The 142,656-nt window shown below is 47.4% G+C and overlaps 2 protein-coding genes, 1 long non-coding RNA gene, 1 other non-coding gene and 2 pseudogenes across 20 annotated transcripts; 4 read left to right on the top strand and 2 right to left on the bottom strand.

The window, feature by feature from the left end:
- Positions 1 to 9,763: 9,763 nt before the first annotated feature.
- Positions 9,764 to 9,870, bottom strand: LOC112439240 (U6 spliceosomal RNA). The gene has a single exon (XR_003027522.1). It is a non-coding gene; the product is annotated as a U6 spliceosomal RNA (small nuclear RNA).
- Positions 9,871 to 23,428: 13,558 nt separating this feature from the next.
- LOC134728684 (uncharacterized) lies at positions 23,429 to 26,883 on the top strand. Its single transcript, XR_010109330.1, has 2 exons — positions 23,429 to 25,087; positions 25,771 to 26,883. It is a non-coding gene; the product is annotated as an uncharacterized LOC134728684 (long non-coding RNA).
- Positions 26,884 to 27,596: 713 nt separating this feature from the next.
- Positions 27,597 to 42,571, bottom strand: RABL2A (RAB, member of RAS oncogene family like 2A). 17 transcript variants are annotated; one of them, XM_063595105.1, is made up of 10 exons: positions 42,386 to 42,555; positions 41,776 to 41,930; positions 41,073 to 41,236; positions 36,806 to 36,835; positions 35,525 to 35,604; positions 34,618 to 34,697; positions 29,055 to 29,166; positions 28,592 to 28,707; positions 28,198 to 28,281; positions 27,597 to 28,031 (listed from the first exon to the last, which is right to left on the bottom strand). In XM_063595105.1, the coding sequence occupies exons 3-10, from the start codon at positions 41,177 to 41,179 to the stop codon at positions 27,933 to 27,935; spliced, it is 708 nt and encodes a 235-aa protein (XP_063451175.1). In that variant the 5' UTR covers positions 41,180 to 41,236; positions 41,776 to 41,930; positions 42,386 to 42,555; the 3' UTR covers positions 27,597 to 27,932. The 17 variants fall into 17 exon arrangements, with proteins under 17 accessions (XP_063451175.1, XP_034809785.1, XP_034809784.1 ...); XM_034953894.2 differs by having other exon boundaries at positions 28,580 to 28,707; positions 41,780 to 41,930; XM_034953893.3 differs by having other exon boundaries at positions 28,580 to 28,707; positions 42,386 to 42,554.
- A 158-nt stretch (positions 42,572 to 42,729) lies between these two features.
- LOC117979325 (forkhead box protein D4-like 1) lies at positions 42,730 to 51,594 on the top strand (annotated as a pseudogene).
- Positions 51,595 to 53,132: 1,538 nt separating this feature from the next.
- Positions 53,133 to 98,543, top strand: LOC129397245 (voltage-dependent N-type calcium channel subunit alpha-1B-like). The gene is given in 13 exon segments (XM_055108421.2): positions 53,133 to 53,208; positions 53,643 to 53,781; positions 70,078 to 70,205; positions 76,455 to 76,551; positions 79,444 to 79,552; positions 86,534 to 86,641; positions 88,203 to 88,315; positions 89,389 to 89,516; positions 91,785 to 91,920; positions 92,574 to 92,690; positions 94,105 to 94,309; positions 94,568 to 94,818; positions 95,408 to 98,543. Coding segments are annotated over 11 exon segments (1,923 nt in total). The 5' UTR covers positions 53,133 to 53,208; positions 53,643 to 53,781; the 3' UTR covers positions 95,939 to 98,543.
- Positions 98,544 to 110,077: 11,534 nt separating this feature from the next.
- LOC129397354 (interleukin-9 receptor-like) lies at positions 110,078 to 115,516 on the top strand (annotated as a pseudogene).
- Positions 115,517 to 142,656: the final 27,140 nt, after the last annotated feature.

Raw genomic sequence — 142,656 nt, 5'->3', positions numbered from 1 at the left:
TACCTCCCACCGGGTCCCGCCCATGACACATGGGGATTATGAAAACTATAATTCAAGATGAACTCTGTGTGGGGACACAGCCAAACCATATCAATAAACATTATCTGTTGAAAAAAAGCTGTCTTTTCTACAGGGATTGCCTTTGCACCACTGTCAAAAATCAATTGTCCATAAATGTAAAGGTTTATTTTTGTACTCTCTATTCTGTTCCATTGACCAACATGTCTGTCTGTATGCCAATACCGCCCTGAGTTGATTACTCTAGTTTTACAGTGAATTTTGAAATGAAGTAATATGAATTGTGGGGTTTTTTTCAAACTTACATTGGCTAGTCTACATCCTTTGCATCTTAATATATATTTTGGAATCAACTTGCTAATTTCTACAAAATCCTAACTGGAGTTTTGGTAGGGATTGCTTTTGAATTTGTAGGTAAATTTGGGTAGAATTGCCATCTGAACAATACTGAGTTTTCTGACCCAGGAACATAACATATTTCTCCATTTATTTAGATCTTCACAAAACATTGTTTCGAAATTCTCAGTGTATGAGTCTTACACTTCTTTTGTTGATATTTTCCCAAGTGTTTTATTATTTTTTATTGTATTGTGAGTGCAATTTTTTTCCTTAATATCATTTTAGATTGTTCATTGCTAGCATATAAAATACAATTGATTTTTTATATTGGTTTTATATCCTGCAACCTTCCTAAACTTACTCATTAGTTCTAGCAGGTTTTTAAAAATAGATTCCATCAGATTTTCTACACACATCTTCTATGATTAAGGACAGTTTTATTTCTTTTTTCCCAGTCTGGATGCCTTTTATTATTTTTTTCCGGTCTATCCCTGGCTATAACTTTCAGTAAAATTTTCAATAGAAGTGTTAAGAATGGACATGCTTGTCTTGTTTCTGATCTCAGTCTTTCACCATCAAATATCACATAGATACAGGTTTCTTGAGAAAAGCTCTTTATAAGGTTGAAGAAGTTCTGCTTTTTTCTACTTTGTGGAAAGTTCTTTTTATTTTATCATGGATTTTGTCAAATGATTTTCCTATATCTATTGAGATAATCATGCGATTTTTATTCTTTATTCTATTAATATGGTATGTAATATTAATATATTTTAAGATGTTAATCTAACCTTACTTTCCTGGGGTAATTCCCACTTTGTCATGGTGTGTACTTAAAAATATATGTTTATGTATTCAGTTTGCTAGTATTATTTTTAAAGAGTTTTGCATCTATTTTTATGAGAGATTTTAGTTGATAGTTTTTCCTACTTCTGATATCTTTGTATTGTGTTGGTATCTGGGTAATGATACTGGCCTCATTGAATGAGTTAGGAAATATTTCCTCCCCACCTATTGGTATCGGTTGAACTGTGCCCTCCTTCCCAAATGTATACGTTAAAATGCTAAGTGCCAGTGCCTCAGAATGTGCTCTTATTTGGAGATAAGGTTTCTATAGAGGTAATCAAGTTAAAATGTGGTCTTTAGGGTGGGTCCCAATCCAATATGACTGGTGTCCTTGTAAGAAGGGGAAATTTGGACACAGACACAGACAGAGGGGAGAGAATGTGAAGACAGGTGGAAGATGACTCTGCAAGCCAGTGAAAGAGGCCTGGAACAGACCCTTCCCTCACAGTCCTTGGAAGGAACCAACCTACCAACACCTTGGTCTTGGACTTGTAGCCTCTAGAACTGTGAGACAATAAATTTCCATAGTTTAAGCCACATAGTGCAGTACTTTGTGATGGCAGCCCTCATAAACAAATACACAGATTTTCTGAAGAGTTTGTATAGGATTGGCAAGATTGCTTCCTTAAATATTGGATACAATTGACCAGTAAAGTCATCTGGGCCTAGACTTTTTTTTTGTGGGAAAATTTTAAGTTACTAATTCAATTTCTTATTTGTTATCAGTCTCCTCAGATTTTAAATTTCTGATTGAGTCAGTTTTGGTAATTTTTGTCTTTCTAGGAATTTATACATTTCGTCTATGTTGTGTAATTTGCTGGCATAAAGCTGTTCATAGTATTCTCTTAAAATCCTTTCTGTAGGGTCAGTAGCTACATTCCCTTTTCGTTCCTGATTTTCATAATTTATGTCTTATTTCTTTTTTTCTTTGTCAGTCTAGAGAAAATTTTATCAACTGTATTTCTCTTTTCAAATAATCAGCTTTTGACTTTCTTCCTTACTGTTTTTATTTTATTGATTTGTATTTTGATCGCTATTGTTTCCTTCAATTTACTTTGGGTTTAATTTGCCCTTCTTTTTCTACCTTTTGAAGTGAAAGATTAGATTATGGATTATAGATCTTTCTTCCTTCTAATTTAAGCATTTAAAGCTATAAACTTTCTTTTAGGCCTTGCATTAGCTACCCTCAGAGATTTCAGTGGTTTTGTTTTCATTCAGTTTGAAATGTTTTCTAATTAACCTTATGATTTTTTTTCTTTGACCCATGGTTATTAAATTATTTATTTATTTATTATTTTATTTTGGGGGGGTGGTGTTTTGCTCTTATTGGCCAGACAGGAGTGCAATGGCACGACCTCGGCTCACTGCAGCATCCACTTCCCAGGTTCAAGTGATTCTCCTGCCTCAGCCTCCTGAGTAGCTGTGACTACAGGCGTGTGCCACCATGCCAGATAATTTTTGTATTTTTAGTAGATACAGGGTTTCACAGACGGAGTCTCATGCTGTCTTCCAGACTGGAGTGCAGTGGCTCAGTCTCAGCTCACTGCAACCTCTGCCTCCCAGTTCAAGTAATTCTCCTGCCTCAGGTTCCTGAGTAGCTGCGACTACAGGTGCGTGCCACCATGCTGGCTAATTTTTGTATTTTTAGTAGATATGGGGTTTCGCCATGTTGGCCAGGCTGGTCTCGAACTCCTCACCTCAGGTAATCTACCCTCCTCAGCCTCCCAAATTGTTGGAATTACAGGCATGAGCCACCGCTCCTGGCCTCCATGGTTATTTAGAAGTATGTTTTTCAAATGTTTGAGGGTTTACCAAATTTCTTTCTGTCGTTAATTTTCAATTTAGTTCCATCAGGGTTGGAGGACATACTTCAGATGACTTCAATCCTTTTAAGTTTATTGAGACTAGTTTCGTGATCCAGCAAAGGCTCTATCCTGGAAAATGTTCCATGTGGATGTGAAAGGACTGTATACCCTGCTGTTGGGTGGGAGCATTCTATGTGTTAGCTGGGTAAAGTTGGTTGACAGTTGTGCAAGATTTATATCCTTATTCATTTTATGCCTAGCCATTCTATCAGTTACTTAGAGAAGGGACTTAAAATTTCTAATTACAATTACTAAATTGTCCATTTCTCCTTTCCATTCTGTCAGTGTTTGCTGCATGTATGTGTTATTCAATGCCTATGTCTTTATAATTGTTTTATGTTTCTGATGTTTTGATACTTTTATCATTATGAAATATTGTTGCTATTTATCCCTACCAATATTTCTTGATTTAAATTCTATTTTTTTCTGATATTAACATAAGTACTTCAACTCCCTTATGGTAACATTTTGTATGATTTACATATATTTTCTCCATTCTTTTTTTTTTTTTTTTTTTTTGAGACAGAGTCTCTCTCTGTCACCCAGGCTGGAGTGCACTGGTGCAATCTCAGCTCACTGCAACCTCCGCCTCCCACGTTCAAGCGATTCTCTTGCCTCAGCCTCCTGCCTCTTGAGTAGCTGAGATTACAAGTGTGCACCACCAGGCCCAGCTAATTCTTGTATTTTTAGTAGAGATGGGGTTTCACCATGTTGGCCAGGCTGGTCTCGAACTCCTGACTTCAAGCGATTCGCCCACCTGGTCCTCCCAAAGTGCTGGGATTACAGGCACGAGCCAGCTATATTTTCCCCATTCTTTTACTTTGTAACTACTTTTGTCTGAATTAAAAGTGCTTTTCTTGAAGACAGCTTATGTAGTCATGTGTCAATTAACGACAGGGATGTTTTGAGAAATGCACCTTTCCAGAAACCTAGATGATATAGCCTGCTACACACCTAGACTATAGGGTATAACCTAGTGATCCTAGGCTACAAACCTGTACGGCATGTTACTGTACTCAACACTGCAGGAAATTGTAACATAATCATGACTATTTGTGTATATAAACATTTCTAAAGATAGAAGAGATAGAGTAAAAATATGATATAAAAGATAAAAAATGTAACACCTGTATAGAGCACTTCCCATGAATGGAGCTTGTAGGACTAAAGTTGCTTTGGGTGAGTCAGTGAGTGAATGGTGATTGAATGTGAATGCCTAGGACATTACTGTACCCTACTGCAGACTTTATACACACTGTACACTTAGGCTACACTTAATTTATTAAAAATGGTTTTCTTTCTTCGATAATAAAATAACATTACATACTACAACTTTTTAAATTTATACCCTTTTATTTTTTTGAGGCAGAGTCTAGCTCTGTTGCCAAGCTGGAGTGCAGTGGTGTGATCTTGGCTCACTGCAGCCTCTGCCTCCTGGGTTCAAGCGATTCTCCTGCCTCAGCCTCCTGAGTAGCTGGAATTACAGGCACGTGCCGCCACTCCCATCTAATTTTTGTATTTTTAGTAGAGATGGGGTTTCACCATGTTGGCCAGGATAATCTCAATCTCCTGACCTTGTGATCTGCCCACCTCGGCCTCCCAAAGTGCAGGGATTACAGGCATGAGCCACCAAGCTTGGCTTTTATCCTTTTTAATATTTTAACTTTTTGACTTTTTTGCAATAACACTTAGCTTAAAGCATATATTGTACAGCTGTACAAAAGTATTTTCTTTCTTTATAGCCTTATTCAATTTTTATTTTTAAAATTTGTATTTTTTTTTCCTACTTTTCAAACTTCTTTGTTAAAAACGAAGAGACAAACACACACATTAGTCTAGGGCTCTACAGGGAGGGTCAGGATCATCAATATCACTGTTTCCCACCTCCACATCTTGTCCCACTGGAAGGTCTTCAGGGTCAGTAACATGGATGGAGCTGTCACTTCCTATGACAGCAATAATTTCTTTGGGAATATCTCCTGAAGGACCTGCCTGAGGCTGCTCTACTCTTAAAAAAAAATAAGTAGGTGTACACTCTAAAATAACAACAAAAAAAGGTATAGTACGGTGTATACATAAACCAGTAGCGTAGTCATTTATTATCTTTATCAAGCATTAGAGACTGCAACTATAATTATGTGGGCTATACTTTTATATGACTGGTACTAGATTTGTTTACATCAGCTTCACCAGAGACTCATGAGTAATGCTTTGTGCTGCAGCATTACCGCAGATATGACATCACGAGGCAACAGAAATTTTTCAGCTTCTTTATAATCCTATGGGACCACCGTCCTATATGCGGCCTGTCATTGACTGAAATGTCATGGTGTAGCACACGACTGTATTGGACCGTGCTTTTTCGTACATGTTGATAATGACTGCCTTTTGATTGGAGTGTTTAATCCATTACATTTAATTTAATTGTTGATATCTTTGGATTTACATCTGCCATTTGACTATTTGTTTTTGTATGTCCCATGTCTTTTTTCCCCCATCCTATTTTGCTGCCTTCTCTTGTGTTAAACACATCCTTTTTTTTTTAAGTGTGAGACATTTTAAGTCCTAGGTTATTTTATTAACTATTTTGAAATTTAATTTTCTTTGTGGTTACTCTAGGGATTATAATACATATCTTATCACAATCTACTTTAGCTTAATGCTGGGAATTTTGAAAAATATAACAACTTTGTTCTAATATAGCTCCATTTCCCCATTCTTTGAGCCATTAATGCTATATTTATTATACCTATATATGCCATAAATCCGACAGAACAGTGATAGAGCGATTGCCTTATGCAGTCATATAATATTTAAACAAACATTTTAAACTATTTTATATTAACAAATGTGTATATATATTTATATATCATATGAACTTACATAATCTATAAATATATATTTAAACAGAACATTTAAAACAAACTCATATAAAAAAAGAGAAAAAAACCTGTTCATACAGCCCTTTATGCTAACCCACATATTTATCATTTCCATTGCTCTACATTTCTTTCTGCGGATTCATTTTCTGGTACCATTTTCTTTCAATCTGAAAGTCTTCCTTTAGTATTTCTCATGGGACAGTTCTGCTAGCTACAGATTCTGTTTTTGTTCATCTTTCTTTTGAGCAGAATCTCGCTCTGTCACCCAGGCTGGAGTGCAGTGGCACAGTCTTGGCTCACTGCAACCTCCACCTCCGGAGTTGAAGTGATTCTTGTGCCTCAGCCTGCAGAGTAGCTGGGACTATAGGTGACTGCCACCACGCCCAGCTAATTTTTGTATTTTTTGTAGAGATGGGGTTTCACCATGTTGGCCAGGCTGATCTCAAACTCCTGAGCTGAAGTGACCCATCCGCCTCGGCCTCCCAAAATGCTGGGATAACAGGCGTGAGCTGCTGTGCCCGGCCCGTTTTTGTATATCTTTGAATGAATTTATTTTAGCTTCTTTATATATATATATTTTTTATTATACTTTAAGTTATAGGGTACATGTGCACAACATGCAGGTTTGTTACATATGTATACATGTGCCATGTTGGTGTGCTGCACCCATTAAGTTTCGTCATTTACATTAGGTATATCTCCTAATGCTATCCCTCCCCCTCCCCCCACCCCACAACAGGCCCCGGTGTGTGATGTTCCCCTTCCTGTGTCCATGTGTTCTCATTGTTCAATTCCCACCTATGAGTGAGAACATGCGGTGTTTGGTTTTTTTGTCCTTGCTATAGTTTGCTGAGAATGATGGTTTCCAGCTTCATCCATGTCCCTACAAAGGACATAAACTCATCATTTTTTATGGCTGCATAGTATTCCATGGTGTATATGTGCCACATTTTCTTAACCCAGTCTATCGTTGTTGGACATTTAGGATGGTTTCAAGTCTTTGCTATTGTGAATAGTGCCGCTATAAACATAGAAGTGCATGTGTCTTTATAGCAGCATGATTTATAATCCTTTGGGTATATACCCAGTAATGGGATGGCTGGGTCAAATGGTATTTCTAGTTCTAGATCCCTGAGGAATCGCCACACTGACTTCCACAATGGTTGAACTAGTTTACAGTCCCACCAACAGTGTAAAAGTGTTCCTATTTCTCCACATCCTCTCCAGCACCTGTTGTTTCCTGACTTTTTAATGATTGCCATTCTAACTGGTGTGAGATGGTATCTCATTGTGGTTTTGATTTGCATTTCTCTGATGGCCAGTGATGATGAGCATTTTTTCATGTGTCTGTTGGCTGCATAAATGTCTTCTTTTGAGAAGTGTCTGTTCATATCCTTTGCCGACTTGTTGATGGGGTTTTTTTTTTCTTGTAAATTTGTTTGAGTTCTTTGTAGTTTCTGGATATTAGCACTTTGTCAGATGGGTAGATTGTAAAAATTTTCTCCCATTCTGTAGGTTGCCTGTTCACTCTGATGGTAGTTTCTTTTGCTGTGCAGAAGCTCTTTAGTTTAATTAGATCCTATTTGTCAATTGTGGCTTTTGTTGCCATTGCTTTTGGTGTTTTAGGCATGTAGTCCTTGCCTATGCCTATGTCCTGAATGGTACTGCCTGGGTTTTCTACTAGGGTTTTTATGGTTTTAGGTCTGACATTTAAGTCTTTAATCCATCTTGAATTAATTTTTGTATAAGGTGTAAGGAAGGGATCCAGTTTCAGCTTTCTACATAAGGCTAGCCAGTTTTCCCAGCACCATTTGTTGAATAGGGAATCCTTTTCCCATTTCTTGTTTTTGTCAGGTTTGTCAAAGATCAGATAGTTGTAGATGTGTGGTATTATTTCTGAGGGCTCTGTTCTGTTCCATTGGTCTATATCTCTGTTTTGGTACCAGTACCATGCTGTTTTGGTTACTGTAGACTTGTAGTGTAGTTTGAAGTCAGGTAGTGGGATGCATCCAGCTTTGTTCTTCTGGCTTAGGATTGACTTGGCAATGCAGGCTCTTTTTTGGTTCCATATAAACTTTAAAGTAGTTTTTTCCAAGTCTGTGAAGAAAGTCGTTGGTAGCTTGATGGGGATGGCATTGAATCTATAAATTACCTTGGGCAGTATGGCCATTTTCATGATATTGATTCTTCCTATCCATGAGCTTGGAATGTTCTTCCATTTGTTTGTATCCTCTTTTATTTCATTGAGCAGTGGTTTGTAGTTCTTCTTGAAGAGGTCCTTCACATCCCTTGTAAGTTGGATTCCTAGGTATTTTATTTTCTTTGAAGCAATTGTGAATGGGAGTTCACTCATGATTTGGCTCTCTGTTTGTCTGTTATTGGTGTATAAAAATGCTTGTGATTTTTGCACATTGATTTTGTATCCTGAGACTTTGCTGAAGTTGCTTATCAGCTTAAGGAGATTTTGGGCTGAGACGATGGGGTTTTCTAGATATACAATCATGTCATCTGCAAACAGGGACAATTTGACTTCCTCTTTTCCTAATTGAATACCTTTTATGTCTTTCTCCTGCCTGATTGCCCTGGCCAGAACTATGTTGAATAGGAGTGGTGAGACAGGGCATCCCTGTCTTGTGCCAGTTTTCAAAGGGAATGCTTCCAGTTTTTACCCATTCAGTATGATATTGGCTGTGGGTTTGTCATAGATAGCTCTTATTATTTTGAGATACGACCCATCAATACCTAATTTATTGAGCGTTTTTAGCATGAAGTGCTGTTGAATTTTGTCAAAGGCCTTTTCTGCATTTATTGAGATAATCATGTGGTTTTTGTCTTTGGTTCTGTTTATATGCTGGATTTTGCTGGACATATTGGTTGACACTGTTTTCTTTGAGTCTTGAATATGTTGTTCTACTGCCTTTTGGCCTCTATTGATTCTGATGGAAACTCAGCTGTTAAATATGTTGTTGTTCTTCTGTACATGGGAGTTATTTTTCTCTTACTGCATTCAAGATTTTTAATTTGTCTTTGGCTTTTAGCAATTTAACTATGATGTGCAAATCTCTTTGTGTTTTTCTTACCTAGGTTTGTGGGGCTTCTTGAACCTGCTGATTAATGTTTTTCAGCATAGTTGGGAAGTTTTCAGGGCATTATTTCTTCAAAAAAATTTTTTTAACCTTTTTTCTGCTCTCCTCCCCTTCAGGACTCCTATTATATGTATGTTTGTATGCTTGATGTTGTCCCAGAGGTCTCTGAGGCTCTGATCATTTTTCTCCAGCCTTTTTTCTCTGTGTTCTTCAGAAAGGATAATTTTTCTTTCTTTCTTTCTTTCTTTTTTTTGAGGTAGAGTTTTGCTCTTGTTGCCCACAGTGCAGTGGCACTATCTTGGCTCACTGCAACCTCTGCCTCTTGTGTTCAAGTGATTCTCCTGCCTCAGCCTCCCAAGTAGCTGGGATTACAGGCACCTGCCATCATGCCTGACTAATTTTTGTATTTTTAGTAGAGGTGGGGTTTCATCATTGTTGGCCAGGCTGGTCTCGAACTCCTGACCTCAGGTGATCCACCTGCCCCGGCCTCCCAAAGTGCAGGGATTACAGGTGTGAACCACCTCATCTGGCTGCAGAAAGGATAATTTCTACTCATCTATCTATGTCTATAGATGTGAGATGATAGAAGGAAATAATCAGTAAGTTCAGACTCTTGCTGTTCTTATATGACATTTGGGTAGATTTCATGAATAGACCCTTTTTAGTTTATTATTTGCTTTTGGTTGATTTCCAGTCCTAAAACGCTTGTTTAAACAATTTTATACTTATTTTTAAAATGAAATGCTTCATGAATTTGTGTGTCATCCTTGTGCAGGGGCCATGCTAATCTTCTCTGTATCATTCCAATTTTAGTTCACGTGCTGCTGAAGTGAGCAAAACAACTTTATACTTTTATATTTGTTTTGGCGGGGAGAGAATTTGTCCACCTTTTTAGGCTGCTCTAACTTGAAGTATCATCTCTGGTATGTTTATAGTTTTTTTTAATGTTTACATTTTGGAGTTTTAATTTTGTTCATTCAGTAGCTTGAGATAGGGATCTAACTTTGTTTTTCTTCCAAATGAATAGATAATTTACCAAACAACTTCTGGCTGACTGACTGCATCCCCAGCTTCAGTCTGTTTGTGTATATAATTTTTGGTTGAGACTAATGTTTGAGCATGTGTGTGTATGTTGGTGCAGCTGTGGAAGAAAATGAATGGCACGTAGGTCCTCAAAATAAAATGAATCACCTCGAAATGTTAAGATAAAATGGAAGCATCTGTATGCAATGGGTGAGATTAATCTGTGGAAGACATCTCAGAGATGACCAGTGTTTAGACTGTTATTTGTGATGCTGTTGTGTCTGACTTTGAGCCATTCATGACTCTACATACTTGTTTTTTTTACATCCTGTCTACATCTTTTCCTGCATCTAATCTTAGTCCAACATTTTGATTTTAGCTTTTCTGCTATTTTTGTACACTTGGCAACAACGTGGGACCCTTATTTAAAAGAGCAAGTGGCCTTATAAAAGAGACCCCAGAAAGATTCCTCACCCCTTTTACCATGTGAAAACACAGAAAAAGACAGCCATCTATGATCTAGGAAGCAGACCCTCACCAGACTCCAAATCTGCCAGTGTCTTGACTTTGCACTTCCAGCCTCTAGGACCATGAGTAACTAATTTCTGCCTATGGCATTTTGTTATAGCAGCTTGAACAGACTAAAACAACGACTTATGCATAAGGAAAATTAACTTTTGGCAAGTTATTTTTATGGCAATGACCTCTCACTCAAGGATATTCAGCAGGTAATTGCAGAAGGAGATAGGAACTCACCTCTGTCTGCAACAGTTCTGAAAAAAAATCTCTTAAACACCACAATTCAACAGGGGGATGTGTCCTGAAAGAGAAATGGGCTTCATTTTAGGTGGGTAAGTCAATCTCCATAGTAATTAGAGACGAAGTACATAAAGCACATCATGTGACATAGGACTCAATAAATGGTAGTTATCAGCATCATCATCGTTATAATCATTATATGATAGTTGTTTTGTGATACAGCTAAAATTAAACAAAATTTAAGGATACCGGCCACCCCTAAATGAAATGTTAGGGCGAAATTCCAGGCTCTGACAAGCCAAGGCCCAGATAGAACCATAATGCAAGGTCCCCTTACATGGCACTACTATGCTGAGAGCTCGGCCCTGCCTGGAAGTGTCACCTACCTTATCAGTTGCACCATCACTCTAGTTAGCTACCTCATGCTGGGGAGTGTTTCTATGGTGTACAATAGGCCCGCTGAGAGAAAGAGTCTTTGATGCTATTTATTTGGGCTGAGATAGGTCTATGGCTGCCTACATGGGCAGCATTTCAGTGGTAGCACACAGGCTTTGAGATCTGGATGCAGCCCTACTCATGTCCTAACTGCGTGAGCTTCGCAAGTTGCTTTATCCCTCCGAGACCCAGGTCTCGTATCTATAAAACAAGGTTGATGATACTTTGCAAGATTTTTGTGAAAATTGGAGATAATATGTAGGAAGTATTCAGTAAACCCTAAGTGCTATATAATGGTATTATTTAAACACTTCAACAGCATCCATTAGTGACCCCTATCTTGGAGGTTTTACTTGAGGCTTAAAAGAAAAAAATATGTAAAGTACCTAGTACATAATAGACCCTTAATAATTGGTAGACTATTATGTAAATTTCAAGGAATACAGTTATCGAATGGACTTCTTTAAGTGTAATTCTCAATTTGTAGTTAAGAGGCTTAGGTCTTGGATCTAGAGCTAATTAGCTGTGTACTCTTAAGCAAATCACTCTGGGTCTCAGTTTCCTCACTCGAAAATGACATATTTGCACAAATGAGAAGCCAAGATGTCTCTTTTTATAAATTGAAAAGGAAACTTTTTTACAATTAGCAAGGAAGGAGCTTTGGAATACTAGGGAACATTCTAGAAGCCTGGCTTAACACTACTAAGTTAGGGTCATTAAATTTTCAAAATGAATGAATTCATTAGGAATAAGAGAGGAAGAAAAATATGCATAGCCGAGTTAATTCATTCAGATATATTAGCTGTGCACCTGAGTCTTGGAGAAATGTCTTGCTCCTCTGAGCTCCTCCAAATGGGATTTTTGATGGAGTCTTACATGTTTTGCTTTCTTCTCACATCAAAACATTCCACGTACTTTGAGTTTAGATTCAGCCCTTCCTCCTGGTATTAAGGAAGCAGTGAATACATCACCATCAACCTTCTTTCTATCAATATGAGAGACCTACCTGCTGTTTTTTTTATTTTTATAAGAAGAACACCTTTTTGCAGCCAAAAGATTCAGCTTACCTTGAAAGAAACTTTCCTCTTAATTAAAAAGCTATTAACGACATGCTCTTTGAGTTAAATATTGGTGTTTGTGGGGGGAGGGGTGTGGGGAGAGGTTGGTGAATGAGAAAGTTCTGCTTTGGGGATTCTGATACAAAAACTATTAAGGGATTACATAGTTGCCTTAGCCCTGCATACATTCTTCATGATTCATTTATTTGTTCTCGTACGCTCAGTGCCTGGCATATAGTACAGGTATCTACTAAAATGTTTGTCGAATTAGTAAATGAATAAGAGAAATGTCTTTTCATAGTCTCCAATAAGGAAAATAGCATAAATAATCTTGAATGTGTTTCTGGTGGATCCTGTTTGAATAGAATTTAACTGGGCAGGGTACGTGGATTTTGGGAAACTGGGTTTAGGAGCAGTCAGGGAAGGGGAGATGCTAGCTTAGTACCTGCTAGGACCTCTTCCTTCAGACAGAAAAAGGGATGGCATAGTGTGAGGAGGTTAACAACCCACTGCTGTGGGCTTAGCATTCAGTCTCCAGCCCGAATAAGGCCTGTTGGCCTCCTCCAACCATAGTTGGGAATTGGGTATGCATGTGTGGGGAGGATGGGTAGGAATGGCTGAGCCTTGCCTGAGTTATTGGAAAGAAGCAAAGGTTGCAAAAACAAAAATAAAAACAAAAATGTTGAAACTAAAAATGTGTTTATATGTGGTATGAAGCAAGTGAATGACCCTTACACTTGCATCTGGTACTTGATGCCACTCTTTAAGGATGATGACTTTTCATACTGAAGATGCCCCTTCCTTTCTAGAGGACCAAGAACTTCGCTTTATTCCTGGCAGTGTGCATTGCTCATGGCAGCATGAAGAAAACAGAGTCCTGAGTATGAAGCAGAAAAAAGAATAGACTAGAAGTCATGGATCACTCGGTAAGCTGTGGGGCTTCTGACAAATTAACCTCTCTGGGGCTCTGTTAGAACATCTGCAAAGTGAGGCGTTTGGACTAGCTGACCTTTTTTATTCAGCAACATAAACTGGGCTGGGTGCTAGGCAGTAGGAGCTTGAGTTGAGTCACACACAGTCCTGGTTCACATTCTGGCTGATAAGAGCTGGAAGAGGAGTTAATTAAAAATACCAGCAGACACAGAGGAGGGGATCATTCATTCTGTTTGCTAGGGCTTGGGAGCTGATATTTGAAAAGTAGGAATTCTCCAGAAATGTATTAATTTTGTCATCATTCATTCATTTATTCAACAAATGTTGACACTATGGCAACTGTATACAAGGATGCCTACTTTCTATAAAGAATAGGGAAATAGTTATGAAGAAAGCAGACAAAATCTACTTTCAGTTTAATCTAAGCTGAAGCTGCTAGGGGAGGTTGGGAAGAGGTACTATTAGTTTTAGCTTTGAATGAATATTTAATATTGTTTCATTTCACTCTCCCAGTATACCCACAAAGAAGGCAGTATTCTCACTTTACAGTGAGAAACCTGAGGCCTAGAGGAGTGAAATCATTCACTGAGCTCATACTAATAAGTCATAAGGACTCAAGCCCACCCCTGCCTGTGTTCAGAGCGCCAGCATTTACCCGTATTGCAATTTTATGGCAGAAGTGGCTTCCTAGGCCACTGGGTGAGTGAACACTTGTTTCACCTTCCCAACACTCCTTCTTTGAGGAACAGTGCACCTGTTTTCTTCTGGAGAGCTAAGCCCTCCCACTCTCAATTCAGTCCTGTAAAGAGGAGCTCTCATCCCTCCTACAGGTGTCAGAGGCGAGGTCATGATGTGAGCTTAATGTATCAGACCACATGTCCTTCTAGGCACAGTAATCGGCCCAACCAGTGATGGGCACAGGACCAAGCTGTACCAATTGGTATCAATGCCTGGACTTTTACTGGAAATATTGAAAAAGGGTCTTGTTTTTTTCCCTGGGATTGTTAAACTGTAGACTGTAAGCCTAGAGTAGCTGATGTTCTCCAGAAGGGGTGAGGGAGCCTGCCTGAAAATGAAGCTTAATAGAGAAGTCTATTAGTTCATTCTCACATTGCTATAAATAAATACCTAAGACTGGATAATTTATAAGAAAAGAGGTTTAATTGGCTCATGGTTCTTCAGGCTGCACATTAAGCATAGCACCAGCATCAGCTTCTGGGGAGATCTCAGGAGGCTTCCAATCATGGGGGAAGGTGAAAGGAGAGCAGGCTTCTCTCATAGTTGTAGCAGGAGGAAGAGAGATAGAGAGTGGGGAGGGAGGTTTTGTTGTAGGACTTTTCCCTTAGTTCAGCTAAGAGCTGGGTTCTTGTCACATGGCCATGAGAGATCAGGCTTGCAGACACTTTGAAGGGTGAGAATAAATGGAAATTATTGGGCAAAAGGGAAAAAAAACCCCAACAGGGACCTTCTACAAAGCCAGAACCCTGCTAGTGTGCTCCCCGCCTCGCAGACTGAATCCCATGTTCCGCCCAGGAAGAGGACGGGCCAGGCTCCTTCCCGCTGCAAACAGCACCAACTTCCCGAGGCTCCACCCCAGTGTGCACCCCTCCCAGTGCGCAGGCCATTTGGAGTTTCTCTGGGGACCCCTTTACACTTGGCTGTCTCGGTTTCATACACTTTTAAATGGCCAGATCTCTCGAGAACTTGCTCACTATTTTGAGGACAGCACCAAGGGGACTGTGCCGAACAATTCATGAGAAATTTGCCCCCATGATTTAAATCACTTCCCACCAGGCCCTACTGCTAACATTGGAGATTATAATTCAAAATGAGATTTGGGCAGTGACACACATCCAAATCACATCAAGAGGAAAGCAGAATCAGAGCAACAATTTCCAGAAAACATTGTTGGAGGCCTTGGATCTAATTTTGCCTGAAACAGGCACTTATTCCTGTGCTTTCAGTTCTATGAGCTAATACATTATTCTTTTTCCTGTTAATGTAGTCTGGGTTATTATTACTTGCAATCTAAGCATCTGGAAGAATAAAGCCTCCAAGAGAGTGCAGAGAATGTTTATTTCTCTTTCTCCCTAGTGTATTCTTCACAGTACCTGCAAAAGTCTCTTCCAACTTCACTTAAACTTTTCTTCTTGGAGGTAAACACGACATGGTTTTTTGCTCTGCTGTGTCTCAGAACTCTGTCCCCAGGGTCATATTTCTATATATGAGGTGATGCCAGGCTTCGCATGCTCAAGTATGGATTGGGCAGCCTCCTTACTGAGTGTTAACCAACATCTCTCCCTCTGTCCTCTCCAGCGCCTCTCTATCCAGTTCTGGCTCCTTTTCTCACCATGCTGTGACCCCAGACAAGCTCTGTCTAACACTGAGGATGTCATGCTCAGAGTCTATATGACTGCTCTACAGTGGCAGCATGAATGAAGGCTGAGGATGACGAGAGGGGACAGCTTCTTCCCTGATCCTAGTTTCCAGTAATGTTTTTTCCAGACTCAGAGTCCCAGAATCTCACCTCTGGAGAGCCTGCCAGATGTAGGCTAATCTTTATAAGCTGAGAGTCAAAAGAGCCCTTACTATCTTTTTATTAGGAATGAGAGAGGTTGTTGGGTGCTGCATGTGACTTTACCTGGCCTCACCATCTGTCTCACTGCTGACCTCTGGCACCCAGTCTGATTGTTCCATTTTTTTCATTTAGAGCTCCATCCTCCAGGGTCATCAGGGCTCATTTATTCAAGGGAATGGGGTGACTCTTCTGCTTCCTGTTCGTGTTTCCTGACTGCTCCCAGACAAACTAGTATCTGAATTGCTAGGTATACCATTGCCGTATGCTAACAGGAGATATCCTCTTTCCCATCACCAGAGCAAAATGATAGGTGTTTTCACTTCATTGGGTCTTTAAGTTTTGCCCAAGAAATGATCCACTTGGGTTTGAGCAGTACCTTCTTTAAACTTATGGCCTATGGAGTCCCAATCAGATAATTATCTGAGGTGCAAGGAGTCCTGCCTGTATTGACTAGCACAGCTTATGCAGGGTCTCCACCTTGACCTTGGATGGTTCGGCATCCTCCTCCTCACCATCAGAAGGGATCTTCCTCTTCAAGCCAAGTCTGGGGTTGAATATTGCAGCAAGTGTTTTATTGTGGGACACCCACAAGCATGTGTTGGAGGCTCTTAAGTGTACAGCTCTCAGTAACAGAACCACCAGCCTCAATATTTAAGCAGAGACTGTTAATCTACCGTCTGGAAAGTGTTGGGCATCTGAACTGCACATCCTGGAGACCTGAGGCATTCGGCCCCCAACAACAAAGCACTGTTCAACTTGAGGACATGAATGAGTTAAACATGGGTCTCTATGACATTCTCTCCAACAACCATCTCTTTCCACCTTGATCCCTGCCTGTGTGGTCCTTGAACCAGGGATGAATTTTTCTCTTCTTGCTGTTGCATTCTCTGAGACCAGTCTCAGCTTTTATTAAGAAAGAGCTTTGCGGGCCAGGCACGGTGGCTCACACCTGTAATCCCAGCACTTTGGGAGGCCAAGCCGGGTGGATCACGAGGTCAGGAGATCGAGACCATCCTTGCTAACACGGTGAAACCCCGTCTCTACTAAAAATACAAAAAATTAGCCAGGCATGGTGGCGTGTGCTGTAGTCCCAGCTGAGGCAGGAAAATCGCTTGAACCCAGGAGTTGGAGGTTACAGTGAGCCGAGATCGCACCACTGCACTCCAGTCTGGGCGACAGAGCAAGACTCTGTCTCAAAAAAACAAAAACAAAAACAAAAAAAAAATCAGAGTTTTGTAAAACGCCATTGACAACAAATCCAATTCCAATGCCTGCGTGAGGACATGAGTCTGAGCTCTAGGGGGGCTCCCTGGCAGCATTTGGTCTTGACGAACACCTCCAAAATAAATTCACTCTAGAAGTCTGACATCACTTTGTAAGAATGAAGCCATCCTTTTCAGAAATACTGTGTAGAGAGTAGCTTGCAGATGAAACTCCACAATGCCTGGGAGGGAAGTCTGAATGGAAGATCAGATTAAAAGAGAGTCAGTGGGTCCTAGAAAGAAGGAATCCTGCATGGTAGGCCATATTCTTTAGTAGGGCTTGATAATAGGGAGGGAGGACACAACTTTTTCTCTGCCCTCTTAATGTTGTGACTGAGACCTATGAATTAAGCTGACAAAAGACAGATTAATAATGGAAAATCATTTAAATTTTATTTGACATTTATATTTGTATGTGGCACAGGAAGGGGGCCTTCATAGAAAAAAAAGTGAAAACCTCAAGGAAGTGGTGAGATTTGGGGGCTTACGGTACCATCATAACAAAGGGCAATAAATTGTGGGGAAGTGACTAGACAAAGAAAAGGCATTTGGGCTTCTAGGGGTGGCAAATTGAGGGGGAAAAACCTAGGAAATATATGGGAGAAATGAATGGACAATAAGGGTTATTTCCATAAGGTTTATTTGTGCAGACTCATGTCAGAGTTGACTTCTTATCTCCAGTGATAAGAATGTTTTCTTCTTCCTAGTATTGGAAAGACAAATTTCTCACAGAAAATTTATGCACTGCTTTTAGGCAGAAAGGAGGAGGGCAGAGAGCCCTTCCTGCATTGGCTGTTTCTTAATTGTCTTCACCTGAAAATGGCATATTTTGGGATGGCATGTTCTAATCTTCAGTTCCAAGAGTAGCATCCTGATACCTACCATGAAACAAACTATGGGAAAAACCTTTGTGTGGCCTGAAAGTTCTGTTATACTGGATCCCAAAACCCCATAATATTTAAGATGTTGTGCATCCTTCCTAAGTGAGTTAGAAAGGATACAATAAATAGGTGGGTTTTCCTTTCCAACAGGCATTGTTGAAACTCTGAGACTAGTGTCATAGCTCTGCCCCCTTGACTGGGGCAGAGGTCCAAGCCAGTGTGGGTAGCAGCCTGCTTGCAGAGAGGAACAAGGCCGCAGAGTGGTGCCTCCACAGCAACACAGACTCAGGGTGAGAGGCAGCCCAGGCTCACTGTTGGCACATGTAAGACACATCCTGGTGATTCCCAGGAAAATGTGGAGCAGAGGAGAAAAACTGTGAGAACTGAAATTCTTGACTGGGCAAATGGATGCTTAGGCCTAGGGAGTTTCGGATATCAATATTCATGCGATCGCATTCGACTCACCCTGGGGAGGCTAAGGAGCATCTGGTCTCACGGTGGCTGGGGAGGGTGTCTTGTGAGGAACCTGTTAATTTTCCACAAAGTGTGAATTTGCACCAGTCTAAGATGCAAATCATTTCTCTCCTTGCCTTTCTCCTTTGCATCAGTCTCAGCGCCCCGTCACTGGAGGGATGGTGGAAGGAGGGGAAAAGAACTGTGCTGAGCTCAGTTGCTCTTGGGAGGGGCCTGCCACAGTCAAAATAGGGAACCTCTACCAGGACTGTCAAGCCACAGGCGACAATAGACTTCTGGAAGTGTTTGGTTAGCGTAGCTTTAAGGAACCAGCAAGGAAAAGCACCCTGCGGTAAATGTCAGGGGTGCCCTAATTTATTTCTCTAAAAGCCCCAAATCCCCCATTACTAACTTCTCTACCAAGGCCTAAAAGACCTCTATTAAAATGCAAATGGATTTGCTAAAGACTTGCCATTAAGCCATTACTAACAATTAATGCCTTAGCTGCCCCTCCTTTTTTTAGGTAGGAATACCGTAGGGAGTTGGGACATAAGGCAGCTAAATTTTGATGGGAGAGAGTGAGAACCTGATCTACCTTCTCCATCCGAGTTACTTGACATTTGCTCTGTAGACTGGGAAGGGGACAGGTGGTTGGTGTGGCTTTCTGTGGGTCATAGGCATCCCTGTATTTCAGGCTTCCTGGAGTGTCCGGCAGGTACCTCTCCATTCAAGACGGGTGTAGCTGCCGCTCTAGAGCTCTGTCCATAACCAAGCTGTCTCTCTCTCCCCTGGCTCCCAGAAGATCTCTTGCCCATCCTACACTACCTGACACACTTGACACCAGATGAGTTCCAGAACAGTAGGGGGAATTTCTTCCATACCAGACCAGGCTCACGGAGGGCCCCACGTGTGACCTAGAACAAATTGTCCTTACTGACTCCATGGTCAGAGAGGCCCAGACACCTCTCCCTACATACTTAGGCACACTAGAGATACCATTTATCCCAGAAGCAACAGGTGACCCCATTAAATGGCAGCAGTGAGCAGCAAGGTTTTGCCAGCAGGACAAGACCCAGTAGGACTTGATCTCTGCATGTGACCTATACTTCCAGCTTTCCAAAAGTGGTGCATCTCAATCTCTTTTTTTCTTGATAATGGATAATGAGGCTTCTTAATTCAAGGCAATTCAGTCATATGAGTCTAAAACGCAGCCTTTTTTGGGTAACAACAACAAAAAGTCAATAATTTGAGGATTCTTCCTTTAACTCTTATTTCCTTCTCTGAGGGCGTGGTGTAAGTTTCTGACAGGTTTGTCACTTCTCCTGTCCCTCAGGGAAGAGAGTCTCATCCCAGCTGTCCTTGTTCTCACTGGCCTCACTTGACACGTGGCCATCCCCTTCTGGCCTGGAGTGACAGCCTCTATTCCAGCTGCCGATACCCATGGCTCTGCCCTGGCCTCTGTCCAGCCCCCTAGCCTGCCATGCTCTGTCCCCTGTCTGATGATGTCCACAGCTCTTGGGGGTCCCTATGTTCCTGGGAGACTGATCTTAGGGTCCCCTCTGCCAACCGTTGCTGTCCTATTCTATTACTCAGACGGATTGTAGTCTCCTAGCTACATCTTGGATGCCATGCAAAACCTTTTTTGTTCTGGAATTCCCATAAACCTAATAGGATCACTCTGTTTCTGTTTGGGGTTTTTTTGTTTTTCATTTTTGCAAACACATCCTGTACCCATAAGCCCAAGTCTTAAAGAAACCCCCAGGCTCCAACTCCTGTGATCCCTTCAAACCTTCCATGTCTTACCACCTCCTTCAACTCATCTGCTTTGGGGCTGGAAGGGTATTGCTTGGGTATTGCCTCTTTCCCATTGGGTTTTGAGTCCCTGCAGACTTTTAAGCATTTGTTATTTAAAGCCCAGGTGTCGGCTGGGTGCAGTTGCTCATTCCTGTAATTTACCCAGCACTTTGGGAGGCCAAGGCAGGTGGATCACCTGAGGTCAGGAGTTTGAGACCAGCCTGGCCAACATGGTGAAACCCAATCTCTACTAAAAATATAAAACATTAGCAGGGTGTGGTGGTGGATGCCTGTCGTCCCAGCTACTCGGGAGGCTGAGGCAGGAGAATCACTTGAACCCGGGAGGTGAAGGTTGCAGTGAGCCAAGATCGCGCCACTGCATTCCAGCCTGGGTAACAAGAGCGAAACTTCATCTCAAAAAAAACCCGCCAAGGTGTTGGGATTTAGAAAACCCTTTTCTGTTTCAGACACCTGGCTCTTCACAATAAAAACCATGGCTTTCAAGACTATGGGCTCTGCCATAGACTTAAAAAGTCATCTTGGCCGGGCGCGGTGGCTCACTCCTGTAATCCCAGCACTTTGGGAGGCCAAGGAGGGTGGATCACAAGGTCGTGAGATCAAGACCATCCTGGCTAACACGGTGAAACCTCATTTCTACTAAAAATACAGAAAATTAGCTGAGCATGGTGGCGGGCGCCTGTAGTCTCAGCTACTCCGGAGGCTGAGGCAGGAGAATGGCGTGAACCCGGGAGGCGGAGCTTGCAGTGAGCCGAGATGGCGCCAGTGCACTCCAGCCTGGGCGACAGAGCAAGACTCCGTCTCAAAAAAAAAAAAAAAAAAAATCGTCTTAATGGCTAATAAGCCAGGATTGTTTTCATTGTTGTTTCAATCTCACCCCTACCCCAAGGGCAGTGCATGTACAAAACTCTCACTGCTGCTTGGATGGTAAGAAAAGGTAGGGGCTAAGGGGATTAAAAATTCATTCCCGGCTTCATTTCATTTGTTGAGCACATCCTTACTTTCTGATATAATAAGATGCTACAGCATTTCCCCTGCTTCAACCCTGGAATCCACCATTTCTCTAAAGTAATCTGGTTTTTTCACTGGAAAGTGTTTTTTTAGAAACTAAGATCTGGACACTGGGTGTGCTTGTCAATACTGAGATGTATTACTTCTAAGCCCTCAAAGCTGGATGAGACAGTTAGGTAATATATGTTGTATACTAACCCATGTACACACATGTATCTATTGTTGTTTTTGTATCTATCCATTTTATATATATATAAAGCTAAATGAGAGTTCACAATAATACTTTCACCTCTTATCCAGTACCACAAGATTTAGTTTATCCTTTTCTTGCTTCCAATACTTTTTTTTCTTTTTTGAGACAGAATCTTACACTGTGGCTCAGGCTAGAGTGCAGTGGCGTGTGATCTCAGCTCACTGCAACCTCCCCCTTGTGGATTCAAGCGATTCTCCTGCTTCAGCCTCCCGAGTAGCTGGGACTACAGGCGCCCGCCACCACGCCTGGCTAATTTTTTGTATTTTTAGTAGAGACGGGGTTTCACCATGTTGGCCAGGCTGGTCTCGAACTCCTGACCTCGGGATCCGCCCACCTTGACTTCCCAAAGTACTGGGATTACAGGCGTGAGCCACCGTGCCCAGGCCCATTAAATTTTTTTTTTTTTTTTGAGACAGATTCTCACTCTGTCGCCCGAGCTGGAGTGCAGTGGTGCGATCTCAGCTCACTGCAAGCTCCACCTCCCGGGTTCACGCCATTCTCCTGCCTCAGCCTCCCGAGTAGCTGGGACTACAGGTGGCTGCCACCACGCCTGGCTAATTTTTTTTGTATTTTTTAGTAGAGACAGGGTTTCACTGTGTTAGCCAGGATGGTCTCGATCTCCTGACCTCGTGATCCGCCCGCCTCGGCCTCCCAAAGTGCTGGGATTACAGGCGTGAGCCACCGCACCCGGCCCCATTAAATAATTTTTAAATGTTTAACTGACACTGCACTCCTGGGATAAACTCCACTTTAGTCATGTGTATTATCCTTTTAATATGCTGCTGGACTTCTCTTATTTATTTATGTATTTATTTTATTTAGAGGCAGGGTCTCATTCTGTCATCCCAGCTGGAGTGTAGTGGTGCAATCATAGCTCACTGCAGCCTTGAACTCTTGGGCTTAAGCGATCCTTTCATCTCAGCCTCCCTAGTAACTGGGACTACAGTCATGTGCCGCCACACCCAGCTAATTTTAGTGTTTTTAGTAAAGACGGGGTTTTGCCATGTCGGCCATGCTGGTCTTGAATTCCTGGCCTCAAGTGATCTGCCCGCCTTGGCCTCCCAAAGTGCTGAGATTACAGGCGTGAGCCACTGCACCCACCCACAATTAATTTTAAAGTATTCTCGTTACTTGAAAAAGAAAATCTGTACCCTTAGCTTCCTGGCCCCCACCAAATTCCTTCCCAACTTCACCGGCAACCCCCCACCCTAAACAACCACTAATCTGTTATTTTTGTCTGTAATCTTTCTGTTCAGTAATCTTTCTGTCTCTGTAGATTTGCCTATTCTGGACATTTCATATTAATGAAATCGCACAACCTGTGGTGCTTTATACGTGGCGTCTTTCATTCAACATACTTTTTTTTCAGTTTCATCCACGTTGTAGCACGTATTAACACTTCATTTGTTTGTATTTTTGAGTAATATTTCATCATGTGGATATACCACATTTTATGGATATTTGGATTATTTCCAGCTTTTTGGTTATTATGGATAGTGCTGCTATGCCCACTCATATACAAGCTTTTCTGTGAGCGCATGTTATCATTTCTCTTGAGTGTATGCCTAGGAGTAGATTTGCAGGATCATATGGTTAACTCGATGTTTCACCATTCCAGGACTGCCAAACTGTTTTCCAAAGTGCCTGCACTATTTTACTTCCTCCTCAGCAGTGTATAAGGGTTCCGATTTCTCCACAGCCTCATTAACACTTGCTATTATCTTTTTCATTATCAGTAAGTGGCATCTCATTCTGGGTTTGATTTGCATTTCTCTCATGACTAATGATGTTGAGCATCTTTTCATGTACTTATCGGCCATTTGTATATTTTCTTTGGAGAAATGTGCATTTGCTTCATGTATTTTTAAAAACCATTTTATCGATATACATATTTAAGGTATACAACTTGATGAGTTTGAAATAAGTATATACCCATAAAAACGTCACCACAATGAATGCCATAAACATATTCATCACTTCAAAAAGTTTGCTCCCTCTCTCTTCATTTCTAATTCTTATGTTTTGTGATAAGGACACTTAACATAAGATCTATTTCCAGTAAATCTTTAAGTATGTAATACAGTGTTGTTAACTATAGTCACTATGCTGTAGGGGAGGTCTCTAGGACTTATCCCTCTGGCATAGCTGAAGCTTTGCACCCAATGAGCAATGCCTGTTTGTTTCCTCCTCCTCCTAGCCCTTGGCAACCACCATTCTACTCTCTGCTTCTCAGTTTGAATATTTTAGATTCCTTATGTAAGTGAGATCATGTAGTATTTGTCCTACTGTGTCCGGCTTCTTTAACTTAGTATATTTGCTGCAAATGGAAGGATTTCCTTTTTATTTTATTTTATTTTAATTTTTTTTGAGACCGAGTCTCACTCTGTTGCCCAGGCTGGAGTGCAGTGGCGTGATCTAGGCTCACTGCAAGCTCTGCCTTCTGGGTTCATGCCATTCTCCTGCCTCAGCCTCCCAAGTAGCTGGGACTACAGGTGCCCGCCACCACGCCTGGCTAATTTTTTTTTTTTTTTGGTATTTTTAGTAGAGATGGGGTTTCACCGTAGCCAGGATGGTCTCGATCTCCTGACCTTGTGATCCGCCGGCCTCAGCCTGCCAAAGTGCTGGGATTACAGGCGTGAGCCACTGCGCCAGGCCAGGATTTCCTTTTTTAAAAAGGCTGAATGATGTTCCATTGTACGTATATGCCACATTTTCTTTATGTATTCATCCGTGGTTGAAAAAAAAAATTTTTTAAGCATCTCTTTCAATCTTTGCAGATTGGCTTTGTGCTGGGGCATTCCTTCAACACCTAACCAGGATATTAACAACTCTGTCTTAGCCTTCACTTCTTGATAACCCTGGACCTAGAGATCTTCCAAAGGAAAAAGCTTAGAGTCTTCTCAGATCTTTCCTGAATGCGTGACCTGCCCTGGGTATGTGCATGACATTTGAAATCCCCAATAAACACAAGTATTTTTTGAATGTCCTGATTTCCCAAAGAAACTCTCCCAGATTTTCCTCCCAGGCTTTATGTAATATATTGTATGTCTGAACCACAACTTTTTGTCCCAGGGAGCTGTGGGTTTTTTGGTCATCTCAGAATGTTTTCAAGCAATGCCTGCCCCTTTTCTACCTTGAGTGGATTCAGACTTGGGCAAAACAGACAAATGCCTCATTTTAGTCTCTCAGATCGTTTCTGACCGGTTAGAATAGACAAACAAAGTCATTTGTGAATAAGGTCTGCCTTGCTCCCTCTGGAACCTGGGACCTGGGTCCTAAATTGGGAAAATGGACTACTATCTTCAAGATCACCATCAAGCTGATGAAGGGGTGGGGCAAGGGCAAGTGAAAATGCCACAGCACTTTTCTGTCACTTTGAAGTTGCCCTTTCCTCATTTCAGTGCTTTCCTGATTGATGTAAGTCTTTTACTGTTTTCCAGAGTTCTGGCAAAGTTTCTGCTGCTTTTTCTCCATGTTTCTGTAGAGGGACAGGAGTTTGGAGCTGTCTACTCTGCCATTTTCCTGATGTCACTCCACTTCTGAGTCTTTCCTATCTTTGTGGATAGCAGAGATGTCGATCTTGGATATGATACCCTGTAAGGATGGGGTCCTTCATGATGTGATATACAACTTAATATTCATTATATGGTTTCATGTCCCCAACATGTCTAGTAACCAAGGAGTGGACATAGGAGCGCCCCGCTCGCTAGCACTCTCAGTGACACACTTGGGGAATCTGTGTTTGTGTCTACAGCTTTAGGCTCTGTGAGCTGAAGTCTTGGACTCTGTGAGTGGCAGTGTGGGGAGTGGGGGAGGCACTTCCATCAAGTGATACAGTAAGAGTTTCACTAAACACAAAGCTATGGCTGCTTCCTAGACAGTCCATGCGTTTGTAACTGGCAAGCAGAGTTAGCATTCTGGAAAGAGGTGATTGCCTGTAATCGTCATTAGGAAGAAAGGATGTTGCCAGATAATAATAGGAAGGAGCAATCTATTTGGTACTCAGATGATTCATGCTGTCTCTTGGTACTTGCATGTTTAGATATAACTATGTAAGTGTTAACAACCACTGCCTCATAAAGGCATAGTAAGCAGGGGCTCAGACCCCATTAGGCAAGAAGAGCAGGATCAACCCACCAGGCAAACAACCTAGACCAGCGAAAGTGCTAGCCAGAGGATGAGAGGTGACAAGTATCCGTCTCTGCATGGGGTCCAACTATAATAGCAGGGGCTATGGTTTGTCCTTTCCCATTGACCCTTCTCTTGTACATTCCCCCAGGACTGGTGACCAGTTAGAAACATGGAGCAGCTCTACCTGGATGGAATGAACTTTAAGAAGCAGGTGGATCTGAGCAATGTACACATGGGTGGCTTGTGGATGTTGCTGGCACCCTGCCTAAACATTCATCCTCCAGTTGCTTTGAGTTGGAAGTGCACAGTTGCCCTTTTCCCCAGAGAACTGACCTTACTGAAACAGAAGGCCGCCTTCCACCTCACACCCTTGGCTGAAGGGCACAAAAGGCCCCTGGTCTTGAGGTAGGACTAACTCTGGAGGGCAATTTGCCCTCCAGAGCTTCCCTGGGACGGGGTGGGGTGGTGAAGCCGGCCTCCAGCTGAGACCACAACCTTGCTGAGCTTCTTGTCTCCTGCCCGCCTCACTCTTCTGAGAATGACCCTAATTAAATCATTTGAACCACGGCCTTCTCAGGGTCAGCTTCTAAGGAACCGGATACAGAATAGGCCCATAAAACCAACACGATGGTGAACTTTATAGTCTGCAAATTCTATCTCAGTAAGGCTGTTGTATTTTTTTTTAAATACTTAGTAGTTATTTACAGTAACTACATTTTTTTAAGTTCTACCTCATCAGGGTATACGTTCCTGGGAACCCCTGGTCAGGTCAAACGTCTTACGTTGAACATCTAAGTATTGCTGATTTCAAGGGGAAATGTGCTTGTTCTTGAGCTCCCAAATTAATAGGTAATTGAATTCTTTTGAAAACACTAAAATCCACTGAAATGGCCTCCAATATAGTGAATTGAGAGTAAACATGGGCTACCCTGCAACAGGTCAAGGCAGCTACCCCTCATTGATAAGGGTGATGATTTGCAGATTCTTTTGTCTTTTTGCTCCGAACACACTTCAGAGCCACAAAGCACATACATTTACTCAATGTTTATGTAATTCAGCCTTTACTGTAAAAAAGGAAACAATAAAAGCAAAACCCTATTAATAAACACAATGCAAACAACGCCCGAGATTATCATAAAAACATACTAGCAAGCCACAAGTACCAGAGAGGGGTGAACAGGCATATCTGCTAGCTCTCCTCTTGCAGTCCTCAGCCTCCCACAGGAGGCACAAGGTCCAAACTATTCCTCAAAAAAAAGAAGGACAGCCTCCTTATGCTGAAATAGGAACTTTAAAGGAAGCTCTTCTTGTAGTCCAAATGGATGTACCTTGTGGTATGGCTGTAAGGACTCGATTTTACCGCTTGTGTATTCCTAACTATAGCTAGGCCTGTCACCTGCTGTTCCTGTGATCTCAGCTTTACCTAGAAGAGCTCCTGAAACAGAGTGGGTACACAGAAATCTGGAATGAACAGCTATCTGCTCAAAAACGATTGTTTAAAAACAGATGATTGGGGCCGGGCGCGGTGGCTCATACCTGTAATCCCAGCACTTTGGGAGGCCGAGGCGGGCGGATCACGAGGTGAGGAGATCGAGACCATCCTGGCCAACATGGTGAAACCCCGTCTCTACTAACAATACAAAAATTAGCTGGGCGTGGTGATGCCAGCCACTCGGGAGGCTGAGGCAGGAGAATCGTTTGAACCAGGGAGTCAGAGGTTGCAGCGAGCCGAGACTGCACCACTGCACTCCAGCCTAGCGACAGAGCGAGACTCCGTCTCAGAACGAACAAAGAAACAAACAAACCAGATGACTGGGAGACTGAAGAGGAAAAAAGATGGGAGAAAACGTAGGGAAAGGATGGGGCCTCACAGACTCAGCTGTGGGTCGGGGGGTAATCATTACCTCAGCAGAAGCACAGGGAATTGTCCCCGAGGTGAGCTTTGGAAAGGAAACAAAAACAAAAACACCAAAAAACACCTAAATTTCCTTTATTAAAGTGACACATAATCATGTTTTCTGATTCTCTTCACTCTCTGCCTGGGGGGAGGGGGTGGGGAAGGTGTTAATGATGCTGATCCCTAATTCTGCTTCAAGGAGATCTGGTGGGGAATTCTTCCACCAGTCCAGAGTTTGCTGGTGCTGACCTCATCCCTGTATCACAGGCCTTGAATGTGGGAGGCTAATAGGATGGGTGGGTTGCAGGAGGTAGAAGAGGGGATGGCCTAGAGAGTTTCTCCATTCAGAGCTGGAGAGTTGTTGAAGGGAAGGGTATTTTAAAAGGGCTCCACCCACCCCTAGCCCCAGCCCCTCAGCTGTGGGGAGAGGCCGCCGCCTCTGATGGGGTCTTGATGCTGCTGCTCTGTTCCTGGTCTGGCACGTCCTCCTCTTCCTGCTCCAAGTTGAAGTTCTGTGAACAAGGTCGCAGGTGAGGCCTGGCCCTGCATTTGCTCAACCGCAGCTCTGATACATTTAGTGGGGCAAACTTAGGCAAGAGCCACTCTACTGGGTTGTAGTCCCTCTCCCTGAAGAGGAGCCGTTTCTTCCATCCCACCCGAAATGTGGACCTGACCTACCTCGAGCTCCTGAAAAATCTCATCCATGAAGTCCTGGGAGTTCTGTTTGTAAGACACAGCTAATCGAATTGCATCATTGAAGAGCTGGGGGTGAGGTAGAGATGGTGGATGAGAGTGCCTTGGACTCTGCCCAGTCCACCCCACTGGCCCCACTGTGAGACTACACAGTACTCCATTCCTAAAATCAGCAACCTTACCCCTCCATTTGCCTCTCCCCATCACCCTGACCTACGTATGGTCAATGGACTTCTGCCTCATCAAGTCCAGGCCCATCAGCTCCTCCCCTCCCTGCCACCCATGCCCATGCAGTCCCGGTTCTCTCCATCACACCTGCAGTAAGCCCTTCTCTTCACAGCTTCCCTTTACCACCTAGTGCCCTGACCTTGCTAGCTACCTCTGCAGTCAACCACACCTTCACAACATTGGTACCATCAGCAGCCGAGACGAAATACAGGGGCAGGGAGAACTTCTTGGCAAAACTGAAGCTTTTTTGGGTCACGTTTATGTCTGCTGTAGAGAGAAGGTAGGACATTGGTCTGTCTGTCAAGGGAGGGGAAGAAGGTTTGGAGCGGGGGCCACTGGAGGCCTCCATTCCAGAAAGTGGGATAGGCAGGGATGATTGGGAAACATGTCCTAGAAAGAGCTCAGTTAATAGGGATCTGTGTCTTGGAAAGAGGGCAGCTCAGCTTAGCTGGCTTCTTTATAAGGTGGGAAGAATGCAAGCAACCAAGGGTTGTATCTTATCGTGGGAGGGAGGACCAATCACTGAAGGTTGCCTGCCCGGGGAATGGAGGAGGAAATGTATGAGGGCAGGTCCCCAGTGAATTGCTAACACCCAGGTGCAGGGATGGCCCCACCATCAATTTTATTGGCCACCACGATGCATGGGATCTCTGGCCTGAACTCCCGAAGCTCTGTATACCAGGTGCTCAGGTTCCTATAGGTGACTTTCCTCTGTACATCAAACACCTGCAAAGGGCAGAGGAAGAAAGATAGCTCAGGTATGTCAATGTTTCTGCACCCCATCTCCAGGTGACTCACACACCCAAGCAGGTAAGCATGAGCACATGGTGCTGTTTGTGGGAACGCTCTGAATTGCAGCCTCTCTGACCACAGAGGCTGCCATTTCTCAGGGAAGCCCCCTGGAGCCTCCAGATGCGAACATGTTTTTAAAAATCTTATTCTTGGCCCAGTGCAGTGGCTCACACCTGTAAGCCCAGCACTTTGGGAGGTTGAGGCGGGTCAATCACCTGAGGTCAGGAGTTTGAGACCAGCCTGGCCAACATGGTGAAATTCCGTCTCTACTAAAAATGCAAAAAATTAGCTGGGCGTGGTGACGCATGCCTGTAATCTCAGCTACTTGGGAGGCTGAGGCAGGAGAATTGCTTGAACTAGGGAGACGGAGGTTGCAGCGAGCCCAGATCATGCCATTGCACTCCAGCCTGGGCAACAAGAGCAAAACTCTGTCTGAAATAAACAAATAAATAACGTATTCCTTTTTTGTTATCTTGTCATCAAATCTTATTCACCTATTTTAACAATCATAAATGGAATCAATTTGCCAATTGATACAGTCTGTTAGAAATTGTAAAAACTTTTGTGTTTTTTAGTCTACTCTTGTATTTATTGCTTAAACTGTTTTAAAGTTCCTCTGTAGTAACCGTAAATGTTTCTAGAGTTTTACTTCAGTTACTATTTACTTTTATTTATTTATTTACTTTTTAGAGACAGGGTTTCACTGTCACCCAGGCTAGAATGCAGTGGCTCAATCACAGCTCACTGTAACCTCAAAACTCCTGGGCTCAAGGAATCCTCCTACCTCAGCCTCCCAAGTAGCATGCACGCATTAATTTTTATTTTATTACTATTATTTTTTTTGTAGAGGCAGGCTCTCCCTATCTTACCCAGGCTCATCTCAAACTCTTGGCCTCAAGGGATCCTCCCACCTGGGCCTCTAAAGGTGCTGGGGTTACAGGTGTTAGCCACCACAACTGCCCTTGATTTTTTTTTTTTTTTTTTTAGACGGAGTCTCACTCTGTTACCCAGGCTGGAGTGTGGTGGCATAATCTCAGCTCACTGCAACCTTTGCCTTCTGTGTTCAAGTGATTCTCTTGTCTCGGCCTCCTCAATAACTGGGACTACAGGTGTGCACCACCATGCCTGGCTAATTTTTATATTTTTAGTAGAGACAGGGTTTCACCATGTTGGCCAGGCTGGTCTCGAACTCTTCATCTCAAGGGATCTCCATATATGGAGTCTTGCTCTGTTGCCCAGGCTAGAGTGCAGTGGCGCTATCTTGGCTCACTGCCACTGCAACCTCCACTTCCTAGGTTCAAGTGATTCTCGTCTCAGCCTCTGGAGTAGCTGGGATTACAGGTGCGCACCACCACGCCTGGCTAATTTTTGTAGTTTTAGTAGAGACGGGGTTTCATCATGTTGGCCAGGCTGCTCTCAAACTCTTGACCTGCAGTGATCTGCCTGCCTAGGCCTCCCAAAGTACTGGGATTACAGGCATGAGCTACTGCACCTGGCTGATTTACTTTTAAGCTTTTGTTTACTTCTTTGTTCTTTCTGCTTTTTGTTTTTTGAGATAGGGTCTTACTCTGTCAGCCAGGCTGGAGTGCAGTGGCACAATCTTGGCTTACTGCTCCTCGACCCCCTGGGGTCCGGTGATCCTCCTACCTCAGCCTCCTGAGTAGCTGGAACTACAGGCACATGCCACCATGCCTGGCTAATTTTGTTTATTTTTTGTAGAGATAAGCTCTCATTATATTAACTAGGCTGGTCTTGAACTCCCGGGCTCAAGTGATCCTCCTGCCTCGGCCTCCCAAATTTCTGGGATTACAGGCATAAGCCACTGTGCCCGGCCTCTTTAAATTTTTTTAAAGTAATTTTTATGTTTTATTATTTGCAGTTCATAATTGTATTACTTTATAATTTGTTTTTACCTATTTTATTTTTATTTATTTATTTATTGTGAGATGGAGTCTTGCTCTGTTGCCCAGGCTAGAGTGCAGTGGCAGTATCTTGGCTCACTGCCACTGCAACCTCCACCTCCTGGGTTCAAACGATTCTCCTGTCTTCAAACGATTCTCCTGTCTCAGCCTCCCGAGTAGCTGGATTACAGGTGTGTGCCACCACGCCTGGCTAATTTTTGTATTTCTAGTAGAGACGGGGTTTCAACATGTTGGTCCGGCTGGTCTCGAACTCCTGACCTCAGGTGATCTGCCCGCCTAGGCCTCCCAAAGTACTGGGATTAAAGGCATGAGTCACCGCGCCCAGCCTGTTTCTACCTATTTTAAAATATCAGCAAGAAGGATGAGCACTGCAAACCAGCTCTAAGGGCAGAACTCTGAAAGACAACTGAGCTGCTGCTACAGTGAGCCTTCATGCCCTTCACAGGAGCTCCTCCAAAGTGTCTAGCCCAAACTGCCCTAGTACAACAGTCAGTGGATTAAAGTTACAGACAACCACCACCCTGTAACTGCTGGCACAGCTGACCTCACTTCTAAATCACCCAGCTATTTGTGCAAGCAACATGGTTCAAGCTCAGGGCTAGGGGCTCGCCCTGTGTGGTGGCGGGAGGGTCAGCAACTGTCACATCTCAAGAGGTGGCAGGAAGTCTATGTGGATTCTCTTTCACAGGCCAATTTCAATGAATCACCAGGTTGTCTTGAATTCCCGATGAAGACTCCTTATAAAGGATGTCTGTAACTAAACTTCTGGAATCTGCCTCACACCAGGCTCAGATGCCTTTTGTCCAGGTCTGGTTTCCTGAGCATCCGTTCCTTGTTTTGAGAGCTGAGGAGGAGCTGGCTAGAATGAGGAGCATCCCCATCTCAAGGTTTCAAGGTGGAGGGTCGAGCCGTGGTTCCGTCTCTGACCCTCAGCTCCCCGTGTGGTCAGAAGGCAAGTGCTTTCTACTCGCCAGGGCCCGTGCAGCAGACTGTGGCTGGTGGCAGGCACCTGCAGACACAGGCATGGTGGCAGGAGAGACACCCCAGGCCTTCAGAAGAGGGTCTGAGGGGGGCCCACAGAGATGCATCAGATGCAGGAAGCAGTCACTCCAAGAGAAAAAGAGAGGTGAGCTCAAAATACCAAATGCCACTGTAGGCCTGAAACCAAACTGGCTAGGAGCAAGCTCCTCTGCTCTTGAGGGTCAGACTTCTGCACTACACTGCCCCCATTTGCCTTGCCCCATCATCCTCTTGCTTAGTACCTTAACAGTTATCAGAGTTAAAGCTTTTGGAATTTTTCAAGGGATTTTGTTCTCAAGGGGCAGTCAGGGGAATTAGGTGACGAGTTCCTTCCTTTACCATCTGCAAAGGGTCAGAAGGGAAGAATCCTCACTGTCCTCACCACTGTTATCTGTACTGTGCCTACCAGTCAGTCAGTTCCTGGGGGCAGCACGTGTGTCTTTCCACCTGGGCACTCCCAGCATCCTGCACACGTGCATCACAGACAGTCCATGTTGTGGAAGGGATCAGTGGTGCAGGAGCACACACGAAAGAGCTATGCTAATGACAAACATCAGAGGAGGCTGCATGGAGGTGGTGGCATTGAAGCAGGGCCTGAAAAATGAGCAGAGTTTCAAATAAAGGGGTGTGAGCTGGGGAGAGGCTGAGGGAAGAGCATGAAGGAAGGTGTGCAGAGGAGCAGGTGACAATGAGCAGAACAGAGCAGCTCCTTCTGCATCCCCTCTGCTATTGCTTCTTACAGATGAGATGACACCTACTCAGCCATGCATCTCTCTCGTGCCAAGGTAAGGCCGTGCATATTTACAGACAATCACTAAGTGGGAGGTAGGGCTAGAAAGGTGGGTGTCTAAATGCTATGGGGTGCCATGGCAGACTTTATTAATATATGCCAACAATGGTGGCAACCTGTCCATCCCATGTGTTCTTTTAACCATGTGACTCTGGTTCCCCACTGAGAGATGCCATCTGTTTCTTCCCTCTGTGACTATGGACAGAGAGATGCCACATATTCCAGGGCTAGGCCATAAAAGGAAATATAAGTCCCACCGGGTTCTCTTTGGATACTTGATCTCGGGATCTTGGCTGATACTCTGTGAGCAAACCCAAATCAGCCCAACTGACAAACTGCGAAGAAACACGGGGAGTAGAACCTGCTGGTGGTCCAGCCAAGTACCAGTGTGTGTGTGGGGAGATGCCCCAGGCAGTTCCAGCCTGGAACCCAGCCTTGGAGTCTTCTTAGCTGAGACTTCAGACATGAATTTGCGATCCATCAGAAAATGGTTGTTTTGTACCGCCAAGTTTTGGGGTTTTGTGTTAAAGCAAGACCTTGAATGCTATTCCAAGAAGTTTTAGTGACCTAGGTTTTCGCTTGGTGACAATTGCTAGGGTTAATAATTCAGAAGACTAGTCTATTACTTTCTGCATTGTTGATGGCTGATATTCATGAAAATGTGGGTTTTTTTTAGGTGGAGTTTTGCTCTTGTTGCCCAGGCTGGAGTGCAATGGTGTGATCTCGGCTCACTGCAACCTCTGCCTCCCGGGTTCAAGTGATTCTCCTGCCTCAGCCTCCCTAGTAGCTGGGATTACAGGCACCCGCCACCATGCCCGGCTAATTTTTTGTATTTTTAGTAGAGATGGGATTTCACCATGTTGGCCAGGCTGGTCTCAAACTGCTGACCTCAGGTGATCCACCCATCTTGGCCTCCCAAAGTGCTGGGATTACAGGCATGAGCCACCATGCCCAGCCATGAAAATGTTTTTCAAGTGACCCAAAAGAAAAACATGCTCCTTTTCAGCATTTAAAAGTGGTGGCCTGAGAACCAAGCCAGGGAATTCACGGGTAGGAACTTCTATAGGACACAGGTTTACAGAGCTCCTTTTTCCTTTCTTAGCCCTTTCCTCGGCTGCATTTTTCTCTTGGAGTGACTGCTTCACCACACCCCGGTCACCAGGGTGGAACCGTGAGGATTGCGTCCTAGGCAACAAAATGGGAGGCTCGGGGGGAGGCAAGGGGCTGGCCTGAGAGAGAAGGTTCTCTGGGACCCGCAGCATCTACTCAGTCCCAGCATGTGCCCCCTAGGGAAAAGCAGCAGGCAACAGTGGAGGGAGGCCTTGGGAGCTTGTCTGACAGGTTAGGTCCATCAGAGGGACTATGGCCCTGTTTCAGGCATATGTTTGCCTCTTGGATGCTACACCTGATGTTGAAGCCCTGAGCTTGCTGTTCCACCTTTTCTCCACCCATCCCCGCCTACAGAGAGCTCACCTGGCACCTTCTCACTAAGAAGCTCTGGGGAGCAGGTGTGGTTTGAAACATCCCCGGGTGACCCTAAGCCCCCCTCCCACAACACCCAGACTTGGTTACAAGGGCCCAGGGCTGCTAGGCCCCTCACCCCTCAGGCCAGACTTGCCCAGTGCCTTTGTCCACCTCCCCACTGTCTCGTACCATGATGCAGGCGTGGGCCTTGTGGTAGTAGGAGGCATGCATGCTCTGGAACCGCTCCTGGCCTGCCGTGTCCCAAAAGTCTGCAGTGTGAACACAGACAGACCCACATGCCTGGTGCATTTCTGTGCAAGTCACTAAGATACAACACACATGCGGCACAAACCACAGCACATGTGTGAGTGTACATGGGGAGCACAGGGAGAAACAGAGACCATACAGCCCCACACGTGTGTCTTCAAGACACAGTGTACCTGAGTGTGATGTGAGAGGTGTGTCTTCACCTGTGTGTATGGGAAGACAGTGGGTCAGGGGCCAGGAGGAAGGACAACACACTGGAAGCCCAAGGAGGGAGAAGACAGTTCCCCGTTTCCCACGTGACACGCAGGGTCCTCTAAGTTCTAAACTATTCCAACTTCTCACGTGCGCTGACCACAGATGGTAGACAGAGTCAGGTAGGCTGTGTGCCCGGCCAAGGAGAAGATTATGACCCGATGGAAGGTCGCAGCCCGATGTGGGAGATAATGTTCTGACCACATTTATTTTTTCAAACTGGCTGAGTAAGAACCCCTGAAGCTAGGAAAACTACTGCCTCGTCGAAGGCCTCTTATGTTCTTCTTCCCTGAGGTGGGTACAGCCCCCTGACTTCTCCTTTCCTGAACCCTGTCCTGCACAGGTGCTGGCCTGGACGCCAGGTCAGAGGGCTGGGACTTGGCCCCTGCATGCCTCCTTCCACCCTCCATGGCCTCCTGGCTCCTGGCTCTCTGGGTTCTCTCTAGCACCCCTTGTCCCTGCCTGGGGTCTCATTTTCTCCCTCTGGACTCTCTCCTTATGAAGCTTCCCTCACCTCCCCTCGTCTCCCATTTCCTCTTTCCTGAGGATCAGCATGTCTTGGCCCTGTGCCACTTACCCACAAGGATGGTCTTGCCATCTACCGTGGCTGTGTGCTTGTACAGGGTCAGGGCGTACGTGGACAGCTGCTGTGGCTGACTGCACTCAGGTTAAGGACCAAAATCAATAAAAGGGGAGGTAAGGAAGGAGTGGGGAGCAGGGGTGTTTGGTTTGATGAAATGGATCCTCTCCCTCCTCTTCTCTTTGGAGTTATTGAGATTTTAAATCAAATGAATGTTGCAGACAGAGGATCAGCTTCACATACCACTGGTACAAGCTCCATGGAAGGGTGAGGGGTGGGAGGAGATGGGAGTGTGTCCTGGCCATCGAAGTCTGAGGTAAAACATAGAACAGGATTTTACAGACAAGTGTCATACAAGGCATCATGCAGTTGGAAAATGCAAATGTGGATACCCCAACTCGATCATGGATGGAGCTTTCACAGGCTAGAAAGGAAACCCTAACCCTAGGTAGCAACATGACCATTCCAGGGACAAAAGCTCCCACAAGCCATACAGTTGACAAGCTGTCAATCAATTTGGAGTCTGCCTATGTGTGAAACCCTGAGAAAAAGGGTTAAACTCTGGGGATTAACACCTTCCGAGGCTGCAAGAAGCCGGACAGTGTAAAAAGCAGAGCCAAATGACGCAGGTGGGCTGGGTGTGCAGGAGCACTTGGTAGAAGGTGGAGTAACACATACTCAGATCTTAAGGCAACTAAGCCTTGGGGTGCCGAGCCTAGGACAGGCAGCAGCAGGCTCCAGGGGCTCCTCTCACCTGTGGTTCTCAGTGGATCCACTTGGGAAGCTGTTTAAAAATCTCCCAGTTGCGGGGAGGAACTCACTCCAAACCTATGCAATATAACAATTCATGGGAGAAAGGTGGGGCTGGCAGCTCCTATTTTACAAAGTTCATTCATATCAGAGATTTTTTCAATAGTAGGAGGCCCAAGCTTTGAGGTTAGAGAGGCTAAATGACTTGGCCAGTATCAGAAGCTACTGAGGAGGAGGAGGTGGGGTTTGAATCCAGGCATTAGATCCAAACCATTTGCTGTTTGCCATTCTACTGCCCTCTTAATATAAAACAATCCAAATATGAGTAAGGTCCAAAATATACAGCACTGATTGTGCAATGCCATGTGGGTCAATCGGCAAGAAACAAGCGCGGAACAAAACCTGTGCATTCACTTACCCAATCCTCCTTCCTGGGCTGCTGGTACAAAGGGGTGGGCAGTGGGACACTGATACATGAGCGTGGGAAGACCCACAGGAGCAAGGGGTACTTCAAACCTTGAAGGATACAAGCCATCCATGAGAAATCTCTCCATGAGTCTGTAAGCAGAACAGGCAAGGTGGTCAGATGGCGTCTCCATCTCTCCCTTGTCCCAGACTTTTGCACCCTAAGGCTGACAACCTGGAAGCCACCTGTGGCTTCCCTTCCCCCTTTCACTCCACAGCCACACAGCTTCCGGGTCAAGTCTGGAAGCTGGGTATCAGCATTACTAACCCGTCATAACAAAACAGCTCATGTCACTATGAGTACACACACCAGCCCATGTGAAGCTCTCAAATCTGTTATTTCCACCAGAGCACAGTTCTGCACATACAATTACCCTTGTGTTATGCAAAGGGAAACAGAGGCCAGGCCAAAGCTGCGCCTTCCGTTCAAAAGCCATTTCCCGGTCGGGCGTGGTGGCTCACGCCTGTAATCCCAGCACTTTGGGAGGCCAAGAGCAGCCTGGCCAACATGGTGAAGCCCTTGTCTCCACTAAAGATACAAAAAATTAGCCAGGTGTGGTGACACACGCCTGTAATCCCAGCTACTCAGGAGGCTGAGACAGGAGAATCTGCTTGATCTATTGGTTATTGAGAGGACTATCAATTCTGAATGTGGTCAGTTATCCTGTGAAAAAATTAGGCAGACTTGGTCACTCCTCTCTGCAAAACCATCCAGTGGTTCCCCATTTCTTTCAGTTCAAATTCTCCCATTTCTTTTCTCTCCCTCTGTTCTAGCCACTGGCCATTTCCTCCTTTTGTTGTTGAAATGCTCCTGCCAGATATCTGCAAGGCTTACTCCTTGCTTTTTTCAAGTCTTTGACCCAATGTTACCTTTACAACTAGGCCTTCCCTGACCACTCTCTTGACATTGCAACCTTTTTTCCCTCACGTTTTGAAGGGTCACTGCTTGCCTGTCTGTCAGTGTAATACACTCTAACCATGATTTTATACTTCTGATATTTAAACTGCAGCTTGAATTGTAAAAGGAGGATAGACTTTATTTATAACTATAAAGAAACAGCACCCTTACTATAAAGAAAACACATCATCTTCTTAGATCACGTAGAAAATTACACAAAGAATTTACCGCGGCCAGAGGTTAAGATGGTAAATGAAAAAGACTCAAGCTCAGAACCCTGTCTTGAGAGGGCACATGCTCAGAAAGTGCAGGAGGAAGAGGAGAGATCCATAAACTTGCCTCATCCAAGCAGAAGCAGTGAAAGAATAAAAACACAGGCACAGACGGATTTTCTTAAGGAAAAGTTGCCTCTGGAAGACAGGATGAAGGAGAGAAAAAGAGGACCCAGAGACTCATTCCCTCCCAACATTCTGCAGCTTAGCAGAGAACCAGCTCGGCAGGCCTGAGCTCAAAAACAGAGCAGGCCTACCTCCAGAGGCTCTAGGGAGCTGCCTCTGTCACTGTCACATACACAGATGTTCCCTGTCTTCTTTTCCCAAAAATATTTAGAGTAGGCACTGGTCACTGGTGGCCTAAGCACAACTCCCTCAGGATAATGAGAGCTTGGGACCCAGGGAGTCACATGGTGTGACTTTTCTGCTTGTAAGTTTCCCCCATCACCCTAGTCTGTACTCACACCATGTGGCCTTAGTTTTGGGTGGGGGGGGGTGTGCCTTTGCCCTCTTTGTACAACAATGATAGGCAATCATTAACGGGAATGGAAGACCCTAAAGGCCAAGTTAGACAGCTATCAAAGAAAAAAGACAACACATCTGGACCTAACTACTCTTAAAGATGGAATCAGAAAGCCACGTCTTGTTGGCCGGGTGCGGTGGCTCACACCTGTAATCCCAGCACTTTGGGAGGCTAAGGCAGACAGATCACTTGAGGTTAGGAATTCCAGACCAACCTGGCCAACATGGCAAAACCTCTGCTAAAAATACAAAAAAATTAGCTAGGCATGGTGGCGCATGCCTGTAATTCCAGCTACTCAGGAGGCTGAGGCATGAGAATTGCTTGAACCTGGGAGGCGGAGGTTGCAGTGAGCAGAGATTGCCCCACTATACTCCAGCCTGGGTGACAGAGCAAGACTCTGTCTCAAAAAAAAAAAACAAAAAAACAAAAAAACACCATGTCTTGTTATTAAGCAGTATGATCACCTGGGGTCAAAAGAAATCTGGTTGGGTGCAGTGGCTCACGCCTGTAATGGCAGCTCAGGAAGGTGGCATGTGCAGGAGCAAAGGAAAAGCCTTCCACAGGAGGCAGTGCCCAGGTCTGAGAACACCTGTTCACAGGGGGTAGGGGAGCTGTCATCAGAGCCCACCAACAGAGCCCTGAGTGGAATCAAGAAGCATGAACATGCTGCATGAGAAAAAAAAAAAAAAAAAAAGGCACCTTAAAGAAAGCCTGGTGACTGGGGCTGCTACTGTTGTAAATTTCTGAACTCTGCAAGAAGGCCGCACTGCCACAACATTGCTATCTAGAAATGAGGCCGTGTACAACTGACGCCCTTCAGATATGATGAACACAAGTGTTAACTTTTTTTTTTTTTTTTTTTTGAGACAGGGTCTTGCTCTGTCACTAGGCTAGAGTGCAGTGGCACAATCATAGCTCACCACAGCCTGGATGTGTTAACCTCTTAATGGGTGTTTTAGCCCAACTGAGTTTAGATTCATAGGTTAGAGACTGAAAATTGGCAGTAATTCTTGAGTCCAATCAAAACTGAACCACAGTGTTCTCATGCACTCACCTTCCCTCAGATGCACTGTTTCCATTGTATCTGGGACAACCTTTTGCCTGAGATACTGCTAGTGGATGAAGACTGGCTTGTTTTCTAATTGTTGTGTCTGTGGAGGCCAATGTTATGGTAATCTTTGACGTCAAGTTAACTACTTGGATTCTTATTTTTTGTTACTGTTTGAAATGAGGCATATAAAGAGACTAGCATTGAACTTGGGAGCTGGGTATACCAAGATACATTCTCCGAAAGTTCTGTTTCTTATTAAAGTGGCAATTTGCTCTACACCTGCCTGCCATTTCTATTCTTTGTTGTTTTAAACTTGAGTGGGGATAAAGGGGGTGTTATTTATTGGGTAACCTTCCCAAACTACAACACCTACCCTCACTTTTACTGTACAGGCGTGCTGTTGAGGATGGTCAAAGTAACTATAAAATACTAAACCAGAGGCCGGGCGCGGTGGCTCATGCTTATAATCCCAGCACTTTCGGAGGCTGAGGTGGGCGGATCACGAGGTCAGGAGATCAAGACCATCCTGGCTAACAAGGTGAAGCCCCGTCTCTACTAAAAATACAAAAATAAAATTAGCTGGGTGTGGTGGCAGGCGCCTGTAGTCCTAGCTACTCGCAAGGCTGTGGCAGGAGAATGGCGTGAACCCGGGAGGCGGAGCTTGCAGTGAGCCGAGATCACGTCACTGCACTCCAGCCTGGGCGACAGAGCGAGACTCCGTCTCAAAAAAAAAAAAAAAAAAAAATACTAAACCAGAGCTGCAGTGTGTGATTGTGTGGTGGGGAAGAGAGAGAGAGAGAGAGAGAGAGAGAGAGAGAGAGAGAGAGAATTCAAAGTCATGGAGATGGCCTAAAAACCAGCAAAGCCCCCAGAGAATTATTCACAGCTACCTGAGTCAAAGGACTTGATTATAAAAATGAAGGTAGAAACCAAGGTGGGCCTGGAGTACTTGGGAGATAAACGTAACCACTTCTCTGGGCAGGGGCAAGTGTACCGTCATGCTATGAAGGCAGAAATGGACATGTGCCCTCAGCAGTCCTAGGCGTGAGAACTAGGACGTCTCATGGAGACAAGCTGGCAGCACGGCAGAGCCTCCCTTCACCTCTCCGGGTGGCATGTAGGCACCGAAATTCATTACAAGAAGAAGCCAGTCTTCACAATGATTATAGTCAATCGTCAGTTCTACCCAGTTTTCTCTATTTCAGAGAGTCCCTCCAAGAAAGCATCTTTACCACCTTTACCCAATCTGTCACGGTGGCATAATCACTTTTGTCTTTCCATTCCCACTCCCCGCCCTTGCCACCCCTCAGCCCACAAACCACACACAATGTCCTCAGTTGCTCCACACGTTCTCTCAGGGCTCAGAGGAAACATTCAAATTCCTCAGTCCTTATGACCTGCCCCCTCCACCCGACACACACAACGGCTCACGTGATTCCCCACGTTCCCCCATGAACATCTGCGCTCCAGCCAAGACTGCTCCTTCACCAGCCCCAAGAAGCCATGCTCCTCTGCCTCTGGAGGACTTTTAAAATGACCCGGACCCTCTCTGGGGCTGGTATTTATTCCCTAATCTCCCAACATACTTGGATTTGCCCACTGCGCTGTCTCCCAGGCAGATGATCTTCACGTTGTCATCAGCATCATACTTCCCTTGGTCCAACTCACTCGGTTTGGTTTTGTCTTCTGCCATTGGCTCCTAGCTGTAGAGAGGGGTCCAGCCCAAGGGAGGGGAGGGTATTGTCACTGTCTGGGAAGATCAACAAGAGGCTGTTGTCAGAGATAAGTCCCCTCAACCAAATCTCCAGCTGTACCTCCATCCAGACTGCTTCCCTCAGTGCCAGACTGAGATATGGTATGCAATTGACTACTAGCCTTGGAGTAGCAGAGTATGACACACAGGCATCAATAATATGTTATACACAAATAGTTAAGTCCTGCGCACCCCAAATGCTGCTCCTCACATTACCCATTTGCACAAGACATTCGCCAGGCATCCAGTGCCAAAGGCTGTGTGCAACATTATGTCTAGCTCTGTTTTACTCTCCTCACACCTAAATATGACTTTGTAAACATTCCTGAGAATGTAACCACAGTCCAGACTCTTAGCTAGGGGGGCACATAGAAATGATATGATGACGAGATAGCAGCAATAGGTGAGCCTTACTGGGCATTCACCATGAGCAGACCTTGCACAGGGTTCAGAGGATGGAAGACACAATGATAGCAGAGTCTACTGTGGTGAGAGCTACGACAGAAGTATGCACACGGGTCAGGGGTAGAAAATACCAACAGGGCCCCCGAGTTTTCCTGACTGCGCCACCACACAGCTACTGCTTCTGCACAGCCAGGGACTTCGCCTTGTTTATCCAGGGAGACAATTCCTGGGAAGTGGCAGATGCCTGGAAAGCATGATGAGGGGTCTGCCCCCTTTCACCTGTACCCTGTAGAGAGAGCGACAGAAAGCCAAATCCAGCTTCATGGCTCCATGCTTGAAGACGTTCTTTCTTTTGTTTAGAGATAGGGTCTCACTCTGTCGCCCAGGCTGGAGTGCAGTGGCGCGATCACGGCTCACTGCAGCCTCCAACTCCTGGACTCAAGCGATCCTCCCTCCTCGGCATCCCTGGACTATAGGCGTGAGCCACTGCTTACGGGCGAAGACTTGCTTGTCGGTATCCTCGCCATCTAAGTGGGTAAGCTATCTTTCGATAAATGTTTTTGGCCACCAACCATGTGCAGGCATCGCCAGGCTGCCCGTCCCGCCCCCCACAACAGCCTCGCGAAGCCACCTTTCCGTGCTTCCCCCGACCCGGACGCCCTCTCGCCCACACCGCTAGGGAGGCCTCGGAGGGGCTGTCCCCGCGTGCTAAGCCAGCCACCGGGGCGGATTTGCCCTCACGTGCGGTTCCGAGTGAGGGCTGGAGAGACCAGGGACGCTGCGGGTCGGCCCCTCGGGCCCTGCCGCCAGTCTGGACTCTGCGCGCTCTCGAACCACGCCCGCCGGCCCAGCTCGCGCCGCAGCGCACTCCACTTCCGGCTCGGCCCGCGTCCTCGCAGCTGCTAGGCAACCGCGCAAGGACCCCGAGGGAGGCTGCCCGGCCGAAGGCCTGAAGGACCCCGCCGGGGCGCTGGCTGCCCAGCGCGGCGCCTGGCGGGAGGGCCGCAGGGAGTGCGCATGCGGCCGAGTGCGGGACTGGGGCTCCTGGCTGTGGGTGTGGTACTGAGGCTTCAGCGGGTGCCGCCCGCCTAGAGGGAGTGGAGCGGTGAGCACGTCAAGGGTGGGGGGCGCAGGTCAAGCTTTCACCAGTTTTTAATTCTTTGATGGGGTAAATTTGAGCAATTTTCTCGACTTGTCGACATTCGTTATTAACTGAGCAGGAATCAGGAGAGGAACCCGGTCCTCTCCACACAGCCCAGCAGGTACGCCGCCCATGTGCCTGTGGACAAGAGAGGTTCCTGTGGGGCAGACAGGTGTGGACCAAGTAGCTGTGAAATTTCTTCTGAAGAAAACACACAAGGAGGAAGCGAGTGAGCTCAGTGGAGGAGGGGCGCTACCCCAGGGGACGTCCCCATGCATGGGCTTGTGAACCTCGAATATGTGAGATGGTCTCAGTCAATTTAGAAAGTTTATTTTGCCAAGGTTGAGGACGCACGCCCGTGACACAGCCTCAGGAGGTCTTGACACGTGCCAAAGGTGGTCGGGACACAGCTTGCTTTTATACATGTTAGGGAGACAGGAGACATCAATATATGTAAGATGAACGTTGGTTCCCTCGGGAAAGGCGGGACAACTCGAAGCAGGGAGGGGGCTTCCAGGTCACAGGTAGGTGAGAGACAAACTGTTGTATTCTTTTGGGTTTCTGAATAGCCTCCGCAAAGGAGGCTATCACATATTAACCTATCTCAGTGAGCAGAGGGGTGACTTTGAATAGAAGGGGAGGCAGGTTTGCCCTAAGCAGTTCCCAGCTTTTTTCCCTTTAGCTTAGTGATTTTGGGGCCCCCAGATTCATTTTCCTTTCACAGGCTAGACAGCTTTAGGAACTGAAAGGTTCACGAGGCTGTAACGAAGAGTCGAGTTGCTCCAGGTGAGCCTGGGCCACAACAGCACGCAGGACCTGGGCGCCCACGAGGGGCTCCTGGGAGGGTTCGGGAAAGGGATCTGTGAACCCTATCTGAGATGGTTTCAGGTAATTTAGAAAGACGTGCACCCGTGACACAGCCTCAGGAGGTCTTGACGACATGTGCCCAAGGTGGTCAGGGCACAGCTTGGTTTTAGGGAGACATGAGACATCAATCAATATATGTAAGAAGTACGTTGCTTCCATCCAGAAAGTTGGGGACAACTGGAAGCAGGGAGGGGGCTTCCAAGGTCACAGGTAGGTGAGAGACAAAGGTTGCATTGTTTTGAGTTTCTGATTAGCCTCTCCAAAGCAGGGAATCAGATATGCACGTATCTTAGTGAGGAGATAGGTGACTTGGAATAGAAAGGGAGGCAGGTTTGCCCTGAGCAGTTCCCAGCTTGACTTTTCCTTTCACTTAGTAATTTTGGGTCCCCAAAATTTTCCTTTCAGAGAGCCTACGACTAGATTTGCATCTTTACGTCCTGCGCGGAGGCTGCTACACACATGCAGAAGTCATGCTGGTGGCCTGGACATTGAAGGGAGAGAAGTGGATTTGGGAGACATTTAGGAGGTAAGATTGCTAGGACCTTGGTGATAGCTTGGACATGGAGGGTGGAGGAGGAGGGGTGTCTAGCAGATAATGCTCTTAGGTTACCACCTGGGATATTAGGGAGAGTGAGCAGGCTGTTTTTTGTTTGTTAGGCAGAACTTGGTTTTGCGGTGCAGTAGGGTGCCTGGAGCCGAAAGCCTGACTTCCTCATACAGGCCAGACCCCACATGTGACTGCCAGGCCACTCTGAGGCTGAGAGAGATGGTTTTGTCTGGCCTCTGTCCTGCACGTGTTTACGGATGACCTCTGTGTTGGCAGATTTGGGGGTCCGCCAGATAGGATCCTGTGAAGAGACCTCAAAGGTCTTTAGTCCAATCTATAAAACATTTTTATGTTGATTATATCATTTCCACAATCAAAGATGAATAAAATATACAGAGGTGTATTTAGTGAATCAGGTTGATGGTGCACCTGTGCTAGGCAGTGTTTTAGTTCGTTGAGACACCAAGGAGTTGAGACAATCCTTTACCTCAGAGTTTTGTGTCTGTAAGTCCTGCTGTTGAGAGCTGTGTGTGTTAAAATGTCTGATTTGGGCAGGTGAGATCTGGGCCCTCTGTAAGGTTAGGTAACAGGAGGTTGGTGTCCAGCAAATATTCAGTGTGCCATCAACATCCCAGTTCTTGTCCACCAATCTTCCAATTCTAGGACTGATGCGGAGGCCCTCAGAGCGACTTCAGAGGAGAAGTAGTATGCTCTGTGGCTATCTTGTTTTGGAGTGTAAATTGTAAATCCTCTGCAAACAAAACGTTGGAAACAAGTAGTGTTTTGGCTTGAGTTTCCTGTAAATGGCTTACAGTCGTATAAACCAGAGCATGTATACCACAGGGCAACACGAGTGTCCCTCTATCACCCTTTCTCCCAGTGGCCTAGGTGGAGATGTAAACAGAATACTGTGTGCAGCCTCACTATGTGACAGTCCAGTGCTTTGAGCTTGGAGTGTCATCAGGGAAGGGCCCCTGACTTGGAAGGCTGCTGTGTCTCGCTCTGTGACAGGAGGCACAACATGGCCTTGGTCTTATGAAGACCTTTGGTGCCCTAGTTCATTGTAGTCCCGATTAGCCTGATGCAGGTGCTGGGCCCTTGTTCTGGAGGTGAGAAAATACCCTGGGCTTCCACTGCATGGCTGGCACTCTGAGCATTCAGGTGCCTGTTTGGGGACTGATACAGAGTCCTGTGCCAGATGCAGTGGTGCACACCTGCCAAGGGTCCCTGCTTCTACTGGAGAATCTGGACACATGTAAAAGGTAAGAAAGGCTAAGGGTAGGAGTTAGGGTTAGGGTTAGGCTTGGGGCTGGGGTTGAGGTTGTGTTTAGGGTTATGGTTAGGGTTGTGGTTGTGTTTAGGGTTATGATTCGGGTTTGGCGTTAGGAGTTAGGGCTAGGGATAGGGTTTTAGCGTTAGGGTTAGGGTTGGGGTTACGGTTACGGTTTAGGGTTAGGGGTCAGGGTCAGGGTTAGGGTTAGGGGTTGGGGTTAGGGGTTAGGGTTACAGTCACGGTCAGGGTCAGGGTTTTAGGGTCAGGGTCACGGTCGGGTCAGGGTTAGGGGTTAGGGTGAGGGTGAGGGTTGGGTTAGGGTGATGGTGAGGGTGAGGGGTGAGGGTTAGGGTTAGGGTTAGGGTTAGGGTCAGGGTCAGAGTCATGGTTAGGGGTTAGGGTTAGGGTCAGGGTCAGGGGTTAGGGTTAGGGGTTAGGTTAGGGGTTAGGGTTAGGGGTTGGGGTTAGGGTTAGGTTTAGGATTAGGGGTTATGGTTAGGGTTAGGGTTAGGGTACTGTAAATTCACATTATTACTAATAATAAATTATTATTTGTATTACATTATTACATAATGTAAAGGCTATTAAGACATGTTTGTCTTCAACAACACATTTCAAAGAAGATCAAGTTTGTACGTAACACTAGAGGCATTTCTTATCAAAAGGATTGGATAATAAAAATAAGTTTCTACTGGGTATATTTCAAGCATTTATTTATTACTTTAGTTACGAATTCCAATATACTTTAAAATGGTATTTGTTTTACAGCATACATAAAATGTAGCAAATCAGTACTGTAAAACATTTAATATTCATACAATTATATATAATATCCTTTTTTTTAAAGAATGGTATTTCACAAAAATATCTTTTGAAATTGGCTTTGGAGTTTACATATACTGAACATGAAAGTTTATAATAATGATGATACAACTTTCAACATTGTCATTTTTTCTTAGAACTTCAGCTGATTGCAGAGATATAATGATTACATTGTTATTAAATTTTTTAACACAAGTAAGTGTCACCATTTTATGACATGAAATAAAAGGTTATGACTGTTATTGATGTTGATGTTGACGACCTGATCACCTGGCTGAAGGAGTGTTTGTCAGTTTTCTCCATTGTAAAGTTACTCTTTTCCCCCATTTCATACTGTGCTCTTTGGAAGGAAATCACTATGCACAGCCCACACTAAAGGAATGGGGAGTTGTAATGTACTTTCTTGGGAGTGGTCTACATAATTAATTGAAATTCTTCTGCAAGGGACAGTTGTCCCTTTCGCTTTATTAGTTCGATCATTTATGTTTATCAGTATGGACACATGAATATTTTATACTTTGGGTTACAATTTAATACTACTTTATTTTGTTGCTCAAATTATCCCAGCTTTGACCATTGGGAACTCTTTCAGTTATCTCCTGTTCCCCCCTTTGACATACCCCCATCGATGTCGGTTTTGTGTTTTGTTTTTGAGCACCTCCTTATTTTTCTCCTGTATTTTTAAATAACCCCAATCCCTATTGAAGCTGGCGCTAGGAAAACTAACAATACTCCCTTTCCCAGGTCATCGGATTCCTATGCTGATGGAGGAAATGTGCCTCACATGCCGGGGGCGCTGGGGAGTAGGCGTCTGGGATTTTGTGGTTGAATAAGACACCTGGCCTGGCCCTCCTGGAGCTTAGTTTAGTAGGTCACACAAGCAGTCATTGGTAAATTTGGGATTCAAACAAATCTGTTAGGCTCAAACCTGTCTGTTATTTGTCCTCCAAGCTTCATATAAACTGAGGAGCCTTAAAGGGTAAAAACTTCAGGAGCAGCAAAGTTTCAAAAAAAGATCAGCAAGAAAGCTCTTTTCCAGATTTTATCCTGAAGGCACTAGCTACTTTAAGCTATTTTTTTATTATATTTTGCCCTTGCAGTTGGCGTTTGATTTCTCACTGAACATTCATTGTCATAATTATAGACACTATATGACTATCAAGGGCATAATATTCTTTCATGCTGCATTTTTATTAGATGGCACCTCAAAGTTTTCCCAAGTAGGTGGGTTTTAAATTATGAATATATACCGTGGCATAGTATCTTACTTAGTATTTTAATAAGATCCTTATTTATATAACAAATATTTTTTTTATTCCTCTGTAGTGCTACTTTAGTCTCTGAGCTAATTTTCATGAAGCCAATCTAAAAATCATGTTACTTCTAAAGATGTGGAGCGAGTGAGATGAACAGTTGTGCTGTCATATTGCCCCTCCCCAGTGCAGATAGTGAATGAGGACCCACTGATTTAAAGGCAACACTGCAGCCCCTTCTTGCCTCATTGAAGTCCCAAGTTTTATTACAGTAAAAGCACTTAATGTTGACATTTCTGAAAGAATGAAGAGGCCGGGCATGGCGGCTCACGCCGGTAATCCCAGCACTTTGGGAGACTGAGGCAAGCGGATCATGAGGTCAGGACATCGAGACCATCCTGGCTAACACGGTGAAACCCCGTCTCTACTAAAAATACAAAAAATTAGCCAGGCGTGGTGCCGAGCGCCTGTAGTCCCATCTACTTGGGAGGCTGAGGCAGGAGAATGGCGTGAACCCAGGAGGCGGAGCTTGCAGTGAGCTGAGATCGCCCCACTGCACTCCAGCCTGGGCGACAGAGCGAGACTCCGTCCCAGATAAATAAATAACCAACCAAATTAGCTGGGCGTGGTGGCGGGCGCCTGTAGTCCCAACTACTCAGGAGGCTGAGGCAGGAGAATGACGTGAACCCGGGAGGCGGAGCTTGCAGTGGTCCTAGATTGTGTCACTGCACTCCAGCCTGGGCGACAGAGCGACTCCGTCTCAAAAAAAAAAAAAAAAAAGGAAAAAAAGAATGAAGAGCCAGAGCCAGGCATAGTGGCACGCCTGTAGTCCCACCTACTCAGGAGGCTGAGGCGGGAGGATCACTGGAGCCCAGGAATTCAAAAACAGCCTGCACAACATAGACCCTGTCTCTAAAAATGAATTGGTTATAAAGGATGAAGAAAGGAAGGAGGAAAGGGAGAGAGAGAAGCCCTTATAGAGTGGGTGCATTTCTTGTATGTGGGGCCACTTTGTAAGAACAGGATTTTTCAAACTGGGCCCATACTGGTATGTGTGAAATCAATTTAGTTGGTTATGGCCATTTTTTTTTAAAAGGAAATATCAGTGATCACTATAGTGTAAGTATATTGTTTCGTGAAAGCCATCTTAGTTATGTATTATGTCTGTATGTGTAAGATTGTGATATAAAATGTATTTCTGTGGTTAAATATTCAAAGAAATTGGAGAACCATTGCTACAAGGGGACAGAGGACTCCGTGTGAGCTCTCCTGCCTTCCCTGAATAAACTTACACAATTTAGTGCTGGGACATTTGAACCTTTTCTGAAAATTTGGGTCAGGGAGAGCATCTTGGGGAGGTGGGAAGGAAGGTAGAAGGAGCAAAGCAACACCCCCCTGAAGCCTGGGAATATTGTCAGAACCTTAAATATAATTCAGCTCACCATTCTGGGTAAGGACAGACTCTACCAATGAAAATGGGTGATTACCAGCTGTGAAACACAAAAACATACTTTTACGGTTACACATTCCTTTACAAACAACCGTGTACATTTCAGCCTCCTGCCCCACCATTTCTTTTCTCCAGGAGGGAAGGCTGCATGTCGAGGTGGTCATAGAATGTTGAGTATCATACTTTCCTACCTCGCTTTTATTTGCGCGGGTTTAAATGCGCCTTAACAGAACCCGTGCAAAGGCTTGCCAACTGTCTGGCTGCACCGGATGAGTAGAGCATCTTCCTTGGTGGCAGGTGGGTGCGAGGAGGAGGGGGCTGGGCTTTTCTCCGGACGGGTGTTTGCCCAGAAGACCATCATCCCTGGACTACGTTAGGAGGAAGTGGCACCGCTCCGAGGTACGGGAAGAAGGGTTATAAAGGGGGGAGTCCACCACACATGGTCTTGAAGAAGCTTTTATAAAAGGCAAAGGCATCTTTGCCGGACGTTGTTGCAAAGGAGTAGAAACAAGCAGACGAAAACATCCCAAAGGGTAACCACTAGCGTTCCTGCTTCTTGCAACATTCATCCCAGGCTTCCAGCTCAGCCCGCCCCAGGCCAGGTGATCGGCCGCCACATCCCCTGCGACTAAAGCACCTGCTCCGCCATGAACTTGCCAAGAGCTGAGCGCCTTCGCTCCACACCGCAGCGCAGCCTCCGGGACTCCGATGGGGAAGACGGTAAAATCGATGTCCTGGGAGAGGAGGAAGATGAAGACGAGGTGGAAGATGAGGAGGAGGAGGCGAGCCAGCAGTTCCTAGAGCAGTCGCTCCAGCCGGGGCTGCAGGTGGCCCGGTGGGGCGGGGTTGCGCTTCCCCGAGAGCACATCGAGGGCGGCGGCGGCCCGAGCGACCCCTCAGAGTTTGGCACCAAGTTCAGGGCACCGCCAAGGTCTGCGGCGGCCTCTGAAGATGCCCGGCAGCCGGCAAAGCCCCCCTACTCGTACATCGCGCTCATCACCATGGCCATCCTGCAAAGCCCGCACAAGCGCCTCACGCTCAGCTGCATCTGCGCCTTCATTAGTGGCCGCTTCCCCTACTACCGCCGCAAGTTCCCCGCCTGGCAGAACAGCATCCGCCACAACCTCTCGCTGAACGACTGCTTCGTTAAGATCCCCCGCGAGCCGGGCCACCCAGGCAAGGGCAACTACTGGAGCCTGGACCCCGCCTCCCAGGACATGTTCGACAATGGCAGCTTTCTCCGGCGCAGGAAGCGTTTCAAGCGCCACCAACTGACCCCGGGAGCCCACCTGCCCCACCCCTTCCCTCTACCTGCGGCACACGCCGCCCTGCACAACCCCCGCCCAGGCCCTCTGCTTGGGGCCCCTGCCCCGCCGCAGCCAGTCCCGGGCGCCTACCCCAACACCGCCCCCGGGAGACGCCCTTACGCTCTGCTGCACCCGCATCCTCTTTGCTACCTACTGCTCTCGGCCCCCGCCTATGCCGGGGCACCGAAGAAAGCAGAAGGCGCGGACCTGGCGACCCGGCACCCTTCCCGTGCTGCAGCCCTCACTTGGTCCTCAGCCTTGGGAGGAGGGCAAGGGTCTGGCGTCGCCACCGGGAGGCGGATGCATCTCTTTCAGCATTGAGAGTATTATGCAAGGGGTCAGGGGAGCGGGTACAGGGGCTGCGCAGAGTTTGTCCCCGACCGCGTGGAGCTACTGCCACCTGCTCCAGCGACCATCAAGCCTGTTGCATCCCCAAACCGCTGCCCCTTTGCTGCAAGTGTCCGCCGCCGCCGCTGCTCGGACAATTTTGCAGCAATAGCAGCAGCATCAGGAGGAGGACTGCGCCAACGGCTGCGCTCCCACCAAGGGCGCGGTGCTGGGCGGGCACCTGTCGGCCGCGTCGGCGCTGCTGAGGTATCAGGCAGTGGCAGAGCGCTCTAGGCTGACATCGCTGGCTGCCCCTTTGGGCGGAGAGGGGACCTCACCAGTTTTTTTAGTATCGCCCACGCCCAGTTCCCTGGCCAACTCCGCAGGGCCCTCCTAGAGCCAGGTGGGAGTGGGGAGCGACCCGCAGCTGCTCACTCCACCTTGCGCGGCCCATACTGGGCGTGTGCATCTGAATCCCGCTGGAGAGCAAACTCGAACTTCTGTTCGCTGCAAAATGGTTAGAAAGAAACAGCTGGATTACGTTCCTCTAAAAACCACCTGAACGTAACCTTCGCAGGGCGTCAAGTCATCTTTTCTTGCCTTCGGTTGTGGCTTCTATGGCTTTCCCGATTTGCACATTTCCTGGGGTACTATGAACGTGAGTGGGGTATTTTGTTCTGGCATTAAAAGAAAAACAAGCAAGCAAACAAAAACACAGCCTCCGATGCCAAACATGTTCCCCCTTCTTCACTTCCTTGGAACTGGAAGTATTATTCCTAAGTCTAGTGCAAAATGCTTCTACTCTCTGTGTCTTCCTGATAGGGATGTTTAATGTAAGTAGGATATTAATTTCAGAACATTGATTTCTTATCTGTGTGTCTGACGTGCCATCTTTAATGTTAAAATTAAGGTGTTAAAATTAAGCCTAGTTATAGAGACGAAATAAAATGCTAAGTCACTACACTACATCGTTTATTTTCTATTACGTCTCATTCTTCCCTTTCTAAATGGAACTTTTTAAAACCTACATTATTTTCCCTCAAACAATTTATTTTCACAATTCATATTTATTACAGATAGCAGAAGTAATCCATTTTAATATGGCCTTTAAAAATTCCAAATATTTGAGGTTGAAAATGTCCTGGCTTTTAAAATAGGAAATTTACTATTTATGAGACTTCTAAAAGAAAAGAATAGGAGGGCATGTAAATGTATTCTCCATTTATTTTTCATCACCCCCCAACAAGCTGGAAAACCATTTGAGATCAATTTGGAATGTAGTGGCCAACATGTACTCAGGGAAAATAAAAGGCTATAAATATATATATATATATTTTTTTTAAGCACTAGAATTTTCAAAACTTATTTCTTAAAAAAAAAAAAAACTCTGAAAAGACTTTGCAACTAGAAAGGTTTAAGTGTTACTCGGCGTCAGGGGACGGAGTGGGGGTAAACCAGACAAGAACGCCCATCATGAATTGCTCCCCACAAAGAAAACAAATTTCTAGGAACTTGGCCGTTTCCCCCTGTCCTGAGTGGGGTTCCCGATTCCGTGCCGCTTTGAGGGAAGCTGCTCTGTGAATGTGAGAAAGTTTTTCCCCCAGCCCCCATCTACTCCCCAACCCCAGCTATGAATTTCTTATTTCAGGAGGGAGGACAAACATGGAGACACACATTTTTACAGTAGTCTAATTGGCCGATTTTTCTCCGGCTTCTCTTCTCCATCCCGTCTCTTGGAATTTCTTGGCATGCCCTACCTGAGATCCCCTACGGGAGATTTCCTTTTGGCTCCTGCGGTTCTGTGGACGTTCTGAAAAGTTCCCAAGCCCCACCTTTGGTAGCTGCCCAGACCCCAGCTTCCAATTCTTCCCTCTTCTTTGCACGGGTAGCCGTCAGCCCCATAGCACCACCAGCGTCCAAAATAGACCACTTTTAGCAAATCCGGCAGGGCTGGGGCAGTCTAAGAGTTTGGAAACAAACTGAGAATAGAGGGGTCCTATTTCATGCCAGGTTCTCGCTGGTTTACGTTCCAACTCCCCTCTGTCCGTTGTGCGAAAACGTCTCCAGGCCGACCTTCCTTCATTTATTGTCAACAAACGTCCTGGGAGAGCGGCTACAGCCGGCCGCTGAACCCAGAAGGGACTTTCTCTAGGCTTTCTTGGCACCCTCCCAATTATCTTCCTTCTCTTGCCCGAGGGCAGACCAACACAGCTACGAACATGGGTGACTGAGGGTCAGACCCCTTCCCGGAACCGCCTCCAAGCTCCTAATTTTTGCCTAATGTTAAACCATATCCAAAGATGAATATTTAAACCATCAATTCAGTGGCGGAGTAAATTAAACGTTATTCTCCGATCAAACAGGAGCTTCGGGTCCACCTGTTTGGAAGCACCCAGGCGGCTTGGAGAGGTCCGGCCTTCGGGTGCGACCCGCAGGGGTTGCCTTGCCCGGCTCGCGGAACGGACGTTTACGTGTCGCAGTTAGGAACCCACCAACGACACCAAGCACTTGCCGGGCAGACCAGGCGTCGTGGAGGCGCCCCAGCCCCCCCCCCCCCCGCAACGACGCGTCCCAGGGGTGCGTAGTGCTTGGCGCGGTGACCACACCTGGCCGCCTTCCTGACTGCACAGAGCGAGAGGCCACACTCTGGATCCCAGGCCGGGTCCCTGCGGTTCTGGGAGGGAGGTCCCGGACGCCTCCCAGATCTCGGGCTTCCGTAACCCTGAGGCTGGGTTTTAAAACACGGCTCTTCCAAGTTACACCAAGAGTCCATGGTCAAGGGTCAAGGGTGGTCTTCGACCCTCGGGACCGTCTTCTTGAGAAATGGCTGAGAGCTCAGCCTAGAGCTGCCCAGGGAAGGAAGCCAAAGAGCTGGAGCCGAGCGCGAAGGGCTGGGAGGCGCGGGGAGGCCCCTTACCCCCGCCCCCCCCCCACACTGTCCTGCCCGCTAATAACGCTGATAATAGTAACAGTATCGGCCAACTGTTTCCCCCCTGCTCCTGGTCTGCCAGGCACCGGATCCTCCTTCAGCACTCCCAGCACTCACTGAAGAAGACACTATGGAATTCTCCGTTTTCCAGACTAGAAATAAGGAACTCGGGGAAATGAAGAAACTCGCCCGACGACCCTCAGGCAGTAGCACCTGGCCAGGTTTGCTTTCTGAACCACTAACTCCACTCGCGCGCGCCACCTTTCCTGCCTGGGCCTCTTGCGGGTCGCAGGGGTGGAAGCCTGACCTGGGCCAGGGCCCGGATTTCTTCCTCCTGGCCTCTGTGCCACCGCCCCCGGTGCCAGGAAGCGCTTTTCTCTCCCCGAGACCCAGACGCGCCGAAAGACTCGCGCGGTCAGTTCCCCGCCCCACGCCCTGGGCTGTGCGTTTTCTTGTCGCGCGGTCAGTTCCCCGCCCCACGCCCTGGGCTGTGCGTTTTCTTGTTGCGCGGTCAGTTCCCTGCCCCACGCCCTGAGCTGTGCGTTTTCTTGTCGCGCGGTCAGTTCCCCGCCCCACGCCCTGGGCTGTGCGTTTTCTTGTTGCGCGGTCAGTTCCCCGCCCCACGCCCTGGGCTGTGCGTTTTCTTGCCAGCCTCTGCCGAGTGCGGGCAACGGCGCCACCAGACTCCCCCAGACCGCGCTCCGGCCCACGCCTGACAAGAGCACCTGCTTCACAGGGGGGCGTTCTGCGCGTCCTTCCTCCCCGGTGTGATTTTCGTTCTTTTTCCTCTCGTGGTCCCCAAGAACCCAGGCACCCCTCGACGTCGGTGCCGGCGGTACCGGGAATCCCTCCCCCGGACTCCCTGCGGGCCCGAAGCCACCTTCTAATCCCAGCCGCCTTCTCCGGGCGGCGGAGGTGGGCAGCTCCGGGCTCCGCGCCGCCCTGCGAAGCCGGAATCTCTCTTCGGAGTCTCGCTGCAGCTCTCCACTTCGTCGCCCCGCACTGGATCCTGGTAGCGTGAAACTTGCCCAGGAAGCTGGGCTGCGCTGGCCTGGGGGGAAGGTCCAAGAGACGAGGGGGCCGGGACGCGGGGCCGTCGCAACGATTGGCCCTCTGCGAACCCTCGGGCCGGCAGGCTCGGGACTATCGGGGTGGGAGTGGAGGCGGTGGCCGCTGGAGAGTAGAGAGAACGTCCAGGAACCGGTGGACTAGGGGTCCCCGGCGGCCGGCCGAGGGTCGCAAGCAGAGGGGACTGTCGGTTGCCAGCAAGTCCCGAGCAGATGCCTTCTGGCAGGGCAGTCACATTCTACAGTGCCGATTCTGTGTATATTGAGTATCCAGAATGCATAAAATCTGTTTATACATTGGAAGGTAGCTTATGATTCCAAAATCTCATTTCCAGGCTGCCTAGATCACACGGCCCCGTTTCATTCATTTTTACTTAATAACGGTCGTTAGACAATTGAGAGAAACAGCAGAAACCACGAGAAAAATAATGGAATCCAACGGCGGTAAGGACTGACAAGGCTGGCGGGGAGATTTAGCAAATGGTGGCTTCTGAGAGTTTGCACCAGTGCTTCACCACGTTTTATTGGAAGTGTGGAGAGTCATGATTCTCATTCCTCCCCAGCCTTCCGGAAAAACGCTCAGAAATTTCTTTCCACATTGACACCTGATTACAGTCTAAATAGTAACCTTATTCTGATTGTTAATGTAACCTCGTAATTTCTACAAAAATACTTTAGTTTTTCTAGCTGTGTTTTCATGTAATCACTGAAATTATTTTTAATTGGTTTGAAGCATTCATTGATTCTATATACACCACCTGCAAAAAAGTTACATAGGTGATCGCTAACAATACTAGAATTCGCCCCATCCAAAGGAAACATTAGAGTAGAAAAAGAAAAAGGATTTGAGAATCCAGTATGAAATTCAGTCAATCATTACTTCCCTGTTACTCAACTACCTTAACATTGTCAGGTTTACCTGAACATAAACTTCATTTTCTTAATTGTTCTTAGAACAAAGGGATATGTTTATTGAAATCAGTAATTAAGAATATTTTGGGACAGTTATGATTTACTTAGCCAGTGAAACAGTTTCTATTCCCAAATCCAGGCAAAGAGAACAATAAGATTAAACGTAGCCTAAGAGATTTCCTTTTTGTCAAATAATGTGATTTTGCTATGTATAGAGATGTCTATATGTAAGGGCATATTTATGACCAGTAGTTCCTAAAATTAAGGGGACTATTATTGTGTTACTCAAGGTATCAGTTGTATAGGATACATTATGTCATATTTCAAACAATGTTTATAAAGATATTAGTATAATTAACCTGTATGTACTTCTCCTCTGGGCCAACCTTGTGTCTTCTTTATCTGCTGACAGTCCCCTCCCCACTGAATTATTTTGAATCAAATCCCAGATAGTCTATCATTGTATTGTATTTTTGAATATTTCTCTAAAAGATAATAATTCCATCAATGAGACTGGGTGCAGTGGCTCCTCCCTGTAATCCCAGCTCTTTGGGAGGCAGAGGTTGGAGGATCACTTTAGGCCAGGAGTTCAAGACCACCCTGAGCAACATAGCAAGACCCCATTTATAAAAAAGAAGATTCCCATCAATGTAACCACAATACCATTATCACACCTAAATAATCCATTAATAGCATTGGTTTATCCAGGCAATATTTAAATATCTTCAATTGTCTAAAAACTTTTTGTTTAGTTGGTCGGTTTGAATTAGAATGCTAATAAGGGTTACGTATTGTGTTTGGTTGATATGGGCTATTATATCTCTTTTAGATTTCCTCAATCCCCTTTTTTGGTTCCCTTGCATTTTTTATGGGAGAAACTGAACTGTTTGTTCTGAAGAAGTTGACATTCTGGACTTTGTAGCTGCAGGTAATAGTTTTTTGGCAAGATATTCCCAGGGATAAGGTCGTTTATTCAGACTTTTGAATATTGGCAAATAATAATATTGTTTGTAGAGGGAGAAGGATTAGTCAAGATATTTTGAAGAATCAACTATTGAAAAAACAAATTTTTATCAGAGTAAGCATGGATCTGGTAAAGATTATGTGAAATTTTCCTAAATGCAAATACAATCTAAAATTGTAATGTCTTACAATTAAAAAATAGATTATTTTCCATATATTTATAGAAATATAAATGATCAATCAACTATTTCATTGACAATTTTAAATCTAGTTTTATCTTGAGGAGAATAAAGTTTTTTATATCTTTAGTATTTTAGTTGAAGATCCAAAGACATTTTATGTTAAAACTTTAGGTTTTATATTGTTTTGTGTTTTAAAACATAAAATCTAAAATGTGGTAATATCCATGAGGTGCAGATAGAGTAATAGCACAAATTCTGTGTTCATGAAAATTCATTTTAGGATAACTTAATTAAAAGGACTCAGGATTTGAATGATATTAGATTAGACAGAAAAAAGTTCACTTGAGTGTAAGACATAAGTAATAAAAACCAAAGGTAGCTAACTTTTTTAGGCTTCTTCTTTCTTTAACGAGTATGCATATGAAATAAAATTTCCATGTCCATGTCCAATTTTCCATGGTACATAGGGCTTCTATAATTTCATCTATTTCATCCTGCAGTTATTTTCACGGGTTTCTGTGTCCACCACTATCTGGAATCTCTGAGATGGTGAAAACGAAATCTTATTCTTCTTTATATTTCAAACAATTCCTAGCACATTATCAAAAATACCTGATAAAATTTATTGTGTCTGTAATACTGGTAAGCATGTAAAAGGGTGGTAAATATATAGGCTTTAAGTTTAGATAGATCTAAATATTATTAAAATTACCAAATTATTGTTTTTAAAAAGTATTAGTTTCCTAGGACAAATAGAGATTTTTAGATAAGGCTGGATTTGTAATACTTTAAGCAACAGGTCACAGTGCTTAAGTATTTAATGCCGATTTGGCAAGCAGCTGATGTTTTACATAATGCTGTCGGGTATTTTATATTTGCGTGTATTTTCTGATGCACTGGATCCAGCACTTCATGTCACGTCATATATCTGTTTATAATGTATACAAATGTATTTTCATATATATTTGATGTTTGATGGCTTTGAAACTTTAATCTTGAAATAGATTTTAAATTTTTATTAAAACTATTTAAATAATTACCGTAAGGAAAGAGCTCTTATTAGTTGAAAGAAAATGTAGATTCATGTTTCCTTGGAGACTAGTCTAGTTTCCAAGGATAGACGGCAGTGAGGAGTTGGGTATCTAGATGGAATTTCTGTTGGTTTGGATTCCAGCTCTGCTGCTTACCAGCTTTGTGACCTCAGGCAAACAACTTAACCTCTCCAAGCCTCAATTTCCCCATCTATCTAATGGTGATATTTATAAGTTTCGCCTTATAGGGCCATGGTGGGGATTCCATGAAATAGTGAATGTGAAGTGCTTAGCACAGTGCCTGGCACATACTCAATGCTCTATGCATGTCAGCTAGTACTTAATGATGCTAATAGACATGTTATGTTCCGAAGCACGGGCGGGATCTTGCCTGACGTCCTTCTCTCTGCATCCTGATCAGTCTTCACATGGTGGGCATCCTTTATTTCCGGTCACACACGGGTGGTGACCGGAACTGTACTGTACTGTACAAAGTTTGGAAGAGGTGATTTGTTTTACCAGATGTACAGACATCAAGGGACACAAGACACTTGAAAAAGCAAGGAAATCACCAGGTGTGGTGGCTCACGCCTGTAATCCCAGCACTTTGGGAGGCCGAGGCGGGTGGATCACAAGGTCAGGAGATCAAGACCATCGTGGCTAACACGGGAAACCCCGTCTCTACTAAAAATACAAAAAAATTAGCCAGGCGCGGTGGTGGGCGCCTGTAGTCCCAGCTACTCGGGAGGCTGAGGCAAGAGAATGGCATGAACCCGGGAGGCGGAGCTTGTAGAGAGCCGAGATCACGCCACTGCACTCCAGACTGGGTGACAGAGCGAGACTCCATCTCAAAGAAAAAAAAAAAAAAAAGCAAGGAAATCTGACATCACCCAAGGAACATAACTCTTTAGTAGTAGACCCTAGTAAAAACTAAATTTAAAAACTGCCGGAAAAGGGATTCAAAATAATGTTCTTAAAGAAGTGCAACAAGATACAAGAAAATACAGATAGACAATGCAATGAAATCGGAAATGCAATTGACAATATGAATGAAAAATTCAACAAAGAGATAGGAATCATAAAAAAAGAACCAAGCAGAAATCCTGCAGCTGACAAATTCAATGAATGAAATTAAAAATAAAAACTAACAATAGAGAGCTTCAGCAGTGAATCTGATCAAGCAGAAGAAAAAAGAAATCTCTGAACTTGAAGATAGGTCATTTGAAATTAATCAGTCAGAGGGAAAGAAAAGAAATAATTAAAAAGAGTGAAGAAAAGCCTTCAAGAATTATGGAGCATGATTAAGCAAAAAAATATTTTATGGGTGTCTAGAAGGAAAAGAGAAGGGAAAAGGTATAGAAAATCTATTTAATAAAGTAATAGCTGGAAAATTCCCAAGTCTGGGGAGAGATGTGGACATCCAAATCCAAGAAGCTCAACAGTCCCCCAATAGATTCAACCAAAAAGGTTCTCCCCGGGACATGTTATGGTCAAACTGTCAAAAGTCAAAGAGAAGAGAAAATTCTAAAAACAGCAAGAGAAAAGCATCAAGTCACATATAACAGAATCCCCCGTTAGACTGAAAGCAGATTTCTCTGCAGAAATTTTATAGACCAGGAGAGAATGGAATGGAATAATATATTCAAAGTGGTAAAAGGAAAACAAAAAACAAACTGTCAGTCAAGAATACTATACCCAGCAAAGCTATCCTTCAGAAATGAGGGAGAAATAAAGTCTTTCCCAGACAAGCAAGAAGTGAGGGAATTCATCACCACTAGACCAGCCTTACAAGAAATACACAAGGGAGTCCTACATCTGGAAGCAAAGACATGATAATTACTATCGTGAAAACACACAAAAATATAAAACTCGCTGGTAGAGTGAGTTTCACAAAAGAGAAAGAGAAAATAATCAAACGTTACTATTACAGAAAACCACTAAACCGTAATGATAAATAATGAGAGGAAGAAAGGAAGAAAAGATATACAAAACAACCAGAAAACAATTAACAAAATGACAGAAGTAAGTCCTACCTATAAATGATAACCTTACATGTAAATGGATTAAATTCCCCCACTTAAAGTATATAAACTGGCTGAATAGATTTTTTAAATGACCCAACTATATACTGCCTACAAGAAGCTCACATCATCTATAAGGACACATATAGAGTGAAAGTAAAGGGATGAAAAACATACTCCACGTAAACAGAAACCAAATTGAGCAGGAGTGCTATACTTACATCAGACAAAGCAGACTTTAAGTCAAAAACTCTGAAAAGAAGCCCAGTTTGGTGGTGCATACTTGTAGTCCCAGCGACTTGGGAGGCTGAGGTGGAAAGATTGCTTGAGTCCAGGAGTTCAAGGTGGTAGTGTGCTGTGATTACACCTGTGAGTAGCCACTACACTCCAGCCTGGGCAACATACCAAGACCCCATCTCTTTAAGAAAAAAAATTTTAGGGCAAGGAATGTCATTATATAATGATAAAGGAATCAATTCAGCAAGAAAATACAACAATTGTCAATATATATGGACCCAACAGTAGAGCACCCAGACATACAAAACAAATATTATTAGATCCAAAAAGAGAGATAGATTCCAGCACAGTGTCATTTGCAGATTTCCGTACCCTATGCTCCGCATTAAACAGATCATCTAGACAGAAAATCAACAACAAAAAACCCACATTGGCTTTAAAGTGCCTTTTAGTCCAAACGGACCTAACAGACATTTCCAGAACTTTTCATCCAACCATTGCATGGTACACATTAGCTGCTTCATCACGTGGAAGATTATCTAGGAGAGATCAGATGTTAGGCCACAAAACAAGTCTCAACAAATGTAAAATAATTGAAATTGTATCAATTATTTTTTCTAACAATAATAAAATAAAACTAGAAATCAGTAACAAGGGGAGCTTTTGAAATTGTACAAATTCATGAAAATTAATATTCTCCTGAATGACAAATGGGCCAAGGAAGAAATTAAGAAGGCAGTTTTACAATTTGGCCTGGCACAGTAGCTCACGCCTGTAATCCCAGCACTTTGGGAGGCTGAAGTGGGCAGATCATTTGAGGTCAGGAGTTCGAGACCAGCCTGGCTAACATGGTGAAACCCTGTCTCTACTTAAAACATAAAAATTAGCGGGCATGGTGGTGGGTGCCTGTAATCCCAGGTACTCAGGAGGCTGAGGCAGGAGAATCACTTGAACCTGGGAGGCAGAGTTTGCAGTGAGCCAAGATTGCACCACTGCACTCCAGTATGGGTGACAGAGTGAGACTCTGTCTCAAAAAAAGAAAAAAAGAAAAAAGAAAAAGAAAAAAAAGAAAAGAGAAAAAGATGCCTGGGCGCAGTGGCTCACGCCTGTAGTCCCAGCACTTTGGGAGGCCGAGGTAGGTGGATCACGAGGTCAAGAGATTGACACCATCCTGGCCAACATGGTGAAACCCCGTCTCTACTAAAAATACAAAAATTAGCCGTGTGTGGTAGCACGCGCCTGTAGTCCCAGCTACTTGGGAGGCTGAGGCAGGAGAATTGCTTGAACCCGGGAGGCGGAGGTTGCAGTGAGCCGAGATCATACCACTGCACTCCAGCCTGGTGACAGAGTGAGACTCCGTCTCAAAAAAAAAAAAAAAAAAGACAGAAAAAGAGAAGAAAAAAATATTGAAACAATAAAAATAGAAACACATGTCATGATAACTTGAACCAGGGGCAGGGTAGGTGGAGAAGAAACATAGCATGCCAAAACTTATGGGATACAGTAAAAGCAGTATGAAATGGGAATTTTATAGCAATAAAAGCCTACATCAGAAACACACAAAGATTTCAAATAAATGACTTAACGATGCATCTCAAGGAATTAGGAATAAAACCCAAACCAGGCCGAAAATTAGTAGAGGAACAAAAATAATAAAGATCAGAGCAAGAGCAAAAAGAAACAATATTGAGATGAAAACATTACAAAAGATCAACGAAATGAAAATATAGCCAGGTGCGGTGGCTCACACCTGTAATCCCAGCATTTTGGGAGGCCGTGGCAAGTGGATCACTTGAGGTTAGGAGTTCAAGACCAGCCTGGCCAACATGGTGAAACCCCATCTCTACTAAAAGTATAAAAGTTAGCCAGGTGTGTTGGCGGGCACCTGTAAGCCCATCTACTTGGGAGGCTGAGGCAGGAGAATTGCTTGAACCCAGGAGGCGGAAGTTGCAGTGAGCCAAGATTATGCCACTGCACTCCAGCCTGGGTGACAAAGCCAGACTCTGTCTCAAAAAAAAAAAAAATTGTTTTTTTGAAAAGATAATTGACAAACCATTAGCTAGATTAAGCAAGAAAATATGCAAATAAATAATTCAGAAGTAAAAAAGGAGACATTACAACGAATATCATAGAAATACAAAGGATCATTAGTGACTATTATGAACAACTGTACACCAACACATTAGAAAACCTAGCGGAAATGGATAAATTCCTGGATGCATGGAACCCACCAAGATTGAACCAAGAAGAAAAGAAAACCTGAACAGACCAATTACTGTAATGAGATTGAATCTGTAATTTTAAAATCTCCCATCGGCCGGGCATGGTGGCTTACGTTTGTAATCCCAGCGCTTTGTGAGGTCAAGGCAGGCAGATCATGAGGTCAGGAGATCGAGACCATCCTGGCCAACATAGTGAAACCCCGTCTCTACTAAAATACAAAAAAAAATTAGCCAGGCGTGGTGGTGCATGCCTGTGGTCCCAAGTACTCAGGAGGCTGAGGCAGGGGACTTTCTTGAACCTGGGAGGCAGAGGTTGTAGTGACCGGAGATCGCGCCATTGCACTCCAGCCTGGACAACAAGAGCAAAACTCCGTCTCAAAAAAAAAAAAAAAAAAAAAAAATCCCATCAAAGAAAAGCCCAGGGTGCTTCACTAGAGAATTCTGCCAAACATTTAAAGAAGAACTAATACCTGTTCTTCTCAAGCTCTTCTAGAAAATTGAAGAGGAGGGAATTCTTCTAAACTCATTCTACAAGACTAGCATTACCCTAATATAAAAACCAGACAAGGACACAGCAGAAACAGAAACAAAAACAAAAAACACTAGAAAGAAAAAGGAAACTATAGGCCAATATTTCTGATGATCATAGATGGAAAAATTCTCAAGAAAAATAGTATTTTGTAGTAATTAGTAGTAACTGAATCCAGCAGCACATTTTAATTCACTGTGATCAAATGGGATTTATTCCTGGGATGTAAGGATGGTTCAACATAAGTAAACCGGTAATCAGCATAATACATTACATCAACAGAATGAAGGACAAAAACAATATTATCATCTCAATAGACACAGAAAAAAATATTTGATAAAATTCAACATCCCTTCATGGTGAAAACTCAACAAGTTAGGTTGGAAGATACCTCAACACAATAAAGGTTGTATATGACAAACCCACAGCCAACATCATACTGAATGGGGAAAAGATCTACAACAAGAAAGGATACCCACTTTCACAACTTTTATTCAACATAGTACTGGAAGTTCTAGCCAGAGCAGTTATGTAAGAAAAAAAATAAGCCGCATCCAAACTGGAAAGAAGGAAGTCAAATTGTTCCTGTTTGCAGACAACATGTCTTATATATAGAAAACCCTAAAAGCTCCACCAAAAAATCCTTAGAACTCATAAAGTAATTCAGTAAAATCAATGTACAAAAATCAGTAGTGTGTCTGTATACCAACAACAAACTAGCAGAAAAGAAATCAGTCTCATTTACAATAGTTACAAAAGAAATAACTAAGGAAGTGAAAGATCTCCACAAAGAAAACTGTAAAACATTGATGAAAGATACTGAAGAGGACACACAAAAAATAGAAAGACATTCGATGCTCATGGATTGGAAGAATTAATATTGTGAAAAGGACCATACAGATTTAATGCAATCCCTATCAAAATACCAATGACATTCTTCATAGAAATATAAAAAAAATCCTAAAATTAATACAGAACCACAAAAGACCCTGGATGGCTTAAATAATCTTGAGCAACAAGAAGAAAGCTGGAGGCATCACACTACCAAACTTTGAAACAGCATGGTACTGGCATAAAAACAGAAACATAGACCAATGGAACAGAATAGAGAACTCAGAAATAAGTCTTTGTATTTACAGCCAACTGATTTTTAACAAAAGCACCAAGAACATTTATCGGAGCAGGACAGTCTCTTCAATAAACGATGGTAGGGAAACTAGATATCCACATGCAGAAAAATGCAGCTCAACCCCTATCTCTCGCTATTTACAAAAGCCAACTCAAAATGGATCAAAGACTTAAATGTAAGACTCAAAACCATGTATCTACTAGAATAAAATACAGGGAAAACACTTCAGGATATTGGTCTGGGCAAAAATTGTATGGAGAAGACCTCAAGAGCACAGGCAACCAAAGCACAATTAGACAAATGGGGTTGCATTTCAGTAAAAAGCTTCTGCACAGCCAATGAAATAATCAACAGAGTGACAACTTGCAGAATCAGAGAAAATATTTCAAACTATTTATCTGACAAGCTATTAATATCCAAAATATACAAGGTGAAACTCAAACAACCCATCAGCAAAAAAAAAAAAAAAAAAAATCAGATTAATAAATGGGCAAATAAACTGAATAGACATCTCTTAAAAGAAGACATACAAATGGCCAGCTGGTATAAGAAAAAGTGCTCAACATCTCTAATCATCAGGGAAATGCAAATCAAAACCACAGTGAGATACCATCTCACCCCAGTTAGAATGGCTGTTATCAAAAACACACAAAAAAATAACAAATACTCATGAGGATGGAGAGAAAGGAGAACTCTTATACACTCTTGTTAGGAAGCCTCCTCAAAAAACTGAAAATAGAACTACTGTGTGTGATCTAGCAATTCCACTACTGGGTATATATCCAAACGGAGGGAAATCAATTATGTCAGAGATATCTGGGCTCTCATGTTTATTGCCATACTATTCACAGTAGCCAAGATATGGAATCAACTTAAGTGTCCTTCCACACATGAATGGATTTTTAAAATATTTTCCTTATACACAATGGAATACTATTTAGCCATAAAAAGAATGAAATTCTGCCGTTTGTGGCAACATGGATGAGCTTGGAGGTCATTATGTTAAGGTAAATAAGTCAGGCACAGAAAGATAAATATTGCATGTTCTCACTCATATGTGGAAGCTAAAAAAAAATTGCTCTCATAGAAGTGGAGAGTGGAATAGTGGTTACTAGAGGCAGGGAAGGTTAGGAGGATGGGGGATAGCCAAAGGTTGGTGAACAGATACAAAAGTACAGCTAGACAGGTGAAATAAGTTTGAGTCTTCTGTATCACTGTAGGGTGACTATAATTAACAACAGTTTGTTGAATATTTTCAAATATTTCAAACATTTTCAAATAGGAGAGCAAATTTTGAATGCTCCCAACACAGAAATAAGTGTTTGAGGTGATGGATATGCTAATTACTGTGATTTGATCATTACACATTTGTATACATGTATCAAAATATTACACTGTACCCCATAAATATATACAATTATTGCATGTCAATTAAAAAAATAATGAAAGCAAAAGAAAAATTTATAAGAAAGAAATGGGCAAAGGGATTGAATTTAAAAAAAGGAACTAAATAAGTAAAAATAAGTAAATAGCTCCTATGGGGGGAACCAGCCCCCAGTATTTCAACATAGGTTCTTTTCTATTTTTCCTAAGTGTCGGCTGGTCTGAGAAATAAAGAGAAAGAGTACAAAAGAGAGAAATTTTACAGCTGGGCCTCCGGGGGTGACATCACCTATTGGTAGGTTCTCTGATGCCCCTTGAACTGCAAAACCAGCAAGTTTTTATTAGGGATTTCAAAAGGGGAGAGGGGTACAAACAGGGAGTAAGTCACAAAGAGCACATGCTTCAAAGGGCAATAAAAGATCACAAGGGCAGAGAAGCAGAGCAAGATCACAAGGCCAGGGCGAAATTAGAATTACTGATGAGGTTCCATATCCCACTAGGCACTCATTGTCTTGATAAACATCTTAACAGGAAACCTGGTTCGAGAGCAGACAACCGGTCTGACTAGAATTTGCCAGGCTGAAGTTTCCTAATCCCAGCAAGCCTGAGGGCACTGCAGGAGACCAGGGCGTATTTCATCCCTGGTCTTCAACCACATAAGGCACACAATCCCAGAGCAGCGGTCCGTAGGCCTACACCTGGGAATGCATTCCTTTCCCAGGGTTATTCCTTGCTGGGAAAAGAATTCAGCAATATTTCTCCTATTCACTTTCTGCAAGAAGAGAAATATGGCTCTGTTCTGCCCGGCCCTGCAGGCAGTCAGACCTTATAGTTATCTCCCTTGTTCCCTGAAAATCGCTGTTATCCTGTTCTTTTTTAGGATGCCCAGATTTCATATCGTTCAAACACACATGTTTTACTAACAATTTGTACAGATAACGCAATCATCACAGGGTCCTGAGGTGACATACATCCTCAGCTTACGAAGATGACAGGATTAAGAGATTAAAGTAAAGACAGGCATAGGAAATTATAAGAGTATTGACTGGGGAAGTGATAAATGTCCATGAAATCTTCACAATTTATGTTCAGAGATTGCAGTAAAGACAGGCATAAGAAATTATAAAAGTATTAATTTGGGGAACCAACAAATGTCCATGAAATCTTCACAATTTATGTTCTTCTGCCGTGGCTTCAGCTGGTCCCTCCGTTCAGGGTCCCTGACTTCCTGCAACAAGCTCCTGCACAGCCAGTGAAATAATCAACAGAGTGACAAGACAACTTGCAGAATCAGAGAAAATATTTGCAAACTATTCATCTGACAAGTGATTAATGTCCATTTCTCCAAATACAATGACCAATAAGCACATGAAAAAATATTCAACATCACTAATAATTAGGGAAATGCAAATCAAAACCACAGTGAAATACCACTTCACACCCAGTAGAATTGGTATTACTAAAGAAAAAAAGATAGAAAAAGAAAAGAGAATAGGCCGGGTGCAGTAGCTCACACCTATAATCTCAACAGTTTTGGAGGCCGAGGTAGACAGATCACCTAAGTTCAGGAGTTCAAGACCAGCTTGGCCAACATGGCAAAACCCTGTCTCTACTAAAAATACAAAAATTAGCTGGGCCTGGTGGTACATGTCTAATCCCAGCTACTCAGGAGGCTGAGGCATGAGAATCGCTTGAACCCAGGAGATGGAAGTTGCAGTGAGCCGAGATCATGCCTGGGCTACAGAGTGAGACTCTGTCTCAAAAAAAAAAAAAAAAAAAGAAGAAGAAGAAGAAGACAGAAAAGAAAAGAAAATAGGCCAGGTGCAGTAGCTCAGGCCTGTAATCCCAGCACTTTGGGAGTCCAAGGCAGGCAGATCAGTTGAGGCCAGGAGTTTGAGACTAGCCTGGCCAACATGGTGAAATTCTGGCTCTACTAAAAATACAAAAATTAGCCGGGTGTGGTCTCATACACTTGTAATCCCAGGTACTCAGGAGGCTAAGGCAGAGAATCGCTTGAACCTGGGAGGTGGAGGCTGCAGTGACCTGAGATCACGCCACTGCACTCCAGCCTGGGAGACAGAGCAAGACTCCATCTCAAAAAAAAAATGAATAAATTAATTAAATTAATTAATAAATATTGGCAAAAATGTGGAGAAATTTCAACCCTTGTGCACTGGTGGGTATGACTGTAAAATGGTGGTGTGGAAAATAGTATGATAGTTCCTCAAAATATCAGTAAAAGTGAATTACAGAATGATCCAGTAATTCTACTCTTGGTATAGACCCAAAAGAAATCAAATCAGGGACTTCAACAGATATATGTCCACACATGCTCATAGCAGTGTTATTCACAATAGCCAAAAGGAGAAAGGAACCCCAGTTTCCATCAACAGATGAATGGGTAAACAATGTATGAACATTCAATGGACTATAATTATTCAGCCTTAAAAAGGAAGAGAGTTCTGACACATTCTACAATGTGAATAAACCTTGAAGACGTTATGTTAGGTGAAATAAGCTAGTCACAAAAGGACAGACACTGTATGATTCCACTTATATAAGTTACCTATAGTAGTCAAATTCATCGAGACAGTAAGTAGAATGGTGGTTTCCAGGGGAGGATGGATGAGGAATTATTGTTTCATGGATACAGAGTTTCAGTTTGGGAATACAAAGAAAGTTTTGGAGATGGATGGTATTCATGGTTGCACAACAGTGTGAATATACTTAATGCCACTGACCTCTACACTTAAAAATTGTTAAAATGGAAATTTTTTTGTTATGTATCTTTACTACAGTAAAAAAAAAAAAAAAAAAAAAAAAAAAAGAAGAAGAAAGTGAACACTCAAACTTCTCCCAAATATACAAGAGGAGGAAACACTTCCTAACACATTCTGTGAGGCCAGCATTACCCTTATATCATGGTCAAATATGCCACAAGAAAAGAAAACTGCAGCCTTATATCCCTTATGAATATTGATCCAAAGATCATCAACAAAAATACTAGCAAACTAATTCCAACAACACATTTCCCAATTTCAAAATGTACTAGAAAGCTACAGTAATCAAAACAATGTGGTACTGGCATAAAGATAGATACATAGGCCAATTAAGTAGAATTGAAAGTCCAGCAATAAACTCAAATATCTGTGTTCAATTGACTTTTGACAGTTGTGCTAATGGGGGAAAGAATTGTCTTTCTTTCCATGATAATTCAGTGAGGGAGAGAATAATCTTTTCAACAAATAATATGGAGAAAACTGGATATCCACATGCAAAAGAATGAGGTTGGACCTCTACCTCACTCAATATACAAAATTATCTCAGTCAATCAAAAACCTAATAGAATAGCAAAAATTATGAAACTATTAGAAGAATACATAAAGGATAAATCTTCAGGACCTCAGAATTGGTGACGGATTCTTAGATTTGACACCAAAATCATAAGCAACCAAAGAAAAAATAGATAAATTAGACTACATCAAAATTTAAAACTTTTGTACGTCAAAGGACATTATCAAATATGTGGAAATACAATGTACAGAACAAAATACTTGCAAATCACATATTTAATAAGGGGTTAATATTCAGCATATATAAAGAACTCCTACACCTCAACAACAAAAAACCAAACAGCTCAATTTTTTAAATGGCAGGGGATAAGAGTAGGCATTTCTCTAAAAAAGATATACAAATGGCAAACAATCACATGAAAAGATATTCAACATCTTTGGTCATCAAGGAAATGCAAATCAAAACTACAATGAGATACCTCTTTACATCCACCATGACAGCTATAACAATAATTTTTCTAAAAATTGAAAATAACAAGTGTCGACAAGGATGTGGAGAAGGAGGAACTGTTGTACATTGCCAGTAGGAATGTAAAACGCACCAGCTGCTGTGGAAGAAGTTTGGCAGTTCCTAAAAAAAAATGAAGCATAGAATTACCATATGACCCAGTAATTTCACTCCTAGGTATATACCCAAGAGAAATGAAAAGATATATCTGCATAGAAACTTGTACATGAATGTTTATGGCAACATGAATCATAATAGTCAAAAGGCAGAAACAACCCAAATGCCTATCAGTGAATGAATGTGGTGTATTACCACTGGAATGTTATTCAGCCATAAAAAGAAGTGAAGTACTAATATATACTACAATATGGATGAACCTTGAAAACATTAAGCTCAGTGAAAGAAGCCAGACATCAAATCATATTGTGTGATTCCTTTATGTGAAATTCCAGAATAGACAAAGCCATAGAAACAGAAAGGAGATTGGTGGTTGCCAGGGGGTTGGGGGGGCGGGGATTGGGGTGGTGATTACCCAATGTGTATGAGGTATTCTTCGCGAACGACGAAAAAAGTTTTGAAACGAGAGAGATGGTTGCACAATATTGTGAATACACTAAATGCCCCTGAACTGTACATTTTAAAATGGGTAATTGTATGTTGTGGGACTTTAAACTTAATTTTAAAATAAGAACCCAAACTGTTGGCCCGTAGAGTCCAAACTGTTAACTGCAAGTCACGGATTTCATGGAAGGCCAGTCTGAGAGGGAAAGACAATGTGATCACAGAGAGGAAGGGAGGGTCATGGACAGGAAACTCCGGGGCCTGAAATAGGGCAGGACACTAGCATGTGGATTCCAGAACCCCGTGAAGGCAGGAAGTCTTGGAAGTCCCATGGGGAGAGCAGATCGGGCATGTGCTGGTCAAATCAGAGTGACCCCTGCTATCCTGAGAGCTTCACACACACTGGAGAGGGGTGGGGGGCGGCGGGGAGGGCAGGCTGAGGTCTCTCTACGTTACCTGTTCTCCTTCCTGTCCTGCAGATGTTGAACCTCTTTGTGGCTGTGATCATGGACAATTTTGAGTACCTTACGCGGGACTCTTCCATCCTAGGTCCTCACCACTTGGATGAGTTCATCCGGGTCTGGGCTGAATACGACCCAGCTGCGTGGTAAGTGAGCCCTGGTGCTCTGTGGTCCTTGGGGGTGGTCCATACCCATAGATCTTGGGATGGGCCTGGTGGCTTCAGACATGTTTCAAGTGAGCACCCCCTCAGGTTTTGGTTTGGGGCCTAGGGATCTGTCCTGTTTCTTGTAGAGCAGCAGTGATGTCCCCTCTGAGCAGCACCTCCCTTTTCCATCTCGTGTGCCTTTGCGCAGTGGCCCGGACTGCATAAAGTGATAAGGGTCTTTTGAGACCTTGAGTTCAGTTCCTTGGGAGGCACCAGGAGTCATGGAAGGTTTTCAAGGGGCTTGTGAGACTCAGGTCTTCTGCTGAAATTTACTGTCTTCTTTCAAGGCCTGTCATGTGAGGGCTCATGGAGGGCTTGTGGGAGGGTGTGTGGAGACAGCACAGCCATAGCGTCCTTGTGAGACTTGATGTAGGGTTTTAGGACACTCTCCCTAAGGGGCTCAGGAGTCTCCCTCTGCTCTTTCTTTTGGGGACAGGGGCCAACATGCACCTCTGTATCCCCAGCCCAGGCTGCATATAGTGTGGGTGCTTGGTGAACTTTTTTGACAGATGAGCTACCAGGAAGGCTGTAGTGTGTTTAAGACCCTTATCTATCATCTGTCATGGTGGGAAAGGTTTACTTGTTTCAAAGGCGAGGGGTGGTGCCTTTCCATACAGAAGAGGAGTCTCATGAAGGGCATGGTTTGGGTCAGAAGGTGAAGCTGTTTGAGATCAGGATCCATGGGGGTCCCGTACAGCATGGCATCTCAGCAGGGCTGAGAGCTCATTCGGGAAGGAAGACAGGTCAGGCAGCATGGCTTCTCCATCTTTCTGTTTGTCCATTCCTTCCATCACTCGTTCCTCATTTACTTGCTCGCTCACTCACTCAAGCAGTGTCTACTGTGGGCTGCTCCCTGCAAGGCCACTAGGCCTGCTAGCACCTCACTCACAGCGTGTGCCCAGGAAATGATCGTGGATGAGCAGCTCTCAGTGAGTGTGTAGACATCCACCACTCCCCGTGCCCTAGGGGGATGAGGGAACCGTGGGTGCCACCGAGGCCTGCCTTCTCTCTCTGAGCTCCTAAGCCTGCCCAGGCCCCCTCGCACTCCTCTGCCCCCAGTGCCCTTGCTGGGGGAGGGCCGGCAGGACGTGGTCAGACCCCTCATGGTGAGGTCCTACTGCCCACAGAGCTCCTGGGTTCTGCCTGGTTTTGCTTAAACTGCAGCTCAGCAGAGGGAGCCCTCCACAGACACAAAAGGCCTGGGAGCCCGACTAGACTTCCCCACCCTCCTTTCCACTCAGCCTCCCCGGAGCACCCCCACCTTCCTAGTGAGGATCCAGAAGGTGCTGCATGGGCCCTTCCCAGTCTGGACAAGGTCCAGAGCCACTGGCAGCATCGGGGGCCCTGGGATGGGGCCTCTCCTGTCCAGGCTCTTCCAGGCACACAGCATCTCTGTGGGTGTTTTTCATTTGAGTCGGAAATATACAGTTTTTACGCAGTGCAAAACAGACGTAGAGATTGTCTGTGTTTCACAGTGTATATGACAATTTCCCTGGCTTGCGAGAACCCTGTCATGTCCGATGCAGCAATATGTTTGCCCTGTGATACTTACTTCATGCTGGGAGGGACAGGCTCAGGCACATTCACACAGGACCTGTGGTCAAGTAAGCCCAGTTGACTTGGGGGAGACTGACCACATTGAAGACCTAGACCTTGTGAGGCAAAGGGCAGGAGAGACTCCAGCCCAGGCAGGATTTAGGTGAATTCTAGGCAGGTCACCCTGACTGTGTGGTTTAGAGAGTCGCTGCTTTTTCTGGGTGTATTTTTTCTAGAGGAGACTGTGTTGCAGAAAACAGAGATACTTTATAGCATGTAGTTAGTACTAAAGGGCAAAGGCAGATCAACAAAGGCCTGTGAGAGGATGACAACATTCCCCAATCTTTATGAGCTATGCCCGGGCCTTCCACAGTCAGCCGCTGGCAAGAGCAGAGGCAGGAAGAACGAGAAGTGGACTTGGGCCAGATGGCAGCTTGGTTACCATGCACAGTGGTACCATACCAAAGCCAGAGTCTCAGAGCAGGGGTCCTTAGAAGACATAGGCAGTTGGGGATGTGAGAAGTGCTTACTGAAGAGTAAACAACAGAATACAGGCCTCACCCCAGAGATAGCACGCACAAAATAACACACAAAACCTGCGGGCCTTGAGATAGCACAGACGTGACCTGTGAGCAACACATGATTCTGCCCCCATGAGCAGCCTGGGCTCACCCTATGTAGCCCAAGATGGCCAGGACAGGCCGAGGGGCCCAGCAGAGGCAGCTGAGCAGATTGGGCCTGGATCCTGCATCCTGAGCAGAGCACAGGGCACCTTGAGCCTTTTTGGTAGCCTCTGTGACAAACGCAGTGATGTAGTCATTTCCCAGGGGACCACTCCATGGCTCCTCATTCTTTGGGAGAAACTTTGAAACAACAAAATTTTATGAGATTTCCTGAGTTGTGTGTGCACATGTGTGACTGTGCATGTGTGCACAAACAGGACATGTGTGCATGTACATGGCTGTGTTGTATGCGTGTTTGCACAGTGTGACCACATGCGCACTCTGTGCATGTGTACATGTGTGTTGTGCATGCATGCACACAGATGTCTACATGTGTTTTGTGCACATGTGCATGCACAAGGCACACACATGTGTGCATGTTGACGTTTGTGTGTGCACATATGATTGTATATATGTGTGCCTGTGTGTATATGTGTGCAAGTGAACTGAATGTGCGTGCATGCCTGTGTGGTTGTATGTGGATGTGTGTATGAATGGCATGTGCACCTGTGTGTGTGCATATGCCCGTGTGTGTGTGTGTGCCTGTGGATGTGCACATGCCCGTGTGTGCCTGTGATGTGCACATGTCTGTGGTGTGCACGTGCCTGTGTGTGCATGTGCCTTTGTGTGTGTGCCACCGTGGTGCGCATGTGCCTGTGTGTGCCTGTGGGTGTGCACGTGCCTGTGGTGCGCATGTGCCTGTGTGTGCGTGTGTGTCTGTGGTGTGCACATGTCTTTGTGTGCGTGTGTGCCTGTGGATGTGCACATGCCTGTGTGTGTGTGTGGTGTGCACGTGCCTGTGTGTGTGGTGTGCACGTGCCTGTGTGTGCATGTGCCTTTGTGTGTGTGCCTGTGGTGCACATGTGCTGTGTGGGTGTGCATGTGTGTGCCTGTGGGTGTGCACGTGCCTGTGTGTGCCTGTGGTGTGCACATGTCTGTGGTGTACACGTGCCTGTGGTGCGCATGTGCCTGTGTGGGTGGATTCTGAAGGCACGAAACTGTTCACCCTGGTGCTGCTTTTCCCAACCTTCCTATTGTTGTTGCTTCAACCCTGTGGTGTGAAGCCTGGCGACTTGAGAGGAGAATTGCAGTCACACTTCTTGCAGCAATCTGGCTGCTCATTTCTGTGTCCACCCATCTGTCTAATAACATCTCCTGGGCATCTGCCATGTGCTGGGGCAGGGGCCTAAAGGTGAAACAGGCACATGCTGTCAGAACACTCAGCCAGGCTTGGCAGTGAGACCACGTGGTGACTGTAGCTCAAGGCCAGGGCATTTCTGAGGAAGGAGAGGCCATGTCCGGCCTGAAGAATGAGAGGAGGTGCCATTTGAGCTGAACTTAAAGGAATAGGAATGATTGAGCACTAGAGAAATAGGATGGATTGAACTGGGGATGGGAGGTGGGGCAGAGGGAAGAGGGAGGCCAGGTGGCTTCTGTCAGGCTGGAGAGGAGAGTGCTTTGCAGAGGGGCTGCAAGGAAGGCTGAGACCGTTTGAGAAAGGCATTGAAACTGGTTAAACAAGTCGCTTTGATTTTGCTTCATAGACAGTGGGTACAGTCCTTGAATCGAGGAGTGATGGTGTCAGGCCCACACTTTTCACCTGGGCTTGATGGGCAGGGACAGTTGGGGAGGGTGGGAGGTCTCACGTGTGTCCAGCCCCCCGTGGTGGTCCCTTGGCTGCAACAACCTTAGCAAACATCTTTGGTGAGGCCGAGGTGGGGCTTCCTGTTTCTTCCCTTTTACAGAAGGAAATTCAACATGATTTGGAGCTGATTGGACCGAGGGGGCTACACTGTAGGAGAGAGGAGCATTGGTGGTGATCCAAGGATGCCAGCCTACGATGAGAGGAGGTCCTTAGCTGGACTAGGGCTTCCAGGGGAGGACACAGAGTGTTCAGGGAGACAGGGTCAGTCAGGAGGCAAATGGGTATGGGCCTCTGAGGTTGCTGTGATAGAGAAGCAGAAGTGCCTTGCTGTGGTGATGAGAAAGCCAGGCGTCAGAGGGTTTGGCTGACCTGGGAGGCCCAGGGAGCATCGTCACTCAGGGAGTGAGAGGAAGAGCTGACCGAGAGGGAGGGGCAGGGCAGTGTTCTGTGTGGAGCGGCTCCTGCACACATCGGGCTCTGGAAATTTCGCTGCGGTTGCCACACCTCCCGGGGAGCTCCAAGCCCCAGTACCCCAGCGAGGTGCCACCTGTCCAGTGCACCCCTCACCTCTGCTGCCACGCCTGCGCGAGGTCGGTCTTCCCATCACAGGCTGGGCGGGCGGGAGGGTCGGGCTCCATCCTGCCTTTGTTGCCATAACCTGTGACATTTCCTTTCCAGTTGCCGGATTCATTATAAGGATATGTACAGTTTGTTGCGTTGTATTGCGCCACCCATTGGCTTAGGGAAGAACTGCCCTCGTAGGTTGGCCTACAAGGTTTGCAACTTCAGAGCCTCCATCCAACATACTTCCCTGGCCGAAACGCACACAGCACACACTCCCTGCCTGGTTTGGGAATGACGACGCCTCACCTTTCTTTCCTCCTGTCCTGCCCCGCACTCCAGCCTCCTGGACGCTTTGGTTCCCTGTCTAATCTCCCCTGACCCTTCTAGCTGGCTGGGGACAGGCAGCCTTTTGAGAGTGCACAGAAAGCTTTCTGGCTGGGATCAGCTAGCTGGGTGGGAGATGGGGGCTAGGTCCCTCCTGCATCAAGGAAGCAGCCGACTTGCCCGGTTTTTCCTCCGAGCTCTCGAGAGTGAGCTGATGGTCAGGCCAAAGGCCGAGGGCCCCAGAGGAAGGGAGCACGGGCACAGGCCTCCCAGGAGCAGCTGTCCTCTGGGTCGGAAGAGCCCAGTAACCCAGTGGCTCTCCAGTCCCTGGGGGAGGAAAGGGCAGAGGCAGAGTGGGGGCCAAAGACAAGCCGTCCTGCTTTGCCTCTGGAGTGATGCGCTCAGCTCAGCCAAGGAGCCCCTGGTCTGGAACCGTGGGAGGAGGGCAAGGCCCCAGGGCAGATCCATCTGCCAGGAAGAGGCTGTCCCCTTTCTCTCCTGGGCCACCTGAATCTGGCTGTGTCTCTAGGACCCCAAGCCCACAGGCAGGTGTCCCAGGGTTGGAGGTAGGCCCCAGGCCTCGTGGCCTCTCTACTTGGGAAGACTCTGTCATCGGAGCCTTTAGGTTCCTAGATCCTGCAACCTGCCCCTTTGCTGTCAGAGCTGGTGCAAGGTGGCCCCAGGCCATGTCCTGCCAGCTCCTCCCCCCTCCCGCAGTCTCCCATTTCCCACCCAGCCCTGAGCCCCAGCAGCAGCCTTGCCCTGGGCTGGCCTCGGGCGTCTCTGGGCTTGAAGCAGGACTTGCCCCAAGGGTAGGTTTTGGCTGTACAGCTTCAGGGCTCCCACTTTAGTTTTCTGGTTTGTTTCAGATCTTCTCCACCTTTTTAGCCTCTAGCCTCACTTGGAAGCAAATCTGACCGTGAGGAAAGCTGATGTCTCTGCCGTGGTTCTCAGCCACTGCCTCATCTGCCACCTGACCCTGCCTGCCAGCTCTTCTGGCAGGGTGGACCAGCTCTTTTCTGATTGGCATTCACTGTGATTTTTAAAAGAGTAAAATCAGAAATTATCAACCCAAAGCCGCCCCGATGCAGCCCTTCCTCACCCCTCCATGTTCATTAGCTCAGATGCCACCCCCGCCCACTGCCCCGCATGGGGCTGGAGTGAGGAGGTGAGGCTCGGGGGTGGGGGGCCAGGAGGGGGTCAAGCCAAGCAGAGAAATCCCTCATTTTACTTATCTTGATTTTGGGCTTTGAATCCGACACTTTGATTAACTGGCTCTGTTTTCTTGTCTGCTTCCTCCCTGCCCCCCACCCCGCTCCCCTCCCCACTCCCCTCCTGCTGCCGCTCCTCCTGTGGACCACCCCACTGTGCCCTGGCCTCGCTGGGACGGGTTTCCAGTGGGCGCATCAGTTACAATGACATGTTTGAGATGCTGAAACACATGTCCCCGCCTCTGGGGCTGGGGAAGAAATGCCCTGCTCGAGTTGCTTACAAGGTAGACCCTGACCCTGCAACCTGCCCCCCAGGAGGCTGTGTGTGCTTGCTGAGGGGTGCTTGCTGGCTCTCCCAGCTCCTCTCCCTTTCAGGGTGCCCGGCTGTCTGTCTGCCGCTCTGCTGTGCGCCCCCGGCCGCCTCACTGTGTCTTTCTCTTCAGCCCCATCCCAGCTTCCTTCCCAGACAGAGGGATGTGGCCACCATGATGTCTCACTGGCCTCTTGTCCCCACAACCTGAGCTGCCCCCTTTGAGAGCCCCCTGGAGGCTCAGGAAGACAGAACTAGACCCTCCTCCCTGCCTTTTCTCCCTCCCTTCCTTTCCTAGGAATGAGGGGACAGACCACTTGTTTGACAGAGATTGTTGTTGTTCTGGGCTCAGAACAAAGCCCTAAGCCCCTGGTATGGATGGAGCTGTCCAGCCCTCTGGGTCTGGCCCTGGGGGCAGGTGGGGCCTGCAGGGCCTCTGGTGCTTCTGTACAACCCCCTCCCCAGCTCAGCAAGTGCAGAGGCTCCCTGGGCCCAGGCTGCAGTCTCCAGGGACTTTCTAGGCTCCATGGTGGGGAAGAGGCACTGTGGCATTGAGAAGGAAAGGGGTGCTGGGGAGAGGCATCTTGCTATTATTCCTGGGGCCTCAGAGGGCTGCTGGAGGATGGGGATGGCCTCGGGGCCCAGGAGTCATGGGATGCTGAGTTGCCAAGAAGGGGGTAAATCGAGGGATGCCTCCAGGCCTCCCTCCTGGGTGGGCAAGCAGGTCACATGGCCCAGCCCTAAAACTGTTCCATCTGCCCAGCTGTCCCCAGTCCCACCTCATACCCTCCATGTGTAAGCACCTTCGTTCCCCCAGCCCCCACCCACCTACTCAAGAGCCCTCCTGAGGCCCCCACTGCTCTCCGGCAAATGGCCTGTGGTTCAGCCAGCACGTGCCTAGAGCTTTCCTGATCCTCCCTGAGGAAGACTTTCCTGAGTCTGTCTGAGGAAGCTTCCTGCCAGAGCTTTCATCTCTGGTGCTGTGGACAGCTGTTGTCCACACTGTCTCTGTGCCCTGACTCTAGGTCTTTGTCACCCGACTCAGTGCAGCCTGTGGGAGCCAAGTGGCTCCTCCAAGCCATCCTCAGCCCCTGCCCTGCCCCTGCATTGTGCCTGCCTGGGGGTTCTGCATGCAAGGCTGTAGCTTTGTCCCCAAGAAGGAGAGCTCTGTCCACACTTGGCGCCGGGGCGAGCAGGCAGGGCCGTGACGGAGCAGCCTTTGGAGCCCCACCCAGCTGTGCTGGCTGACTCCAAGGTTCTGGGCATGGAGAGACCAAGGGAGGCCTCAGGGTGGGGGCAGAAGGGCCAGATGAGCTGAGGAGGGCTCAGGAGATGCCCAGAGCACTGCACCTTGGAGGGCCCAGGGCAGAGACACCTGTTTGTTTGCCCTGGCCTTGCCTCTTGGCTTCTTCCTGAGATTCTTGGCCCTTTGGGGCCTGGAGTGGGCTGATGGCACCCCTGGGGAGGGCAGCCCTCCAGTGCCCTGGGCGGAGCTCTTCCTTCTTGGAAATCACCTGCCTGCTCTGCCCTCACTGCTATCCCCAACGCCCCCCCAACGCCTGCCCTCTGGGAGAGGAATTCCTTGGCCTCTCACACCGCCATTCATGCTGGTCTGCAGGGATGCCATTCTCCGGGAAGCCGTTTACTCCTGTTGTGCTGCACACACATGCTGTGCAAAGCCCTGGGACTAGGACTGGACGTGGCAAGTGGGGCTTTGCCAGCATTCGGGGCCAGAGTCAGGCTCATGTCTCCAGCCCGGCTTGCATCCACACCCCACTAGCTGTTAGGCTGAGGACTCTGGATTTGGGGCCATGATGCTAGGGGCAGGGCTGTATGGCCCTCCCTAGAGAAGGGGCTGCTCTGCCACAGGTTGCAGGCTTGGGCAAGGACAGGCAGACCCTGGGGAGGAGCTCCTGTCTCTAGCTGGACAGTGCTCCTGGGGCTCCACTTGGCCAGCTCCTTGCTCCCCACGCTCAAAATATTCCAGGCACACTTGAGATGCATTTCCTCCTTGAGGCCTCTTCAGTTCTTAGAGCCTGGGTCTCTGGGCAGCACTGGCTGGGGCCAGAGGACTGTGGTGCAGACACGAGCTTGTCTCCAGCTGTTCTGTCCCTGAAAACTGGCAACAGGCTGTCCACCTGAGAGGGAGACGGAGCAGAGCTGCAGGACACTGCCCCAGCCCACTCTGAAGTGTAGCAGCCTCAGCCTGCAGCCCTGGGCAGTCCCATCTGTTCCTGTCCTTCCAGCAGCAGGAGCTGCCTTGCGCAGAGATGGGCTCTGCCTTTTAGTGACATTGAGCATCTCTCCCAGGCCTCATGCTGGGTGGTGAGAGGCAGAAGCCTCACTGGACCTGAGCTAAAACCAGGATGTCACCTGTAGGGGCCCTCACTGGGAGCTGGGCCCCAGAGAGGCACCCTGGACCACCTACTCCTTGTCCAGATGATCGAAGTGGTGGGAGGAGAAGATGGGGGTAGGCAGAGCAATGAGCACAGGGACCTCTTCTGTCTGTGGCTGCTGCTCCTCCTCCCCAGCCAAGGCTACACTCCTACATTCAGCCACAGGCAGGGGTCCCTCAGGGTGAGGAGGTGGCTGTGCTTTCAGAGGGATCAAGGCTCCAGTCTTTACCTGGAGTTCTACTTTTCTGCAGCCAGGAGGGTCCTCAGCTAGATTTGTGGGGCGGGGAGTCCAGGGGAGAGTGTGAATGCTGGCAAAACTCCCACCCGCCCCACCTCACTCAGGCCTAGGCACCTGCAGGCACCACCACTGGGATGCCCAGCCCAGCCTCCAGGGACCCCATCATTGCATAGTCTTGGGGTGGGGGGTGACCCCAGCAGGCCTGGCCCTGACCGGCCCTGTTTGTCCCTAGCGCCTGGTTCGCATGAACATGCCCATCTCCAACGAGGACATGACTGTTCACTTCACGTCCACGCTGATGGCCCTCATCCGGACGGCACTGGAGATCAAGCTGGCCCCAGGTGAGCAAGGCAGCCTCGGAAGGAGGGCCCTGGACCCAGGGATGTGCACCTCCGCCCTCAGTGTCAGTCCCAGGAGGACACGCAGGGAGGAGGGTGAGGGGCCAGCTGTGTCTGGAGGGGTCTGAGGACAGCTGCACAGGATGCCCACCCTGGGGCACTGGCTTTTTCGCCTGGTAACCGTCTGCACGTTAGCACTGCAATGATCCCATTTTCAGGTAAGGAAACTGAGGCATGGTGAGATTTCATAAATTGCCCAGGTAATTCAGAGCCAGCTGGTGGTGGAACCAGGACACAGCCTGGTCAAGCCTCACCACAGCCAGCGCCCTCCCTGGGGACGAGCCTGCATGCCCTTGGCCCCCTCCCATAGTGAGCCCATCCGGTCTTTCCCTGATCTGATGGACAGAACCACAGAGCGATGCCAAAGCAAGGAGAGAAGGAGCCTGTAGTGTGTTCTTCCCCACGTCCACCTTCCCCACCACAGAGGAGATTACAGCCCCAGAGGGCCCTGCCCCACCCCCACCCCCCTGCGTCTGCCCCATCTCCTGCTTTGTGCACCAAGCCCCACTTACGTCTCCTCAAGGATGCCATAGTGGCAATGCCATACTGTTTCTTGCCCTGCCAGTTTTTCTGTCTACTGGATTATTTGTGTCAGCATATAAACACCCGATTATTTCCTCCATCTTTAAAAAGTTCTCCGCTGGACGCGGTGGCTCATGCCTGTAATCCCAGCACTTTGGGAGGCCAAGGTGGGCAGATCACGAGGTCAGGAGATGGACACCATCCTGGCCAACATGGTGAAACCCCGTCTCTACTAAAAATACAAAAATTAGGTGGGCATGGTGGTGGCACATGCCTGTATTCCTAGCTATTCAGGAGGCTGAGGCAGGCTTGAACCTGGGAGGCGGAGGTTGCAGTGAGCTGAGATTGTACCACGGCACTCCAGCCTGGTGACAGAGCAAGACTCCGTCTCGAAAACAACCAAAAAAGTTATCTTCCCCTCTGTCGACTTCCCTATTTTCTCCTTTCTAATGCCCTGCTCTTGAGAGGTTGTCTCTGATTTCCCTTTCCCACATGCTGGGGGCTCTTCCCAGCTTCACCAGAGCTGCCCTTGGAGTCTCCAGGCCTCCACGTTGCTCGACTCAAAGGCTGAGGCACATCCCCAGCTCATGGGCTGTCCATGGCCGTTTCTCCATTTGCATTTTCTTCTCTTTGAACCTTTTTTATCTGTTTCTCTGATCCCACAAACTTTGGGTGTGCCTTTGTGCCATGGAATGTTCTCTCTACACTCACTCCTTTATCATCTCACCTATTCCCATGGCTTTAAATAACATTAATCCAATTTTGTATTTTTAGCCCTGACTTCTCTCCTGAACTTCAAATTTTCCCCCACAGCCTTCCCTATCTCAGTCAATGCTTAAGCCGAAACCTTAGAAGTCATCTTATTTTATTTATTTATTTATTTATTTATTTATTTATTTATTTATTTATTTATGGTAGGGTCTCACTGTGTCACCCAGGCTGGAGTGCAGTGGTGCAGTCACGGCTCACTGCAGCCTCCACCTCCCAGGCTCAAGTGATCCTCCTGCCTTGGCCTCCCAAAGTGCTGGGATTGCAGGCACCACTCCTCCCTACTAGTTTTTGTATATTTTTTAGAGATGGGGGTTCGCTGTATTGCACAGGCTGAGGATCATCCTTTTCTCCTCCTTCCTTATCCCATTTCTGATTCATGCCTTCTCTTTCATATTTTCTTGACTCTGTCTTTAAAATATATCCAAAATGTGGCCACTCCTCTCCCTTCCCCCATTGCTGCCTCCTCTGGCTCTCAGCTGTTGCTGCAGCAGCTTCTAATTCATCCACTTCTGCCCTTGGCCCCTTCTGTCTGCCTTCAACACAACAGCCAGAGTGATCAGGTTAAAAAAAAAGACTAATGGCCGGGCGTAGTGGCTCGCGTCTGTAGTCCTAGCACTTTGGGAGGCCAAGGCAGGCAGATTGCCTGAGCTCAGAAGTTCAAGACCAGCCTGGACAATACAGTGAAACCCCGTCTCTACTAAAATACAAAAAATTAGCCAGGTGTGGCGATGTGTGCCTGTAGTCTCGGCTACATGGGAGGCTGAGGTAAGAGAATCGCTTGAACCTGGGAGGAGGAAGTTGCAGTGAGCCGAGATCATGCCACTACACTCCAGCCTGGGCGACATAGCGAGACCCCATCTCTAAAAAAAAAAAAAGGCCAGGTGCCCCCGGTGGCTCACGCCTGTAATCCCAACACTTTGGGAGGCTGAGGCAGGCCGATCACGAGGTCAGGAGACGGAGACCATCCTGGCTAACACAATGAAACCCCGTCTCTACTAAAAATACAAAAAATTAGCCGGGCGTGGTGGCGGGTGCCTGTAGTCCCAGCTACTCGGGAGGCTGAGGCAGGAGAATGGCGTGAACCCAGGAGGCAGAGCTTGCAGTGAGCCGAGATTGTGCCACTGTACTCCAGTCTGGGTGACAGAGCAAGACTCTGTCTCAAAAAAAAAAAAAAAAAAAAAGAATAGATAACCTTCAGTTTCAACACCAGAGGACAAAAAAAAAAAAAAAAAAAAAAGAGATAACCAGGCCAGGTGCCCTGGCTTATACCTGTAATCCCAGCAGTTTTTGAGGTTGAGGGAGGAGCATCACTTGAGCTCAGGAGTTTGAGACCAGTCTGGGCAACACAGGGAGCCCCTGGCTCTACAAAATATTAAAAAATTAGCTGAATGTGGTGGTGAACGCCTGTGCTCCCAGCTGCTTGGAGAGGCTGAGGTAGGAGGAATGAGCTGTGATGGTGCCACTGCACTATAGCCTGGGCAACAGAGTGAAACCCCATCTCAAAAAAAAAAAAAAAAAAGCAAAAGCTTCATAATACCATATATATTAAATAAATTAAGTTTAGAGTGGAAAAACCTTCCAAGAAAGACAATCCCAGGTCCAAATGGCTTCTTTATTGAAGTCTACCAACTGTTTAAGGAAGAAATAATGCCAATTCTGTATAGACTCTTCCAAAAAGTGGAAAAAGGGAATATTTTCCAACTTATTTTATTTTCAGAGGCCAGCTTTGCTCTGATACCAAAACTAGACAAAGACATGACCAGAAAAGAAAACTACAGATGAATATCCCTTATAAACATAGATTTTTTTAAATCTTCAACATAATCTTTCAGCAAACTGAATTTTTTTTTTTTTTTTGAGACGGAGTCTCACTCTGTTGCCCAGGCTGGAGTGCAGTGGCGCGATCTCGGCTCACTACAAGCTCTGCCTCCTGGGTTCATGCCATTCTCCTGCCTCAGCCTCCCGAGTAGCTGGGACTACAGGTGCACGCCACCACGCCTGGCTAACTTTTTTGTATTTTTAGTAGAGACAGGGTTTCACCGTGTTAGCCAGGATGGTCTCCATCTCCTGACCTCGTGATCCGCCCGTCTCAGCCTCCTCCCAAAGTGCTGGGATTACAGGAGTGAGCCACCGCACCCGGCCAAACTGAATATATTTTAAAAGATAATATATGATGACACAAGTGGGGTTTACCCCAGGATAAGTTAGGTTCAGTGTTTGAAAATCCAGTTTACTGTATCAAAGAAGGAGAAGTATATGATTATCTCAATAGATATAGAAAAAACATTTGACAAAATTCAACATCCATTCATGATTTTTAAAATTTTACATAAAGTAGGAATTAAGGAAAGCTTCATCAATCATGTATCATAGACTCACTTATACGGTCAATTGATTTTTAACAAACTTGGAAAGGCAATTAATGGAGAAAAGATCATCTTTTCTACAAATGATGCTGGAGAAATTTAGACAATCCTATACAAAAAGAGACATTCTTGACATGCCGTTTTAGCTTGCTCGGGCTGCCACAAGAAAATGCCGCAGCTTAGACAAAAGAAATGTATTTCTCACAGTTCTGGAAGCCAGAAGTCCAAGAGTTTGTGTTTGTGAGGTGGGTGTCACTCTTAGGCCTCTTCTCTTGGCTAGTAAACAGCCATGGTCCTGCTGTGTCCTCAAACAGACTTTCCTCTGTGTGTGCAGGGAGAGAAAAAGAGCAAGTGGATTTCCAGGTGTCTCCTATGAGACCACTGATTCTGTGGATCAGGGCCCCACAGGAACTCCTTGAACTGATCACCTCCTTACAGGCCCTGTTACCAAATACAGTCACATCTGGGGCTTAGGGCTTCTACATGTGGACTGGAGTTGGGGACAGCTTGATCCATAGCACATACCTTTTACCCTGTACAAAAAATAACTTGAAATGGATTGTAGACAGAAATGTAAAATCTAAAATTATGAAACCTGTATAGAAAACACAAGGCCAGGCGTTGGTGGCTCACATCTGTAATTCCAACACTTTGGGAGGCCAAAGCAGGCGGATCACCTGAGGTCATGAGTTGGAGACCAACTTGGCCAACATGGTGAAACCCGTCCCTACTAAAAAAAGCTGGGCCTGCTGGTGTGCACCTGTAGTCCCTGGGAGGCTGAGGCAGGAAAATTGCTTGAACCTGGGAGTCGGAGGTTGCAGTGAGCCAAGATAATGCCACTGTACTCCAGCCTTGGTGACAGACCGATATTCCATCTCAAATGGAAAAAATCGATAAATTGAACTACTGCAAAACTTCTGCTATATGATATATATATATATATATTTGAGACAGAGTCTTGCTCTGTTGCCCAGGCTGCAGTGCAGTGGTGCAATCTCAGCTCACTGCAGCCTCTGCCTCCTGGGTTCAAACGATTCCCCTGCCTCAGCCTCCCAAGTAGCTGGGATTACAGGCACATTTCAACACACACAACTAATTTTTGTATTTTTAGTAGAGACGGGGTTTCACCATGTTGGCCAGGCTGGTCTTGAACTCCTGACCTCAAATGATCCACTTGCCTTGGCCTCCCATAGTGCTGGAATTACAGGCGTGAGCCACTGTGCCCCACCACAAAAGATATTTTTAAAAATGAGGCCAAGTGCAGTGGCTTGTACCTGCAATCCCAGCTTTGATTAACTTTGAGAGAAAAGGTGGGAAGATTGCTGGAATCCAGGAGTTCAAGACCAGCCTGGACAACAAAGTGAGGCTCTGTCTCTACAAAAAATAATTTAAAAAAATCAGCTGGGCATGGTGGCGCATGCCTGTGGTCCCAGCTACTCAGGAGGCTACGGCGGAAGGATTGCTTGAGCCCAGGTGTTCGAGGTTCCAGTGAGCTGTGATCATACTACTGCACTCCAGCCTGGGCAACAGATTGAGACCCTGTCTCAAAACAAAACAAAAAACCAGAATGAAAAGACAAGCCTAAAATTGGAGAACATATTTGCTAAACACATATCTGCTATAGGATTAGTATTCCTAATATATGAAGAACTGTCACAACTCCCTAAGAAAATAACCCAACCAAAACAGACAAAAGATTTGAACAGAAATGTCATCAAAGAAGATATATGGAAGGCAAACAAACACATGCAAAAATCCTTGATGTCATTAATCATTAGACAAATCCAGAATTAAAAAAAAAAAAAACACAACGAGATTACACTCCAGTCTACTGTAGTTGCCAAAATGCTTTTCAGAATGACAATACTTAGTGCTGAGAGGGCAGAGCAACTGGAATTCTACATGTTCCCGGTGGGAAAAGAAAATGGTGCAGCCCCTTAGACAGTTTGCAGTTACTTCTATGGTCCAGCCATTGCACTTAGGAAATGAAAACATACATCCACACAATCTATGTGCAAATGTTTACAGCTTTATTCAAAATTGCCCCAAACTGTAAACAACTCATATGTCCATCAATTGGCAATGGATAAACAAATGGTGCATTCATTACAATTAAAGAATACTCAGCAGTAAAAGGAAACACGCTACCGTTGCATGTGGCAATGTGTATGACTCTCACATGCACCACACTGTGTGAAAGAAGCCAGATTCAAAGGCCAGTGTGCTGTACGATGCCATTGGCGTGACATTCTGGAGCAAAACTATAGGGACCCAAAACACATCAGTGGTGGCAGAGGCTGCCAATAGGACTAGGGGTTGACTCAAGGGGGCACAGAGGAATTTGGGAGTGATGCAGCTGTTGCATACCTTGACGGTGGTGCTAGGTACATGGGTGTATGAATTCACCAAAGTTCATAGAAAATGAAAAAGGGTGACTCTCACTGCATGTGAATTGTACCTTAATAAACCTGATGTTTAAGAAAGGTGAATCCAATTATTTTATTCCTCTGCTCAAAACCCTCCACTGCCTTCCCTAACCCTCCTGCCCACCCCCTCCATCCACCCTGCCCCGAGGCCTCCCTGGCCCTTTGGGTGACACAGCAGGGCCAGTGTACTCGGGGGCTCCTTTTACCTTCAGGGCACACAGGCCTCCTCGGGAGACTTTGATGGCCGTCCTGTCCACAGCCGCAGCCCTGCTGATATTCCCCTTCCCTGCTCTGCTCTCCTTGCCTTGGCACTTTGCACTCTCCAGTACACTTTTTTTTTTTTTTTTTTTTTTTTTTTTTTTTTTTTTACTTATTACTGCTTTATTGGTAGACTAAAGCGTTGTCAACTCCAGAAGGGAAGTTTTTGAGAGTTTTTTGGTAAATATTGTTGAATGAATAGATGAATGGCTGGAGTGCTGCCATCTTCCTCCTAAATCCCCATTGCCCGTCCCATGCACACACGACCGTGCAGTGCACATGCATGCACACACATGCACATGCACACAGTGCATGCACACACGTCGGACACACGTGTGCACATGAGGTGGTTGCCCTGCTCACCTGCCTCCTCCTCTGGGCAGACTCGCAGCAGGGAGAGCTGTGAGCAGCTTCTGCATCAGCGTTTGTTCGCACTGCACCCTCCTTCCAGCACCGTCTGTACCCCATCTCCGCCTACACCATTCATCTCCCCACCTGCACCAGCTCTGCCCCATTGGCGGCTGCAGGGCTGCTCCTAACATCTCTGTCTTTTCCCCTTCCCCACCATCATCCTGGTGCAGCTGGGACAAAGCAGCATCAGTGTGACGCGGAGTTGAGGAAGGAGATTTCCGTTGTGTGGGCCAATCTGCCCCAGAAGACTTTGGACTTGCTGGTACCACCCCATAAGCGTAAGTGTGAGGGTGAGAAATGCCCCCAGCCCCCACCTTTACTGTCCCACCCAGAGTGGCTGGAGGGCTGTGGAGGTGAGGGTGAGGGATGAAGGGCAAGCCACCTTGGAGAGGTGGGCTCACCTCCTCATGAGTCTGCGCTCAGCTCCAACCAAGAGAGCCCTGGGTGGCAGAGGAACCGCGGAGATGAGCGTGGGTTTGTTGTGTTGAGCTCCTGGTGTGTGGAATTTATTTTTTTTAAATCCAGAGGAAAGGCAAGAGAGGATCCCACAGGGATGTGAGGGAGTGCAGTGAGATGCCCAACTCCATCTTGTGAGAGACGTGAGGGAGCGTGGGGAGGTGCCCAACGTCATCTTGCAGGAGACGTGAGGGAGCGTGGGGAGGTGCCCAACTGCATCTCGTGGGAGACGTGAGGGAGCGCAGGGAGGTGCCCATCTCCTTGTGAGAGACGTGAGGGAGCACCGGGAGGTGCCCAACTCCATCTTGGAGAGGTGAGGGAGCACGGAGAGGTGCCCAACTCCATCTTGGAGACGTGAGGGAGCACGGGGAGGTGCCCAACTCCATCTTGTGGGAGACGTGAGGGAGCGCGAGGAGGTGCCCAACTCCATCTTATGGGAACGTGAGGGAGCGCGGGGACGTGCACACCTCCTTCTTTTGAGAGGCATGAGGAAGTGCGGGGAGGTGCCCAACTCCACTGGGAGGTGCCCAACTGCATCTTATGGGGTACGTGAGGGAGCACAATGAGGTGCCCAACTCCATCTTGTGGGAGACGTGAGGGAGCGCGAGGAGGTGCCCAACTCCAACTTGTGAGAGACGTGAGGGAGCGTGGGGAGGTGCCCAACTCGATCTTATGGGATACGTGAGGGAGCACAATGAGGTGCCCAACTCCATCTTGTGGGAGACGTGAAGGAGCGCCGGGAGGTGCCCAACTCCATCTTTTGGGAGACGTGAGGGAGCGCGGGGAGGTGCCCAACTCCATCTTGTGGGAGACGTGAAGGAGCGCCGGGAGGTGCCCAACTCCATCTTTTGGGAGACGTGAGGGAGCGCCGGGAGGTGCCCAACTCCATCTTGTGGGAGACGTGAGGGAACACGATGAGGTGCCCAACTGCATCTTTTGGGAGACGCGAGGGAGCGCGGGGAGGTGCCCAACTCCATCTTTTGGGAGACGTGAGGGAGCGCCGGGAGGTGCCCAACTCCATCTTTTGGGAGACGTGAGGGAGCGCCGGGAGGTGCCCAACTCCATCTTGCTTTCTGGGGAGGAAACACAGGAAGGGCCCTGCATTAAGCAGGTGGGGATGGCCTCAGCCCAGCCTTGAGAGGCCTCAGGAGGAGTCAGGGCAGCCAGGAGGGCCAGGTCAGCATCTGGAGGAGCCCTAGGTAGGCCAAACTCCTGGTGGCCGAGCCCCTTGTTCTGCCTGAGAGCCCTCTGTCCCAGTGTATTTCCAGGAGTCCTTGTGGGGGGCGAGGGAGGGGCGGCTGTTTCCTCACCTTACTTCCATCCCTTGTTTCCATGGATCCTCTGCCCCCTTCTCCGAATCTCAACTCCTGTGTTCTTTTCCAGCTGATGAGATGACAGTGGGGAAGGTTTATGCAGCTCTGATGATGTTCGACTTCTACAAGCAGAACAAAACCACCAGAGACCAGATGCAGCAGGCTCCTGGAAGCCTCTCCCAGGTAGCTGGCGGCCCTCAGTTTTCCAGGAAAACTGTGATGCCTCCGAGGCTCTGGCATCCTTCGGGGGTTTGATGACAGGGGAGATGCACACCATTCTTGGAAAAAGTATCTCAGAAGGAAGATGAAAGATTCTTGCAGCTACCTCTCTGGCCCCCAAAGTCAGAAACTACACACAGCCTTTATGCTTTCCATGAGCTGGTGGTACTGGGCAGCTCCTGACATAGAAAGTCAGCACTCAGGGCCAGAAGATGAGGGCTGGGCTGGGCAGTGTCATGGTTGTTATGGGGTGGAAGAGAAGAAGATGTGAAGACCGTTTGAGGAGGATTGTTTGGAGAGGTGAAAGGAGAACTGTTTTCCCTTCACACAGAAAGCAAAGAAATTCAGATACGTTCAGGATCATTGTCTGTTCTGCTCTTGCCTTTGACTGAGATGATTTGGGGGCCCATCTTCCCGATGTTGTCCTTCCCACACAGCCGTGTCTTCGGTGACCATATGTAGTCTCTCTGCTGGAAAATTGTCTAGGTGTCCAGGGCTTCTGGGGACATTGACCCAGTCCTCAGATGGAGAATATGTGGTACTCAGGCCACACCTTCCATTCTCACACCTGGGGTAGACATCACTAATCCATGCAGCAGTCTTCCCCAGCCCTGAAACCTCGGAATTTTGCTCAGCCCAACCCTAGCGCTAACCCTAACCCTAACTCCTACCAGCCAATTCAAGGTAATGATTAGATGGAATATTGTTGCCACCTGTAATCTGGTCCAATCCCCTAGTTGTGTAGACAGGGAAACTGAGGTTTTGAGAGGTGACATGGCTTTCCTGAAGTCACTGACAGGCAAGGTTTTGAGGAGATGCTGTAAGGGTCCCCTGGCTTGCTTCACTGTTTTGGTCACATGCTCATATTTAGGGACATATCAGGGAAAGTAAGCGGCCCCTTGCTAAGGGGAAAGAGCCCTTAGGCTGGGCTTGAACATGACCTGGCTTTTGCCCCATGCCACGTGGTCAGAGCAGGTCACAGAGGCCACATTGCAGGCCCATTGGAGCACTTTCCCTTCCCTTTGCCTCCTTTGCAGATGGGTCCTGTGTCCCTGTTCCACCCTCTGAAGGCCACCCTGGAGCAGACACAGCTGGCTGTGCTCCGAGGAGCCCGGGTTTTCCTTCGACAGAAGAGTTCCACCTCCCTCAGCAATGGTGAGGCCATGTGAGTATCCAGAAGTAGGACATAGCTGGACAGGAGGAGGTCCAAAGACAGTAAAGAGGGAAGCAGACATCCCATTTCCTCGACCTCTCTGGCCCTCACTTCCACTGGCCTCTGGGTTCACCAGCTTGGAGGCACCTGAGGGGCATGTCTGCCATCCGACCCTGCACTTGGGCCCTTAGCAACCCTCCAAGGACAGAGAGCCCCCAGGCCACATCTCAGTTCTCAGGGGCTGGCTTTGCTACAGATGCTTGTTGTACTTGCTGCCTGAGAGCAGTCCAGGGCTCTTCCTTTGCTGGGTTTCTGTGGCAGACTTTAAAATTGTTTCCTGTGACATTAGACAGGTGCTTCGTCGAACCCACCTTCCTAACAGCACTTAGACCACCACGTCCCATTCCCAACACACGCACCTGCTTCCCTTTCAGACAAGAGGCCCCTGCCTCTGCTCCTCATCGGCCCTCCGTGCCAGCAGACGCTGAGATTCCACCTCCATCTCCCACCCCTTTCTGTCAATGGCCTTCTACTGCTCTGATCTTTCTAACCCCGTAAGGCACTTTTCCTCTCAGATCTTCACTTTGGTACTGATTTCTGAAGCTGTTATATTTTGTAAAGAAATTGGTAAGGTTCTTTTGTATCACTTAACTCTTGCCACAGTATTTCCGGGTAACAAATCACCCAGAAGCAGGTGACTTACAAGAACCATCACTTTTTCCCACTGTGGCCCAGAAAAGTGTGCTCCCAAATCTCAGGACCCAGATCCTGGGGGCTGACTCCCGAGCCCCTGGCAGCCCCCCATTCCCACACTGCTTTCAGCATGCTGTTGAAAACCTTCCTTGCATTTAAAGTCTTGATTCTGACTGTATGTGCAGGTGGGAGGAGATAGTGAGGTGTCTGGGGTTTATCTAAGCCAGGCTTTCAGCAGGAAATTGAGCTTCTGTTATTTCTGTGATGGTAGTTTCTACCTAAATCAATTACAACTCCAAGTCAGAGAGCACCCACTCAGACTGGGTCTGGTGAGGGTATTTACTGAGCCATTTAGTGAGCGGGTTGAGCACACCTCTGGCCTTGGACGTGGTGTTATTTCAGGGTTAGTGGTGCATTAGGAGCCAGCTCCGGTTCTCCTAACCACCCCTCCTCTCAGCACCAGCCTGCCACTGCAGCCGCTCTGTGCCTGGTGCCAGCAGGGGCTGCAGTGCCCCAGACAGCATGGAAGGAGAGCTGCTTGCAACTCTCAGAAGACAAAGGATGGGGCTTCTCAGAAGCCCCAGCAACCACCAGTGTGTCCTTCTGCCATCTCTGCGTCCACTGCTGTGGTCAGGGTGTGGTCCATTTAGACTATCAGGCTCCAGTCTGAGCTCAGAGTGATCAGTGCCACTCAACCTGCATGACTAAGAATGTAGTCTTCAGTGTTTCACTGAATGTGAGAATGAGCACTCACCTGAACACATTCCATGCCAGTTGGGAGACAAGTGATGAGAAATACCAGTGCGGAAGTATCTCTGGGTGGGGCTATTGGGGCAGGCATATGGGGAGCATGTGTGGGGTGGCCTCTGCCAGAAGGCTGCACCCCAGCAGAGAGCCGAGGGATGGAAGGGCTCATCGTGGCTTGGGGTGGGGGCGTCAGAGAAGTAAGGAGGAGCCACCAGCAAGGGACCCCTGAGGGAGGAAGCCCCTAGAGGAGGAAGCCCAAAGAGTCCCGGGCGAGGCCCCCTACCCCCCGTCCCAGCCCGTCCCCTCCATGACAGCTTTGCCCTCATCTGTCCCAGCCTGTCCTCTCCATGACAGCTTCTCTTGCTGTCTGCTGGCATAGGCAGGACTTCTTCAGCTGCTGTCCTAATGCAGGCTGTACACATGCGGCCCCACTCCTTCCCAGGATAGTCCTGTGTGGCAAGGACAACCCCTGCTCCCACTTCACAGATCAGCCTCTTGTCCAGAGGAGGGGGTGACGGACCCAGGCCCCCCTCAGACTTGAGCACTGTGGGCTGTAAGCTGGTGCTCTGCATCCTCTCTGCCACTCTGAATCCCTTCTTGCTCTGACCCTGTTTTGGATCCATGTCCTTTGATGAGGCTTTGCCTGGGTCCAGCGTGCACAGGCCACGTTGGGGCTCTTGTGCCCAAAGGAGGGCTCAGTTCAGTCCAGAACAGGGTGGCCAAACCCCCTGACCTCTGCTGCATGTGGTGGAGACGCCTGGCAGGTTGAAGCACCAGGCTATTGGTAAGGCACCTGCAGTCTCTGACCCTACAGGAATCTGTTTGTCTTCTCTGCCACAGACAAAACCAAGAGAGTGGCATCAAAGAGTCTGTCTCCTGGGGCACTCAAAGGACCCAGGATGCACCCCATGAGGCCAGGCCACCCCTGGAGCGTGGCCACTCCACAGAGATCCCTGTGGGGTGGTCGGGAGCACTGGTGAGCACTCCCGGGGGCTAGTGAGACTGGGTTGGGGGATGTGTGAACAGGGATGGGGGATGTTTGAGACTGGGGTGGGGGACGTGTGAACAGGGATGGGGGATGTTTGAGACTGGGGTGGGGGACGTGTGAACAGGGATGGGGGATGTTTGAGACTGGGGTGGGGGACGTGTGAACAGGGATGGGGGATGTTTGAGACTGGGGTGGGGGACGTGTGAACAGGGATGGGGGATGTTTGAGACTGGGGTGGGGGACGTGTGAACAGGGATGGGGGATGTTTGAGACTGGGGTGGGGGACGTGTGAACAGGGATGGGGGATTTTGAGACTGGGGTGGGGGACATGTGAACAGGGATGGGGGATTTTGAGACTGGGGTGGGGAACGTGTGAGACTAGGGTGGGGGACATGTGAGACTTGGGTGGGGGATGTGTGAGACCAGGGTGGGGGACGTGTGAGACTGGGGTGGGGGATATGTGAACAGGGATGGGGGGTGTGTGAGACTAGGATGGGGGACGTGTGAACAGCAGTGGGAGTTAGGTGAGACTGAGATGGATTTGGGTGAGACCCCAGTGCCTCATGGAGTGAGTCCGGGGTGGGATCAGATGAGTCCGCGGTGCCTTGTGTGGTGGGACTAGGTGAGTGCTGTATCCACAGGCTGTGGACGTTCAGATGTAGAGCATAACCCGGAGGGGCCCTGATGGGGAGCCCCAGCCTGGGCTGGAGAGCCAGGGTCGAGCGGCCTCCATGCCCCGCCTTGCGGCCGAGACTCAGGTAGGTGGTCTGGGAGGGTCCAGGCCCTGGGCTGGGCAAGTGGGGGGTGGGGAAGTGGGGGTGTGGCTCTGGGCCTCCTACAGGTGAGGAGACCTGGGGTGGAGAGGGCTGGGGCCCATGTGTGGAGCTCTTTGCTGAGGCAGGAGCAGGCACCCCGGGCAGTCCTGTCTGGGCGCCAACAGAGGTGCAGCCTGGACGCCTTCAGCCCCTGAGGCTTCTCCAGAGGGTGGGTCAGGTCCAGTAGAGGACAGCTGTGCCTGTTCTCAGCCTCCTATTAGGGGCCATGGGGCATAGGGGCCCCCACTCTGGCTCAGCCATGTTCTGTTCCTCCTTTCTGGGGCTCTACTCCCTGAGACAACCCCCACTCTCATCCAGAAAATTTCACCGACACCTCAGTCCCCTCTCCCGCCTGTGGTTCTGCGGAGGACCCTCCCTGCTCATGGGCAGTCCCTGGACTACTTTTCTACCCAGCTCCTTGCTGGGCTCGCCTCTTTCTGGGACATGCACATTGGATTCAGGAAGAGGAAGCTCTGGCCCCATGTGTTTCCCGGGGGAGGCTCCTTCCACAAGGACACTGGGAGGATCGCCCCTCCGAGGCCAATCTGGGAACACTGTGCCCGGACCTCTGAGGCCTCGGAGGGGCTGCAGGGCCTCACCTGCACCATGAGCCTGTTTCAGTTGGCCAAAAGTGACCGGAGCCCCCGTGCCAGCCCTGTCCCTCGGCCGACCTGGGCTGTGGAGCTGTGGATCTGAAGCTTGTCTGTGGCTCGTCTCCCATCCCTCTGCTGTGGCCAGCAAACCCTTTTCCTCTCCTCACTGCCTCTCCTCCCTCTTAGGGTTTTCTCCTCTTCCCACCTGTCCTTCCTCCCTTGTCTCTTTCCCCGCCCAGTGGTACCCTCCTGGGTGCTGCCTGGTGGGTGGGTGCAGGCTGAGCCTCCCTGCAGCCTGTGCTGGGGCCTCCTCCTTCACACACGTGATGCATTGGCGGCTGTGGGTGAGTTTACCTGGGAGGGCCTACCCCTCCCAGGTGTCTTCACAGGTCCTGATTCTGGCCGTGGAAGCAGCTCGGGAGCCAGTCCACCCCAGACGCACCAGGCAGAGTGATCCCATTGCAGCCAGCAGAGGCGTCTCTGGTTTCCACTCAGGGTTCTTCCAACCAAGCCAGCCACCTCTCTCTTCCTGGCACGACACATGGGATGGGGCGGGGACTCAGGCACTGTCTGCCCCCAGCCTGCCCTCCTGGGCTACCATCTCAGGCCTGGGTCCTTCTGACTGTGAGACCAGGATGGGGGACGTGTGGGCCTGCTGTCTGGCCTGCTCCACCACCCACTTCCATGCCTGCATCCCCGCTGACCCTGGTGCCTCCCCTAGGCCCACTCTCAGTCCTTTGCCCACCCCTGTCCTTTGCCCACAGCCCGTCACAGATGCCAGCCCCATGAAGCGCTCCATCTCCACGCTGGCCCAGCGGCCCCGTGGGACTCATCTTTGCAGCACCACCCCGGACCGCCCACCCACTAGCCAGGCGTCGCACCACCACCACCACCGCTGCCACCGCCACAGGGACAGGAAGCAGAGGTCCCTGGAGAAGGGGCCCAGCCTGCCTGCCGATATGGATGGCGGTGCGTGTGGAGGGGCCCGGGGAGTCCTTCAGGGAGCTATGGCCCGAGTCAGGGGGTCCAAGCAGCCCATGGGGGACCCTCTTCCTTTGTGGGCCTCGTGACCCCATAACCAGCCAGAGCAGGGTGGGACTGAGGCCCAGGCCCTAACCCTCACCCTAGCCTCCCCTGGCACCACCTGAATTCTGTCCTGCTGGCCCCGGGGGTCAGGGGTCCCTGCCTTGGGCCTGGCCGTGCTAACTTCTTCTCTTCCCTGGCCAGCACCAAGCAGTGCTGCGGGGCCGGGGCTGCCCCCGGGAGAGGGGCCTACAGGCTGCCGGCGGGAACGAGAGTGCCGGCAGGAGCGGGGCCGGTCCCAGGAGCGGAGGCAGCCCTCATCCTCCTCCTCGGAGAAGCAGCGCTTCTACTCCTGTGACCGCTTTGGGGGCCGTGAGACCCCGAAGCCCAAGCCCTCCCTCAGCAGCCACCCAACGTCGCCAACAGCTGGCCAGGAGCCAGGACCCCACCCACAGGTAAGAGGAATAGGTGGGGAGATCAGGGCGCAGCTGCCTCTCCTCGGCCCAGCACCCCTGTCCCACAGGCTCCTGCCTCTCCCCAGGGCCTCGCTGCTGCCCTTTGTCATTCCCAGCAACCCCAAGGGCCGGGCGCCCCCTCTGTGCCCTGTCCCGGAGCCCACGTCTGCAGCCTACCCCAGCTGTGTTCTCATCAAGCTCCTGCCTGGGTCACCCTGGGACGGTGGTTCTGCGTCCTCATCCACTTTTGGACCTGGGCCCCCAAATACTCACCTCTCTCTCGGTCACTTAACTCTCCTTCCCTGACTGTGGTCGTTGGGCTTTTGTTCTGTCCTTTTCCCTGGCCCCAGCCTGTCCCTTCCCATCACCTGCTCTCCCCAACCCCATTCCTGGGCCTGACCCTGACCATCGCCCTCCCCCGCACAAAGGTGCCTGTTGCCTCCCTGGCCACCGCAGCCCGTTGTCCCCCATTGCCTCCCTCTCTCCTCCCATCCCCCCAGGCACCTGTGTGTGATGTGCTCTGTCTGTTGGTTCGGCTTTTTTTTTTTTTTTTTTTACCTCTGATTTGTTCTGGTCCATTTTCATGTAGGGCAGTGGTTCCATGAATGGGAGCCCCTTGCTGTCAACATCTGGTGCTAGCACCCCCGGCCGCGGTGGGTGGAGGCAGCTCCCCCAGACGCCCCTGACTCCCCGCCCCAGCATCACCTACAAGACGGCCAACTCCTCACCCATCCACTTCGCCGGGGCTCAGACCAGCCTCCCTGCCTTCTCCCCAGGCCGGCTCAGCCGTGGGCTTTCCGAACACAACGCCCTGCTGCAGAGAGACCCCCTCAGCCAGCCCCTGGCCCCTGGCTCTCGAATTGGCTCTGACCCTTACCTGGGGCAGCGTCTGGACAGTGAGGCCTCTGTCCACGCCCTGCCTGAGGACACGCTCACTTTCGAGGAGGCTGTGGCCACCAACTCGGGCCGCTCCTCCAGGACTTCCTACGTGTCCTCCCTGACCTCCCAGTCTCACCTTCTCCGCCGCATGCCCAACGGTTACCACTGCACCCTGGGACTCAGCTCGGGTGGCCGAGCACGGCACAGCTACCACCACCCTGACCAAGACCACTGGTGCTAGCTGCACCGTGACCACTCAGACGCCTGCATGCAGCAGGCGTGTGTTCCAGTGGATGAGTTTTATCATCCACACGGGGCAGCAGGCCCTGGGGGGAGGCCTTGCCCACCTTGGTGAGGCTCCTGCGGCCCCTCCCTCCCCCTCCTCCCCTCTTTTACTCTAGACGACGAATAAAGCCCTGTTAGAGGATGCGGCTCTCTCTGTCCCCTTCCTGTCCTGCCTTCCTGGGTCTCGTACCACACACCAGACCCTAAACCGCAGGCTGCTGTGTGTGGCTGAGAAGGACCCAGGAGTCCAAATCCCGTGTCCTGGGACTCAGCATCCAGCATGGGTGCTTGGAGCCGTTGTGAGGAGCTCTGCGTCCTGTGGGGAGCACCCTTCACGTGGCCGTGCGGCACAGAGAAGCAGGGCCCACCTGAAAGTGTGCCGAGACCTCGGGACGGAGGGGATGGGGAGGGGGACACAGTCGTGGCTTGTGCAGCCCGCCAGTGTCAGTGAATGCTCACTCAGACAAGCTCTGTCCTCCCTGGACACCGTCAGCCCCACAGGAACCGAGCTGGAAAGTGTTCTTGCTGTGGTTGTGATTTTTAATTGCAACACCTCTCATTCTTGCCACTTCTATATACTTAATGTAGAAAAAATGGAAAACCAGAAAAATGGGGAAGGAAATGTTCCCATAACTTTAAAAAATCAAACCTGTGAAAGAAAGATGTCAGCTTTTCGCCACGTGTCTTTGTGGCTTATGCGAGGAGACTCCCTGTGCAGCCCTGTCCAGTCCAGGTGGACCCTAGACGGCCCCTGGCTCTGCTGCTCTTGACCAAGTGCCTGACCACCAGGCCCTCACACCCAGGCTCCTGGGCACTGTGGTGTGAGGCGAGGCCTCGGGATCCATCACCGCAGGATGCTGTGAGAAGTACTCGCAATGGCAGCCAGGTAGCAAGCCCTTGCCAGTGGAGAGCACTGGATGTCATGGTGGCAAACAAGGCAGCCATTTGCTGTCCTCCTCCCACGAGTGGAAGGGGTTTCCAAGGAAGCCACAGGGCAGCTGACCACGTGCTTGTGTGAGGCATTTTCAGTCTGTTCTGCATATGATTCTCAGGGCACACTCTGTGGTGTGTGAAATAGGTTTCCTTCCACATACAGCAGAAGAGAGGCAAAGGCTGGTAGGAAGGAGGAAGACATTGGCTGGGGGCTTGGATGTGGGGCCGTCAGGGCAGGAGGGAGGAAGCCCCAGCTGGAATGAAACTCAGAGCAAGTGACCGAGGGAGGACTGGCTCCTGCCACTGACGCCGGGCACCTGATGCCCAGCACTGTCCTGGCGCCAGACACAGGGAGCAGGCAGTCAAGTGAGGTCTGACCCCCATGGCCACGGCTCAGGAGAGAAAGACCATGCTCAGGACACTGTCCAAGGTGCACAAGATGCTGGGAGGTCCCTTGTTTTGTGAAGAAAGGGAGCATTTAGAGCAGTTGATGGTGGTGTGTCCTCCGTGTTCTGAAATTCCAGATGATCTGTGTTGGATTCTTGGCTTCTACCCCATGATTCTCCTCAAAGAAATTGTGTGTGATGCGTGTGTGTGTGTGTGTCTGTGTCACAGGAGATGCAGTGCCTGTACAGGTGTGTTCAGTGTGTGGATGTCACTAACCCATAGGGCTATGCAACAAAAGACACATTTAATAGAAGTAAAACACACAAGACTGCTGCCTGGTCTCGGGGTTCAGCATGATTGTGACCAAACCTTTTTATAGAATTTCCTTACCTGAAGGCACAACACTCTGAAACTTTAAAGATAACAGAGTATTTTATTCCAATAGAATAAACCAGGAATCTCGGACTGTGCATGTGATCACTGTGCTCATGTTGCAAAGTAGAAGGATGTGTATTTTGACACTGACGTTTTGTCTCTTGTTCCCCAGCCCCCAGCCCATGTTATCTTGGGTGTCAAATGTGTCCATTCCATGCAGAACCACAGCCATTTCCCCAGGCAGTGTTGGGTCGAGAATCCACTTTTCTAAACCCACACAGCCTAGCTGGCTTGTCTAGACTCTTCTAGGCATTGGAATTGATGAAAACTACAGGGAGCGGGGAAAGGAGACATTATGTCTTGTTTTCCTGACTTTGGGTTTTGTTTCTCACTGTGTCTTCTCTGGCTATCATATATGTCCCCTGAATCTCATAGTGAGCTGCCAAATTTGAAGTGCATCACCCAGTTGTCTGCATCTGGAACCAGTCAAGCAGTGGCTGTAGTTTGAACAAGTTATGTGTGCATGTAACATATATACATATATACAAGTATGTGCATGATAATGTATATCTTCGTACTTTTTGATACAATGTATTTGTTAATTTTTAATTATATTTGATATAAATCAAAGGTTTGTTGCAAAACTTTATATTTAAGAAGTGTTAAAAAAAAAAAAAAGTCCCAACCATGCAACACATCTGGGACCTACTTAAAAAGAAATTCTGTGATTGACTAGTTTGCTGCCTGAGTCATATTTATCAGCCAAACTTTGGATTCTGCTATTGTTTCTACAATGACATTTTGTATGAAGCAAAGTCCTTGAATTAAAATAAAAACTTAGCAAAAAATCAAAAACAAAACCCCACCATGCTGCCATTGGTATATGCAAGGGTGTGGGCCTGGGGTGCACTGCTAGGAGGGGTCAGAAGAAAGTGAGAACTGCAGTTTGTTGTTGTTGTTGTTGTTGTTGTTGTTTTTTGACAGAGTCTTGCTCTTGTTGCCCAGGCTGGAGTGCAGTGAGGCAATCTTGGCTCACTGCAACCTCTGCCTCCCGGGTTCAAGTGATTCTCCTGCCTCAGCCTCCCGAGTAGCTGGGATTACAGGTGTACACCACCATGCCCATCTAATTTTTGTATTTTTAGTAGTGACAGGGTTTCACCATGTTGGCCAGGCTGGTCTCGAACTCCTGACCTCAAGTGATCCGCCCACCTCAGCCTCCCAAAGTGCTGGGATTACAGGCGTGAGCCACCATGCCTGGCCTGCAGTTTGTTTTCAATGCAAGTGTGGGATCAGGTTTTGAGAGTGTGGTGAGGATCAAGGGAGGCACTTGGCAGGAGGAGGCAGATTCAACTTCCCTGGGGATCAGGGTTAGGGTTGGTTAAGATTACAGTGGTGGGTTAGGGTTGGGGTTGGGTAGAGGAGGTTCTGGGAGGCTGTGTGAGTTTGGGGCACAGAGCTCCTCTTAAGATGCCCCAATAATCATTCACTCTGCTGTTAAAATGTTAGGATATTGCTAGCTACATGCTGATAAGGACAAAGGGGACATTCTTAAGAGAAACCTGGCACCATAAGTACAGATTAGGGCAGAGAAGGACATTCGAAAGAGATAGGCAGGCATAGTAGGTACAGACATGACCACTGTAGGACCTTCCTGGAATGGCAGGAAGGAGCCCAGCCCCAGCAGTGGAATCACACTGATCACTGCACATATGTGTCAGCCAACAGTGAGGGGGTCCCACAAGCCTAGATGGGGCAAGTCAGGGATCTAAGGAAGGAGCAGGAAAACCAGACAAAGAAAAGAGGTGGAGACTTGAGGAATGTGAAGAAGTCCAACATAAAACTCCCTGCTCAGGACCCTGGGGCTGTGTTCCTGCAGATCAGCCCCACTTCTCCCTTGAGGCATACTTATTTTTTCTACAATAAGCTCTTTACACTATATTTCTTTTCAATGAAGTTATCTGCCATCTTTGTACTGCCTCTTGGTGAGAATCTTTCTTTCAAGTTAGACAAGAACTGGGACATCAGGTCTCCCCAGTATTAGCTCCATTTCAGTTTGAATTTGCAGAATTGATAGTGCTGAACAACCTGCACTCCAACTTTAAGTGGTGTAGGAAGAGGCCAGCAGGGTCAGACCCTGAAAACAGACCAGCCACGTCTCCCAGGTGGACGCAGCGGGTTCTCCACGAACGTGACTTGGGGATTTAGGGCACTGAGACCGTGCTACCCACCCCCCTTAAAAATCCCTCGTGGCTCCCAGTTGCCCTGAAGGGGAATCAGCACATGCTGGTGGGTGAGAGTTGGGAGCCTGAGTCCAAGTTCCAGCCTGGCCACTATCGGCTGTGTGACCACTGGCAACTCGCCTAACCTCTCTGGGCCTCACGGGCTCGTTGGAGGATGTGGTGAGAGAATGACTGAGATGAGCTTAGCACAGTGCTGGCCACACTGTCACTGTTCAATGCCAGGTGGCTGTGGCAGCAAGAGGGCCCTGCAGTGTCTCCAGCCGCCAGCAGGGTGCGTGCCGCCACTACACTGGGAGCAAGAGGGCCCTGCAGTGCCCTGGCCGCCAGCAGGGGGCGCAAGGCCATGACACCGTGAGCAAGAGGGCCCTGCAGTGCCCCCGGCCGCCAGCAGGGGGCGCAAGGCCATGACACCGTGAGCAAGAGGGCCCTGCAGTGCCCTGGCCGCCAGCAGGGCGTCCACACCGGGCCGAAGCGAGGGTGAAGCCCGCGTTCTCCTCAGCACAGACCCGGGGGGCACCGCCTCGCTTTGGGACAACTCGAGGCCATGGTGAGTAAAATCCTTCCTGTTTGCAGCCCTGACTACTGAGGGTTACAGACCAGTAAGCGGGGTCGGTGTGGAAAACTGGAAACCAAAAGCCCCTCTGAATCCTGTGCACTGAGGTTCTCCCCACCCAAGGCGAGGCGGGCGCAGCGCGAGGTCCACACCGCAGCCTGGGAACACAAATGGAGCGTTCCTAATGCAGATATGCCTCCCGAAATACGAATGTGACACTCGCGGTGCTCAGGTAGCAAACACCTGTAATGCTAATGCACTGCCTCAATACAAAAACGTTAATATAAAACCCCGTGCTCCCCACACGGCCCCGCAGTCCCCGCTCATAATAATCAACACGGACATAATCAAAACAAACGTAGCCTCCAGCTGCTCACAGCTGCTGCTGAGCTGGAGCTGCCTCGGGCTCGGCCTCCACAGTGGAGTTTGTTGTCGTATCTGCTTCACGGACGTGGAATTGACACAGTTGCTTTAAAAAGTAGCTTACTTCCCAATAATTCCATACTTTCAGGAAACTTGCAACGGTAGTGTGGAGTTTTCTTTCTCTTTTCTCTCAGCTTCCTCAGCGGTTGTTGCTGAGCCAGATCTGCATCTCACAGAAAACACCCCAGTGTTTTTCACCCCAAACAGGGACCCCTCCCAGGTAAGCGCCAGGTGACCCCAGCGCAGGAGGCCACGTTTCTACCTGAGGGTCGTGTCCGCAGGCCCGTTTCACTTCGCAGCCACCCCGGCTGGGTGGAAAATGTCTCTTTCCATCTGGGTCCAGTTTTCCTTTTCTGGAGCCTTCGCAGAGTTGAAGAACAGAGCTGCCTCCAGCCTGGGTCTGCACAGCGGTTCCCCCTGGGCAGATGCAGACGCCGCACTCCAGGGGGGAACTCGCAGCCTCCGGCAGTGCTCTGCACAGCGAGTTCCCCGGAGGAGCACAGACCCACCCACACCCCACAGAGACCTCAGGGTGATTGCGACAAAACTCTCCTTTACAAACAAGTCTCATCCCATCACTCTTCTTATTTAACTTTAACGATGGTTTCCCACTGGCCTCAGAACAGGGGTCGCAGAACTGACCTGGCCCCCAGTCCCTGAGCGCTCCCACCTGCTGCCCTCTCCCGCCCAGCCCAGCCCAGCTGCCTGCGTTGCGGCCTCCACCTGCAGGGACACAGCAGGCTCTCGGGGGTCTTCGGAACTCTATGCACATCCAACACCCTCTTATCAAATACTCTTAAGATTCTGTCTACCTAGATCCTTCAAGTCACAGCGGTTATGATGTCTAACAACACAAATGTTCTGACGTGATTTTTTTAGACCAAAAAAAAAATGTTTGGTAGATCATATGTGAGAATCACCCTTAATTTATAAATCAAGGAAATAGATACATAAAAGCAGAGTCCATATTTGGGATAATCAGTAAAGAAAAATAAAATCTCAACGCAGAATGAAAGGCAGAGGGCACAATTGATCATTGAAATTTCATAAGAGTTTACTGGACAGAATATTACCTTACTATGTTCTCCAGCCCTGTGTGTGTGTATGTGTGTGTATATCACACATATACCAGTTGCAAAAAATTTCAGGTTTAAACACTCATGTTTGCTTTTTATTTTTATTTTTTTTGAGATGGAGTCTGGCTCTGTCGCCCAGGCTGGAGTGCAGTGGTGTGATCTCAGCTCACTGCCACCTCCACCTCCCAGGTTCAAGTGATTATCCTGCCTCAGCCTACTGAGTAGTTGGGATTACAGGCGCCTGCCACCACGCCCGGCTAATGTTTGTATTTTTAGTAGGGACCGGGTTTCACCATGTTGGCCAGCTGGTCTCGAGCTCCTGAGCTCAGGTGATCTGCCTGCCTTGGTTTCCCAAAGTGCTGAGATTAGAGATGTAAGCCACCTCGACTGGCCTACTCATGTTTACTTCATTAGTCAATACGGTTGATTAAGAAGTTAGGGTTAGGGTTGGGGTTAGGGTTAGGGTTTTAGGGGTTAGGGTTTAGGGTTAGGGTTAGTTTTAGGGGTTAGGGTTAGGGTTAGCTTTAGGGGTTAGTGTTAGGGTTTAGGGTTAGGGTTTGGGTTTGGGTTTGTGTAGTGTTAGGGCTAGGGTTTGGGTTAGGAGAATTGCTTGAACCTGGGAGGTGGTGGTTGCAGTGAGCTGAGAGTGTGCCACTGCTCTCCAGCCCAGGCAACAATGGGAGATTCCGTCTCAAAAAAAAAAAAGAAAAGATAGTAATACCTACTTTTAACATTCATGAGCAATGTTTTTTTTTAATGTGGGTCACTTCTTTATTTTTCTGATTGCCAGAGCCATGTCTCAAATGCAAACATCCTCGTGCTTACTTCATGCAGCTTCAGACTTCCTCTGCAGACGAGCTGATGATCACCTTCTACAAGTGCTGCAATTCTCAGTGTGGACACCGCTATAGGGATTAGGACTAGGATGGCCCAGCTGCTTCAGTGTGTGCTTACCTTGTCCCTTGGGGTAGATGCTTAGCTGGCAGCGTGAATCATGTGTCCTGAGGGTCTTTGCTGGTGTGGTGGAAAGACAAACCTTTTGAGGTGAAGAGCCAGGGTGTCAGGAAATGTGGCCTATCTGCTAGTCAGAGTGGATGAAGTCATGAATGTCAGGGAGTTTTTCTGTATGGGTAGGAGACGGAGACCCATAACTAAGTATGGGCTGTTTAAAGTCCTGTTCTTTCATCTTCTACATTTATTGGCAGTTGACATTCCCTTACTCCCAATCAACACTATTTGTTTTAATTTTGAGACAGAGTCTCACTCTGTCGCCCAGGCTGGAGCGCAGTGGTGCGATCTCTGCTCACTGCAAGCTCCACCTCATGGGTTCACGCCATTCTCCTGCCTCAGCCTCCCGAGTAGCTGTGACTACAGGCGCCCGCCACCACTTCCGGCTAATTTTTTTGTATTTTTAGTAGAGACAGCGTTTCACTGTGTTAGCCAAGATGGTCTCAATCTGACCTCGTGATCCACCCGTCTCAGCCTCCCAAAGTGCTGGGATTACAGGCGTGAGCCACCGCATTCAGCCTCAATCAACGCTCTTAAATGTTTGTACTGTTCGCAAAACTGAGTACATTAAATGTCTCTAAATATTTAACTGTTGCTTGTAAACTTAATTTAGTATTTATTTTAATCAAAATTCTGAATATTTCATTAAAATGAAAGTTCTAATATTGCCTTCTCAGTGTTTTAAATAGCTTATTAGGTAGAAAGCAAACCCCAAATCACAGTGATCCCAAAATTGACTACATACTTAGATTTGAACAGGCTATGAAAATCCTCGTCACTGGTATTTCAATTTATTTCTTTACTCCTATTCTTATTCCCTTATTCATTTTTTGAACCTTCCCTGATTGCTTCCTAGGGTTGCATTAAACGTATAAGATTCTATTCTTTTTTTTTTTGAGACACAGTCTCGCTCTGCCGCCCAGGTTGGAGTGCAGTGGCATGATCTCGGCTCACTGCAACCTCTGCCTCCTGGGTTCAAGTGATTCTCTTGCCTCAGCCTCCCAAGCAGCTGGGACTACAGGCGCCTGCCACCATGCCCAGCTAATTTTTTGTCTTTTTAGTAGAAACAGGGTTTCACCATGTTAGCCAGGCTGGTCTCGAATCACCTGACTTTAGATGATCCACCTGCCTTGGCCTTCCAAAGTGCTGGGATTACAGGCATGAGCCACCGCGCCCGGCACTATGTTTTTACACTTTATACTTTCTGTGTTAATCATTCAACTCTCAGAAGAGAAAGGACACCTCAGACTAGCTGAGTCTAGGTTATTGATAATTGATTCTTGGTCAAGGCCCCAGTCTTAATTGCTTTCTAAATCAATCTCTCTCTCTCTCTCTGAAAGAGATGGGGTCTTGTTAATGTTGCCCAGGATGGCCTCAAACACCTGGGCTCAAGTGATCCTACCGCCTTGGCCTCTTAAGTAGCTGCCACCACTCCCCACTCCACATCTTTTTTTTTTTTGAGACAGGGCTTTGCTCTGTTGCCCAGGCTGGAGTGCAGTGGCATGATCTTGGCTCACTGCAACCTCTGCCTCCCAGGTTCAAGCGATTCTCCTGCCTCAGCCTCCTGAGTAGCTGGGATTACAGGCATGTACCACCACACCTGACTGATTTTGTATTTCTAGTAGAGATGGGGTTTCTCCCTGTTGGTCAGGCTGGTCTCAAACTCCTGACCTCAGGTGATACATCCACCTTGGCCTCCCAAAGTGCTGGGATTATAGGTGTGAGCGTCTGCCCCCGGCCAATCTTTACATTTAATATGATTGTTTTCGTATTGTTTGAACATGTTAACCAGTTCCTGAGCTTATTGTCTCTAATTGGCTCTAGTTCAGAATAGTTTGTTCTGGTTTCCCAAATGTGATTTTATCACGTGGGCATTATCTGTAATGTCTTCTGCTTATGCTGTTAGTTTTACTTCCTCAGGTGACAGTTCTTCTGTTCAGTTTTGTTGTTGGAAGGCAGCATGGACCCACGGTACACATCATGTACTCTGAAGCCAGCGTCCCTGACTGCGCCTTAGCTGTGAAACCCTGGTCAAGTTGCAGAACCTCTGCCTTCATTTCCTCATCTATAAAGTGGATATAATAATAACCCGTTTGAGGGGTTTACAAACTGTTTTCTTAAGGGTCAGAGGGTGAATAGTATAATTACTTACTTTTTAATTTTCTTTGAGACAGGGTCTCACTCTGTTGCCCAGGCTGGAATGTAGTGGCATGATGTGAGCTTACTGCAGCCTGGACCTCCTGGGCTCAAGTGTTCCTTCCATCTCAGCCTTCCTAGTGGCTGGGACTATAGGTGCGCCCCATGCCCAGCTAATTTTTTTTTTTTTTTTTTTTTTTTTTGTAGAGACAGGGTTTTGCCATGTTGCCCAGACTGGCAACTTCCATATGTTTTTTATAGGCAATTTTAAAAAAATTTTATACTTCTTCTTTATTTTTGAATTTAACCTCAGAATGTGATTATAGGCAAAATTCAAAACGTAATAATAATTGAGCTTAATTTTTGTAATGTGGGTCTATTATTGAGAAGAGTGGATGCCATTTTGCTTAATCGGGGTTCAAAGTTAATGTTCCCTGTCATTGAAATCAATTGCAAATGTGCATCTGTGAATGCTGGTTACGTGCAGGAGAGCAAATGAAGTATACCATTGACACCACTGAAAGAGTCAATAGATTCACCACTGACAATGGATTCAGATATTTCCCACAGAGTTCTTGCTGATGAATAATACAGAGAAGCAGGCGTGGTGGCTCACACCTGTAATCCTAGCACTTTGGGAGGCCAAGGTGGGTGGATCACCTAAGGTCAGAGGTTCGAGACTAGCCTGGCCAACATGGCAAAACCTCATCTCTACTAAAAATACAAAAATTAGCTGGGCATAGTGGTGCAAGCTTGTAATCCCAGCTACTCTGTGGGGGAAAGGAAGAGAGATCAGACTGTTACTCTGTCTATGTAGAAAAAGGAAGACATAAGAAACTCCATTTTGATGTGTACTAAGAAAAATTCTTCTGCTTTGAGATGCTGGTAATCTGTAACCTTAGCCCCATCCCTGTGCCCACAGAAACATGTGCTGTATTGACTCAAGGTTTAGGGGATTTAGGGCCGTGCAGGATGTGCTTTGTTAACAATGTGTTTGCAGGCAGTATGCTTGGTAAAAGTCATCGCCATTCTCCATTCTCCATTAACCAGGGACACAGGGCACTGCGGAAAGCCGCAGGGACCTCTGCCCAAGAAAGCCTGCGTATTGTCCAGGTTTTCCCCCACTGAGACGGCCTGAGATATGGCCTCGTGGGAAGGGAAAGACCTTACCGTCCCCCAGCCCAACACCCATAAAGGGTCTGTGCTGAGGAGGATTAGTGAAAGAGGGAGGCCTCTTTGCAGTTGAGATAAGAGGAAGGCATCTGTCTCCTGCTCGTCCCTGGGAATGGAATGTCTTGGTGTAAAACCCGACTGTACATTCTATTTACTGAGATAGGAGAAAACCGCCCTGTGGCTGGAGGTGAGACATGCTGGCGGCAATACTGCTCTTTACTGCACCGAGAGGTTTGTGTAAAGTCAAACATAAACCTGGCCTACGTGCACATCCAGGCACAGCACCTTTCCTTAAACTTATTTATGACACAGATTCCTTTGCTCATGTTTTCCTGCTGACCCTCTGCCCACCATTACCCTATAGTCCTGCCACATCCCCCTTGCCGAGATAGTAGAGATAGTGATCAATAAATACTGAGGAACTCAGAGACCACCACCGGTGCAGGTCCTCACTTGCTGAGTGCCGGTCCCCTGGGCCCACTTTTCTTCCTCTATACTTTGTCTTTGTGTCTTATTTCCTTTTCTCAGTCTCTTGTCTCCATCTTGCAAGAAATACCAACAGGTATGGAGGGGCAGGCCCCCTTCATTACTTGGGAGACTGAGGCAGGAGAATCACTTGAATCCGGGAGGTGGAGGTTGCAGTGAGCCAAAACCATGCCACTGGACTCCAGCCTGGGTGATAGAGTGAGACTCCGTCTCAAAAATAATAATAATAATGATGATGCAGTGAAAAACCGTACACTTTAAGCACTTTATGATTTCACAATCTTCATACATTTGTCCACCTAAGCTTGTTCCTGATCCACACATGCTTTTACCACTGCCAGTTTTAACACATATTAGTAGATTCCTGTTTTGCTGCATTAGTTTTCTCAACTTTGGTAATATTCTTGCTGCAGTTGTTGGTTTTCTTTTTGGAGACAGGGTCTCACTGTCACTCAGGTTGGAGTACACTGGTGCGATAACGGCTCACCACAACCTAAACCTGCCGGGCTCAGGTGATCCTCACACCTCAGCCTCCCAAGTAGCTGGGACTACAGGTGTGGGCCACCATGCCCAGCTAATGGAGGGGGAAGGGCTGAGCTTGTCTGAAGACCCTCCCGTGGGTGTGGCAGAGCCTGTGGTCTGAGGCAGGGGTCCAGCTGCAGAGCAGCCCACAGCTTCGCAGTGGCCCAGGGAACCAGGGCAGGCAGGCCGTGAGGCCCAGTGCCTTCTGGGCCAGGCCTTGATGCTGAGGCCGTGGAATAGGTGCGGCTCTGAGAAGGGACCAGAGTGACCATGGGCTGGAGTCTATGTCCACAGACCCAATGTGGCAGAAGCTGTGCCAGGCAGTGATGTCAGCCAGGCTCCCCAGCAGGTCTAGGGATGTCAGGGGTAGCTCTGTCCCAGGTGGCAGACACTGGTTTCCCCTCCTGCTCTCACAACCATCCTGTGACCGGGTGTTGTCTGAGCTGTGGTGAGGCCTCCCTGGTGACATCCAGGAGCAGGGAGCATGTGGGTTGGGGGGTGTGTGCACCTGCCCTGGCTGCCTGGCCCTGTGGTCAAGGATGGGGGAAGGCAGCTCCGCCTGCATCTCCACCCCATTTGTAAAGCACTGTGTGCCTTCTGCTGGGGCATGTGCTGAGGGTGCCTCGCAGGCACTCCCCTCGGGAAGTTCACAGGCTTGTGTAGAAGCTGGTGGGAATGTGCTGAGAAGAGGTATCAGGAGCCAGATATTGGGCAGGTCCCAGGTCTCTGAGCCTCAGTTTCTTCTTCTGTAGGAGGGTGGTAAACCTGCCCTGCTCAGCTTACCAGGTACAGCTGTGAGTTTTCAGTGCGGAGGAAAAGCAGAGCCCTTCCCCTCAGATGGCCATATTGCCTTGTTGCTGTACCCAACTTTCCAGTGCTCCCCCAGGGGGTGTCCTGGCCTCCTCCTTTGTAGCTCTCAGATGTCACATGTGGGTCCTGCCCTACCATCCCCTCTCCCTGTCTTGAAACGAGGCCTGCTGAGCTTGAAACCACCCCACTCCCTGCTCTCAAGCCATCTGCTCCTGGGTTAGTTTGTGGCTGGCCTGGCCTGATTCTACATAGATGTGGGTGTTTCTCCAGTGCTGGGGCAGCGGTTGTCCATTCTGGGGCCTGGGTCAGCTCTCAGCTGTGGCTGTTGTGCCCGTGCTTCCCCAGGTCCTTATGGTCACTCCAACCCTGCCCTCAGATATCCTAAGAGCAGGCTGACTGTCTTCCCCATTCCTACCTTTCCAGTAACTGTTGCACAAAGGGACAGACACTGCTGCAGAGAACTTGCCACGGTGTTTCATGCTGCGGCTGGTGGTTCCAGGCTGCACGCTCCATTCTAGAAAGGGTGAGGATTACTGATCATCAGTCTTAACAGGGGACTGTCCTATGGGTACCTGGATACGCTACCGGGAGTGGGGCAGAGTGGGGTTAGAGTAGTGCCTGATGCCCGTTGAGGGTGTGCGGGTTCCTTAAGAGTGTGCACCCTGTAGCTGGCATGTATGTCTGTTTTTTTTCTTCTCCTTATCACTAATCAGCCTTTGGTAACCAGGCTGGCCCTGCTTCCTGCCTACGGGCTATGGGTGTACCGTCTGGAGCTGCAAATGGGGTGATGGGGCATCAGTAGCCTTCCCACACCCAAGAACTTCCTGACACTCAGCGCCTCATCTCCAGCCAACCTCTGGCTCCCCCAGAGATCCTGGGACCCAGGCCTCACACTCCAGCAGGGGGGGTCTTTGTCCTTCTGGTGGTGCTCTCCTTTGGAGGTACCTTCGAACAGGGGTGCAACAGATAGAATTCAGGAAGTGCCATCTGTTGCATGGATACCCTGCTGCCACCCTTGTCCACCTTCCTGGGGCAGATCCTGGGATGGGTCTTTATGTAAGAACACAAAAGGGAGAGAGAATGCATAGAGGCCAGGCACGGTGGCTCATGCCTGTAATCCCAGCACTTTGGAAGGCTGAGGCGGGTGGATCACTTGAGGTCAGGAGTTCGAGACCAGCCTGGCCAACACGGTGAAACTGCCTCTACTAAAAATACAAAAAAATTAGCTGGGTGTGGCAGCGGGCACCTGTAATCCCAGCTACTTGGGAGGCTGAGGCAGGAGAATCGCTCGAACCCAGGAGTTGGAGGTTGCAGTGAGCCAAGATCACGCCACTGCACTCCAGCCTGAGCGACAGAGGGAGACTCCGTCTCAAAAATAAATAAATAAATTAATTAATAAATAAATGCATAGAGGTTGTCTATGTGACCCTGGGCAAGTGATTTCTCCTCCTTCCCTTCTTGGGACTCAGCTCCTTGCCTGTGAACAGGGACAGTGCTTCTCCCTTACAGAGCTGTTGTGGGAATTAAAGTAGAAAATGCACCTGTGGTGGTTGTTGGTAGTGAGTGGTTCCCCCAATCCCGACTCCCCTGCAGGATGGGGCCTGGGCCCAGGGACAGGGGATGGGCTGGCAGAGGATGCCTGTCCCAGAGAGGAGCCTTCTTGGCAGATGTGGAGATCTAGCTGAGTCAGAGTCCAGGATCTAAGTTTGAGGGTGCATCTTACAGCCTGCAATCATGAGTCTTTGGCAGTGTCAAGCGGCCTTTCTGAGCTCCAGTTCCTTATCAGTAAACCCTGGGCAGTGGTGCCCAGCATCTTTCACAGGACACCGCGTGAGTGCAGATGGAGATCCACTGAGCACTCTGCTAGGGAGCAATTCATGGGAAGCACCCCTCCAGAGAGGGATGGCTCGCACAGGCCCTCAGCCCAGCCCCTTGCAGGCTGGACCTTGGAGAGTGAGGCCCTGAGACGAGACATGGGCACCTGGCTTCTGGCCTGCACCTGCGTCTGCACCTGTGTCTGCTCGGGAGTCTCTGTCTCAGGGGATGGACGAGGTGAGGGCTGGGCACTAGTGTCTGTATGAGGTGGGTGGAGAACTAGGGTATGTTTGGGGGACTGGGTTGTCCGATGTCGAGCCCCTAGGGAAAGGTTTGGCCCAAACTGTGCTGGGGCATGTCCTCTAGGGGTCAGCCCGGACCTCTGTCTCTAGTCTCCCTTCCTTTACCTCCCTACCTCCGGTCCCTGGACCGACCCTTCCTTCACCCTCTTGACACCTCTCTGGTTCTGACTTGCCCATGTACCATGGGTCAGAGCCCATCACTTCCCAGGCCTCCCAGTGCTTCCCTGGACAGATTCTGGGGTCATTCACTGGTGACTGCCCTGCTAGGATGTCAGCTGTCGGATCCCCCCCAACCCCCCAACTCAGCTCTCTTCTGAAGCACTCACTGTGGGCTCCCAGCCATCACTATCTCCAGGGCCAAGGGCTGGAACCTCCACCTGCCTCACCAACAACATTCTCAGGATTGATTGCCACTGGTCTGCCCCAGAGCTGGGCCAGGGCTCCAGCCCCGGGCTCCCCTTCATCAGGTGAGGGTGGAGGGCCATGCCCACCTGGACAGGGATGAGGGGGAGGATTGCAGCAGCTGCACCAGGATAGTATAGCAGCCCCGTGGTGCTGACACATGCCCTTTTCAGCAACCAGGCTCCTGATGGCACAGAGAAGTGCATCTGACAGGGCAGTGAGTGCACTGTAGTGTTGCTGCCCAAGGCAGCACTCCTGCCATCTGACAATTTCATCATCACTTTTTACCACTGCGTGTCCGGGAGGGATCAGGTCAGCCTGGTGGACCTGTAGTACCTGCCCTGGAGACATGGTGAACAGCAGCTATAGGCGTGGGGCAGGGCCCCTTGGCAAGAACATCCTGGCTGCCTGGGGGCTGGGAGAAAGGCCCTGCAGCCTGTGACGCCTGTGGCCCAGTAAGTGTTCTCAGTCCCTGCCAAGTAAGATCCAGGGCTGGGGGCAGGCTTGGCCCCTGGGAAGGGAGGGTCCACGTGGTTACTGCAGGGGCCAAAGGAAGTCACTGCTGTCCTGTCCCGCCTGGGGCTTTTCTGGACCAGCCTCCCAGTGAGGTGTCTGGTCTGAGAGGGTCTTGACTATGCCCCTTGGGAATCTTTCAGATCCCCAGTCTTGGGTGTGCTGATTGACACACCCAGACCCATGGGGCTTCAGCCTTACATGGATTCTCTCTGTTCCTGTGAAGCTGGACCCACTCTGACTTGCAGAGCACATCAGCTCGCCACTGCATCCTGACCTGGAGCCTCAGTCCTGCCTTGGAGTCAATGACCACACTTCTCAGCTATGAGCTGGCCTTCAAGAGGCAGGAAGAGGCCTGGGAGGTAACACTTTGGCTGGCTTTTCTCCTGGGGGCCTCACTCCTGGGAGCAGCAGTCCAGGGCAGACTCCCCACTCTAAATAAGGCGAGGTCAACTTGGAGTGATGAGGAGGGGAGGAACTGGAGCCAGGTGTGTGTGTGCACACATGCTGACATTTACATGTGTGTGCTTCGTGTGTGTGTGTGAGTAGGGTGAGTGTGCCTGTGTCTCTGTGTGTGCACATAAGTGTGGTAAGTGTGCATGTGTTTATGTGTGCACTTACAAGTGTACCCATGTTTGTGTTTGTAAGTGTACATATGAGTGTGTCTGCGCCTTGTGTTTGTATGTGTGAGTGTGCACATGGGCATGCCTCTGTGTACGTGTATGAGTGTGGTGAGTTGCTTCTGTGCACACACTCGTGTATATGAGTGTGCATGCAGGTGTGATGAGTGTGAAAGTGCGCCTGTAGACATGTTTGCCTGTGTGTGCATATGTGTATTTGTGGGCAAACGCAGCTGTATCTGTGTGTGAGTGTGCCTTCTCTGTGTGTGCGTGCACGTGAACATGGCGAGTGTGCCTGTGTGAACACAGGTGCGTTCATGTGTGTGTTATGTGAGCGTGTGCGTGTGTGTATCCTCAAGGGCTGAGGGACCCAGCCCCACCTTCAGCACCTGCCAACTGTCGCCACCCCCACAGCGGGCCCAGCACAGGGATCACATTGTCGGGGTGACCTGGCTCATACTTGGAGCCTTTGAGCTGGACCCTGGCTTTATCCTTGAGGCCGGGCTGCGTGTCCAGACGGCCATGCTGGGGGATGACGGGGCACAGGAGGAGCGAGGGGAGCCAGCCCGTGTGCTTCCAGGCTCCCCAGAGACAAGGTGGGCGCTGCTATGGCTGCCGCACTTCCAGAGTCTGGGCTGGGTGTCCCCCACTCCCTTTCAGCCTCCTGGAAGCCCCTCCCTGAGGCAGCCATGTCCCAGTTGACCCCCTTCCTCTGAAGGTCTGAGGTCTGTAGGGAGGACACAAACACTTGGCAACTCTGGGGCTTCCTGGGAACCTGTAGTTAGTGGCTCCTGTTAGGAGTGAGGGTGGCGGGGCTGCACACTAGGGCTGGGCTCCTGCCTGGAGGCTGGACATGACCTCAGTGTCCTTAATGGGGGCTGGACTGACCCTTGCGCACTGCAGTGCTGAGACGGCCCAGGGACCTTATGACCCACCGTGTGGCAGATGGGAAGAGTGCGGCCCAGGAGTGTGGTTCACACAAGGTCCTTCAGCAGGTGACACAAACCTCCAAGGCCCATCACAAGGTCCTTCAGCAGGTGACACGAACCTCCAAGGCTCATCACAAACCTTCCACTTTGGCCCAGGGCACTAAAGGGCACACTTTTGCCAGGTAGGTTTGTGGGGAGCCTCCTGGCACTGACGCTGCTCACAGCCCTGGGCCCTTCCTGCCCACGGACCCTCTGATCCCACCCTGGGGGTGGCCAGACAACACCTTTGTTGCTGTGTCCATCTTTCTCCTGCTGACTGGCCCGACCTACCTCCTGTTCAAGCTGTCGCCCAGGTAGGTAGCTGATGTGTGTGTGTGTGTGTGTACATGTGTGAGCGGGTAAGAGTGTACATGTTAGTGTATGTGTGCAGATGTGTGACTGTGTGCATGTGTGAGTGTGTGGTGGGTGAGTGTATGTGTGCAGATGTGTGACTGTGTGCATGTGTGAGTGTGTGGTGGGTGAGTGTATGTGTGCAGATGTGTGACTGCAGGTGTGAGTTTGTGCATGTGTGACTGTGCAGGTGTGAGTGTGTGGTGGGTGAGTGTGTGTGCAGATGTGTGACTGTGTGCATGTGTGTGTGGTGGGTGAGTGTATGTGTGCAGATGTGTGACTGTGCAGGTGTGAGTGTGTGCATGTGTGACTGTGCAGGTGTGAGTGTGTGGTGGGTGAGTGTATGTGTGCAGATGTGTGACTGTGTGCAGGTGTGAGTGTGTGGTGGGTGAGTGTATGTGTGCAGATGTGTGACTGTGCAGGTGTGAGTGTGTGCATGTGTGACTGTGCAGATGTGTGACTGTGTGCAAGTGTGTGTGGTGGGTGAGTGTATGTGTGCAGATGTGTGACTGTGTGCAGGTGTGTGTGGTGGGTGAGTGTATGTGTGCATGTGTGACTGTGTGCAGGTGTGAGTGTGTGGTGGGTGAGTGTATGTGTGCATGTGTGACTGTGCAGGTGTGAGTGTGTGGTGGGTGAGTGTATGTGTGCAGATGTGTGACTGTGTGCAGGTGTGTGTGGTGGGTGAGTGTATGTGTGCATGTGTGACTGTGCAGGTGTGAGTGGTGGGTGAGTGTATGTGTGCATGTGTGACTGTGCAGGTGTGAGTGTGTGGTGGGTGAGTGTATGTGTGCGTGTGTGACTGCAGGTGTGAGTGTGTGGTGGGTGAGTGTATGTGTGCAGATGTGTGACTGTGTGCAGGTGTGACTGCATGTGTGACTGTGCATGTGTGACTGTGTGCAGATGTGTGACTGTGTGCATGTGTGGGTGTGTGGTGGGTGAGTGTATGTGTGCAGATGTGTGACTGCATGTGTGAGTGTGTGGTGGTTGAGTGTATGTGTGCATGTGTGACTGTGTGCAGGTGTGAGTGTGTGGTGGGTGGGCGTCAAGGTCCACCCTTGTCTGGTTCCTCCCCTCCCCTCTCCACTTCCTGGTCCTGGATGGGGTGGGCTTTTCCAGTCTCCACTCTAGGCCAGTAGAGAGTTGTCAAGTTGCCAGGGGAGAGCAGGGAAGGGGGGTCTGAGGCAGAGGCTGAAGATAAGGGCAGCTTGGTCCCGACCAGACCCAGAGTCACCGAGATCAAGAGCCCGGGGTCCTAGTCTCCTGCCTCTGGAGGAGCTTGGTTTGTTCTTTTGTTCACACGTTATATGAAAGGTCAGTTGGGGCATCTGGTGTGCACAGGACTCTGTTCTCACCCTGGCCGATGCCTTAGAGAACAAGATGGACAAGGACCCTCCTTAAATAAACCATCACGCCTCATGCACCACATGTCAGGTTACAAGAGGGAGTGAAGGGGCCATGTCAGGCCGCGGATGTGAGGAAGAGGGTGTGGGGAGAGGGGTGTTGGGTGGGGCTAAGTGGGAGGGTGCTTGGCTTCTCCTTGGAGCAAAGGAAAGTGTGAAACTGTGTAACACGACCTAGTTTATGTTTTGAGGAATGGATTGCTGGGAAAGGGGACATGGGGAACCTGCTGGGGGCCAATGGGGGCCAGTGGGGTGCCCACAGGGAGATGATTTTGCATGAGCCAGTGAAAGAAGTGGAGATAGAGCAAGGTGGAGGGAATTGCAGGGTCTTAGGGGGAGAAATAGAGGGGACGTTTGGCTGGATGAGATATGAGTGGTGACCCCTGAGGTGGGGAAATGGGGCACAGCCTTGCAGGGAGGTTGGCGAGGTCTATTTGCACCTCTTGGGTTGGAGCCCCAGGTGACATCCTTGTGGGAGGTTCACTGGATCCTTGGCAGCAAGTCAGGTGCTCAGGGAGACACTGGGTTGGATGGGAGCCACAGATGTGCTGATGGCAAAGACAGAGTTCCTGGAGGTGCGGCTCCCTCTGCCGGCTGAGGATCTAGCTGACAACTCCCCGTTCTGAACCCGCCATCGCAGCTCATGCTGTAAAGGACGCGCGCCTCAGTATAAGTCAGTTCTATGCGGCCGTTAGGCAAGGAGGCCCAGTTGGGTCCTGCCCTGAGAGTGGGTTGGGATGTGATGAGATGGGAGAGAGGCAGTGGCATGGACGAGGTGGGCGGACCTCCTGCTGATGGAAGGAAGCTCAGCCTCTGCAGTGACCTCAGGCCACCTGGGTCCCCATAGGCCTCTGACTGGCCTCTCCTGGCCTCAGGGTGAAGAGAACCTTCTACTAGAATGTGCCCTCTCCAGCGGTGTTCTTCCAGCCCCTCTACGGTGTGCACAATGGGAACTTCCAGGTGTGTGCAGAGACCACGGCAGGGCGTCGGGGGCAGGTGTTGCCCAGAGCTCTGGCCTGCCCGAGATGTTGGCTTTCCTGAGGGTTGGCGGCCAGTATGGGAAACTTGTCAGTGCTTGGAGCCTTTTTTGTATATTCAGTGTATTTCAATTTATACGCTGTGTCTCCAGTGGGGAAAAACTAGCTTTATTCTCCATTACTGATTTCTTTTTGTTCTCATGTCTCCAGTTCCACTGTTGACGGGAAAATGTAAATTTCTCATGACTTATCTCTGTCCCCTCTGGTTTGCGGCTGTCTGCACCCACCATGTGTCTCACCTCCTCCTTCTGCGAAGGTGTCTGTCCTGTGGCCGTGGGGAAGGGTCTGTGGTGTGTGCACTGCCCTTGGGGCTCTCACTGCCTCTGGGCTCCTGCTCTGCCTGGTCCCCTGGTCCCTACGGATCGCATGCTGGCACCACAGCTGAGGAGTGGGCTCTTCACTTCCCCCTCTGTGGCCCTGTTGGGCCCCCACAGCCCAGGAACCAGTGAGCAACTTGGGGGTTGCATCAGCCCCTCCCCTCCCTGCTGGGCTGGCGGTTCATGCCCCCTGGGTGGGAGGAGGGGGAGAGGGAGGGCTCCATTGAATGGTCTCTGGTTTTTCCCCTCAGACTCCTCACTTTGGGCAAAGGACAAGAAGCAGTGAGGGCCCCTCCCTGGGGTCTGGGCCAAGCTGACCCCTCTTCTCCAGGATCTTCCCTCCCTGTGCCCTAGGGCATCCCTGGGCCCTGTGCGGCAAGGATGTCCCTTCCACACCGCGGCTCCAACTTACTATGCAGAAAAATCCTTTTTTTCTCTCAATGAGGAGCCTAGTTTTCAAGATTTTTGTCCAAATGTTCAATTTGAACCATAAACCGGGCACCTGGCTCTTCACAGAGTCTCCCCGTTTCCCCGAGGTGGTAGGTGTGACCATCACGAGCCTGGGCAGCTGAGTACAAGGCTGAGCAGGGCACAGATCATGACTGTCCCCTGGACTGTCATCCTGTTGCAGGCACCAGCCCTTCCCTAGAGAATCAGGGCACCTGCCAGGGGTTATTTAGACCCGCGGGTGGGGATCTGGTGCTGTAGGTTTGTCTCCAGGGAGCAGTGCAGTGACGGAGGGTGTGTTGTGTGTTGTGCATGGGATGGAGGTTCCTGGTCTCACCAAGGGAACAGCTTCCTTTTGGAGGCGGGGGCCACCTGTGGCCCCACAGAAGGATCCAGGTCTGCTAGCCTTAGCCCAGTGCTTTGAAAGTCACCAGTCCTGACAGCGACTTGTGTGTGTGTGTGTGTGTGTGTCTTTGTGTGTGTCTGTGTGTGTTTGTGTGTGTGTATGTCTGTGTGTGTGTCTGTATGTGTGTGTCTGTGTGTGTTTATGTGTGTGTGTGTTTGTGTGTGTGTATGTGTGTGTTTGTGTGTGTGTATGTGTGTGTGTTTATGTGTGTGTCTGTGTATTTGTGTTTATGTGTGTATCTGTGTGTGTCTGTGTTTATGTGTGTGTGTGTGTCTGTGTGTTTGTGTATGTCTGTGTGTGTCTGTGTGTGTTTGTGTTTATGTGTGTATGTCTGTGTGTGTGTCTGTGTGTATGTGTGTGTCTGTGTGTTTATGTGTCTGTGTGTGTTCGTGTGTGTGTCTGTGTGTGTCTGTGTGTGTGTTTGTGTGTGTATGTCTGTGTGTTTTTATGTGTGTGTGTCTGTGTGTGTCTGTGTGTGTGTGTGTGTGTATGTGTGTGTGTGTGTGTTGGGAATGCCCAGTCTCTGTAGCTGCTGAAAGGCCTTGAGGCACATGCTGTCAGGAGTTGGCTCTGTCCTGGGCAGATATCACCATCTGTACCTTGGTTCAGGCTGCCGTGAGCACCAGGCCCTGTGCTGGTGGAGTGGTGAGGAGCCTGAAGGGACTCAGGGTCCCATGATGAGGATGGGCTGGCACATGGAGGAAAGACAGAATGTCCAAGACACAGGCGCTGCTTGGCCTCTGGGTGTGGACCTCAGGAGGGCTTCCTGGAGGAGGAGGGATGCTGGGCTTGCCAGAAAGGAGGCAGCTGCTCCCAGGATGAGTTCTGAACATGCTACCTGAGCCCTTCCCTCCTCCTGCACTCTGTTCCACACTTAGATGGGGGCCCACAGGGCTGGTGTGCTGCTGAGCCAGGACTGTGCTGGCACCCGACGAGGAGCCTTGGAGCCCTGTGTCCAGGAGGCCACTGCACTGTTCACCTGTGGCCCAGCGGGTCCTTGGAAATCTGTGGGCCTGGAGGAGGAGCAGGAAGGCACTGGGACCTGAGCTCAGAGCATGTGCTGCCAGCAGGGTGTACGGAGTGGAGGGCACAGCCACTTGCCTATCTGCCACAGGAGGACTGGGCCCCCACGTCCCCCACCGGGGCATGTTACTCCCTTCCGTCCTTAGCAAGGCTCGGTCCTGGATGTTCTAGGTCCCTGACTTGCCAGATGAATCATGTCCATTTTGGGAAAATGCACTTAAGTCTCCGGAGCCCTTGTCTGGGACTGAACCTCCTGAGAATGGGCCCCTAGCAGTGGTCGGAGGTCCTGTCTGGATGGAGGCTCAGGGGCAGCTTCAGGGAGGAAGGATCCCTCTGCTCAGTGCCTGTGGGGAGCAGCCTCTACCCTCAGCATCCTGCCCACAGGTTCCTCCTTCGGCTGTCCCTTTTCTTTATCCCTGGCCTCTCTGAGAAGAGGGGTGTGGTCTCTCAGCTGTTCCACCATCATCCCCTTAAAGGGCCAGCCTGGGCCCAGTGGACACAGGTAAGGCACCATGACCACCTGGTGTGACCTCTCTGTGCCTTCCTGAGGCACCTTTCTAGAGATTAAAAGGGGCTTCATGGCTGTTCCAAAGTGCTGATGGCTGGGAAGAGGGGCCAGAGGAGGAGTGAGGGGTGAGGTTTGGCCAGCCCTAGGCTTTCTGGGTTCTAGGGACAGCCCGGTGGATGCTCAATGACAGTTTCGGGGACAGCAGGGTGGAGGCTCAGGGGCAGCTCCAGGGACAGCAGGGTGGAGCCTCAGGGGCAGCTCCGGGGACAGCAGGGTGGAGCCTCAGGGGCCGCTCCGGGGACAGCAGGGTGGGCCTCAGGGGCAGCTCCGGGGACAGCAGGGTGGGCCTCAGGGGCAGCTCCGGGGACAGCAGGGTGGAGGTTCAGGGACAGCTCTGGGCTAAGGTAAGGGTGGAGGCTCAGGGGCAGCTCCGGGGACAGCAGGGTGGAGGCTCAGGGGCAGCTCCGGGGACAGCAGGGTGGAGGTTCAGGGACAGCTCTGGGCTAAGGTAAGGGTGGAGGCTCAGGGGCAGCTCCGGGGACAGCAGGGTGGAGGCTCAGGGGCAGCTCTGGGGACAGCAGGGTGGAGGCTCAGGGGCAGCTCTGGGGACAGCAGGGTGGAGGCTCAGGGGCAGCTCTGGGGACAGCAGGGTGGAGGCTCAGGGACAGCTCTGGGCTGAGGTCAGGGTGGAGGCTCAGGGGCAGCTCTGGGGACAGCAGGGTGGAGGCTCAGGGGCAGCTCTGGGGACAGCAGGGTGGAGGCTCAGGGGCAGCTCTGGGGACAGCAGGGTGGAGGCTCAGGGACAGCTCTGGGCTAAGGTAAGGGTGGAGACTCAGGGGCAGCTCTGGGGACAGCAGGGTGGAGGCTCAGGGACAGCTCTAGGCTGAGGTCAGGGTGGAGGCTCAGGGGCAGCTTCATGGACAGCAGGGTGGAGACTCAGGGGCAGCTCTGGGGACAGTAGGGTGGAGGCTCAGGGACAGCTCTGGGCTGAGGTCAGGGTGGAGGCTCAGGGGCAGCTTCATGGACAGCAGGGTGGAGGTTCAGGGACAGTTCCTGGGAGGCCAGAGCCCTCATTCCTCCTTGTCCTCATCCTCCCACTTGCTCCTGGAAACTGAGAGATGAGGCTGGAGCTCCCAGTCAGTGCTGGAAATGACCATCCGGCAGTGATGGTGGCCTGTGAAGGGTCCTGCTTCTGTCCTCAGCCTCTCATGGGGTGGGCTTGGGGAAGAGCTGTGGTCTGGAGAGAGTGGCAGATGGAGCAGAACGTGCCTGCATTTGTTTCCTAGGGCTGCCGTAACAAAGTGCCACAAAATGGGTAGCTTAGAACCACAGAGATTTGTTTTCTCAGTTCTGAAGTCCAGAAGTTGGAAATAAAGATGTTGGCAGCATTCCTGACTACATGTTCTTAGGCTCCCATGAAACAGAAGTTAATACAAGGCCAAGCAAGTTTCCCAGACAAGGCTTTATTAAGTCTTATGCCCCTAAAGGTTGAGCAGAAGAGAGACATATTAAGTCTTATGCCCTAAAGGTTGGCCAGGAGGAAGGATTCTTGGCTGGCTCACCAAGGGGAGTGCATTGTGATGTCTTAAGGAGGGTGACATGCATAATTTATGAGTTAGGTGAGTGTCGTTACACCTACAGGGTGGAGTGAAGGGTACTCAGATGCAGTAAAGAATCGTGCTAACACATACGTTGCATGATCAGAAAATAGCAGATAAGCCTATACCTGGGTGGGGACTTTAGTATTATAATGAGGCCAGGGGTAAGGATCAGTCATTCTCCTGGCCTTGTGCACAAGTGGGTGATAGAGTCAACTCCCTTGAGTAAGACTTACGGCCAGATGCTGCTTATCTTAGTTTATTTCAGACGGTTGGCAAGGTCTGGCCAGCGAGTATGGCACCTGGAGGGTGGTGCTGCAAGGTCTGGTGGTCAGCGGGCACATATGGAACAACACGTTAGTGGGGGTGGGCCGAGTCCCATTCTACTCTGTCTCAGCAGGGCCATGCTCCCTCTGAAGGCACTAGGGAAGGATCCGTTTCGGGCCTCTCTTCAGCTTCTGTTAGTTTCTTGGCTTGTGACAGCAAAACTCCACTTTTTTTTTTTTAAGATGGCGTCTTGGTCTGTCGCCCAGGCTGAAGTGCAGTGGCATGATCTCAGCTCTCTGCAACCTCTGCCTCCCCGGTTCAAGTGATTCTCCTGCCTCCACCTCCCAAGTAGCTGGGATTACAGGCGCGAGCCACCATGCCCAGCTAATTTTTGTATTTTTAGTAGATACAGGATTTTGCCATGTTGGCCAGGCTGGTCTCAATTCCTGGCCTCAAGTGATTGCCTGTCTCCCCTTCCCAAAGTGCTGAGATTACAGACATGAGTCACTGCACCCGGGCATGTCATCTGTATATCTTTTTTGGTGAGGTGTCTATCTTTTAATTGGGTTGTTTTTCTTTTTGTTATTAGAATTTGTTTGTATATTTAGCACACAAGTCTTTTTCCGGTTTGTTTTTAAAATATTTTCTCTCAGTCTGTGGCTTGTTTTTTGATTCTCTTAATGGGATATTTCACAGAGTAGTCATTTTAAATTTTAATAAAGTCCACATTATCTTTTTTTATTTTATGAACTGGCTTTTGATATTGTATCTAAAGACTCATCACCAATCCAAACTCATATGGATTTTCTTCTATAATTTTACAATTTTATATTTGAAAATTTAAGTCTACAGACTATCTTGAGTGATTTTTTAGGGGTGAGCTATGAAGTTTGTATCTATGTTCATTTTTTTCCCTATGGTTTCTGATTGTTCTGTCACCACCTGTGGAACAGACTTTTCTTTCCCCATTGAATATTTTTGCCCCTTTGACAAAAGCAGTTGACTATATTTATTTGGGTCTTTTGGGTTCTGTATTCTATTCCATTCATCTATTTGTCCATTCCTTCACCAATATCACTGTCTTCACTACTTTAGCTTTGTGGTAAAGCTAACAGTAATGAGTGCACTGCTCCTAAACAAGGAGTATCTGCATTTATTTATATATTTTTTATTCTTCCCAACCATGATCCAAGGTTTTCTGAATACATATTTGGATGTATTTTATTACATTTATACTTAATAAATTCAGTTTTGGGGGTGCTACTGTAAATGATTTTTTTAAATTTCAAGTTCAAATTATTCCTATACATTATTGCTGATAGAAAGAAAGTCAGGCAGTGCATGGTGGCTCACGCATGTAATCCTAGCACTTTGGGAGGCTGAGTTGGGAGGATCACTTGAGCTTGGGAGTTCTAGACCAGCCTGGGCAATATAGTGAGACCCACCCCCCCAATAAAAATAAAATAAAATAATTAAAATAAATAAATAAAAGAAAATCAGGTGGGGCTGGGCACGGTGGTTCACACCTGTAATCCCAGTGCTTTGGGAGGCTGAGGTTGGAGAACCTCTTGAACCCGGGAGCTGGAAGCTGATCCCAGGAGCTGTGATTACACCACTGTCCTCAAGCCTGGGTAACAGAATGAGACTCTGTCTCTTAAAAAGAAAAGAAAGAAAATCAATTTAGTTTTGTCTACTGGCCATCTTCTTTTTCTTTCTTTTTTTTTTTTGAGAAGGAGTCTCGCTCTGTTGCCCAGGCTGGAGTGCAGGGCACAATCTCAGCTCACTGCAACATCCGCCTCCCGGGTTCAAGCGATTCTCCTGCCTCAGCCTCCAGAGTAGCTGGGATTACAGGCACGCGCCATCACGCCTGCTAATTTTTGTATTTTTAGTAGAGATGAGGGTTCACCACGTTGGCCAGGCTGGTCTCGAACGCCTGACCTTAAGTGATCCTCCCGCCTCAGCCTCTCAAAGTGCTGGGATTACAGGCGTGAACTGGCCATCTTCTTTGATTACTATCTCAATGCGTTCCCGTCAAGGCACGGGATGGCGGGCTCCATTCCAGTTGAAATTTCCAAAATCTCGGCCCGGAAAAATCCAGACGCTGATTTTCAGAGATTTCCAGAGCTGCCGCGAGGGGGCGCCCGGCCCTGTCAAACCCGGAGGGCTGCGCGCGCGAACCGTGTCCGAACCGCACGGCGGCGTCCTGGGGCTTCCACTGTGAGGACGGAGCTTCCTCTCAACACCCACCCAGGAGGGGCCGGGGCTTCGGGACACCTGGGGCCACGTCCGCTGTGAGGACAGGGAGACGCTCCGGGACACCTGGGGCCGCCGAGGAGAAAGTGAGAAAAAGGCTTCCTGCCCCCGCTGTGAGTGCAGCGGAGAGAGCGCGGCGCGTTTCCCGTCTGGCCATTTGTACCCGGACTTCACTTTGTACGAGCGTCCCTTCATGGAGGCTTGGGCCGCTCACCCCCAGCACAGGACAAGATGCCGGTTACGGATGCGATTTTGCTTCTGGGGAGAGACCCTGGTCCCGGGAGAAGAGGAGGAACGTGGAGACGCCGTTGTGCCATTGGGCGGTCAGGAGGTTGGGGACTGGCAGGGGCCACAGCCTGAGGCCGAGCAAACATACGCCCCTTGATCAGTGCTCGTGTTTTTTTTTTTTTTTTTTTTGAGACGGAGTTTCGCTTGGGTTTCCCAGGCTGGAGTGCAATGGCGCAATCTCGGCTCACTGCAACCTCCGCCTCCCGGGTTCAAGCGATTCTCCTGCCTCAGCCTCCCGAGTAGCTGGAATTACAGGGACCCGCCATCACGCCCAGCTAATTTTTTCTATTTTTAGTGGAGACGGGTTTAACTATGTTGGCCAGGCTGGTCTCGAACTCCTGACCTCAGGCAATGCACCCGCCTTAGCCTCCCAAAGTGCTGGGATTACAGGCGTGAGCCATCTCACCTGGCCAGTGCTTGGTGTTTTAAGGCTTATTTGTTAACGTAGTGGAAACAACACAGGAAAATGGAAAAGTAGCACATTATCATGCTTAGCACTGCACTCCAGTCTGGGCGACAGAGCGAGACCCTTTTTAAGAGTAAGAAGAAAAGAAAGAAAATAAATTGAGTTTTGTCTACTGGCCATCTTTTTTTCTTTTTCTTTTTTTTTTTTTTTGAGACAGAGTCTTGCTCTGTCGCCCAGGCTGGAGTGCAGTGGTGCGATCTTGGCTCACTGCAACTTCCGCCTCCCGGGTTTAAGCAATTCTCCTGCCTCAGCCTCCTGAGTAGCTAGGATTACAGGCGCCCACCACCACATTTGGCTAATTTTTGTATTTTTAGTAGGGATGGGATTTCCTCATGTGGGGCAGGCTGGTCTCGAACTCCTGACCTGAGGTGATCCACCTGCCTCTGCCTCCCAAAGTGCTGGGGTTGGTTACAGGCGTGAGCCACCACTCCCAGCCTTTTTTCGGTTTGTTTTGTTTTGTTTTAAGAGAGAAGGTCTTGCTCTATCACCCAGGCTGGAGTGCAGTGGTGTGATCACAGCTCACTGCAGCCTCGGTCTCCTGGGCTCCAGCAATCCTCCGGCCTCAGCCTCCCAAGTAGTTAGGAGTATAGGCACCAGCCACCATGCACAGCTAATTAAAAAAAAAAAAATTGGCCGGGCGCGGTGGTTCATGCCTGTAATCCCAGGCGTGAATGACTCTGGGAGGCGTTGGTGGGGGGAATCACCTGAGGTCAGGAGTTTGAGACCAGCCTGGTCAACATGGCAAAACCCGTTCTCTACTAAAAATACAAAAATTAGCCCTGCATGGTGGCGAGTGCCTGTAATCCCAGCTACTCGGGAGGCTGAGGCAGTAGAATTGTTTGAACCCGGGAGGTGGAGGTTGCAGTGAGCCAAGATTGCACCATTGCACTCCAGCCTGGGCAATAAGAGTGAAACTCCGTCTCAAAAAAAACAAACAAACAAACAAACAAAATTTTGGCACAGACAACAGGATCTTTACGTTGCTCAGGTTTGTCTTGAACTCCTGGGCTCAAGTGATCCTTACACCTCAGCCTCCCACAGTACTGGGATTACAGGCGTGAGCCACTGCACCTGGCCTGGAGTCTCTTCTTAACTTCCTTCTCCCTTCCCCTTCCCCTTCCTTTCTTCCTTCTACTTTCCTTCTTTCTTTTTATTTTTTCTTTTTCTTTCTTTCTTTTTTTTTTTTGATATTGAGTCTCGCTCTGTCGCCAGGCTGGAGTGCAGTGGCGCGATCTCGGCTCACTGCAACCCCCGCCTCCCGGGTTCAAGGGATTCTCCTGCCTCAGCCTCCAGAGTAGCTGGGACTGCAGGCGTGTGCCACCACGCCCAGATGATTTTTGTATTTTTAGTAGAGATGGGGTTTTACTATGTTGGCCAGAATGGTCTTGATTTCCTGACCTCAAGTGATCCGCCCGACTCGGCCTCCCAAAGTGCTGGGATTACAGGCGTGAACTGGCCATCTTCTTTGATTGCTATCTCCATGCTTTCCGGTCAAGGCACGGGATGGTGGGCTCCAGTTCAGTTGAAATTTCCAAAATTACGGCCTGGAAAAAATCAGACGCTGATTTCCAGAGATTCTCCAGAGCTGCCGCGAGGGGGCGCCCGGCCCTGCCAAACCCGGAGGGCGGCGCGCGCGAACCGTGTCGGAACCACACGGCGGCGTCCTTGGGGCTTCCACTGTGAGGACGGAGCTTCCTCTCCTCAGCACCCACCCAGGAGGGGCCGGGGCTTGGGACACCTGGGGACACCTGGGGCCGCGTCCGCTGTGAGGACAGGGAGACGCTGCTGCAGCTCCGGGACACCTGGGGCCGCGGAGGCGAAGGTGAGGAAAAGGCTTCCTGCCCCCGCTGTGAGTGCAGCGGAGCGAGCGCGGCCGCGTTTCCCGTCGGGCTGTTTGTACCTGGGCTTCACTTTGTGCAAGCGTCCCTTCATGGCGGCTTGGGCGAGTCACCCCCAGCGCAAGGCCAAGATGCCGGTTACGAATGCGAGTTTGTTTCTGGGGAGAGACCCTGGTGCCGGGAGAGGAGGAGGAACGCGGAGACGCCGTCGGGCGGTGGGGATGTTGGGGACTGGCAGGCGCCACAGCCTGAGGTCGAGGAAACAGGCGCCCCTGGATCAGTGCTCATTTTTTTTTTTTTTTTGAGACGGACTTTCGCTCGTTTCCCAGGTTGGAGTGCAATGGCGCGATCTCGGCTCACTGCAACCTCCGCCTCCCGGGTTCAAGTGATTCTTCTGCCTCAGCCTCTCGAGTAGCTGGGATTACAGGCATGCGCCAGCACGCCCGGCTAATTTTGTATTTTTAGTAGAGACGGGGTTTCTCCATGTTGGTCAGGCTGGTCTCGAACTCCCAACTTCATCAGGTGATCCACTCACCTTGGCCTCCCAAAGTGCTGAGATTTACAGGCGTGAGCCACCTCGCCTGGTCAGTGCTCCGTGTTTTCAGGCTCATTTGTTAACATAGTGGAAACAACATAGGAAAATGGAAAAGTAGGCACATTATCATGCTCACGCCACTGCACTCAAGCCCTGGGCAACAGAGCGAGACCTTGTCTCAAAAAACAAAAACAACTGAAAACAAAACCAAAAAAACCATTGTGTGCGTCTAATGGAAGTGAACTCGTCAACAACAGTTTTTCTTTTGTCAAGAAAGTCTGTTTAATTTACAGTGTATTTGTAATGGTACATAAAATGACGTCTGTTTTATAAACATTCTCATCCTAAGTTAGTTGAAATGTATTAACTATATCAAGCTTTGACACGATACCGTAAAATTAATTGAAGAAACTCACTAATCTTTTTTTCCCTTGGCCTTGACCATTTTAAATAAAATCAGATTTTGTTAAGGTTACTTAATACTGAGCTGTAAACCCGTATGGCCGTGCAGTGTCTTTTCGTATCTTTTTTTTTCTTGTGGTTTTTTTTTTTTGAGATGGAGTCTAGCTCTGTCTCCCAGGCTGGAGTGCAGTGGCCTGATCTCAGCTCACTGTAACCTTCACCTCCCAGGTTGAAGCAGTTCTCTGTCTCAGCCTCCCAAAGAGCTGGGATTACAGGCACCTGCCACAAGGCCCCGCTAATTTTTTTGTATTTTTAGTAGAGATGGGGTTTCCCCATCTTGGACTGGCTGGTCTTGAACTTCTGACCTCGTGATCCACCCGCCTTGGTCTCCCAAAGTGTTGGGATTACACGCGTGAGCCACTGAGCCCAGCCTCTTTTTTTGACATGGAGTCTCACTTTGTCGCCCAGGCTGGACTGCAGTGGCGCGATCTCAGCTCACTGCAACCTCCGTCTCCCGGGTTCAAGCACTTCTCCTGCATCAGCCTCCTGAGTAGCTGGGATTCCAGGCCTGCATCACCATGCTGGGCTAATTTTGTATTTTTAATAGAGGTGGGGTTTCACCATGTTGGCCAGGCTGGTCTCGAACTCCTGACCTCAGTGATCCACCCGCCTCAGCCTCCCAAAGTGCTGGGATTGCAGGCAGGCCTGAGCCACCACGCCTGGCTGCTTTTTTTTTTTTTTTTTAATTAAAAAAATTTTTTTTGTTTGTTTTTTAAGACGGAGTTTAACTCCTGTTGCCCAGGCTAAAGTGCAATGTCCCGATCTTGGCTCACTGCAACCTCTTCCTCCTGGGTTCAAGCAATTCTCCTACCTCAGCCTCCTGAGTAGCTGGGAATACAGGTGTGCACCAGAATGCTGGCTAATTTTGTATTTTTAGTAGAGATGGGGTTTCACCATGTTGGTCAGGCTGATCTGTAACTCCTGACCTCAAGTGATCCACCTGCCTCTGCCTCCCAAATTATTGGGATTATAGGCGTGAGCCACTGCACCTAGCCTTTACATTTTTATTGATTGAATTTATTTATTTTTTTTAAGAGAGAAAGTCTTGCTCTGTCACCCAGGCTGGAGTGCAGTGGTGTGATCATGGCTTAATGCAGCCTCGACCTCCTGGGCTCCAGCAATCCTCCTGCCTCAGCCTCCCAAGTAGCTTGGACTATAGGCACCAGCCACCATGCACTGCTAATTTAAGCAGGATCTTTACGTCGCTCAGGTTTGTCTTGAACTCCTGGGCTCAAGTGATCCTTACACATCAGCCTCCCAAAGTGCTGGGATTACAGGCATGAGCCACTGCACCCAGCCTAAGGTCTCCCCCACTTTTTTTTTGAGACAGATTTTCACTCTTTTTTCCCAGGCTGGAGTGCAATGGTGAGATCTCGGCTCACTGCAACCTCTGACTCCTGGGTTCAAACGATTCTTCTGCCTCAGCCTCCCAAGTAGCTGGGATTAAAGGCATGCGGCTAATGTTGTATTTTTAGTAGAGATGGGGTTTCACCATATTGGTCAGGCTTGTCTCGACTCCTGACCTCAGGTGATCCCCCCGCCTCGGCCTCCCCAAAGTGCTGGGGATTACAGGTGTGAGCTACTGCGCCCGGCCCTGTGGTATTTTTCTTTTTCTTTTTCTTTTTTTTTTTGAGATGCAGTCTCACTCTGTTGCCCAGGCTAGGGTGTAGTGGTGCGATCTCCGCTCACTGCAACCTCCCCTTCCTGGACTCAAGCGATTCTCCTGCCTCAGCCTCCGAAGTAGCTGGGACTACAAGTGTGCGCCATGATGCCCGGGTAATTTTTTGTGTGTTTTTAGTAGAGGTGGGGTTTCACCATGTTGGCAAGCCTGGTCTCAAACTCCTTACCTCAAGTGATCTGCCCGCCTTGTCCTCCCAAAGTGTTGGGATTACAGGCCTGAGCCACCACGCCCTGCCCCTGGGGTCCTTTTTTAATGGGGATCTCTAAGGGTCACTCCAAGCTTTTCTATGCTAATTGGTGTATTTAAATTTTCCTTATTTTAGAGTCCATTTTGTTAATGTGTATTTTTACTAGGAAATCACCCATTTTCTCTCAGTTTCCAGTTTGATTCAATAAGTTTCTCCTTTTTTTTATTTTTTATTTTTTGAGACGGGGTTTTGCTCAGTCTCCCAAGCTGGAGTGCAGTGGCGCAGTGGAGATCTCGGCTGACTGCAGCCTCCACCTCCTGTGTTCAAGCAATTCGTCCTCAGCCTCTTGAGTAGCTGGGATTACAGGTCTGTGCCACCATGCCCGGCTGATTACTGTATTTTTAGTAGATACTGGGTTTTGCCATGTTGGCCATGCCGTTCTCAAACTCCTGACCTCAGCTGATCCGCCCGCCTCAGCCACCCAAAGTGCTGTGATTACAGGCATGAGCCACTGTGCCTGGCCAATAAGTTTCTCTTATTTGACTTCTAATTTATCTCTTTCTAGTTTTCAACAGAATTCTTAATCCTATGTATTTCTGCTATTTGTTTCCATCAATAATATTTAAAAAATATACTTATTAGTTTATCTTGTTTTCAATTGAGGGAATTGTTATATTAAACAATTTCTTATGACCCAATGACAAGCTTTAATTATTTAAAAATAATTCCTGCTTAACGCAACACCTTTTGCAGGAATGAGCTGTCAGTGGTATTTGTTACTGACCAGGGTTTCTTGGCTCTCCAGTAATAGAAATTGACATGAGGATGAGCAAGTTTCCCAGACAAAGCTTTTATTTAGGTGTTTTGTTTAGCTTGGTTAAATTTATTTCACAAAGCTTTTATTTGTGTGTTTTATATTCAAACACAAAGGAGGCAGCAGAAGAGAGAGAATTCTGTCTGGCTCCCTGAAGAGTCAGGAGGAGAGTGTTTCTAAGGTCTGGCCCGATTGCCCGGGCTGTAGTGCTCTGGCACCATCTCGGCTCACTGCATCCTCCAGGGCTCAAGCCATCCTCCCGCTTCAGCCTCCCGAGTAGCTGGGACTACAGGTATATACAACCATGCTCAGCTAATTTTTGTATTTTTTTTTGTAGAGACGAGGTTTTGCCATGTTCCCCAGGCTGGCCTCAGACCCCTCCAAAGTGCTGAGATTACAAGCGTGAGCCACCATGCCCGGCCCAGTGTGTTCTTATTAAATTTCAGTAATTAGTCGTGCCATTTGCCTTTTGTTCAACACTGAGATTTCATTTTTCTTTCCTAATTATCTCATACATGGACTTTGGTTCCATTAAACTATTATTTCCTTGATCTGCAAATTGTGGGTGATTCTTGCAGATTATCTAAGAAATAATTATGTTTTGTTTTTAGAAAAACCACATTATTAACTTTACTACTGTTAGATACCACACCTGCTGTGACTTTAGGGATTTCGCTGGACAACGTCTTAGACAATTTGCTAAGGGTGGACATTGGGTGAATGGCTTGAGGAAATATGCATTAAATACTCAAGACACCCAGGAGGCTGCTGTGTCCCGTAAGAGAGAGCATACGAGACTGCAGGCCACTGGGGTTGAATGCCTTGGAAAGGGCAGCAGTAGGAGCACACAGTGTGTGGAGGTCATGGTCAGTCCTGTGGTCCTTGTTCTAAGGCCAGTGGGAACCCATTGTAAAAGTTAAATCAGAGAGTGACATGATGAACCTTTGGTTTGAAATGAGAATTTTGCTATTATAAAGTTGAGATCACCAGCTGTGGGTGGGTGGATTGTGCTCTTTCTGGTGGGTTGCACTGAGGAGAGCAAGCATTGGGCTGAGGTGTTTCTGCTTGGACGCAGGGTCTGCATCTGCTCAGGAGAAAACACGGGGCAGACCCAGCTTGGAGTTATCTGCCAAAGTTGTGAAACTGAGGGACAGCTCAGGAACATTCCAGAAAAAGGAAAAACCAATCCAAATGGAAAGAGACCCTTTCTCCCAGTTGGGGCAGGCAGTGAAGTGAAATGGGTCTGTGGATTGGATTGTCAGCTAGAGACCTTGTATTTCCTGATTTGGGAGTTACGTGATGGTTAGCTGGGAGGCCATCTTTGCTTTGGTAAAATACACTGGAGTGTTTTGTGTGGAGTTGCTGTAACTGCTGAGGAGTCTAAGAGAAGGGATAAGTTACACTTTACACTGCTATTGCAAGATTCCTAGAAGTATGAAATTACTGTAAAGTAAATTATAAACAACCCCAGTAATACCATGTCAGTAAAGCAGAGACGACATCAAACTTCACTATAGAGGCCAAACCCAATCCAAATTCAGGTCAGTGGAAGCTGTGTACCAAGCATCCCGGTGAGAGTCTGGATGCTGTATCTGTATTGTGTCTGAAATATCAGTATTGAGGGTGTCACGTGAGTCTTAGGTGTGTGATAGCAGTATTGTGTGTGTCATATCAGTATTTCGGGTGTCATGTCTTTATTGTGTGCATCATATCAATATTGCGGGTGTCCCATCAGTCTTACGAGTGTCATATCAGCCTTACAGGTGTCATATCAGTATTATGGGTGTCATATGAGTCTTAGGAGTGTCATGAATCTTGTGGGCTTCACATCAGTCTTACGGGTGTCACAGCAGTCTTTTGGGTGTCATATCGGTCTTACGATATGCTGTGATATGTTATACCAGTATGATACCTCTTCTGAAAACACCTTCACAGGCATACCCACACACAGTGCTTTAACAGCTCTCCATGTACTCCTTAATCTGGTAAAGTTGACACCTAAAATTAACCATCAGAGTATTTATGCCTGATTCATGGCTAAAATTTTAGAATTTTAAAAAATTTTAGAAAGAAAGTTGGGCACCATTGCCAGACACCGTCCCTACAGAAATATTAAAAAGTTAACTGGTTGTACTTGCACACATGTGTAGTTCCAGTTACTCCAGAGGCTGAGGTGGGAGGATCTTTTGAGCCCAGGAGATCGATGCTGAAGAGCTAGGATTGTGGCACTGCATTCCAGCCTGGGTGATGGTGTGAGACTGTCAAAAAACAATCAACAGTAATAATATTATTTGGAATAAATTTAACCAAGGTACAAGACTTGTACATGAGGCTGGGCATGGTGGCTCACACCTGTAATCCCAGCACTTTTGGAGGCCAGGGAGGGTGGATCCACGAGATCAGGAGATCGATACCATCCTGGCTAACACGGTGAAACCCCGTCTGTATTAAAATACAAAACATTAGCCGGGCATGGTGGCATGCACATGTAATCCTAGCTACTTGGGAGGATGAGGCAGGAGGATTGCTTGAACCCGGGAGGCAGAGGTTGCAGTGAGCCGAGATCTCACCACTGCATTCCACCCTGGGTGACAGATTGAGACCCCATTTCTGGAAAAAACAAAAAACAACAACAAAATAACTTGTACATGGAAAATTTCAAAACATTGCTGAAGTAAATTCAAGAAAGCTTACATAAATTTAAAGACACCTCATATTCATGAACTAGAAGACTTAATAATTCTTAAGGTGGCAGTACTACACAAAGCCACCTACAGATTCTTTGTGGTTCCTGTTACAATCCCAACGTCCTTTTGGCAGAAGTCAACGGCTGATCCTATCATTTATACGAAATATCAAGGGATGCAGAATAGCCAAAATGGTGTCAAAAAAAAAAAACAAAAAACCAACAACTCAGAGGCTCACATTTCCAAATTTTAAATCTTACTACAAAGCAACAGTAATAAAATCAACATGATTCTGTTATAATCAATTGAATAGATCAATGGAACTGAATTTTGAGTTCAGAAATAAACCCATATTTCTAAGAGCAATTGCTTTGTTTTTACTTTTTTGAGACAGGGTCTCACTCTGTCTCCCAGGCTGGAGTGCTGTGGCACAATCATGGCTCACTGCAACCTCTGTCTCCTGGGCTCAAGTGATCCTCCCACCTCAGCCTCCCAAGTAGCTGGGACTACAGGTGTGCACCACCACATCTGGCTAATTTTTTGATTTTTTGTACAGGTAGGGTCTTGCTGTCCTGCCCAAGCTGGCCTCAAACTCCTGTTCTCAAGTGATACTCCTCTCTTGGCTTCCCAAAGCATTGGGATTACAGGTGTCAGCTACCATGTCCAGCCTGTTGATTTTTTAAAATGTAATTTCTTTTTCTTTTTTTTTCAAGGCATGGTTTTGCTCTGTTGGCCAGGTTGGAGTGCAGTGGTGTGAACGTGGCTTATTGCAGCCTAAACCTCCTGGCTCAAGCAATCCTCCCTCCTCTGTCTCCCGAGTAACTACGACTACAGATATGTACTGTCACACCTAGCTAATTTTTAAGTTATTTGTAGAGAGAGTGTTTTCCTGTGTTGGCCGGACTGGTCTGAAACTCCTGGGTTCAAAAGATCTTCCCACCTCAGCATCTCAAGGTGCTGGTATTACAGGTATGAGCCACCACCCCCAGCCTGGAATGGTTTTCATAATTACATTCTCATGTTGTTTGTTGCTAGTGTCTGGAAATACAGCAGATTACTGTGTGTTGACATTTTGTGTTGTAGTTTACTAGTTTTAATAATATTTTGGGGGTTCGTCATGATATTTCTGTACATAAGATAGCTCCTGTGATCTGTGAGTAGCTGTTTTTACTGCTTCCTAACACATATAAGTTCTCTTTACTTCTTTATCTCTCCTATTTGTTGTGGATGGAACTTCCCGTACAGTGTTGAATACAGTGATGAAAATGAGCCTTGGTGCCTTGGTCCTGATCTTAGGAGTAGAGCACTGGGCCCTGACAATGGAGATGGTGCTAAAGTCCGATTGTGGTGTTTAGAAAATTCCTATCCCCGGTTTATTGGGTGTTTTTATGATGAAATGGTGTTGACTTTGTTTAAAATACTTCCTGCATCTATTGAAATTAGCATGTGGGTTTCTTCTTTATTCTGTTTATTTGATGTTCCTTTGCAGTGATGGCTTTAGTATGCCAAACCAGCTTGAATTTCTGAGAAAAGGATGTAGTGATCATGTTGTGCAATCCTCAAAATACGTGCTAGTATGAAATTACAATTATTTTCTTGGGCATTATTATTATTATTATTTTTAATTTTTTTGAGACAGAGTCTCACTCTTGTCGCCCATGCTGGAGTGCAGTGGCGTGATCTCGGCTCACTGCAACCTCTGGCTCCCAGGTTCAAGCAATTCTTCTGCCTCAGCCACCTGAGTAGCTAGGATTACAGGCTCCCGCCACCATGCCTGGCTAATTTTTGTATTTTTAGTAGAGACAGGGTTTCACCACGTTGGCAAGACTGGTCTCAAACTCCTGACCTCAGGTATCTGTCTGCCTTGGCCTCCCAAAGTGCTGGAATTTCAGGTGTGAGCCACCGCACCCAGCCTCTTGAGCATTATTAATTGAATAATTATACTAGACATTGATCTGTACCTTTCTGTTCTTGTGATGTCAAGTCCTAGTGTGGTTTAGTATTAAATTGGGGATGGGATTGGGTATGGGTTGGTTTACTATTTAGCATATTAAGTATTAGAAGTTTAGGGGAAAAAATTAGCAGAAAGAAAACATACCTGAGGAATTGCAGGGAAGAGTATGATGAGGTCTGGGTCAAAGTCAGGGTTTAGGGTTAGCAAGAGAGCGCCTGTAGCCTTTGCCAACAGTAAATATCAGTCCTTTTCTTGAGACAGATTCTCACTCTGTTGCCCAGGGTGGAGTGCAGTGGTGCAGTCTTGGCTTATAGCAACCTCCAACTCCCGGGTTCAAATGATTTTTAGGCCTCAGCCTTCCAAGTAGCTGGGAACACAGGCATGTGCCAACATGCCCAACTATTTTTTTTTTTTAAGTGGAGATGGGGGTTTCCCCATGTTGACCAGGCTGGTCTCAAGCTTCTGGACTCAAGTGATCGCTCACTTCTGCCTCCCAATGTGCTGCGATTATAGGCAGGAGCCACCACGCCCAGCCTGCACACAGGCAGGCAAAGATATTTTAATATTCTTTTAATTGGCACTTCCTTCAGTATTAGTCAGTGTAAGCAACTTTTCATTTATTTCTTAGTTGAGAGTTCTTTGGGTCACAAATCAGATGACATTTCAGTATGTGTAGGGGTACGCATATGTGAGTGTGTTGATGTGTATGTGTGAGAGGAAGTGCAAACATAAGTATGACAGAATGAATATGCACACCTCTGTTCTTGTGTGCCTAGTGTGTTAGGGTTTGCTTAGAGTTTGATTTAGGGTTGGGGTAATGGTTAGGTTTAAGTTATGGAGAAGGGTTAGATGGTTAGTGTTAGGGTTAAGGGTTAGGGTGAGGGTGAGAGTGAGGGTTAGGGGTTAGTGTTGGGGTTGGGGTTAGGGTTTTAGGGTTAAGGGTTAGGGTTAAGGGTTAGGGTTGGGGTCAGTGGTTAGGGGTCATGGTTAAGAGTTAAGGGTTGGGGTTAGGGTTAGGGGTTAGGGTTAGGGTAAGGGTTAAGGCTAAGGCTAGGACTAGGGTTAGGGTTTGGGTTTAGGGTTAGGGTTAGGGTTAGGGCTAGGGTTGCGGTTAGGGGTCATGGATAAGAGTTAAGGGTTGGGGTTAGGGTTAGGGGTTAGGGTTAGGTAAGGGTTAGGGCTAAGGCTAGGGCTAGGGTTAGGGTTAGGGCTAGGGTTAGGGTTTGGGGTTAGGGTAAGGGTTAGGGCTAAGGCTAGGGCTAGGGTTAGAGTTTGGGGTTAGGGTTTGGGGCTAGGGCTAGGGCTAGGGCTTTGAATAAACTTATATGGTAGCCAAGTTGTGGTTACAGTGGGCCTTGGGTGAGACCAAGTTCTATGCCTACTTCAAGTGTGAACCAGTGCATTTTCAGTGGTGATGGCCTCAGGGATGCTTATGTTACCCCAACTCCAGCTCCACATGGCTTAGCACAGAAAGAGAGACTGCTGGTTTCAGAGAAAGAAAGGGAAGAGAACAAGAATCTCTACTTGATAAATCAAGAGAATTTTTCTTAATTTTAATCCAAGGCCACCAAAGCAGTACCTCTACGTGTTTGCTACTGTGCTTTTGGGCTTGGGACCTAAGTCTCTTTGAACACCTGGAAAATGTTCCCAAAAATAATGGGCACAAAGAAGCCCAGACTGTGAAGACTACAATAAAGACTGAACTCTTCAATGCCCAGATATGGATGAACATCTACAAGTATCAAGGCCATCCAGGAAAACATGACCTCATCAAACAAGCTAAATAAGGCACCAGGGGCAAATCCTGGAAAAATAGAGATATGTGACCTTTCATACAGGAAATCCTAAATAGCTGGTTGAGGTAATTCAAAGAAATTCAATATAATGCAGAGAAGGAATTCAAAATTCTATCAGATAAATTTAACGAGATTGAAATAAAAAGAATAAAGCAGAAATTCTGAAGTTAAAATCCAATTATCATACTGAAGAATGCATCAGAGTTACTTTAAAAAGTTGATCAAGGAGAAGATAGATTTAGTGAACTTGAAGTCAGACTATTTGAAAAGACAAAGTCAGAGGAGACAAAAAAGAATGAAAAATAAAGCATGCCTACAGAATCTAAAAAATAGCCTCAAAATAGGAATCTAAGAGTTATTGGCCTTAAAGAGGTGGTAGAAAAAGAGATAAGAGCTAAACATTTATTGGCCCGGTGCAGTGGCTCACGCCTGTAATCCCAGCACTTTGGGAGGCTGAGGCGGGTGGATCACAAGGTCAGGAGATCAAGCCCATCCTGGCTAACACAGTGAAACACCGTTTCTACTAAAAATACAAAAAGAAATTAACTGGGCGTGGTGGTGGGTGCCTGTAGTCCCAGCTCCTTGGGAGGCTGAGGCAGGAGAATGGCGTGAACCCAAAAGGCGGAGCTTCCAGTGAGCCGAGATCACGCCATTGCACTCCAGCCTGGGCTACAGAGAGAGACTCTGTCAAAAAAAAAAAAATTAAACATTTATTTAAAGAAATAATATTAAAAACAATTCCCCAACATTTGATATCAACATTCAAGTACAAGAAAGTTACAGAACGTCAAGCAGATTTAACCCAAAGAAGACCACCTCAAGGCACTTAACTGAACACCCAAAGGTTAAGGATAAAGATATGATTCTAAAAGCAGCAAGAGAAGAGACACAAATAACATTCAATGGAACTCCAATGCATCTGACAGCAGATTTTTCAGGGGAAAATTTACAGGCTGAAAGAGTGGCATGACATATTAAAAAAGCTGAAGGAAAAAAAAAAGACTTTTACTTTAGAATAATGTATCTGGCAAAAAGTCCTTTAAACTTGACAGAGAAATAAGAACTTTTTCCAATAAACAAAAACTGAGGTATTTCATTAACACCAGACTTGTCCTACAAGAAATGCAAAAGGGAGTTCTGAGCCTGAAAGAAAAAAAGTGAGTAAGCAATAAGAAGTCATCTGAAGGTACAGAACTCAGTAGTAATAGCACATGGAAAAACAAAGAATATTATAACATGGTAATTATGGTGTGCAAAAATCTCAAATAGAAAGAGTAAACAATAAGCCAATAAAAAATAACTACAACATATTTCCAAGACATAGACAGTAAAATAGGGAAGGAAGAGAAACAATAAAAAGTTTAAAAGAATGGCAATGGAGTTAAAGTGTAGAGTTTTTATTAGTTGCTTTGCTTGTTTCTTTGTTTATGCAATCAATGTTAAATTGTCCACAGTCTAAAATGATGTGTTATAAGATATTCAAGCCTCATGGTAATTTTAAATCAAAAAGCGTACCACAGATGTACAAAAAGTAAAAAGCAATAAATTAGATAATATTAAAAGATAAATCACCTTCACTAAAAGGAAGACAGGAAGAAAGAAAAGAACAATGAGAGGACAAAAATCAATCAGAAAACAAGTAACAAAATGGCAGGAGTAAGTGCTTATCAATAATAACATTGAATGTACATGAACTAAATACTCCAATCAAAAGACAAATAGTGGATGAATGGATAGAGAAGCAAGACAATAATCTGTGACCTACAAAAAAAATACTCTACCTGTAAAGATACATTTAGACTGAAAATAAAATGATGGAAAAAGTTATTCCATGCCGATAGAAACCAAAAAAGAGCAGAAATAGCTTTACTTATACCATACAAAAATAGATTTCAACAAAAGACTGTAGGAAGATATTAAGAAGGTCATTATATAATAATAAAGAGATCAATTCTTCAAGAGGATATAATAAGAAATATATATGCACCCAACACTAAAGCACCTAGATAAATGAAGCAAATACTATAAGAGCTAAAGAAAGAGATATCAATACAATAATGGCTGGACACTTCAACACCCTACTTTAGTCATTGGATAGACCTTCCAGACAGAAAATCAACAAAGAAACATCAGACTTAATCTGCACTGTATAACAAATGAACCTAATAGATATTTACAGAAAATTTCATTCAACAGCTGCAGAATACACATGGTTCTTCTCTGCACATGGGTTATTTTCAAGGATAGACCATATATTAAGTAACAAGTCTAAAAACATTTAAAAAATTGAAGTAATATCAAGCATTTTCTTTGACCACAATGGAACAAACTAGAAATCAATTAAAAAATGAATTTCAGAAACTATACAAACACTTGGACATTAAACAATATGCTCTTTAATGATCAGTAGGTCAATAAAAATGTTAAAAAGGAAATGGAAAAATTTATTGAAACAAATGATAATAGAAACATAGCATAGCAAAACCTGTGGAATATGGTAAAAGAGGTACTATTATAAAAGGAAAATTTATAACTGTAAGTGCCTATATAAAAATCAGAAAAGCTGCAAATAAATAACCTAACAATACATCTTAAATCACTAGAATAAAAAGGCCAAACAAAACTCAAAATTAGAAGAAAAGAAATAATAAAAATTAGAGCAGAAATAAAATGAAGAAAACAGTGCAAAAGATCAATGAAACAAAAAGTTGGTTTTTTGAAAAGTAAAACAATTAACAAATATTTAGACAGCTAGCTAAAAAACAGTAGATACAAATTAATAAAATCAAAGGTGAAAAAGGAGACATTACAAGTAAAGTTTCAGAAAATCAAAGGATCATTAGTGGCTACTATAAGTAATTGTATGCCAACAAATTAGAAAACCTAGAGGAAATTAATTCTTAGACACACACAACTTACCAAGAGTGAACTAGGAAAAAATCCAAAACCTGAACAGACCAATAACGAGTAACAAAATTAAAGCCATAATAAAAAAATGTCTGTAAGACCAGATGAAAAATAGAGAAGGAAAGAACATTTCCAAACTCATTCTTTGAGGCTAGTATTACACTGATATCAAAACAAGACAAAGACACATTTAAAAAGCAAACTACGGGCCCATATTTGAGAATATTGATGCAAAAATTTGCAAAAAACCTAGCAAACTCAATTAAACAATACATAAATAGGTAATTCATAATGACTAAGTGGAATTTATCCCAGAGATACAAGGATGGTTCAACATGCAAATCAGTCAATGTGATATATCATATAAATAGAATGAAGGGGCCAGGTGCAGTGGCTCACGCCTGTAATCCCAGCACTTTTGGAAGCCGAGATAGGCGGATCTCCTGAGTTCAGGAGTTCAAAACCAGCCTGGCCAACATGGCAAAACCCCATCTCTACTAAAAATACAAAAATTAGCCAGGTGGAGTGGTGGGCACCTGTAATCCCAGTTACTTGGAAGGCTGAGGCAGGAGAATCGCTTGAACCCGTGAGGCAGAGGTTGCAGTGAGCTGAGATCATTACATTGCACTCCAGCCTGGGTGACAGAGGAAGACTTCATCTCAAAAAAAAAAAAAAAAAAAAAAAGAAGGACAAAATCCATATAATCATTTCCATTATGCTAAAAAATTATTTGATAAAATTAAATATTCTTTAATAATAAACCCTTTGAAAACTGGGTATGGAATGAACATATCTCAACATAATAAAAGTCATATATGACAGACCCCCAGCTAGTATCATACTAAGTGGTGAAAAACTAAAAGCCTTTCCTCTAAAATCTGGAAGATGACAAGAATATCCACTTTTACCACTGTTATTCAACATAATTCTGAAATTCCTATCTGGAGCAATCAGACAAGAGAAAGCAATAAAAGGCATCCCAATTGGAAAAGAAGTCAAATTATTGTTTTTGCCAGTGATATAATCTTATATTTGGAAAAACGTAAAGACTCCTCTGATAGGGTTTTAATGTGTGTCCCCTCCCAAATGTAATTCCCAATGTTGGAGGTGGGCCAGGTGAAAGGTGATTCAACCATTGGGGTGGATTACTCATAAATGGCTTAGCACCATCCCACTTGGTACTATCTTCATGATAGTGAGTGAGTTCCCATAAGACCTGGTTATTTAAAAGTGTGTAACAACTCGCCCCTCTGTTTTTTTGCTCCTGCTTTTTGCCCTATGATGTGCAAGATTCTGCTTCAACTTTTGCCATGACTGTAAACTTCCAGAGGCCTTCCCAGAAGTGCATACCAGTGCTGTGTCTTCTCTACAGCCTGTAGAATCATGAGCCACTTAAACCTCCTTTTTAAAAAATAAATTACCCAGTCTCAGGTATTTATAGTGATGGGAAAAAAGCTTAATACAGAAAATTGGCACAAAGGAGTGGAAAATTGTTATAAGAATACCTGAAAATGTGGAATCAGCTTTGTAATTGGGTAAACAGGCAGAGGTTGGAAGAGTTTGTAGGATTCAGAAGAAGACAGAAAAATGAGGGAAAGTTGAGATTTTCTTAACTTTGAATGGCTTTGACGAAAATGCTGATAGTGATCTGGACGGTGAAGGCTGAGCTGAGGAGGTCTCAGATGAAAATCAGAAACTTATTAGGATTGAAGCAAAGGTCATTCATGTTGTCTTAGCAAAGTGGTTGGCTGAATTTCTGTCATGCCCTAGGGTTATATAAAAGTTTGAATTTGAAAGTGATGATTTAGGGTTTCTGTGGAAAAAATGTCTAAGCACTAAAGCATTGAAGATGTGGCCTGGGTACTTCTAACAACCTATGCTCACATGTTGGAGCAAAAAAAAGTAAGTTGTAATCTATTTTTACTTGCAAGGGAAGCATAGCGTAAAAGCTTAAAAACTTTGCAGCCTAGTCATGTGGCAGAAAAATAAAAAGCTTTTACAAGGGAGGAACTCGAGCAGGCTGTGGAGCAGTCACTTGTTAGAGATATTTGTATAACTTAAAAAAAAAAAAAAGCAAGTGTTGATAGCCAAGACAATGGGGAAGAGGAATTGAAGGCATTTTAGAAATCTAAAAGGCAGCCCCCCATCACAGACCCTGAGGCCTAAAAGAAGAGAATAGTTTCTGGGATCAGGCCCAGGAACTGCTGCCTTGGGTAGCCTTAGAACATGGCTCCCTGCATCCTGGCCACTGCTCCAGCTCCAGGTGTAGCACAGATTGGCCCAGTTACAACTCCAGTCACTGCTTCAGAGGGTGCAAGCCATAAGCCTTGGTAGCTTTCATATGGTGTTAGGCCTGTGAGTGTACAAAATGCAAGAGCTGAGACTTGGGAGCCTCCACCTTTACTTCAAATAATGTATAAAAAAGCTAGGGTGTGCAGGCAGAAGCATGCTGCAGGGGTGGAGCCCTCATGGAGAACCTCTACTAAAACAATGCAGCGAAGAAATATAGGGTTACAATCCCCATGTGGGTTCCCCACTGGGGCATGGCCTAGTAGATCTGTGAGGAGAGGATCACTGTCCTCCAGATCCCAGAATGGTAGATCTAGCTACAGCTTGCACTTTGCACCTGGAAAAGCCAGAAGCACACAAAACCAGCCAGAGGCACACAATACCAGCCCATGAGAGCAGCTGTGGGGGCTGAACCATGCAAAGCCACAAGGTCTAAACGTCCCAAGGCATTAGTGTGCCCTGGAAATGGGACATAGAGCCAAAAATAATTATTTTGGAGCCTTAAAATTCAATAACTCCCCTTCTGGGCTTCAGACTTGTATGGGTCCTGTGGCCTCTTTTTTTTTTAGCTGATTTATTCCTTTTAGAATAGGAGTATTTACCCAATGCCTATGCCCCATTTGTATCTTGGAAGCACTTAATTTGTTTTTTATTTTACAGGCTTATAGGAAGAATAAACTAGCTTTGTCTTAGATGAGACTTTTGACTTTTGAGTTAAGGCTGAAATGAGTGAAGACTTTGGGGATTATTGGGATGTCATGATTGTATTTTGAAATGTGAGAAGGATATGAGATTTGGAATGGCCAGGGACAGAATGATATAGTTTAGGTGTGTGTTCCCACCAAAATCTTATATTAAAATGTGATCCTCAATGTTGGAAGTGGGCCTAGTCGGGAGGTGATTGAATCATGAGGGCAGGATTTCCATGAACAGTTTGGCATCATTTCCTTTGGTGCCATTCTCACAATAGTAAGTTTTCATCAGAGCTGGTTATCTACAAGTGTGTAGCACTTCCCCCCTGCCCTCACACTTACCATGTGATGTGCAAGCACCGGATTTATTTTTCACCTTGATTTTCAGTTGTCAGAGGCTTGACCAGAAGCAGAAGCCATTGCTATGCTTTCTGTACAGCCTGTAGAACCATGAGCCAATTAAACCTATTTCCTTTATAAATTAACCAGTCACCGATTGTTTTTACAGCAATGTGAGAATGGCATAATATTTCCATCAAAAAACTATTGAAGTAATAACTTGAGTAAATTTGCAGAATACAAAATTAACATATACAAATCAGTAGGATTTCTATATGCCAACAGTCAACAAACTGCAAAAGAATTCAAGAAAGTAATCCTATTTGCAATAGCCACAAATAAAACAAAATGTGTGGGAATTTACCAAAGAAATAAAAGTTCTCAACAATTAAAAATGTAAAACACTGATAAAAGAAATGAAAGAGAAGACAAAAAAATGGAAAGTTATTTCTATGTTCACATATTGGAAGAATCAGTATTTTAAAAAATGACCATACAATCCAAAGCAATCTATACATTTCATGCCATCTCTATCAAAATAACAATGACATTCCTCACAGAAATAGAAAAAAAATCTGAAATATATATGGAACCACAAAACACCATAATAGTCAAAGCTATTCTGAGTATATAAACCAAAACTGGAGGAATCCCATTACATGGTTTTAAATTGTACTATCAAGCTATAGTAATTAAAACAGCATGACACTAGAATAAAAAGACATAAAGACAAATGGAATGAAATAGAGAACTTAGAAACAAACTCATACAGCTAAACTAATTTTCAACAAAAGTGTCAATAACACACAACAAAAAACAAGACAGTTTCTGTAATGAATAGGGCTGGGAAAACTGGCAAGCCATAGGCAGAAGAATGAAACTAGAACCCTATTTCTTGCAAAATACAAAAATCAAATTAAAATGAATTAAGGACTTAAACCTAACACCTCAAACTATCAAAATTTTACAAGAAAACACTGGGGAAACTCTTTAGGGCATTGGTTTGGGCAAAAATTTCTTAAATAATGCCCCATAAGCACAGACAACCAAAGCAAACATGGACAAATGGAATTACAGCAAGTCAGAAAGCTTTTTTAAAGTGAAGGAAACAATAAAGTGAAGAGAAAACCCACAGAATGGAAGAAAATATTTGTAAATTACCCATCTGAAAAGCAATTAATAGCTACATGATATGGTTAGGCTTTGTGTCCCCACCCAAATCTCATATTGAATTGTAATCCCCAGGTATTGAGGGAGAGACCTGGTAGAAGGTGATTGGATCATGGGGTTGGTTTCCCCCAGGCTGTTCTTCTGATAATGAGTGAGTTCTCATGAGATCTGATGGTTTTATAAGGGGCTCTTCCCCCTTTGCTTCACATACACGCTGTCT

The sequence above is a fragment of the Pan paniscus genome, chromosome 13 (assembly GCF_029289425.2).
Source record: "Pan paniscus chromosome 13, NHGRI_mPanPan1-v2.0_pri, whole genome shotgun sequence".
Lineage (NCBI taxonomy): Eukaryota > Metazoa > Chordata > Mammalia > Primates > Hominidae > Pan > Pan paniscus.
This window is presented reverse-complemented; position numbering and strand designations above follow the sequence as displayed.

What these genes read in the sequence shown, in the direction of transcription:
- RABL2A (XM_034953896.3), bottom strand. Translation starts at nt 41,179, where the DNA reads ATGGCAGAAGACAAAACCAAACCGAGTGAGTTGGACCAAGGGAAGTAT. An exon ending in AGGCCCACGCCTGCATCATG is followed by an intron (nt 29,167 to 34,617) that starts GTACGAGACAGT and finishes TGCCCTTTGCAG; the next exon opens with GTGTTTGATGTACAGAGGAA. An exon ending in GGTGGCCAATAAAATTGATG is followed by an intron (nt 28,708 to 29,054) that starts GTGGGGCCATCC and finishes TTCTCTCTACAG; the next exon opens with CAGACATAAACGTGACCCAA.